This window comes from Onthophagus taurus, chromosome 7 (genome assembly GCF_036711975.1).
Source record: "Onthophagus taurus isolate NC chromosome 7, IU_Otau_3.0, whole genome shotgun sequence".
NCBI lineage: Eukaryota > Metazoa > Arthropoda > Insecta > Coleoptera > Scarabaeidae > Onthophagus > Onthophagus taurus.
Genome location: NC_091972.1, coordinates 32,534,945 through 32,679,123, shown reverse-complemented (window position 1 = coordinate 32,679,123; position 144,179 = coordinate 32,534,945). Strand labels below are relative to the sequence as shown.

General features: G+C 33.3%; 11 protein-coding genes across 13 annotated transcripts; 4 read left to right on the top strand and 7 right to left on the bottom strand.

Annotated features, from left to right (window-relative positions):
- Positions 1–33,863: 33,863 nt before the first annotated feature.
- On the bottom strand, positions 33,864–35,100 carry LOC111414936 (uncharacterized). Its single transcript, XM_071198365.1, has 4 exons — positions 34,538–35,100; positions 34,296–34,485; positions 34,085–34,240; positions 33,864–34,028 (listed from the first exon to the last, which is right to left on the bottom strand). The coding sequence occupies exons 1-4, from the start codon at positions 35,020–35,022 to the stop codon at positions 33,972–33,974; spliced, it is 888 nt and encodes a 295-aa protein (XP_071054466.1). The 5' UTR covers positions 35,023–35,100; the 3' UTR covers positions 33,864–33,971.
- Positions 35,101–45,257: 10,157 nt separating this feature from the next.
- LOC111414934 (protein disulfide-isomerase A3-like) lies at positions 45,258–46,837 on the bottom strand. The gene has a single exon (XM_071198208.1). It carries the CDS (start codon positions 46,801–46,803, stop codon positions 45,322–45,324), a length of 1,482 nt encoding a protein of 493 aa, XP_071054309.1. The 5' UTR covers positions 46,804–46,837; the 3' UTR covers positions 45,258–45,321.
- A 6,591-nt stretch (positions 46,838–53,428) lies between these two features.
- On the top strand, positions 53,429–55,329 carry LOC111414935 (uncharacterized). The gene is made up of 2 exons (XM_023046404.2): positions 53,429–54,371; positions 54,756–55,329. Exons 1-2 carry the CDS (start codon positions 53,499–53,501, stop codon positions 55,218–55,220), a joined length of 1,338 nt encoding a protein of 445 aa, XP_022902172.2. The 5' UTR covers positions 53,429–53,498; the 3' UTR covers positions 55,221–55,329.
- A 3,623-nt stretch (positions 55,330–58,952) lies between these two features.
- On the bottom strand, positions 58,953–59,471 carry LOC139430477 (arginine and glutamate-rich protein 1-like). The gene has a single exon (XM_071197534.1). The coding sequence runs from the start codon at positions 59,469–59,471 to the stop codon at positions 58,953–58,955; it is 519 nt and encodes a 172-aa protein (XP_071053635.1).
- A 994-nt stretch (positions 59,472–60,465) lies between these two features.
- On the top strand, positions 60,466–64,955 carry LOC111414944 (uncharacterized). Its single transcript, XM_023046413.2, has 2 exons — positions 60,466–61,835; positions 64,407–64,955. The coding sequence occupies exons 1-2, from the start codon at positions 60,954–60,956 to the stop codon at positions 64,869–64,871; spliced, it is 1,347 nt and encodes a 448-aa protein (XP_022902181.2). The 5' UTR covers positions 60,466–60,953; the 3' UTR covers positions 64,872–64,955.
- Positions 64,956–70,257: 5,302 nt separating this feature from the next.
- LOC111414920 (transcription factor IIEbeta) lies at positions 70,258–71,615 on the bottom strand. The gene is made up of 6 exons (XM_023046387.2): positions 71,458–71,615; positions 71,301–71,402; positions 71,077–71,239; positions 70,816–71,016; positions 70,577–70,757; positions 70,258–70,494 (listed from the first exon to the last, which is right to left on the bottom strand). The coding sequence occupies exons 1-6, from the start codon at positions 71,517–71,519 to the stop codon at positions 70,328–70,330; spliced, it is 876 nt and encodes a 291-aa protein (XP_022902155.2). The 5' UTR covers positions 71,520–71,615; the 3' UTR covers positions 70,258–70,327.
- Positions 71,616–71,859: 244 nt separating this feature from the next.
- On the top strand, positions 71,860–81,733 carry LOC111414922 (esterase E4). Its single transcript, XM_023046391.2, has 5 exons — positions 71,860–72,133; positions 72,183–72,401; positions 72,454–72,703; positions 80,317–80,489; positions 80,574–81,733. Exons 1-5 carry the CDS (start codon positions 71,891–71,893, stop codon positions 81,615–81,617), a joined length of 1,929 nt encoding a protein of 642 aa, XP_022902159.2. The 5' UTR covers positions 71,860–71,890; the 3' UTR covers positions 81,618–81,733.
- Positions 81,638–105,009, bottom strand: LOC111414923 (uncharacterized). Of its 2 annotated transcripts, none has more exons than XM_023046392.2 (5): positions 104,662–105,009; positions 103,341–103,485; positions 95,750–96,877; positions 81,942–82,127; positions 81,638–81,852 (listed from the first exon to the last, which is right to left on the bottom strand). In XM_023046392.2, exons 1-5 carry the CDS (start codon positions 104,794–104,796, stop codon positions 81,734–81,736), a joined length of 1,713 nt encoding a protein of 570 aa, XP_022902160.1. In that variant the 5' UTR covers positions 104,797–105,009; the 3' UTR covers positions 81,638–81,733. The 2 variants fall into 2 exon arrangements, with proteins under 2 accessions (XP_022902160.1, XP_071053445.1); XM_071197344.1 differs by lacking the exon at positions 104,662–105,009 and adding an exon at positions 104,508–104,582.
- LOC139430402 (uncharacterized) lies at positions 88,558–91,102 on the bottom strand. The gene is made up of 3 exons (XM_071197345.1): positions 90,777–91,102; positions 90,516–90,703; positions 88,558–89,535 (listed from the first exon to the last, which is right to left on the bottom strand). The coding sequence occupies exons 1-3, from the start codon at positions 90,894–90,896 to the stop codon at positions 88,602–88,604; spliced, it is 1,242 nt and encodes a 413-aa protein (XP_071053446.1). The 5' UTR covers positions 90,897–91,102; the 3' UTR covers positions 88,558–88,601.
- Positions 102,928–133,809, top strand: LOC111414921 (piwi-like protein Siwi). 2 transcript variants are annotated; one of them, XM_023046389.2, is made up of 7 exons: positions 102,928–103,020; positions 111,060–111,808; positions 111,911–112,071; positions 123,839–124,165; positions 124,229–124,730; positions 132,403–133,192; positions 133,310–133,809. In XM_023046389.2, the coding sequence occupies exons 2-7, from the start codon at positions 111,073–111,075 to the stop codon at positions 133,572–133,574; spliced, it is 2,781 nt and encodes a 926-aa protein (XP_022902157.1). In that variant the 5' UTR covers positions 102,928–103,020; positions 111,060–111,072; the 3' UTR covers positions 133,575–133,809. The 2 variants fall into 2 exon arrangements, with proteins under 2 accessions (XP_022902157.1, XP_022902156.1); XM_023046388.2 differs by lacking the exon at positions 102,928–103,020 and having other exon boundaries at positions 110,969–111,808.
- LOC111414924 (testis-expressed protein 9) lies at positions 133,704–142,613 on the bottom strand. Its single transcript, XM_023046393.2, has 4 exons — positions 142,467–142,613; positions 142,146–142,403; positions 141,639–142,082; positions 133,704–133,896 (listed from the first exon to the last, which is right to left on the bottom strand). Exons 1-4 carry the CDS (start codon positions 142,563–142,565, stop codon positions 133,819–133,821), a joined length of 879 nt encoding a protein of 292 aa, XP_022902161.1. The 5' UTR covers positions 142,566–142,613; the 3' UTR covers positions 133,704–133,818.
- Positions 142,614–144,179: the final 1,566 nt, after the last annotated feature.

Below are 144,179 nucleotides of genomic sequence, written 5' to 3'. Positions count from 1 at the left end.
TAGGGTAATACTTTACCAAATATTATCCTGTTGCGTTTTTTTTGCACTTGAGCGTACATGCTAAGTGCATTGCTGCATGTTAACGACAACAGAGAAATTTATCCTTCTAACGATAGTACTCATAGCTACCAGAAAGATCACGACACCAATTGCAAGTGCCGTACCACAGAAGTGCCTCAAAACAAAAGTACGTGGATTACTTGAGACCGAAACTCTTCAACGTATTACCGCAATAGCTGACCATTCGATCAAGGGGATGGTTTAGAAATCGAATAAAAACGTATTTAGTAGAAAATCTTCTTTCTTTTTACTCATGCGAGGAATATCTTGTATCAGTTCAGTAGTACAATTTTAATATTAACCTTTTTTACTCTTGTTTTACTGAATTAGTAACTGCAGCGCAAGAATTTAGTGTGTCCCTCTTTGAGAACGTTGGCCACGACATGGCAGTAAAACCGGTGAAAGAACTCAAGCAAAATTTTCAGCAGTTTGGAGATTTTCATAAGTATCTCAGCATTGATGAAGCAATAGTATCCTACCATTGGCATCAATCAGCCAAAATGTGTATAAAAAATAAACCCATTCGCCTTGGATTCAAAATATACTTTGTGGAAATGATGGTTATCCCTTAACTTTGACATTTATTGCGGAAAAACGGAAAAGCGGAAAAATTAAATGTTATCAGTTATTCAAGACCCACCTAACCATATTATATACTTCGACCATTTCTTTGCATTTTGGCTTTTGATTTAGCAAAACGAAACATTTGTGCTTGTGGCATCATCAGAGAAAATCGAACAAATAAGTATCCACTCATTTCTTCAAAAGTACTAAAAATAGGAGTGCGAATGATATAGAATGCGAATGAATAGGTGATGTAACTTTTTTAACGCACTTTTTTAATTTTAAAAATATTTGATGATTTTTGAGATACAACACAAAGTTGTATTTTTTTACATACAAACTATACTTGATTATAATGTTAATGAAAAGAGCATATTTTTAGCTTTCCAATGATGTATCGCATGTATGATGTATATGCGGAAAATAAGCGTTAATTTTTAATTCCAAAATAGTAAGCGCTAAAGTTCAAAATTTTGATTGAAATACATCATCAAATATTTTTAAAATTTTTCAACGGCAGTATATTCTACTTAAAAAAGTGTCTTAAAAACGTATCAACCCCATTTCTCTAATTTCAAAAATAAACGAAATAGGAGCACTTTTTGAAATCACGAAAATTTTACTTTTTGGCTATAACTTAAAAACAAACGAAGATAGAGGTTTGGTGTTTGCGGGAATGGGTTAGTCTCGAAAAAAGAGACCGGGACATGGCACCTACTTTTTTCGTATCTCTTATAGTTTCTGAGATAGCCTATAATAACACCCAAATTTGCCCACCCTGTACAAAATGTGAAACACGACTCCATAAAAGTTATTGTTTTAAACAATACCATTCAAAAAGCTAGATTCTATTTACTTTTACATCGATAGCAGTGATTAACTTTTGTATTTTCTATGTAAGATTCAAAAATAAAAATCATAAAAATAAGTTTTTGTTCTTCTGCTATTACTGCTCTTGAAACACACAAAACTAAAGTCCCTAGATTTACAAAGTACCGCGGTTCATGAGGCCTGTTTTCGAGCCAAAATGGCGGTTTGACAACTTGTCACTGCATCTCACCACTTATTTACAAATATATTGCCGTCTTATTGCCTTTGGAGTTGCAAAAATAGCAGTAAGAAGGGCTTTCGACTATTAACAGTACCACGAGAAAAAAGAATGGGGTTTTGGCGTAATATTATCAATAGAACGACATAGTTTTAAATTTCCCGTTTGACTTTCGAGCCAAAATGGCGTTAAAGCGCGATACTTTGTAAATCTAGGGACTTTACACAGAACTAAAGTCCCTAGATTTACAAAGTACCGCGGTTTGACGCCATTTTGGCTCGAAAGTCAAGCGGGAAATTTAAAACTACAAACCAAAACATTACGCCAAATTTCCTTTCTTTTTTTCTCGTGGTACTCTGAAGAGTTGAAAGTCCTTTTTGCAACTCCAAAGGCAACAAGACGGCAATATTTTTGTAAATAAGTGGTGAGATGCAGTGACAAGCTGTCAAACTGCCATTTTGGCTCGAAAACAAGCTTCATGAACCGCATACTTTGTAAATCTAGGGACTTTACACAAAACTAAAGTCCCTAGATTTACAAAGTACCGCGGTTTGACGCCGTTTTGGCTCGATATTTTTGTAAATAAGTGGTGAGATGCAGTGACAAGTTGTCAAACCGCCATTTTGGCTCGAAAACAGGCGTCATGAACCGCGGTACTTTGTAAATCTAGGGACTTTACACAAAACCTTACCTATTAATTCCATAGGGTAGCAAAATGAAAATTACAAATAGACACCGGGAATCAAGAAATCCGCGCGTGTATTCGAATCAAACAAAATTTATTTATTAAAAAAAATATCAAAAATATCGTAAAAAATAAAAAACGTTAATATAGTTGTTATATATTTATATTACACTATTCTAGGCAACAAAGGAGCCAACGTTCTCTTTTTGGGAATACACTATATTTTGGAAATTACCCATCACATAAAATTTTGCACTTTATTCTGTTTAATAAACTGCTCTTTTAATTAAGATTACTCTTTTAATAACCACAAATAAAACATTTTTGTAATATGATCAATTTGTATAAAGTATAACACCAATGCGGTCCTTAAACGGTTAATGTGTAATTTGTAAGTTGTTATAATGAACAATGTTATTATTTATATGAATGTGACGTTTTGTAGTAACATTTTGTTACAACAAATAAATTTGAATTAAAAAAAATTTAAAAATTTTGAAAGTGATATAAAAAACACATTTCAAAGGAATATTAGTATTACATAAATTGATTACACATTTTATTTATATTCAACTGAATGTGTTTCCTTTCATTTCTGAATCCATTACAAACTTCCTTAGCAACATCGTTACTATTAATGTTTTTTTTTATTTTCATAGAACTACGTAAATTCACTTTCCGCATTGATTCAATCATATACCATAAATAATACGATTGCAATATCATTAATTTTTGTGTTAAATGCTATTCACTTTTTAATTAAAAGTCGAAACCAATTCATTCAAACGATTAATTATTTTTTATAGTAAATTGAAACAAGTTATGTAATTTCTAATTGTTTGGTTTTTCTATTTATTAAATAATTGGTTTTAATTGAAGTTGGTGAAGAAAACGCGACAACTAACTCAGTTCTTTTGAAACACAATAACCTCAATCGCAAAAGAATAAAAAATTACAAATTAACAATAAAATGTCATCGTCAAAAAAGAATTGGGTATTTGTTAAGAATTACATTTTTACAACAAAAACGCCTTTCACGTGAGTTTACAACAATTATATAAAATATTATTTTTTATTTTATAGGTAACACATGAACCAGAAAATTAAATAGGTATCAATATCTCAACAAGTTAAAGAAATGGTAAACACTTATTTCTGCCACATAGTAACAATAACGAGAACATAGAGTTAACAACACCGTTGTATCTTAAGCCTCCACCACCGTTAACACATTTTTATATTGAATCACCCAGTTTATGGATCGCCTTTACTGAATATCCCGTACAACAATCAAAAAGTTATGTAATCCAGTAAAACTACCTCGAATAAGAAATTCCTCGTATGAACTCGTTACGGTCTGATTATCATCACTGCTGAGGACGTTTGGTATGTGAACCACCAATCATCCCGAGTCTGAAGTAAATGCGTTGTGCTTTTGCAATCCGCAATATAACCAAGGATGAACGTCGGTAATAATGATCCTCGGCGCGGTGGTAGTTATCAAGTGCTTTTTCAACTGTAAATCCATTGCGAAATTTGTGGGAGTTAATAAAGGTCACACTGAACCAAGTTAGACCTCCTAATGGTAAAGGCATTCATCGGAAGAAGAAGTCGTTGAAACGCCTCTCTCTAGGTTCCCGTTTGCGTGGTTATTACTGTGAATATCTTGTTAATTAATTCACTCGGGGACAAAGCACCGCACACCGTCATCACCTTTCAATTAAAGCAGAAAAAAAATCTTTTAGAGACGAACCTCACGTCTTTGCCATTAGAACTTAACAGTCGTATTCTAACAACGTGAATATTGTGCGAAGATCCTTTTGTAATCTTATAACAAAGCGTTGATTATGATGAATTGGTTTTCATAAGTTAAATCTTGTCCTATATTCGGTTGTCCACTTGTCGTTGCATGAATAGATCGGTCGTGTTCTTGAGCTTTATTGGTTAGAGGTACTAATAAATCACAGGCAACAGTAATAACGACAACGTTCTAGCGGCGTTGCGATGATAGGTACACAATAGGATCGATCATGATTAATTGACGCATTTGTAATAATCCGTGACTTCTTCGACGGCGAACGTCGTGAATAAGATCACAGGTTAATAGGAATTATAAGTCTGCAATGATTAATATTATTAGAACGCGAACTTAGTTCCAAATTTGGTTATGGAGATCTCTAAAATGGGACACGACCTTATTTATTTATTACTTTATTTAGTTAGAATCGTAACAAATGTAAACGTTCAAAATGTAGTAATGTGAGTATAATAAATTGTATAGAATGTTTAAAAGTTAATTATTCGTTTTGCAATTTTTTGATATATGACTTCAACTTTACAACTAAGAAACTTTCAAATCCATTAAATATCACTAATCATTTACTAAAGTACAAACTCTGCCCACGCTGCAATGTGCAATATTTACATAGCGATTGGAATTTTGATCGCAGTAAATAATTTTCAATTGGGAATGGTAGTAGAGTAGTGATTCGCCATCGAGTCGTTAGAAAACGCGAAAACCATTCATACGCCCGTGGCAAAGATAATTGCGGTCGTAAATCGTATGTAAATGCCGCTCCGCGAACGGATTTATTACCAAGTGCTTCTAATAGCACCTGCGTTAATTATTACGTTCACTGTATATGGAGTAGCTGATTCCGTATTGACGGTAAACTACAATTGATGGCGCCGAGAACGACCATCTGTTTGTTTATTGTTTACGCCGGACATCCACTAGAATTATTTTCCCATAAATATTACAAGGCTGAATGGGCGACGTTCGCTATAATAGCTGTGTGCATATGCAAGAGCTATTTTTGTATTGCCTACTCATAAGATTCACTTTAAACCATATATAATCTAGTACAATACAATACAGTATTATATTTAGATTAAAAGGAGACGATACGTTAATATGTACAAAGAGTAATGAGAAATGCTTGCTAGATGTGATTGTGACACCTCTCTTTATTATGGCCAACAGAATAAAAAATATCATAACAATTTTGTAAGAGTACCTAAAAGTAGCAGAATTAGCCTTCTTGAATCGGATCTTCTTAACCGTTCCAACGTGATATGCATGTCGTCTAATTGGTAATTCCAATTGGCCAGTTCCAGATATAATCGTCGTTGGTGAGTATGGATGGGTCAGTTAGTCATATTCCTATAGTTTTAAAACCATTAATAGCAATTTTCATTAATAGTATGAATAGCAAAGAATTATCGAGGGAATGAAGTCTGTGAAAGATCAGGATGTAGTGGTGACAAAGCATTGAAACAGCACTTTCTTGCACGTAATATACAGGCTGTTCCATCTCAGACGAGCCAGCCCGTATATTTCTTATCCCATAGTGATTAGAAAAGTTTCCCGAAACATGTCGAATGATTTTGTTTGGGGGACATCTTTTGACGTCATTTGAGGCTTGAACGAGCAACCCCCTAAGAGGGGGTGCTTCAACCCCTCAAAATTGAATAGCGGAGAGGGGTTCATGTTGTTTTATTTATCACAATCAAAAAATCAAATCTGCGTTTTTAAATCAAATGTTCAAGTTGTCCTCCATTGACTTCCATACAATAATACAATTTTAACTGAAAACCGTCTCTAACATGGTTCGGCATAATTGGAGTTATGTGACGACACTCATTTACAATTCGTTGGCGTAGTTCGTCCAAATTTTCAGGCTGAGTCACAAAAATCTTGGACTTAAGATGTCCCCACAAGAAGAAGTCCAGAGGGTTCAGGTCAGGAGAATGGGCAGGCCACTCTATAGGACCTCTTCTTCCAATCCAACGACCGGGGTATTGCAAATTGAGGTATTGGCGAACTGGTGCGGCGTAGTGAGGAGGAGCTCCGTCTTGTTGGAAATGCAATTGTTGTTCAAGTAGTAGAGGATCGTTTTCTAATTTTTCTGTTATTAACGGATCAATCACATTTTCCAGCATTTCAAGATAAATTTCGCCATTTAAATTACCAGGAATAAACAGAGGTCCAATTATGTGGTCTCCAAAAATTCCTACCCAAACGTTTAGCTTTTCCGGATGTTGAGTGTGAGCTTCTCGAAATACATGAGGATTTGTATCGCTCCAAATTCTACAGTTATGCCGGTTAACCTCTCCATTAAATGAAAAAGTGCATTCGTCAGAAAAGCAAACGTTGTACAAGAAATTTGGGTTATTGTTGATACGCTCGGCCATAATTTCGCAAAACTCTTGCCTTCGATCCAAATCATCATCATTTAATTCGTGAATAAATTTAATTTTGTACGGATGGAACTTGTGTTTATGTAAAATTCTGAAAACGTTAGATTGGCTAATACCGGAAACTGCAGAAAGTTGTCGTACAGATTGCGTGTTTGGCATAAGTTGGACATGTCCCAAGACCGCCACCGCTGCTCCTTCATCATTCACAATTCCAATGGGTGCCCTTTTTTTATCCATTACTGAACACGTCTCAACAAATTTTGAAATCAATTCCATTACGTACTTATGGCGAACACTACGTTCAGGATGGTTTTGGTTAAATATCCTTGTAGTCGCTCGGGCACAATTTTGATTTTGGTAATAGAGGCTAACCATCTCAACACGTTCTTGCAATGTGTACACCATAATTATTTTTAAAATTTTAAACAAATCAGCAAAGTAGTAACTCAACAGATTGATTTAAACGATAGATTGCTTTGCTACTGCTTATCCCGTAACTGCATATTAGGTATATCTGGTTCTCCAAGTATGACTCTTAAATGTTAACATTAGCAATTTGCAATTCTGCAGTCTTCCTCCCACTCTGATTATTCCTTTGTCGTACTACTACACAATCAGAGATTTAATTCTTTATCTCACTAGCAGATATACTCTTCTGGTATCGTATCGTGAAACTGAATCAATAATTGTGAGAACAAGTGACATTGAACATGTGACGAACAGAAGTGCCATTGGGTTGTCTTCACTACTTAGGAAAGGCAAAAAATATATCACCCTTTTTGTTATATATGATAGAAAGGGTTTCATTTACTTTATTTATCGCAAATGTACGGGCTATGTGGATAATTTTTATCTTTGTGTGATAAATATATGGTTGCGATATAAAGAAGATCTAACTCTTCAAGAAATATAAACCAAAATAAGGCAACAGTCAAAAATTAGAAGTGACGGTTCCAATTGCTTATACAACGTAATAATGAAGTTTAACTCCAATAGAGGCAGATTAAGCACGTTCTTCAAATCATGTACTACAACTAGATATTCGCATGGATTGAACAGCTTTAATGATAACAACATACATAAAACGATTAAATATGATCCAAGGCTTTCTTTGATTAACAAAATCAATCAACTTAACTTAAATAAACTCAACACACTTAAATTAATATTAATATAAACGGGATGAAATTCTCCATATTTCTCTAAATATAATAAACTAGGATTTATGTAAAAGTAAAAGTAAAAGATCTTACGATACCTTCCAAGATTTCTCCTTTTTTGTTGAAGTTTTTAATCTGTGATTTTGTTAATCTAATTTAAATTTAATTATAAATTTAGTTATAAGAAATTAGATCTACTCCTGAACCCCACCTATTAACTAATTCCATTATATTGTATAATTTTTCTATGTACTGAAGATGAAACATTAGTTTTCGAAACATGTCTACTTAAATAGAATTAAAACATTTTAATATTTCTCAAAAAAGTTTTTACTTTTACATAAATCCTAGTTTATAATATTAATATATTCACATTACATAATTCCATTAATAACCGATCAATTTATTACTAGATTACATTAATAACAGTAAAATGATCAAAACTTATTTGATAAACAGTAAAATTATGTTCCGGAACTGATTGAGTAAACACTTAAAAAATTGTTACCAAGTCACATTTCAAATTAATGATAGGATGTCGTAAATGTGACATAGCGACCCTCGACTATAAATCGCTAATGGAATATTGGAGCTGTTTAGCGACACTCGCCCTTGTATCCATTGTGCATTGTCGGTCATACATTTAACATTACTTAAAATTGCGTAACTAAACAGGCGAACGTGAACGTGAATTAAGGAGAAATTGAGAGAAGATTATCCGAAAATGTATTCATCGCAATAGAAAATTATATGATGTAGTCGTTACTCATGATGTATACACTACGTAGATTCTGACTTGTACCAATTTGCACTTGTATGTGGCAAGATTTGTGTAATATTCTCAATGTGTACTCTCTGGGTGGGTTCTGTTGGGCTTGGTTTATTTATGTATAATGATCGATATCGATTTATAAACTATTTTAATTTCGATGTAAATGGATAGTAAATTTAGATTGTAAAGAAGATATACTTGAAAGTTATGTAATAAGTCTCATTCTACATACTAAATATAGTAACTAACAGATTTAAATTGTTTGTAGCAATAAATCTTAGGTTAAGAAAACGTAGAAAAGAATTTAGAAAAGAAATATGCAGAATGTTAACACTGACATTAATCTAGTTGTGCAATTTAATGAAAGCACTTAATATTTAAAACTTTTATTATGTTCAGATAATGTATTCACTTTTTGTTATTTTTTAAATAAAATTAAGCTGACTCATATCTTTCGACATATTGAAATATTCCGAAAAAAATAAAAGCTGTAACAAGCTTAATAATTTTATTACAAGCACTTATAAAAAGTAAAATGAGTACTCATGATAATGTACTAATTATGATTTAAGGATTTTTATGACTTTATCTTTATTATTGATTGTCCATAACATATTTGTTTCATTTACTACCTCTGCTTTTTCAAAGTAAAGATTAACACTGAGAGCTTAAGAGATTAAGAGAATGTCGGCTCTCATATATATCTGTTCCTTATTAACTATCATTTTTAATATTTGCTTCTCCCATGGCTTATACGTACATATAAATATAATATTTATATAAATTTGGTATGTTGACAAAACAATATGATAAAGACTATTAGATTTATAAAAAATGTATTCGAAATAATTGTAGTCTAAATGAATTTTGTTATAAGTAAAGTATTACTAATTATATAAATTTGGTGTTAATGTTGATTCTTTCATAAAAAGCATCAATACTAATCTTCCTCTAAAAAAATAAGCATTATTATTATAAACTTTGAAATATAATTTCTATTTCATAAAATAACTCTGATCGTGATTGTTTTGGCTTGAGATGAGTGATTGACAACAAGTGACATGGCTCCTCAATCGAATGAACGCATAAATAATCCGATTTAATTTTTGCCGATGTCGCTTGTGGCCGAGACGCTTTAATATGTTAATGTAACGCTTCCGCTACAAGCGATGTCGGGTTAATAAAGCGAAATCATACATTCTTCGTAGTTACGCTGAAATCGCTTGCAGTCAATGTTCTACGGACTTCAGATTTTATTTTTAAAGGTGGCAGTTGGAGAGCTTCGACCGCAAGCCATCTCTGCTTAACTGATAATAAAGAACGTAAAAATTCGATCTGAGCAACCGCGGCTTGGTTGCTCAGATCTATTGCTTCTCTCGATTAAAGCGAAGACTGAAGCGCTTTAATGAATGTGTGTCCCATTATTTGGATTATATGATATTAATCGTAAAATTTGGGCCGTAAGCGACCTCGAAAACAGGCTTACTAATTCACAAATAATTAAACAAAGTCATAGATTATCTGTTTTAATTTTGGGGTCATGGTACGCCAAAAGTGGCTTCACAAACAATATGACTTACCGTCTCGTCTTCCATTTCACACCCTCTACAGAGGGATGTATTCACCAGTTTCATCTATAACATGTGCTCACGTAACCTTCAGTGTCCGGTCAGGAAGTGGGTGAGGAGCCCCAAGTCACTTTTTAATTTTCCCAGAAAATGAGTTGATCTCTTGCGGTCAGGGTAGAGCAAATATTTTTTTACAAAGACACCTACTGCAGACTTCATTTCGCCAACCTGTCCGCAGGATAGTGTCGCTTATTTCCGGTATGTCCTTTCCGCCACTTTATCGTGACGTTGTTATAAACCTTAGCCTCCTCAAGTAATTGCCGAAAGGACTTCACTAACTATGAGGTAGTTCGATGCCTACTAACCGCCAGCATTACCTATCTATCTGTGCAGATTACAACGTTTTTCCAACATTTTTGGAGTTTATGATAGCATTGGCTGCTATAGTTAGCAGTTATTTCGGTCTGAGCAGTCGATTAGTACTACCCTAACGAAGTGGAAAGGTGCAGTTGGAGATCGTACAAGAAAATTCCCGCTCCGGAGCCTCCAGCATTCATTGATCTATCAGTGTTTCGTCAGTTTCCATGCCAAAGGGTGACCTGTTTAAGAAAGTAGGTGTGATGTAGTCTGTGCTAGCTTCAAGGAGGTGTTGTTTACTGATCGCAATCGAAGCAACGCCATCACACCCACCTCCCTGATAAAAATATCTAGGGGCAACACGTTCAGCATAGTCTTCAGCACGATCGTGGGTATCCATCTCATGGCGCCCGTGACTAACAGGCAGGACACTCGTTGCAATTGATGCCAATTTAGCCTTATAGGCATGTTTCAGTGCTCTAGAGCAAAGGTTAATGGACTATTGCAGAAATGGGGTGGTGTTAAGTGTCCCAGTTTCCTCTGTTTACTGAAGAGAACAGATTTGGGTTAATATATATTAATTATAGTGCCTCGGCCACAAGCGATCTCGGCTTAATTGACAATGGAGAACGTACGCTTTTGTACGATCAAGCCGATGCCGCTTGTGACCGAAGCGCTACAATTGTGAATATATTGACACGATATTGGCTAACACGTAATGTAGCGCCTCGACAGCAAGCGACCTCGGCTTGATTTGAACAATGGACGTTTCAAACTGTTAGTAAATTACGGATTTTTTATATCATGGGGTGGAATTGATCTTCAAGGGTGAAATTAATCATTAGAATTATTTATATTTTATCCTCAACATGTTATTTAATGAACAGTATCTTCAACGTTTTGTAAAGTACGATTTGGCAAAATTGCATATATGTCAGTCAAATCTGCTACAAATTCGCCATCTTCTTAAAGTTTAAATACTTTTTTGGTTGAATATGATAATTTTAAACCCAACAGCTCAATTTATTTTTTCCTTCATCATTTTCTACCACATTTTGGACAGTACATACCGGTGATAGTTCGTTTTTCTTGATTCACAGTAGATTTTTAACGACAGGAATTTTCGAGGTGCCATTTCTATGTTCTTTTTGGCACGAAATATTTTGTTTTTGCTTTCGTGTCTTAATTCTCAGTTTCTAGAACATCTTCATTGTAGCTATCATTGGTCATTTACCTAACTTGAGTAGTTTTAGTCCTTTAATATTCCTCCGTATGGGTTCTGCAGTGTAAATTCACTGCTTCCACTAATCAATTTAAACGTTGGCTACAAAACCCTCTATGTCCCTTGAAACGCCTAACAATTGCCCTGAAAACTCTTTCAGGATTTAGAGAAATAATACCGATTGCTCAAAATGAACGTATTAAAACTTTGCTGGTGGGCTTACTTCCAGTTAGTTAGAGCCGATCGCCATGCTATTTTGAACGAACAAAAAAACTCAACAAGTAAAGGTTGAGTATAGTTAATACCTGAAATATGATACGAGATTATTTCCTTCTGTATAGCGTGTAATAAACAGAAACACTGCAACTAATCAGTGAATGGTTAAATATCCACCCATTAATTATTAGTTCTGTTGTAACGGGTATCAAGGCACAGCATCTATCATTATAACATAGTTTACCCTTGTATTTAGTACCTAACTTGCAGTAGAACCACACATCATTATAGTGCTAGCGGCTTTCATAAATTTGGAGACCCGTTCGAGATACTTACTATAAATTTAGAAAATTATCAAAAGATAAAAATTTATCTTTCACAAACAAGAGCTATGGTACAATAGGCCACAAGTCATTCTTCTTCAATGGCTCCACAGACCATTATCTGACGCTTCCGTGTCCATGACCTCCTTGCCCAGCATATTCCTGAGGTTAGTGTCCGTCTCATCCTCCCATCTTGCTCTTAGCCTTCCACTATGTCTCGCTCTTTACATTTTCCTGTTAAGTAGTTGGTTCAATATCATTCCCTCCTTCCTCTTGTCGACCTCATGTCCTGCCCATTGCAACTTTTGGATCATGATACACTCTGAAAACATTGGCTCCTTGTAGTAGCTATATAGTTCCCAATTATATGATGCTCCCCATACATTATTCTTATATATGGGGACTACAATCCTTGTTTCTAGAAGAATTTCGAGACCACCTCTATGTCATCCTCCATGTCACCGCCTACGACTCTGCCTGACATAGTCTGAACCATTATTTTCATTTCTACTACATTTGTTTTCAGCCCAACCAGCTTCACCAAAGTTTTTGCTGTACCGCTTCTTGTTCGACTTACAAGGGAAGTGTCACAACTGTGTCTCACCGATTTCGATGCAATTTGGTACAGTCATAGAATGGGCCAAAATAAGGTTCGTACATTTTTTTATACGTGCGGTAAAAGCCCCTGGGGCGAGTTATAGGGGTTGAAAGTTTGGAGAAAAAGTACGTTTTCACTTATATTTTAAAAATGAAAAGTGCTATCAAAATTTGGTAAATTGTAACTGATATTCATTTTAAAAGAGCTTTCTTTTGATGTATCACACATATACCAGAGGGTTAAGAAGGGCGAACTACCCCTATTTTTTTGGAATTATTTAAAAACCACCCTATCGATTTTGGCGGCATTAAGTATACTTCCAGCACGTTCAAAAATATTAGTTAAGGGTTTTTTCCCATTCGCTCTAGATCATCCCCAGCGAAGTTACGGGGGTTAACATGTAACCACTTTTCGTAAGAATGATGTGATAAAATTGTCAGGTATTTTGAAAATACTTTAACAAAACCGTAAATTAGTCGCACAATAAAATGTTTAATGTAAAATAAGGCATAATACACCATTTAGGGGTGGTTGGGGTTAACCACCCCCTTAAAAATTAATTCTATCCCGGGCATTACTTGTTGATTACGGCGAAATTTGGTACTGTGTTTGTTTTATATAGTTTATTAGTTTATTTTTATTCTACATAATGTTGCCAAAAATACACCTACCAAAAAAATTTTGGCACAATATTTGTTTTTTTAGTGCCGCTTGCTAAAGGTCATTTCTCAAAATAGTTTTTTCTAGTATAAAAGAACGTGTGCCCAGTGGGTAGATTTTAGTTTCAGAGCAACTGACAGAAGCAATGGTTACAATAAACCCAATAAACGTTTTAAATTTGCTAATGACAGTTTTTACTGTTATGAATATTCCCCAGACTCCTGTAAATGAAGCAGAAGTTAGTTTAAAAGAAAATATACAGCGTATTTTAATGGAAAGTATGGAAGACTACAATATGCAAATTGAAGACGAAACTGTATTAATTTTCGATTCATCCAATGGCATCAATGACGGTCAGCAAATTATTGAAGACCAGGATACAACTGACAGGTTTGTAGAAGATACTGATGCTCATTGTCCATTGAAGGATGACATCGACTACGAGTACAAATTAGAGGCGGTAAATTACTGGACAAGTGGGAAGAAAGGTTATTTGAAACTAGAAACCGTAAAAAACAAATACCGAAAAGTAACGTCAAAGACCCAATTGCACAGATGGTCTAAATATATTGAAGAAAGAGGGACATACAAAGAAAAATTAGCAGAAATTACCGAATTTGTAATTAATCAAGCGAGAGCCGCCGTAGATAATAAATTGCCACTACATGATATTGATATACGCAGATGGGCTATACAAGCTAGAAATGAAAAGAATTTATCTCCTCAACTGTTCAAAGCATCTCATAGCTGGGTGCAACGTTTTAAGAAAGCAAATCGGTTAGTAAGCCGTAAAATAACAAAATTTCTATCCCAAAAACAAATTGGAAATGTTGATCGAGTAAAAACTTTAGCAAAAGATTTCGTTAAAGAGGCAAAGCTACAAATCCAAATATATGGACCTGAAAACACCTACAATTCGGATCAGAGCGGTTTTAACTTGGAATTCCATTCGGGAAGAACATTAAGCGATTTAGGAGTTAAAACCGTAGAAAGTGTGGTCCAGTCGGTGTCATCTACAACGCACAGTTACACAATTCAACCCGTAATATCTGCTGATGGGAAACTTCTTTCTCCACTTTTTATTGTTTTAAAAGAACCCTCTGGCAGCTTTGGACCGAGGGTAGCAAATACAATGTTTAAAGCAGACAATATATACGTTTTGGCATCAAAATCTGGAAAGTTAACTTCAGAACACATGAAAAATTGGCTCCAAAATGTATATTTTCCAAATACTGGTTCTAAATCATTATTATTATTAGATTCTTGGAGTGGCCATTGTCCTGAAGTTATTAGTGAAATAACTCCATCAGGTACTAATTTTAAACATTTATCTATACCTGCAGGGACAACAGGTCAAATACAGCCCCTAGATGTATTTGGTTTCAGAATATGGAAAAATTTTATTAGAAGATTCTCTGATCAGATTATTCTTTACCAGTATGATGTCAATTTACATCAGAGGGATAACATATTAAAATTGCAATCGTTGACGCATAACCAGTTGGCTTCCCCTCGGTTTATAAATGTTTTTAAATACGCATGGTTTGCAAGTGGCTATATAGAGGAGAGACCAGACCATTTTGAAAATCCCGTGGAAGTTTGCTTTTCGAGTGAGAAGCCAACGTGTGATATCTGTGGGGATATAGCGGTCATAACATGTGCATGGTGTAAAAAATCCTTATGTTTAAAACATTTTTTCCACGACTTTCATTTTTGCCAACACTACGTAGAATAAAAATAAATTTAATATTGAAAATTAATATAATACATAAAAAACGTCAATTAGTAATGTAGAATAAACTTCTTTGGTATATTGAACTATTTTTTTTGTCAGTTGCTTTTTAACTCATAAATAAATAAAATATCTTATTTATCTAGTAGTTTTATATTTATTATTTAAAGAAAATGAGGGTAGTTTACCTCGTGGAACATCGATAGATAGATTTTTAAAAAACAATACCACAGTTACGATGGCAGTTTTCATCTTCGAGGTATAAACAAAAAACTACCCCTAATTTGTAACCCTTATAACCATTTTCAAAAATTTTTACTTCAAATATAAAACAAACACAGTACCAAATTTCGCCGTAATCGACAAATAACGCCCGGGATAGAATTAATTTTTAAGGGGGTGGATAACCCCAACAACCCCTATATGGTGTATTATGCCTTATTTTACACTAAACATTTTATTGTGCGACTAATTTACGGTTTTGTTTAAAGTATTTTCAAAATACCTGACAATTTTATCACATCATTCTTACGAAAAGTGCTTACATGTTAACCCCCGTAACTTCGCTGGGGTTGATCTAGGGCGAATGGGAAAAAACCCTTAACTAATATTTTTGAACGCACTAGAAGTATACTTAATGCCGCCAAAATCGATAGGGTGGTTTTTAAATAATTCCAAAAAAATAGGGGTAGTTCGCCCTTTTTAACCCTCTGCTATATGTGTGACACATCAAAAGAAAGCTCTTTTAAAATGAATATCAGTTACAATTTACCAAATTTTGATAGCACTTTTCGTTTTCAAAATATAAGTGAAAACGTACTTTTTCTCCAAACTTTCAACCCCTATAACTCGCCCCAGGGGCTTTTACCGCACGTATAAAAAAATGTGCGAACCTTATTTTGGCCCATTCTATGACTGTACCAAATTGCATCGAAATCGGTGAGACACAGTTGTGACACTTCCCTTGTTAGCATATTCCAGTGCTACTTTAAACAACGTTTGTGTCAGCCCACCTCCTGGTTTTAATTCTGGTAATATTGAATGCTTTTGATATTTAATATACGTTCTTGTGTATTACTTAATGTTACTCACATCAGTTTTATAATCTTCACTGGTATACTAAACTCATATAAAAATCGGTACAAATACTCTCTGTTAATAGAATTATATGGCTGACAAAAATCTATAAAAATACTATACACATCAACGTCATATTCCCAGATAGTCTGTAGTATTTGCTTAACTGTGGATAGTTGGTCTATGGTGGATAATTTTTCCGAAATATCTTTTGCTTGGTACTCTCCTATTACTTTTTCTGCATACCTACTCATGTAGTCGTCAGTTCAGTATGCATATTATAGACTTATTTCACTCTAATGGCAGTTCCTCCTAACATATCCCTTGTAGTAGGAGACGTTATAGGTGCCTTTCCGACCTTTAACGCCTTAATGGCATTCCTTATTTAATCCATAGTTGGTGGTCTAATTGAGGGGTTCATTGTAAGTTTCTTCTTTTTGGTACTTTCATTGCTGATTATTTTCAGTATTTATCATGTTTAGAAGTTTTTAAAGAATTCTTTCCTGCCTAGTACTCTTTACTTGCTCGATATCACTTACTAGCCTTTTTGTAAGATCTCTACAGAGTTTCGTAATGGGATTTATATTATCTAGAGGAAAGGTAAGGGACAAAATACTTTAGATTCAACGGATTTACAACATATTATCAATCATTATGAAACTGATGAATGGTAAAAATCTAAACACAATTGAGTGAAGTTAATAGGTGCACATATATTTATCAGGGTTCAAAGAAAAGGCAGTTATGAAGGAAGCGTTTCAAAAACGATAAAAATGCATTGTTGCATTCATCGTGGAGAACACAGGATACAGTGGCAACCACACCTTCACTCCTCAGCAACCAAAATCGCTAAGATGTATTGAAATTGAAATCTTTACAAACCTAAAAATGGAAAAGAAGTTGCGAATAAGACAAACGTCCACATCAAGAAGAACACAAATGTGACCACTTATTTTATAATATCTTAAAATATTTTATTCTGTTATCGAAATTTAAATACATTCAAGTCTGAAAATTTGTATTTATTTTCCAACAACCTACAATCTTTTTTTTCATTTATTAAAACGAGCTAAACATACATTAAAATATGTTACATCATGGTTTATATTTACATTAACATAACGACTAAATTCACTAAGGAACAGAGTAACTTTCCGAGGGAATCTAATTTATTCACATTTGTCTTCATTCAGGTGTTAAGGACCGTTTAGTAAGCCATTTCTTCTTTCAAATCACTACCTTGGGTCATAATTAACATATCGTCAGCAAACAGAGCTTTTTTAGTGCATAGTTGGCACTTTATATCATGCATAAATATATTAAATAAGGTTGGTGACAATATACCTCCTTGAGGAACTTCTGCTCTAATACATCTTGTATCTGAATAGGTCCTATTTATTCTCACACAAAAAGTTCGTTCTTGAAGATATGACATAAGAATTGCGGTAATATAGTCATCTAGACCTACATGCAATAGTTTGAATTTTTATCCCTCCGTCCAAACTGTATCAAAGGCTTTACCTACATCTAAAAAGACGATAGTTTCAAAACCTTTCTCAATGAATTATGTAACACGCACCAACTGGTGGGTCGCTGAATGACCCGTTCGAAAACCAAACGTATGTTTGAGATAACATTTCTTTCCCAAATCTTCGTATTATAACTTTGTCAAACAATTTTAATAATAATAATAATAATTCACTTTATTGCCCAACAAAGATCAATTACAGGACAATATTACAAGAAAAAGAAAATAAGAAATAACACATGCCATAAAACAAATATAATTCACATAAACATTCTTACACTATTATTGATTGTTAGTTAGTTTACACATCCTCTGCACCGGGGAGTTGGCTAAAACATTGGATCTGCAATTCCTCAAATAAAACTGATTTGTACTACGTGTTGTAAGCGTAAGCACCGCGAAAATGATCCGCGACAACAACCAACCACAATCCAATTCACCTTGTACTAACTTCTGCAAAAACTTGATGCACTGGTCATCTCTTCTTACGTCTAGTGCAGAAAAGTTGTGACGCCGCAGCAGGGATGCGTAATCCATTCCACGATCCGGGTATGATCCGTCCAGGCGTAGAGACAAATATTTGAGAAATCTGCTCTGAATTCTCTCCAATATAAGTCTATGACATACATAATGTGGCGACCAAATTACAAAAGACAATTTGCGGTCAAAAGTTACTCCCAGATCCTTGATTGTAGATAGTTTCTCAAGAAGAACACCTTCTATATAATAAGAAGATGGAAGAGGAGACAGCTTGCGTGTAAAACTAACCGCATCGCACTTATTGGCATTAATCTTTAGCTGATAACGGTTACACCATTCCACCAAGACGTCGAAATCCGACTGAAGACTGACAACATCACGGTCCGCAAAAATAGGTCGGAAAGTTTCAGATCATCCGCATAAGCTAGTACGCTTGATGAAAATTTGTCTAGAAGGTCATTCAAGAAGATAACAAATAGTAGGGGGCCTAGATTTGAGCCCTGAGGAACACCAGACCTAGCCATGAACTCCATAGACGTATAATCGTTGTAGTACACATAATTTATACGACCCGATAGGTAAGAGGCAAATAGTTTCATAAACTTAGGAGATAAGCCAAAAGCACTAAGTTTATACAAGAGGACGTCATGATGAATCATGTCGAATGCTTTAGAAAAATCAGTGTATACCACATCTACCTGACCGCCCCTATCCAAAGATTCACAAATTACCTCAGTAACCACCGCGAGGTTGGTAATGGTCGAACGACGCTTGATAAACCCATGTTGATATGGTGACACAAATGACTGAACCTGTGGATAAATCATCTTGTAAATAATCTGTTCAAATACCTTAGCGAAATTGGACAATAACGATATTGGTCGATAATCAGTAATGTTGGTACGTTCGCCATGCTTGAATACAGGAACAATGCGTGAGCGCTTCCAAAGTTTAGGAAACGAGCAAGTGCTTAAGGATAGGTTAATTATTAAATGAAGCGGAATTGCAAAAACTGCACAGCAATCACGAATGAAAAATGCAGGAAGATCATCATACTAAGGCACAAGAACATTGGGAATACTATAAGTCGCTAAGGAACTATGTTACATCCGCGGTACGTAGGGAACAGAGGGTTTACATGAATACTATTTTTCAAAATAAAAATACTCGCGATTTATGGAAAACATATAATAAGTTGGACAGTGGGCGTAAGCATAGACCTTCTGTTCCTGAACGTTTGTGTGATGCAGATGAATTCAATAATTATTTCCTGAACAATTCAAATAATAACATCGATCATGACTTATTACAATATTATAACAACACTACGTTACGAAATTTTAAAGAATTGTTTGCTTTTCATACTGTAACACCGAGTGAAGTTTCTAAAGTTATATCATGTATTCACTCCAATGCCGTTGGAAGCGATCTTCTTGGCATAAATACAATAGAAATGTCGTGTCCATTCTTATTAGATATGATTACGCATATCATTAATACATGTCTCTTGGAAGCCGTTTTCCCTGACTGTTGGAAGACTTCTATAGTCACTCCATTGCCGAAAGTTAACTCTCCTAAGTGCTATACTGATTTTAGACCTATAAGTATTTTACCTGCTCTTTCTAAAACACTAGAAAAAATGGTTTGTTCTCAGTTGCGTGAACACCTATTGCTTTATGACATCATACCTGATAATCAGTCAGGGTTTAGACCGGGTCATAGTTGCAATACTGTACTAATGGATGTTGTGGACGGTGTGTTGCGGAGTGTCGACAAGGGAAATATGCATGCAATGATATTATTAGATTATTCCAAAGCATTCGATATGATAAATCATCATTTGTTGTTAAGAATTATGCACTACATTGGTCTTTCGTCAGACGGCAATTGATTTTTTTAAACATTATCTTCTGAACAGAAGGCAACATACGAAAGTTAAAGGCTCATTATCTAAACCAGAATTTGTCTCTAAAGGAGTTCCTCAGGGCAGTATATGTGGTCCTTTGTTATTCATCGTTTATACTAGTATGTTCTACAGGGGCTTGAAACATTGTGAATATCATGCTTATGCTGATGATACTCAGTTATTAATATCATTTCCTCACACCGAGACTAATGTTGCTGCTGTCAAAATAAATTCTGATGTGCAATCACTTGTTGACACTTCTGAGGCGCATGGCTTAAAAGTAAACTCCAGCAAATCTAATGTGATAGTATTTGGTAACAGAAATCATAGGAAATTTGTTGATGACAATCTTAAAATTTGTGTAAATAATCAAGAACTACAACACGTACGTACTGTGAAAAATTTGGGTTTGTTAATAGATGATGATTTAAAATTTAATTCACATATAAACAAGTTACTACAGAAATCATATTGCGTATTAAAATCCCTTTATCCATATCGGCATGTATTAAATGAGAACAGTAAAAGATTACTGACTGATTCTTTGATTTTATCCAATTTTAATCATTGTGACTCGGTCTATGGTGCTTGCATAACTGGGGACAATCGAAGGCGGGTGCAGTATGTCCAAAATGGGTGCTTAAGACTAATTTATGGAATTCGAAAGTGCTGCAGAATTTCACATAAGTTAAAAGAATGTGGGTGGCTAAATAGGTATAACAGAATCATTTATCACAGGGGAGTAGTTTATTTTAAAATTTTAAATAAAAAAACACCTGTTTATCTGAGCAAGAAGATATCGTATCGTACTGACATCCACAATATCAATATTCGTCGAAAAGATGCACTTGCAGTTCCTCGTCACGCGTCGGCGTCATTTCGGAATTCTTTCACTTATTGTGTGACAAACTTTTGGAATACCCTTCCTCGTTCATTAAAAATATTGAGCCTGTCGAGTTTTAAATATAAATACAAGCGATATCTCTGTGAGCGGCAGATGGAATCAATTTAGGTTTTATAGAGTAAAATTTTAATTTTTATTTGTTATTTGCTTTATTCATGCATTCAATTTTTGTTTTTTGTATTTTTTGTCTTGTGCGCTGTATTCATTTTCACTACTTGCTTACTTAGAAGCAATATGTTGTGTTTATGGGGACTGGGGGAAGAGCAGACCTTTGTAATTTTGTTTTTGTAACATTATACTTATTTCTTATTATTATTATGTTTTTGTATTTTGTTTTTTTTATACTTGTACACTAATTGTAAGGGTTAATAAAGGCATTATTATTATTATATCATTACCAGCAGTAAATTTATTAGGTAACCTTTTTAGGAAATGAAGAACCTCTTCTTCGGTGACATCGGCAACAAATACTGGAGGATACGTAGAGTGTACATCAACCATGTTATAAGCAGAGACACCAGAATATACTCCAGAGAATTGATCTGCAAAAGCATTAACTATTTTTTCAGGATCAGTGTAGGTGGACTTATCACGCATCATTTTTCCAGGAAGTCGAGAAGTCGTTGTTTTCTGTCTTATATAATTCCAAAAGTTACGGGGATCAGAATTAAGCGATTGTTCAGCACTAATAGTAAAGGAAGTATACGCAACAGAGATTTTCTGTTTAGTCAAACATCTCAGTCTTTTATATTCCGCTGAATAGAAAGCACTATTGCTTCTCCTCCACTTCCTCCTATAATACTCTTTCAACTTTAATAGCCGCTTAATTTCTGGGGTGTACCAAATAGGGTATGAGGATCCACGACTCAACCTCTTAGGAACAAATAAATCCAAGATCTCATACAACTTTTTATAAAAAGCTCGCAAAGCATCATCCGCATTAACCTCCACATTTAGAAAAGACCAATCCGTGTAAAGTAGTTTATCATACATGCCAGGAAAGTTGGCCCTTCGAAAATTATATCGACCACCCAAAGACGGAAAGTTCGGCAAACCATCATTTGCCGTCAGTAAATTCATTGTAATATCTAAGGCAGGATGGTACTGATCCTCGTAGACGAAGGGACAATCATCATGAACAAGATCAAACTGATGGTCAGTATTTGTCAGAACCAAATCCAATAGACGATTGTCACAGTTCAGTACATGATTGAGTTGGCGAAGGTCCAGAAAATCACAAAAGTTACGAAATAACTCCGTTTTTGCACATTTGGTTGACATATCAGGTGCCTTAATATATTCAGGCAAATTAAAATCACCAAGGATAAGGACAGGATAATTCAAAACTTTATGTTCTCTTCTTTTGAGAGAGTCGGTAAGAGGTAATTAGATATAAGACTGCTCTGTTTGCCTGGCTTGGGATACAATCTTTTAGGAGCCTTTTAGTCATCAGAAGAATCAGTAAAACTGCTTGAAACTAACTCGTTTCAAAATCTTTAAGGTCCATTACTACCATCTTTTAGATAAATTTATCTTATAGATATACCCATCTACTAGCCAATCAGAGCGCGTAAAATAGCCGTAACCGTGGTAATAATCCCTTAGATAGCTTAACCAGGAGATGGTAGTAACGAGCTTAAATAGTTTATTTTTGTCTTTATCTAACAAGGGAAGTGTCACAACTGTGTCTCACCGATTTCGATGCAATTTGGTACAGTCATAGAATGGGCCAAAATAAGGTTCGTACATTTTTTTATACGTGCGGTAAAAGCCCCTGGGGCGAGTTATAGGGGTTGAAAGTTTGGAGAAAAAGTACGTTTTCACTTATATTTTAAAAATGAAAAGTGCTATCAAAATTTGGTAAATTGTAACTGATATTCATTTTAAAAGAGCTTTCTTTTGATGTATCACACATATACCAGAGGGTTAAGAAGGGCGAACTACCCCTATTTTTTTGGAATTATTTAAAAACCACCCTATCGATTTTGGCGGCATTAAGTATACTTCCAGCACGTTCAAAAATATTAGTTAAGGGTTTTTTCCCATTCGCTCTAGATCATCCCCAGCGAAGTTACGGGGGTTAACATGTAACCACTTTTCGTAAGAATGATGTGATAAAATTGTCAGGTATTTTGAAAATACTTTAACAAAACCGTAAATTAGTCGCACAATAAAATGTTTAATGTAAAATAAGGCATAATACACCATTTAGGGGTGGTTGGGGTTAACCACCCCCTTAAAAATTAATTCTATCCCGGGCATTACTTGTTGATTACGGCGAAATTTGGTACTGTGTTTGTTTTATATAGTTTATTAGTTTATTTTTATTCTACATAATGTTGCCAAAAATACACCTACCAAAAAAATTTTGGCACAATATTTGTTTTTTTAGTGCCGCTTGCTAAAGGTCATTTCTCAAAATAGTTTTTTCTAGTATAAAAGAACGTGTGCCCAGTGGGTAGATTTTAGTTTCAGAGCAACTGACAGAAGCAATGGTTACAATAAACCCAATAAACGTTTTAAATTTGCTAATGACAGTTTTTACTGTTATGAATATTCCCCAGACTCCTGTAAATGAAGCAGAAGTTAGTTTAAAAGAAAATATACAGCGTATTTTAATGGAAAGTATGGAAGACTACAATATGCAAATTGAAGACGAAACTGTATTAATTTTCGATTCATCCAATGGCATCAATGACGGTCAGCAAATTATTGAAGACCAGGATACAACTGACAGGTTTGTAGAAGATACTGATGCTCATTGTCCATTGAAGGATGACATCGACTACGAGTACAAATTAGAGGCGGTAAATTACTGGACAAGTGGGAAGAAAGGTTATTTGAAACTAGAAACCGTAAAAAACAAATACCGAAAAGTAACGTCAAAGACCCAATTGCACAGATGGTCTAAATATATTGAAGAAAGAGGGACATACAAAGAAAAATTAGCAGAAATTACCGAATTTGTAATTAATCAAGCGAGAGCCGCCGTAGATAATAAATTGCCACTACATGATATTGATATACGCAGATGGGCTATACAAGCTAGAAATGAAAAGAATTTATCTCCTCAACTGTTCAAAGCATCTCATAGCTGGGTGCAACGTTTTAAGAAAGCAAATCGGTTAGTAAGCCGAAAAATAACAAAATTTCTATCCCAAAAACAAATTGGAAATGTTGATCGAGTAAAAACTTTAGCAAAAGATTTCGTTAAAGAGGCAAAGCTACAAATCCAAATATATGGACCTGAAAACACCTACAATTCGGATCAGAGCGGTTTTAACTTGGAATTCCATTCGGGAAGAACATTAAGCGATTTAGGAGTTAAAACCGTAGAAAGTGTGGTCCAGTCGGTGTCATCTACAACGCACAGTTACACAATTCAACCCGTAATATCTGCTGATGGGAAACTTCTTTCTCCACTTTTTATTGTTTTAAAAGAACCCTCTGGCAGCTTTGGACCGAGGGTAGCAAATACAATGTTTAAAGCAGACAATATATACGTTTTGGCATCAAAATCTGGAAAGTTAACTTCAGAACACATGAAAAATTGGCTCCAAAATGTATATTTTCCAAATACTGGTTCTAAATCATTATTATTATTAGATTCTTGGAGTGGCCATTGTCCTGAAGTTATTAGTGAAATAACTCCATCAGGTACTAATTTTAAACATTTATCTATACCTGCAGGGACAACAGGTCAAATACAGCCCCTAGATGTATTTGGTTTCAGAATATGGAAAAATTTTATTAGAAGATTCTCTGATCAGATTATTCTTTACCAGTATGATGTCAATTTACATCAGAGGGATAACATATTAAAATTGCAATCGTTGACGCATAACCAGTTGGCTTCCCCTCGGTTTATAAATGTTTTTAAATACGCATGGTTTGCAAGTGGCTATATAGAGGAGAGACCAGACCATTTTGAAAATCCCGTGGAAGTTTGCTTTTCGAGTGAGAAGCCAACGTGTGATATCTGTGGGGATATAGCGGTCATAACATGTGCATGGTGTAAAAAATCCTTATGTTTAAAACATTTTTTCCACGACTTTCATTTTTGCCAACACTACGTAGAATAAAAATAAATTTAATATTGAAAATTAATATAATACATAAAAAACGTCAATTAGTAATGTAGAATAAACTTCTTTGGTATATTGAACTATTTTTTTTGTCAGTTGCTTTTTAACTCATAAATAAATAAAATATCTTATTTATCTAGTAGTTTTATATTTATTATTTAAAGAAAATGAGGGTAGTTTACCTCGTGGAACATCGATAGATAGATTTTTAAAAAACAATACCACAGTTACGATGGCAGTTTTCATCTTCGAGGTATAAACAAAAAACTACCCCTAATTTGTAACCCTTATAACCATTTTCAAAAATTTTTACTTCAAATATAAAACAAACACAGTACCAAATTTCGCCGTAATCGACAAATAACGCCCGGGATAGAATTAATTTTTAAGGGGGTGGATAACCCCAACAACCCCTATATGGTGTATTATGCCTTATTTTACACTAAACATTTTATTGTGCGACTAATTTACGGTTTTGTTTAAAGTATTTTCAAAATACCTGACAATTTTATCACATCATTCTTACGAAAAGTGCTTACATGTTAACCCCCGTAACTTCGCTGGGGTTGATCTAGGGCGAATGGGAAAAAACCCTTAACTAATATTTTTGAACGCACTAGAAGTATACTTAATGCCGCCAAAATCGATAGGGTGGTTTTTAAATAATTCCAAAAAAATAGGGGTAGTTCGCCCTTTTTAACCCTCTGCTATATGTGTGACACATCAAAAGAAAGCTCTTTTAAAATGAATATCAGTTACAATTTACCAAATTTTGATAGCACTTTTCGTTTTCAAAATATAAGTGAAAACGTACTTTTTCTCCAAACTTTCAACCCCTATAACTCGCCCCAGGGGCTTTTACCGCACGTATAAAAAAATGTGCGAACCTTATTTTGGCCCATTCTATGACTGTACCAAATTGCATCGAAATCGGTGAGACACAGTTGTGACACTTCCCTTGTAAGTTTAGCTTATTCAGTTTCATAACTCATAATTTTATAAGATAGACAATAAGTAGTTGGACTTATCCAAGTAAGAAATTGTTAGGATCAAAAGTTCACATAGGTCTGAAATTAATAAATTACATTCCTACATTTTCATTTACCGAATAAACAAGTGTGAGTGATTTTACTCACTAGCATGGGATGTGTTTGTGGCAGTATATCCCGCAATTTACTTTTAATGCGTTTTTACTTTCAATTTGATATTTTGTAAACTACCTAAATACGAATTATATCTATCATTTTCAACAATTTACTAAAATTATATTTAAATTTTGTTCTTCTTCAGTAGCGATGTGCGAGCATCCGGTTAAGAAAATTATTACACAACGACGACAATATAAAACCCCAGTATTAATAAATCGCCGCTGTCACAATGTTCTACGCACACACTTGTTCGACTCCTTATTTGCATTCTTCTTGACCCGGTCACGCATCATAAACGCTGAGAACTGCGTTTCATCGGTCTCTTGTTCATTTGACGTGCTTGCAAAACTCTACTTTTACAAGATTTCAAGAACATCGACATTTTTTAACCAAAAACGGTATAACAATACGAAAAATTAAAACAAATTGCCGATATAATAAAAATGAACTTTAAAAAAAAAGTTTTAACACGATAAAAATTTAAACATTTCTCAACAGTTTAATATAATCTCGATAGTTTTTCAATTACCGTGATTTTCTTGTGCAACGCGTCTCGTCCAAAGGATCATTACCCGGTTCCACAAGGTCTCTTTATTGAATCATTATACGTATATCTGGTACAATTGTGTTCCATCTAAACCGCCAGGAGGATTAACCTACTAGATGCAATGTAAGTTAGGTTCAACGAAACTTGAGGCAAGATACGTCTATCCGTCTATTATTGCATTATTAATAACAATCTCGATGGAAAACCGAGTTATTACGTTATCGTGAAACAAGCAATTGATTTTAACGTAACTCGCTATTATTTTAAAACTTGCACAATTTCCAGGAGGTGAATTCAATTGTAATGATGATATATCTACAAAAAATATTTATAAGAGAAATGTTTATTTCTTAATTATACAAAGAAATGGTATATCCGTTTTTTATTTTTTAAGTTTTCTATTTATTTTATAATTTTCGTAATAGATGTTACACAACCAATTAATTTGATTCACTTCCTGTTTCCTTAACACGCGCCTACGCTTTCTAATAATTTTACGAAATTTTAATGGGGTCATCAATTTTACGGACGAAATGAATTTATTGAAAAATTATTCTAAAATGAATTGAAAGTATACATTTTTAAAATTATTATTACTCTTTTTTTGACATGACGTTATCTAAGAAAGATCAAATTAAAGATGACTTATTAGGTATTGTTAAGTATTTTGAATGGTAATTCATCTTTTAAAAGAACAAGTCGTGACTTAAGGATGTTTTAGCGAAGACAAGAAGTGTCATGTTTATAAAATTTTTTGATTACTTAAAATTAACTGGGTAAAGAGAACTAACACAGATGTTAACACGAGTGGTATTAGATGGAATAAATTATACGAAAAAGCCCACATCTTTTTAAAATACGGGTAGAAACGCATCTAATTTGAAACTAAATTCAAACGATTACATCATAACGCATACATATTACAAGATTGTAGCCCGTATCACGTCCACCATCTGACAATGCATAATATACATATAAATAATAAAATTAACCTTAACATTTCTAGCGGATTTTGCAACTATCGTGGATCACTAGACGCAATAATACGACAAAAAATCCCAGTTAATCGCAGATAAGAAGAATGTTCAATTGACTGGTTGACACAGATTCTTGTTTACACAAAACTTTTTTTAATAATAATTTACGCCCTCACAAAATTTTTCTTACAACAATTTTTTAAATTGTTATTATAAATCTATTTCGTACATTTTAACCAGGCATAATTTACGTTATTGAATAACCGCAAGCCAATTCATTAAAATTCTGCACGGTCATTATCAATTTGCATTTGATTGTTTTGGTTGATTGAAGATCAGAGAAAGTTTTTGAATTGTAAATTAAAACGATTATGACAACAAAAACTTTTTTCTTTTGAACATCATTGTTATTTATGATAATTTAAAACTTAAAAATAAAAGAATAATAAAGCTTAAAAACAGTTAACATTAACGTTGCTTTCCAAGAAATATCCTATAAAGAATATTAAAAAGAAATGTTCCGTTGGTTCACTAAATTTGGTTAACAACCTCGATGAATATTTCATCTTGAAAATAACGGATGTTAAAAGTTTATGGGTAAAAATTGTTTACTGAATAATTTGGTGCAATTTAAAGTACATCGATGTTATTCACAATTTCTTTGAAATTTAATATATTTTTGTTTTAATTGCAAGCGAAGTTTTAGAATATTTTAGATCCAAGAATAGCCAAATTAGTAAATATATTTGTCGTGGAAATGACAGAGGCCATTATTATATATTCACGTAAAAAAACATGACGAGTCTTCATTATATATGTACCAACTTATGGTTGTCTGCTTCAGCACAGTGCTGATGATGGTCCTGGGGGAGGTTAGTTGAAAAGCAGGGCATTGTTGAGAGATAATTGGAAGAGCTTGGAGAGGTTATCACAGACAATTTTGGAATCATCCGCAAGAAAACGTACGAGATTAAAAGAAGTTTAAAAGAGTAAATTCTAACAGTGAAGAGAAGGGAAGGAGTCGAAATTTATAACAGATTTGATGATTTGAGAAAGTTAAAATCAACTTGACGGAGGAGACAGAGGTCTTGGACCGAAAAGGATTTCAGACGTGCTGACCACTGGAGTGGGACATACCGCGTGCACACACACTCAGAATGCACCATTCCACGCGGCACGCCACGGTTTATGTCAAAATTTGCTGGTTTTCTTGGTTAAGTAGTAAGTACCTATTTTAAAATTTTTCACATGTCATAAGCTATTGGACTCAGCAAAACAGAAACGTGTAATTTTATGATAAATGCCGAGAAGCCATAAACAAAAAGTCTTCTAAACAATTTATAGAGAGACCAACGAAAGCCAGGTTGGAAAATCTACTATCCGCTATTTGCGGACAAAACTTATAGAAGGAAAAAAGGAAATACCTCAATGAGGAACGAAATATTCCTAATTACTCTTAAGCGTTCAATAACACTAGTCTACAGAAAAAAATCATAAAATGTACATTTGACGCCACTGTATTTTCTTATGTAGTTTGGTTCCCTAATCCCAAAAATCACATTTAAAATTTGTTCTATGGATATGTTTTGGAGCTATGATTTTTTTTTAGGGCAAAGTTGACTATTTGCAGCATATCTCGAGTTAGATATGACCGATCTGGTCGTTCTATTCATGAAATTAAAGAGTATTGTATAGCCAATAAATGTTGTTAATACTTTTTCCAATCGGTTCGGTAGTTTTAAAACAATGGTCCATAATATGTAAAGAAGGGATTTTTTTTAGACAAAATGTGAACCAAAAATTCATTCAATATCCGTGGAGTGTCGCAGAAAAATTGTTTTTTACCTTCTACGTAAAGTTTGCTCTTTTTAGAAGGCAACATTATGATCTTCACAGCTTTTTCTTGTATATACATGAAATTCCGCGCAACTAGACCATTAGAAATTTGTAGGTTTCATGTTTCATATGTATCTATTCATACCAATCTTTCGATTTAAAATAATTTCAAGATTATTGGCAATTGTTATTGGATACATGATTTGAAAAACAGTTTTGTTTGATCAAAAATCACAATACAAAATTCACTCAAACGCCTTGGAGAGCCGCAAAAATTCCGTTTTTTTTACATAGGGTTTGTACTTTTACAATGGGAAGATGCCCAGGTTTTTCCTGTTTCTATATTTTTCGGTATTCCTAACGTATATTGCCGTTTTACTCAGTGAATTAAGTTTACCTGAAAAAGGATATTTTAATTTATTTAAGGATACTTGAACAATATTAAAATAAATATATTTCTCGTGGTCAAATGAAAACGTTTTTTCCTGGAATGTTAAGAAAAAAGTGAGCATCATAAAAACCCCCACTACCGTAAGGGAAGGTTTCGTAGAGAGTAAGATTGCTAAAGTTATTCATTCGAGTTCCATATTCAGCGTTAATCAGTTGTTCACAAATTGTATCGTGTAACATAGTTTAATTGTATACTTGATTATAAAATGAGTAAAAGACAACGAGTTTTTGAGTGTGAAAACGACCCCCTTAATTTCTGTTATCTGTGTGGTAAATATGTCGTCAAGACATACGTCGTAAATTTACTAATTTGGTACAAGAAAATTATCTCCAATATTTTGGAATAGCAGCTGAGAATCTTCAAGAACAAAAAAACAGAATAAAAAACTATGAAGGATTGACACGTTTTTTATTCTAAATTTAATTTCGATGTACAATTCAAAAGCTACGGGGATGTAGGCAGTTTACAAATAAACTATATTCAGTTATATGTTTAATTTTATTTTAATTTTTTCCAACCGGTGTAAATATGTTTCTAAAAATTCATTTTTTACACTCACACTTAAATTTCTTCCCCTAAATTCCTTAGTGACGTAAGTGACGAACATGGCGAAAGATTCCACCAACAAATGAAGAACATTGAGCGGCATTATCAGGGAATTTGACATGAAAGAATGATGGGAGACTATATCTGGTTCCTCATAAGAGAGACGGATTCTCAAAGGCAAAGCGGGGGGCAAAGTTGTTTCTAAGACTTGTGCATACTATTTTATTAATACCTAAATGTTACAATCAAAATAAACTGAATGAACCACTGTATTTCGTGCTTTTTGAGAAATATTACAGAAATAGAAAAAGCTGGATTTTGGCACTTTGACTCACAAATGATCATAATTTCGATATTTCTCTATAGGCTTTGGACTGTCTTTCTATTGTAAAAGTACAAACTATGTATGTAAACAATAAGACGGAATTTTTGCGGTTCTCTTTTTGCGAGTGAATTTTGGATTGTGATTTTTGATTAAACAAACCTGTTTTTCAATTCAAATATCCAATAAAAATTGTAGCATTTCGTTTAAAATAACAAAGTTGTAGGCTACTTCCGGTATACTGGATGTGGCAGCCATCTTGAAATTATTTTAAATCGAAAGATTGGGAGGAATAGCTCCTACACGTAAAATCTCAGAAACGTACGAAGCATAAAACCTAAAAATTTGTAACGGTCTAGTTGCGCAGAATTTCATGTCCAAGTTCGATGGGTTTGCAGGGTATCTCAGTTATTATGAAAGATAGAAAGTTGCGGCTTTCGCGAACCTAAGCTACTTTTTTGTGAACCTTACAATGGCGTAAACCAAATTTTCATAGCCTTCTTCGTTTTTGATATACAGGGAGGAGTGTTTGAAATTTACGATTTTCAGACACCTCCTGTATCTCGGCTATCCGGAAACTTGGTAAAAAAGTAAAAACGGGTTCTAATAGATTTTTTCACGTGGAATCCAATGGTGCACGTAGAATTTTTCTAGTCATCACGGTTTTTGAGTTATAAACACAATTCAAATACTGAATACTCAACTTCTAAAATACTTAACTCTTTATAACTCAAAAACCGTGATGACTAGAAAAATTCTACATGCACCATTGGATTCTACATGAAAAAATCTATTAGAGCCCGTTTTTACGTTTCCGAATAGCCGAGATACAGGGAAATACAACACAACGCCATTTGTTGTTTATCTGATAAAATCCATCACAAATTTACCCGTCTAGTTTCGCTACACACCGCAAGATGGCGCGAATTTTTAAAATTTTTCTAGTTACTTTTTTTAAAAATCACCAGATCTAGTTACTTTTCCATTACCAACCTAAGATCCCTCCCAGATTTAAGCTGGTACCGCTCCCTATACTTATTACCAGAGAATAACGTGATATTGCCACGTTATTCTGTGGTCACTTCTGGTTATTCTGTGCCTTTGGTAACTCGTGATAAGATGGCGGGTTTTAAATCGAGGTCACAATACGATGTGCACCAACATCAAACGAATCGATGTCAGTGTTATTACTGATTATTCTGTGTTATAACATTGGAGCGTCACGTCACAGGAGGAGCACCAGGAGCAACTTCCGGTCCAGAACTCTCATTATTATACTACTTGTGTAACATGGACGAAGAGTTTAAATCCAGCAACCCGACGGCATCTTATGCCCTAGTTAAAAACTGGAAAGGAGAATACCAACCGAGAACGAGCCTCTATAAGAACATTATGGGAGATATAATCGGCAATGGGGAAGAAATAAAAACGAGATGGGGCAATATTCATTATTCATCGCAGACTGCTACTATAAATCACTACCTGACCGAGGCGCTGGCGACGATCGAAGCACAATGAATCTGCCAACAGTAGAGGAAATGAAAGATGTCATCAGAAGCTAGAAAAGGAACAAGATGCCGGGCATAGATGACATATCGATGGAACTCCTCAAAAGCGGTGGGGACTACATTGTTGAGAAAAATCACGTTATGGTGTCCTAAATGTGGACGTACGAAAGATCCGATATACAAAGAAGCGATAAACTTCGCTGCTAAAATTACAGAGGGAACTTAATGTTGTGCATGTCTTACAAAATCTTAACTAAGATCATTGAATACCGGATTAAACCTATGCGGAAGGTTCAGGGGATCCAGAAGGACTTGATACCAACCTTCCAAAACCTCTCCAGACTAAAGTAAACCTCAAACCTGGCTTTGAAGTACGTTATAAGAAAATTTTCTAAGGGACGCTACTCTTTAAGACGTCGCAGATTGTGGCATATGCTGACGACATAAACATAATAGCGTAATCACACCAAGGAATTTTTAGTTAGACTCGATACGATAGCATAGATGTCGCATTAACGGCGACAAAACGAAAGTCATGGTGCAGTCACGGGAAAACGTACCAATCAGACAGGATTGGACACTAATATAAAGAGGGTGGATTATATCATATATCTAGGAACCTACCCCTCTGTGGACAGCAATGAAATCAACGAAATCAAGGACATATGATGGCGAATAAAGCATACTACACGATACTTCCAATTATGAAATGTAAAGACGTCCACAGAGAGACGAAGCTGCAAATCTTCAAGACCACAGTCAGAATTGTGCTCTGCTATGGCAGTGAAACGCCATTACGTAAAGCAGCCTTTGAGAGAACCGTGCTACAACGAATCCTCAGACCAGTGAAAGAACAGGATATGTAGCGAATCCTATACAATCAGGCATTATATAGATGGATGAAGAAAGAATACCCATACGTGCGTAATGAACAAGGGTGGAGGGAAGGAAGTCAGTCGGAAAGCCAAGAAAACGCTGAGAGGATTCAGTCAATAAGGATAGCAAGTCAATTCTGAAAATTCCGATGTGGAGAACACGATCACTGGACCGGAAAGGTTGGAAACAATGCATTCGGGTGGCCAAGGTAGGACTCTGGCTGTAACACCATTAAATGATAAATGAAGCAAACATATTGGCGTGATATGATTTTATAAAAGGTGATGCTAAGTTGTTTCATGTTAAATATTTATAAACAGCCAATATGCCAGCAAATGTGTTAACCAAAAGTCTAAGTTCCAAACTGTGGTAAAAGCTAATTATTTTGAAAATAACAACATTAACCTAAAACTAATTATTGAATAATTTTATAATCATAATCATAAATGCATCAAGAAGATATTACATAAATCGTAAAAGTGTTAATAATAAATAATAACATCAATAAAACTTTAAGATGTGCTTTTATTTAACATTATTATTCCTCTACATAGAAACACAAAACTATTATATTTTTCATATATTTGATAACATCGTTGATTTTTCTCGCAAAATTTAACGATTCAGTATTTTTATCATCGAATTTAAACAAGCATACATTTTCTTACAATCCTAAAATAATTTACAAAAAAATCAAATTGAACCGCAAAATGTACAAACTCACTAACATTGGTTAATGCAGCATAACCCAGAGATCCAAACATGTTGTAACTTATATAAAATGGTTGTTGAAGCATACAAAGAAATGTTAAAATATCTTTTTGAGTTGCAACATCCGCATCGTACCAATTCGTGTTGTAAATTGCATCCTTTACAGTTGAACTCTATAATAAGGCAAAATTTTTGATAATAAGTAATTTACAGGTATGAGATTTTTACGTAATTGATGATACGTTGTCCAACAGTGTGGTGCATTAACAAAACTCCACTGCCAATAATAAATAATTCAATACTTCTGATATCAGGATTTAACATAATTTTTCCAACCAATAAAGTATTTGAAATAACAATGCAAAATCTGTACCCCACAATTAATTTATTAATTAACGGGGTGGCCATATGGAAAATCCTATGGATAAGCTAGTTTAGAATATGCTAAACTTTAATGTTGTAAAATTTACCGAAAAGTATGTTGATGATACATTATAATAAGTTGCAATTTTTTAAAACTTTTTTCTTTGTCTCCATCAAACTTAATATCGTTAATTTTCATAGAAATGTCTTCCAAACGAATAGTTAATAATTCAAAAGTATAATACATAAATATAATGTAAATCAGTATAACTTCTCCCGCAATTGTCAAGGAGAATAATTGAAATATTGTCATTAATGCTTGTTGATAGCGATTCACTTTAAACGGTACATAATACTCCATTATTAAGTTACACGTAGAAGTGTAATCTGTATCTAATCGATATTTAACACAATTTTTGTCAAAAATCGCGACATATAATGCTGATGTAACTGACACAAATACGATAATACGAAGAAATTTAAGGACTTTGCTTAAAAATTTATCCAAAACTTTGATTCTTATCGGTTTCTCAAATTGACTAAAATCGCTAACAGCATGAATTAAATTCATTACATTTTTATAATTAACCATAAATATTACATTTACACATGTAGCTACAATTTGAACATTAATAATATCAAAGTGAAACAAAAAGTTGTCAGATTCCGCCTTAAAGTCTACAAAATTAACACAATTAATTAAATTTGAAGTGAATCCTAAACTTATTAGTATAATTTAAATTATTGTATTATAATGTCTTACTCTTTAATTCCATAAAAAGAGGGTGGATTTCCCATAAAATATTCAAAGGAATCAAAATCATGTAGCAATAATCTTCAAATTTATTCGAACATGACCAACACCTTAGGTTACGCAATCGATTTTCAAGTTGATAATAACCCCAAGTCTTCAACATGATGTCCTCGACTGATGTGTTTACGTGGTTCTAGCGTCACTGTACTTGTACCGTCTTGGTATAAACATATAAAATATGCAAATATGAACTTATAGTTGTTTACTTGTAGAAACTTTAATTCGTATAGTTATCTAAAATGTTAAAATTAAAAAAGTTTACATTACAATATTTTATTTTGTACTTAAAAGTTTTTAATTTTTTCGTTTGATACTGTGCTTTTTCATAACATTTTACCAAGAAATCGATTTTTATATTAAATCAAAAAGAAACTGGGATATTTTAGTGAATTCCATAAAAATTAGTCTTGAGTCTTTGAAGAAATCGTTTAGCTATTATATGCCAAATCTATGGAATAGAATAGAACACTGGAGAGAGTGGCTAAGTTGACTCCTCGTCTCTTTGCTGAAATGTGTAACTACCATGTATGAATCCTTGTTTATAGATATACATAGTTATCCAACCGGTCGAGTTGGGTTGCTCTAGCTCGTGCTGCCTCTAACGGGCAAACGAGAAAAACATCATTTATGAATGAATTAAATAAAATTGAAAATCCAACTTGTAGTAGAAGTTGCATACTCAGAATAAAAGAACAATTGTGTGAATTGAATTTAAGTGATTGAACACGAAATTGTTTAACATGTAAAATATTTATTTACATTACATCTAAATATTTAAAAAAATATCTGCCCTTTTTAAATAACAGAGAACCAAAAATTGCCTTGCTAATTGAATAAATCAATTAGGACTTTTCTCTGTTAAAATTAAAAAAAAATCAAATAATTATTTTCGATTTAAATTGTAGTGGAACTACAAACGGTGAGTTTTGAGAGAATTCTTCAATTAAATAAATAAAAACGAAGTATGTATTTCTGATTTTATTAAACGAGTGTTTCTAAATTGATGTGAAAGATTTCAAGGGATGATTTTTCAGCGAAAATTACGGGGTGTCTTTCATATAACTTTTTGTTCAAAACCCCTTCTCCTCCAAGTTACAGCCCTCTAAAATTAAGGGAAAAATTTGCAAATTTCTTATCTCTTGACATTTTACAACTAACAAATTGTTAATTTGACATAACTTAATTTCTTTGACTAATAATAACCAATCTCTGAATTAATTCACTTGAGCCTGTATATTATTTTATTTTTTTGTGATCAAACTAACAATTTTAGGAGAAAATGTCACGAGACAAAAAAGTTGCGTATTGAATCCCACTATTTAAATCAAGTTTTTAAATAGAAAAATGTAGACGTATTAAAAAGTTCTAATGCAAAGTAATATGGGGTTGATTTTTTCAGCCTCTTGTAATAACATTTTCGGATTATAAAAATCGTCAAAAAGTGTCATTTTATTAACAGTTAAATGCCAAATTTCAATCTTCTAAATTCCACCATAGTGGATTTATTAAATAAAAACAATTTTTTCCCCTTACTTTAGAGTACTGTAACTCGGTGGGGAAGGGGTTTTGAACAAAAACTTATATGAAAGACTCTCCTTAATTTTTGCTGAAAAATCACTCCTTGAAATCTTTCGCATTAATTTAGAATCAGCCTGTATATTAATGAACTTTTTCCAGGTGACTTTATTGTGTTGTCTGAACAAAAAACATAACAAATCCTGCAAACTACTTATAATTGCAAATTACAAATTACTTATGTTATAAAATAGTAAACTTTATTGCTTATTTTAATTATGCATGGAAAGTGACACGATTGCTGAAAAAACAAAAATGACTTTTGTTTATGGAGCAGTCAGAGATATTAATGTTGCCCAAAATTTATTCGAACAAAGATTTCTAGACAGGCACATCCTATTTTGTGTAAGATCTTCAATAGAGAAGAAGGCGCTACAAGAAATTCAATGTTTAAGCTGTTGTTCGTAATAATCCACATATTTCTTCTCGCGTATTTTTTATGACTCAGCTGTATCCCAACGCAGTGTATTTAGATTTTTACATTGCCATAAATTTCACTAGTACGCTGTTTACATTAAGAGCTTCAGGAATGATATCCAAAAGCCAATTTCATTTTGTAATTGGATGCAAGTATGCTTTATTGGTTACGTGAAATGAATTACTAACGACGTTGGGCAGTTAATATATTATGTGCGATTATAGGTAACTTTTCAATTGGCTTTTTCTTCGAAAAATATGCTTATCAAAAAACATGTACCCGTTAGCGGCCCTTACACGATCAATAATATTGACAATGTCAGTATTATTGATTACTATTAGTATTATTGATACAACCATCAATCCTCGTGGTAACCAGTCTCAATACTTCACTACCTTACCCGATCAATATTATTGTCAATAAGTTTGCTCAATAAGTTACCTTTTTACCACGAACAGGGTGAATCTACGTAGTTTTACTCGGTTATTTGCCGGTTTTTCCTTTCCAAATAAGGATAATCGTACAAAAGCTTGCGTAGCTATTATTTTGGCGCTTGGAACTACTCTTGGAGTGAAACGCAAACACTGGATAAAAGAATGGTTGAAGAAGAGAGATGAATATTCTTATTTAGTACTGTTGATAGAAATCAACCTCTGCGATGTTGATGATTTCAAGAGTTACTTTTGAATGGATGAAAGTTCCTTTAACTAACTGTTACAGATGGTTGAACCATTTTTGTAAAGACAGGATAGCAATATGAGAGAAAGTACAAGCATTAGGGAAAGATTAGCCTTAACTCTAAGGTACTTGGCCACAGAAAGAAATTTTGAAAACTTGAAGTTTTCTGTTATAATGCAACTATCAGCAAAGCTGTAATAGAAACCTGTGAAACCTTTATATATGTCCTACAAGACCAACTGAATGTAATGGATGAACCAACAGTATCTTCATCGTCTTGAACGTATAATGGGACGGTCATTTTCATCACTTGTTCACAGGCGCGCGGCTTGAACTGAACTGAGTGTAATGTAGAAAATAAGAATTAAACCTGTTTTCAAATCATCTGGGTTAACCCTTTAACGCTTAGTGGCTTCTATAGAGATCACTTATCAATAAGGTCAAATATCTGCATTACCACAACTAAATCGTTTCTAAAAACGAAAAAATAATTTGCCCTTTACTTTAAAGGGTTAAAATAACATATGTTTTTCAGTGCGTTGATTGACATGTTTTGTTATTGTTATAATTAAATAAAAGTAGGTATTTAATTTTGAATGTTGAATTTATTACACTGAGTATTGATGGAAATATTTGCGCCAACCCTACACGGTCAATAGTGTTATCAATTTTCAGTATTGATGCCCGAAAATCAAAAAATCCGGATTTTTATCAATACTCTATCAATATTTACCATCACTAAAATTTTTTATCTTACACTGTCAATATTATTGTCAATATGCTAAGGTATTGTCAATATTATTGATCGTGTAAGGGCCGCTTTAGAAAAGCATACTTATCAAATGAAAAACATTGATGGCGCTTCTAAAATGCAATAAAAATCGTTCAAAATACTTTCCCTCTTTATACGATGAAAGTTTTATGAATTTTTTTGATAAAATTGATGTTTTATGAGTTATTATTAGGTAGTCTCAATTGCAATGCCTTACTCAGTATATTGAATATAGTCTTTTAAACAAACTTCTTACAAAGATTCAACGCAGTTGGTGTCCTCTTATAAAACAAGTTCATACTCCTACTTAAAAAATTTGGCGTTTACAAATCGGTACCTACCGACGAATAGTATCAACAATTCGATATTATTCTTGAAGGACACATTCGGGACACATTATCGATTTTTCTCTATGCAAGAAATACGAAAATATATGCAACTTATTTTACGTTTTTCGTAGTAATACGTTAGGGCGCGTATAGTAAAATTTAAATTTTCATGAATGGCGACATATAAGTCACCCTGCCATCTAGGCATCACGACCACGAACTAAATTCTTTGGATAACTATGTATATCTATAAACAAGGTATGAATGGTTCAAACCGATAAAGAAGGGATGCTAAAGAATATGTTCAATATCCATCAGATGGAAGAATACATACAAATACAAAATGACTTTATTAAATTATTAAACGGTTTAAAATTAATAATACACTATATACAATACTTAATACAAATACTTAATATAAACGTATACATTGGAAGAACAATTGAATATCTCAGGAACTATGAACACTGTGAAATAAAAACATATACAGGATGGTTCAGATTTTAATCGGGAAACTTTACTAAGATGTACTACCTACTACCTAGTTGCCAAAATACCACAAGTTTTTTACAGGGTGTCCTATCGGTTGTGGTATAGGCTTTTTTGAAGTCTAAATTTTAAGATAGAAACTCCAAATTCGGTATGTATTAAGCCACCCTACTTGACCAGGTGGTGATAATGTCAAATACATTTTTTATAGTACGGTTTGCGAATAATTTGCAAAAATAATAAAAATTACAAAATTTATGGTTTTATTTTTTAACGATTCTTATACCCAAAAAAATGCGATTTATCCATAATTTACGACAAAAATTAAGAAAAATGAAATGACAAGTACTGGTTAACACCTTATATTATTTTCAAGCATACCTTAAGATTCACTAGCGCCCTCTGTTATAAAAAGTTGGGGTTGTTGGGGAATTTTAAGGTGATGATGTCGAGGTGATGATTGATCGGGTTAAATATTACTTTTAGGAATGTCTAAATAATAGAATAACAAAATTTTAAAGAATCTAATTATCCTCCGCCCTGTTTTGTAATTAGACAATGCATGCCTTCTCAAAACATTTCTTAGAAGATAAGAGATAATGAGTACTTATATATCACCCTATTATTTTTCTACAATTTGCAAGTAAAGTGTGTTCTTTAATGTGACCCTGAGTGAGGAATCCCAGCATTCTACAATGGGAAACTACCTGTTGCAACCCCGTCTTTGTTCATTTTACAACTACAGTAGGAAAGTGACAGAGTCATAAAAACCGATCGCCGCGCCGCCACAGTGGTCTAAATTCGAAAAAACTCGAACAAAAATATTTTATCGCCAACCGGCAACAAAACCATACTTTATGCTATCCATTCGCGGCAGTAAAGTGACACTTTGTGCTACTATCTAGTAAACTGTGCATTTAGCGGCAGACAAAGTACTTTATCTACGACTGCTTGGATAAGTCATCATTACCGCACTCATTTGAGGTGAATCAGAACAGACTTAATTTATTGAAACGAGCAACAATACAAAAGAAAAAGTGCTATCTACTTACAGAGAAGCAATACTATTTATTATAAACATTAATTGTTATGTTTTTACATTTCAAAACACTTATTCCAGATGAGTAAACATGTTGTTGAAACTGACAATTCAAAATTGTCAACAATCATTTTTGTCATCATCAAATATTTTTATAAATGTCAAATAGACTTTTCTAAAGAAATTGATTTTTTAGTAATTTTTAGCAGTCGTACATAAAATGCTGTATATCACACGTGGGCTAGAGCATAATTACAGTACTCGTGTGATTACACGACTGGGTCTACGACCTCGTCGTGCAATTCTCCACATTCGTACTGTAATTATGTTTATCGCCCACCGGCAGCAAAACAATACTTTATGCTATCCATTTGCGGCAGTAAAATGACACTTTGTGCTACTGTCCAGTTAAGTGTGCATTTAATTCATTTGTTTTACTTTACCTGCCGCATATGCGGCAGGTAAAGTACTTTACCTGCCGCTAAATGCTGTCGATTTGAAAAAAATCTGGTAAAACAACACCGGGATTTGAACCCGGTACCTCCTACTTGAAAGCGCACTGCCTTTCCACCATACTACCGACCTCTCATACGTAGTGTAACTTTACCGAGGTATATTAACAAAACAAATCGTTTGTCATATGTCATATAATATTGGTAAGTACCAATATCTTCATATCGTTAAATTTTGCAATTGGCGATAAAATGTTGTATGCAACACGTCAGCAAAGTGTCTTTATCGAACTCGCCTGTTTACTCGCCTCGCTCGCTTCGCTCGCTCGACTCGCAAACTCAGACTCGTTCGATAAAGCATCACTTTGCCGACTTGGTACATAAATAACTATTAACGCAGTTTGGGTTGAGATAATTTTTTGAAACTTAGTATGTGGCTATAGGACTATATACTAAAGACTTTGTGAACTTTTGGATCAAATATGGCAACCGGAAGTACTAATTTACTTGAGGTCACATTCTATTTTTTTCATATAATTTAGGTCCTTAGAATTGTCTTGTGTTGATGACAATACTATTAATTGTAGTATTGTCATCACTCTCAAGTTGGTCCCAAAGATATTCGATAGGGTTAAGGTCCGGGCTGCACGCGAGCCACTCTATCCGTTCAATACCCTACTTCATCAAGATATTCGTTAACCACACGTACTACGTGCGGTCGCGCATTGTCATGCATTAGCATGAATCCGTCACCAATAAAATGGGAATAGAACCTCCATGGAAAGGTACTCTTTCCGAAATGGTGCGAAATGGTCCGACGTGCTCGCCGATGTCTCTGGAGCAGCCGAGGTCTTTTGGCAGGTCTTCTTGTAGTCAGATCACTTTTATCAAGCCTTCGATGAATAGTTCTTTCACTTACGTCAACCCCACGCACCATCTGAAGACGATGCCGAGTTTCTACAGCTGTCGTTCTAAAATTCCTCAGAGTGTTTAGAACAATAAATCGGTCATCAACTGCTGTTGTCACTCGTCTTCTACCGAAACCTTGCCGCCTAGTGAAATTTCCTATTTCCACATATTGGTTCCAGACATCCTGAACTGTTGTTCAGGGTACACCCAACGTATGGGCAACGCATTGCTGACTTTTGCCATCCTCAATTAAAGTAACAATAGCCGCAACATCAGTTAGTGACAACGGGATTGCTATTATGTTAAAAGACTGTAAAAATCTTTAACAACTGTCAATTTACTATTCGAAACAAATGACATACGCTACCTAGCGCGCCACCTTAGCTTTTTTTATGCTTGTTTGTCTTGTTTTTACAGGCGTTCGCTTTAAAACACTGCATCTTCGTTAGTAATAGAGATAATAGAGTGAATAAAAAAACAAGATGTTCAGAAAAGATTGGGCTACCGTGTGATTCCAGTTAACACTATCTGCTGTAGCAGTTGCACCCCACAGGGTATTACAAATTTCGAGAAACAAAAGTTTTTCTCATTCTTGCAACCCGTATATGCTCAAATTAAAATCTAAATGAAAATTTCTATCGCAGGATTATTACCGAAGAATTAACCTTTCGATCAAAAAAACAATCATCAAAATCGAATGCGCGGTTCGCGAGAAAGCTTTGAAGTTTTGGATAATTTATAGTGGCCGGTTTTTTTTGCCGGTCAGTTTAGTTTAGTTCGATGTAAGGTTTCTATAAATAAATCTTTAACTACAGAGTGTCTCACGTAACTGGTTCGTTAGAACTTTTTCAGGTTTCACTATTCGTACAACTTTAAAATTTTGGTAGCATGGGTTGTTCATTCGGAACTTTCAATTTAAAATATTTTCAAGATGGCTGCCACTTCCGGTCTATCGGAAGTAGATCATAACTTCGTTATTTTAAATAGAATGCTATAGTTTTTATTACACCATATAATTGTACGTAAAAAAATAGGTTAACTTTGATAAAAGTACCTAGCGTTTTTCGTTTTCGACTTATTTTGGTTCTAAACTTTTTTGTAAATTTCACATTGCTGTTTAAAACCCCATATCTCAGCCAACGTTCATTCAAAAAAGGTCTGAATTGGTACGATTATTCTTCAGATGCTGTCAAATAGATTGTCATTTGTTGTATCGGAGTATCTTATACAGGCTGGTCAAAAATTGAATTATTGTTTCTCCATTTTCAATGGCGAGAAAGTAGAAAATTTTAAATGGAACGCACCATGCTTTTTTAGCCTATCAGAAAGTGAATTTAATTCTCTATAAATTGTCTACGTTGCTTAACAATGTGTGTTTCTTCTTGTTCTGTTTCAGACCATTCTTCGTCATCTTCATCTTCGTTGCATCCTGCCTCATATAGCTCTTGTTCTGATTCTTGTTCTTCGTCATATTCATCTTCTTCTTCGCGATCTTTTTCTTCTTCCTGGTCTTCTACATTGTCTATTATAAGTAATCTTTTAGGGTCCATACTCATCTTTTTATGTTTTCTAGAAATGTGCTTTTGAAAATTACTTATAAATGGATCTGAGCTGAGTAGCAGTCTTTTAAATAGATCTTCATTCGTATCCAGTCTATTACATTTCCTTGTGTGGCTCTCTAAATTTTCAGATTTTTTTGTTATTAGCTTCTTGCGCTTCTTCTGACAACTCTCCAATAGGTAGTAGAGGTTCTTTAATGACTGCAGATCCATGTATCAAAATTTTATGACCGCTGGTTGGCATATAGTACCAACCATAAAATGGACGTACTTTTGGGCAGTTTTGAAACAGTATTTATCAAATTCATTGCATTTTTAATCTATATGAAATGTGAAGCTGACACACAAAAAACCCAATGTATGCATGGAGAACAGACAAATCAAACTTAAAACCTTCTAGCTCTACCGTTCATCAACTAACACTAGAAACTTTCAGGTTTTGCCGTGCGTCTTTTAAGAAAAGGTTTGACGTTTCGGATGCCATGTTGCAACCTTCTTTAGAAACACTTCGAACCAGTTTAGTTAGATAAGAGTTAGTTCTAGTTTTAGTTCTAATTTTAGTTCAATTAACTCCGGCCGTGAAAACTTTCGTTTATAAAAAAAGTAGATATTTCAAGTGTTCCGTTTTTTGCCGCACTGTATCTACTTTAAAACAGTCAAATAACACTCAGGCACTGATCATCTTTGATCGCTAATATCTTGGTAAGGAGCAAGGTAAAGCAAGATGTGGTTATCATGTTATATAGAGCACATCTCAAAGAATAAGAATATTCTAGCGACAAAAGTTCTTCTTGCTTCTTCTGCGAGATATATATGTTAAAACATTTGGTTGTAACTTCAAGTAGGTGTTAATTAGCTTTAAGAGAAGTGCTTATTGCGTATTTCTGCAAAAATATTTTAAAAATTAGAAAAGTACCAAATGAAGACCTTTCTATACTGTTCAAGATAGCAACAACGCATTGTCTTGAAAAAGTGGAACACAATATATTTTCTTCATCTAAAGTTGTAGCATTTTATGATATTTAATACACAAGAATTGTAGTACTGTTTTATTGCGTACAGTTGGCACTAGAAAGTACATAAGACTTTATTCCTTTCACTTCTCAGTCTATTAGGACCTAAAGTACATGTAACATAATATAAAAAAATCACAATATTTGCATAAAACGATGACTAATTTATTATAAAGAAATTTCGGTACGGTTTCATTGTTAAGGAGTATGTCAATTTTAAGCTGGTTTAATTAAACTAGAGGAAATCCTATATATTTTCGTAACAGATTTTCCTAATAAACAAATAATTTTAGATATATCACAAAAATTTTGAAGCAAAAAACTTTACCCACTTTAACCTAGTTTTGTACACCCGCATAATTTTGTTTTGGTTTGAGATGGGACCTTAAAGTCCCTTCTATTTACTATCGAAAAACAGGATTTTGACCGGTAAAAAGCATTTCGTTAAGTACTGAAGTGGTAAGAGAAAATAATTATTTCCATTACTAATAAAAGGGATTGAAACATTAACTTTCATTTTTAACCATATTTCTAAATGAACTATATTCAAAAGGCTAAATAACAACGTTCATTGTCGGTGCGTTACAACACCGCTCAACTTAATGGTTTTTGTGCAATAAAACACCGGATTATTAATTATTGCGGGGCAAAACACGGTAACAGTTCACATTCGCTACGTTATATTAGAAAGGAATCTCATAAAATTGTTTATTTTTTAATCTTGCAATATTATTAACACCTTTTATTTTTATCGTAGTAAATAAATGAAATTGGATAACGAAATTTTCGAATTTTTTTAATCATTTTAAAATAATGTCAACTTTTTAACAAAATAATAATGAAGTTACAACTCAACTTTTGCAGTTGGATCAGTTTTTAATTTTTCGCTTGCATTCTCCGCAACAAAGTCCAATAGTTCCTTAACTCTCCGTCCTCCTTCGTACAAAATTGGATTATTTTCATCACCCTTAGGAACCCAATAAACCGTCAAACAACCGACTACTTCGAAAACATCTCCAGTAATATCATTTTTATCGTAATCCATTTTGATAATCTCAACTTGTTCATTTTCAAGTTTTAAACCAACTTTATGGAAAGCGTTAACACCTTCAGAACATTTTGATTTATACAAAACGACAAAAACATCGTTGTCTTTTGTGGTTTCTGAAATTAATTTTTGAAAATTTGTCCCAACAGCTGGTAAAACATAGTTATCGTATCGGGTACTTGGAACGGGTTCTGATTTAACGTAAGGTGTTAAATCATCATTTATTAAGTTATTAGCGAAAATTTCCAAGTTCGTAATCGAAAATTCATTTTCCATGATATATTTTCGATTAAGTTTATCTCTACCAATTACAATTGGTTTGGTTGTTGATAATTTTTTTAATCCGTAATATTGTTTAAGTTCTGATTTAAAATCAATTATTGAACTCATTGCGAATGTTAACTTATCAGTAAAGTTTTTCGCAACTTTAAGAATTCGATTTCTCCAATATTTAGTGAATTGGGCGTTATCTTTATAATCTAAATCAAAGTAACTAATAACATATGGTGGTTTAAAATCGTCACGGTTAATTTTAACTCGATGTCCAACCAAACCGTGATTATTCTTTATTATAAAGTCTTTTAGATCGACGTAATTAGGATTTCCTTCGTAGAAAATTCGGTCTTGTTCAAATTTATTACGAGCACGTTTTGATCGAATAAATAAAATCGCTTCGTTATTTATCTTGTATTTATTAAATGCTTCCTGTGAGGTTGTATATCCGAAAAGAATCTTACTCCAAAGTTCTTCAGAAGCATTTAAAAAAATCGGCTCCAATAAACTTTCCTTTTCAAAAAACCCAATGACGTATCCACTTTCGTTGTACTTATTAAGAAAATCATCGAGATTCTTTACATCTTCAAATAGATGGATTTTACGTTCAACTGATTTCGATTTCATGTACAAAACTAAATCTTCCACGTTTCTCCTTCCATCATAATCTTCAATAAACGTTCCAAATTTATATAACTTTAACGTTGGAAAACCACCAATCGATAATTCTTTGCAGATAATCTCCCCATCCGATGTACAATCAACTTTTGCTAGTACTATGGCTGGATCGTGAGTTGATAATTCTTGGGCTGCTTTCTCGTATTGTGGTTTTAATTGTTTACAATGACCACACCAAGGTGCGTAAAACATTACCAGAGTTGTTGGAGACTCCGAAATTTTTTCATGGAATGTTTCGTCGGTGTAAATAACAGCGCTTTGAATGTCCTCTCCTAAGATAATTCGAAAATGATACGTTGGTAGAAGTAAAAATAAGAATATAATCATTATTTCAAGGATATTTTAAATTGTAAATGTCGTTTTGTGACAATAACAATAATAAATAAATAGCAAGTTTGATTTTTTTGATATAGTTTTTTTTATCAATAAAATGCAGGATGTTTAATATTTCCAACTAACATTAAAATCTGTGTTCCAAGTAAAAACAAGAATGGGGCGAAAATGGAAAGTACCACCATCTCAAATATCAATCTCACCTCCTCGCCTACTGACGGAATAAGTAGTCCCTACTTTCTGGAAAAACAGCTTAGGGTGGAGGAGCCAGTCAGTGTATGGACACTGTTTTGTCCTTTGGCGGATGAACTGCATTAAGCAGTAAACGGCATAAGGATGCAGGAGCCACTTTGGAAAACCACTACATTAAAGAACACACATATTGCTTTTTCTATGCACTATCATCATGGCTAGGGTCAGGACTAAATATAATTCCGAAATAAGTCCTCCGATCGGATCTCTGGGGAGGACAGTTATGACTGATATGAGTATATGACCCTGTTACAGAAATCAATAAGAATTACAACATGGTATGTGCAAAGTATATACAACCCAGAGAAAGTTCACAACGTACTCTTGGAAATGAATAGACTGAACATCAGAATAATGGGAATCAGTGAAGCCCGCTGGAGAAACTGTAGACAGAATAGACTTCAGGACGAAATCATTTACTATTCTGGAAGGAACGCCAGTCAGCATCTTCATGGATGTGCGATTATACTTGATGAGATTCTCCAGAGAACTGTGACGAATTTCTTACCCGTCTCTCCCCGTGTGATACTTTTGCAGCTCGAGACATACTGTGGAACACTCAACCTAATCCAAGTGTATGCTCCAACAAGAGATAAAAACGACGAAGAAGTGGAAGCTTTTTATAAAGACATTGATGACGACATGAAACTAATTAACAATAAAGATATTACTGTGCTCACATGAACGCAACGATTGGACAAAGTTCATGTGACAGCTGGATAAGGTACCGACTGGGCGAACGAGACGAGCGAGGAGATCGTCTTCTCCAGTTCTGCCAAGAAAACTCCATGATAATAACTAATACCTTTTTTAAGTTACCAAAACATCGCTTGTATACATGGAAATCTCCACAAGATAATGAAGAACATACAGTCCGAAATCGAGCAGAGATACAGGAAAGCAGTGAAAAGTGCCAAAACATTCCCTGGAGTGGACATGGGCTCAGATGATAATCTTCTTGTTGCGGAACTGGCGGTGAAGCTCAAGAGACTGAAAACTTTATCAAACCAAAGAACCGTTGATACCAGCTTACTAAGAAATAACAACGTGAAAATGAGGGTGCATCAAGATATAAATGAAAGTTTAAATGAATTAAGGAATACCAACTCATAGCCAAACTAAAGACATGTAACAAAATTTAAAGACAGCTATTATGAAACCTTGTAAGAAACATTTAAATATTGAGAAAAGAACAAATCGTAAGGATTGGATGACTGGTAAGATACTGACGCTTATCGAAGAAACCTGAAGAATAAAGACAGGCAGAAGTATAAAGAAGTACAGAAAGACATCAAATATAAATGTCGCCAAGCAAAGAAAGAATGAATAAAGGAGAAATATACCGAGATAGAAAATCTACAGAGACTCTATGATTCCCATAGTGTGCCTAAAAAGAACTTATTGGAACTGTTCGGAGACAAAAACACATTCTTACAGATGAAGAGAGAAACATTATGTTGAATACTTTTCAATGACCAGAGAGGAGATAGAGATCAATACTAACACTGAAGCTGGACCGGTCTTTTGGCCGCGCGGTTACTCAATGTCCCACGCTAACTAATGTCCTAAAATTATTAAGTAATTTCTAAGTATGGAATCCCTGAACCCATCGTAATTGAATCTAGAATTTAATCACCGTTTCTTCGTTTTAGATCAAGAAATACACAATTTAGAGTAATCCTAAGATAATTGCAAGTTTGCAAAGCTGGGAGAAGAGAAGATTAAATTATTATTGTAGGAATAGGACATCAGTAGCGAGGAATCAAAGAAAGAATAGGATTTGGGAGCGATTTATTAATCACTTTAGGGGGAATCAGTACCTGAAGGTTTTGGATTGATGATGTTACCGTCAATCTGTATAATTCAGGTACTCTATACAATGCCTAGGTAATGTATAAAATACCAGGGGTGTCTAGGCAATGTATGAAATATTATGAAGATTATTGTCCCTTAGATACTTTACCTAGGTAATGTATACAATTCTTAGGGATTACATAGAATAACTGTTGGTCAACCGGCAATGTGTAAAATAAATAGATTTTGGTCTGTGTTTATAAATTTTTACTCATAATAAACTTTTTTATAATCTATAAGTTATTGTACAAAAAAGGCACCTACTTAGTACCTTTCTGTAACTATAGTAAAATCGCAATTAAATATTGCTGAGTTAACTAACATAATGTCATTTGCTAATCAATCAATAAGTATTAAAAACTGAGGAAACAAAATAATTCTGTAAAAACAAGACGTAGATCTACTGGCCTCTCAGAATTCTTATGTGCTTATGTCAGGAATTATGTCCTTCCCTGTTCTCGCCTTTTACACACATTGCCGGCTTCGCATTCGGTATTTTATAGAATACCTAGGTAAAGTATAAAATTAATAATATTTCATATATTACCTAAACGTTTTAGGTATTCTATAAATTGCCTAGGTATTGTATAGAATACCGGATTATACAGATTGCCGGTAACATATATAATGGCAGTAAAGATTATAAATTAAAGAAGAATTAAATGAATGCTCTGCAAAACATTCTTCAAAGTAGAAAACAATGGGTTGCATAAGTTCCGAATTGGTAAGTTCCGAATACTTAAATTACATTATGCTTGAATGACAATGCCAGTTGATGATTTAAGTGGGGATAACGTATGCTCCTTATGGCAGTTACGATTAAAACATACTTCTTGATTTGATGTTGCTAAATTAAGAAGCTAATCAGGTTTTCTAATCAGCTGTGCCACATAATCTAAAATGGGGTTTCAAAGAACTTCTTTTGTACTTCCAATTTTTGAATAACTGCTACTGTAGTTATCGCTGTGACAGAATAAAGCGAAGCATACGTCGAAGAACTATCAATAACAGCCAAAATATGATAGTAGTTCATACTTGTAGAAATTAGCGGTCCTAAATGCCTAATCTTGCCAATTTTCTACCCGAATTTTGGAATAAAACGTGTTTGGATTAACCTCTTTCCCATAATTTTCATTTCAGAGACTATAGTTATCTCGGAGTCCTTAGCATGTCATAAGGAACAGATTGCAAACGTTTGCCTTGGACTAATTTGTCAAACATTGATTTCTTCAGTCATTGTACTGTTAATGTTTCAGTAACTCATAAATTGTCTAACATTCTTGACTGACTTTTTGTGCCCTCTCGTTAACAGGAGAAATATGATTATTTATTTCAATTAATTTATATCACTTTTCTATTTTGTATTTAACACATAAATTGTGAATTTAATGCTTTAGTAACCGTAGGTACTTCTAGTTCGTGGCTGATAAACCTACTTAATCTCGACCAGGGTGGTGCTCTTATTCATTAAACAAACTGAACTAAATCGTTAATTCGCAGGATTTCTTGGTAATAATAATGTTCATAATTTCACCTTCTTTAAAGTTAAATGGTTTAGTTTGGTCGCTCAATAGTTTCGCTATATAAGAGAATAAATTTCCTAAACATCGATGAGACCTAGGACATTTTATATGTGCTTGTAATCTTGGGTTATGGAAAACGAGGTATCCTTCTTCTTTAAGTCAAATTAGAATCTTTTCTTATTTAATAAGTGACCGAAAAGTGCAGTAAACATATTTTTGAAACACTGAAATAAATTCAACTGGTATTCTCCCAAATTAGTATTGATGAGGCATATCTTTGACTGGCTTATTCTACAGGGACATGAAACTACTGAAGATTTTTGCCACCTATAGACAATAGGATATTAATCTTTCTCCACTAATTTGTTCATTCATCTATAGCATATGCAGAGATGATACATCCTTCATTTTGACTGGCATACTTAAAATATATATCGATAGTGCCAACCTCTAACTATTGGGGAATTCTGTTTTTAACGCATTCACGTTCTACAAATGGCAGTCGTCTAGTTGTGCAAGAGATCGCTTTACCCTTTCAAAATTATTTTCATCCCTATATCTATTTCTTTCCCTTAGTCTGCCAAATCATCCTCTAGGCCATCCTCTATACTTATTGCAAAATATTTAGGCAATGTACTAATTACTGTTATTTTTGAATGAAACAAAAATCTAGAAACACCTTATTTATTTCTAAATGGGTAGCCAGAGTCGTACAAAATTTGGGATATGCCTATTTTGCGATGCGAAGATTCCAGGCTTGGTATTCACAATAATTCACAATTACTGATATTTTATATTTATTATACCCTATCATTATTGGAATGCAATACGAATTTAATCATGTGTAATATTTAAGATTTAATGTATTTAAAAAGGTCTTAAATAAATAAAATTCTTTTTGACAAAATTGCAAGGGGAATTTCATTTTCGGAGTAATATTCGTCATCAGCTACAACAACTGGTGTATTCTGAGTTTCGGCTCCAATTAAATGTTTTTTTAAAGTGGTATGCTCACAGTACCACTTGACGGCAAAGGGTTAAGTACGTACTTTAATCAATAATTATTTAAGTCAAATCGTTAATGTTTTATTAGTGTTCAATTTCATTCCTTGTAATTTTGTTATGTCATAATTTTTAAGAATTAAATAGAACGCTTAAAAACTGAAATAATATACTCAATCATTTAATTATTGATACCTTCCAGAATTACTCGTAATACATTGTCTATAATCCTCTGAAATGTAGCTGGTACATTTTTATACCAAAAAGTTCCTTTTGAATTCAATGAATGGACGTGTTCTTGCTGATGAATAAGCTTTGTTTGAAATTGTTAAGGAAGGGAAGTTGGAACTCAAAATGCTGATGTCCAGAATTCCCTTGCGATGTTTGCTTGGAATATTCTTTACAAACTAAATATAATTAATCTTGATTTTCTCTCTTATGAGCAAGTCATGGAATTTTGCTACTTGAGAGTCTACGAGATACTAGTTGAACAAATTCTATACGCATGAATAGTATAGTGCGGATATACAAGACTTACATTCACCCAACAATGACTAAAAGCATATGAATAGTAGTAGAAATGAAGACTCTGAGGACAATCTCAAGAAAGATCAGATGGGATAGAATTAAGAACTCAGACATCAGAGACCAATGTAGGGTTCAGGACATTGTTAGACGAGGGAGACAGCGCAAGAGATTTTGGCACAACCACGTCCGTAAAATACCAGATAACAGAATCCAGAAAATTGTGGTTGGAAATAACTCGCCCGAAATCAGACATCAGGCAAACTACCAAAGAGATGGCGAGACAGTTAGCAGTCAAGTTCTCAGAAAATATTTCAGAGGTCTTTCAGGTCTAGAGAAAGAAAAGAAAAATGAAGACAAATTTTCTTTGTCGAATATAATGGTAACAATACTCGTATTTCTCTATAGTTTCAGCTGTTTCTGCTTAAAATTCTATGTTGTTCAAGATCCATTGCCGTTTTGCCGGCGATTGGTACTGACGAGGTGGGAAGTTTCATTACACTACCGTAGGCTTCCATCGGTGTTGATCGGTATCGTCTATGACAAAACCAGGTTTCCAGGAAATGTTCGATTAGGTCTTGATTATTGGGGTTAATTCCCCATTAGATGCTTGCCGAGCGGTAAGACTAAATCTAGTTTGTTGCACTGATGATAATATTGGTTTTGATAGGCTATCACAGGAAGCTAAATCGTTGCGACGTTTATTGTTTTGATGGTTTCGAAACATTTCAAAATTAAAGAGAAATCGTTGAATTTCCTCTGAGTGTTGTTAACCGTCTCCAAGGCAAATTCTTTCGATATTTGGAGATCTATGTAATTTAACTATTTTACGTAATTCTCGCTAATTTGTCGCTATATTACTTTGTTTTTCACGGGAATGGAAAATTTTAGGAGAAAAATTAACACTTACAGTATTAATTTAAAGAATAAAGTAATTGTTTTCATTGGTTGATTTCCTTTCGTTTTATTTTCTCGGCAGGGTGTTTCTTCGCCCACTTCGGCTACTTGTTTGTTATTTGTTCTGTAAATTTTTCATTAAACGAAACTAAATGAAAAGCTAAAATCTTTTACAGGAATTTCAATTAATTATTAAAATCATGTATAAGCTTCGATGAACCAAACTGTTTAATATTTCTTTGGTGTTTATTTGCCTCCGAAACAGCATTTATTATTATTTGTACAATTATATGTTAATTAGTTAATACGTATTATTTTAAATCATCGCAAATTGTATAAAATGAGGATGATAAACGAAAAACAAATAAATCCTTAAAATGACTGTTCAAAATTCATAAATAGATTAGAAAGATATTTCCATTTATAGTCCGAACACAATAACTAATCAAACTCTGTACCGGTTATCTACAACCAAAGCGATATCGCTTGCATAAAATTTTTTATCACCACATTTTTGATTAAAATCTCTATATAATCAACCCAGCTACTTAAAACGTCCAGTTTCGATTACTCCTCGTTACAATCAAGATTTACAAAGAAAACTCAATCTCCAAAACCAACTAAGAACAAATTAAAATGGAAAACGGCACTCACACTTTAAATACTAAAGATACTTGTGAAAACAATAAAGTCGAAAATGAAGAAAAATCACCACCACAAAAACTCCTTCACGATGAAGTTGTCGATGCTTTAATTAAAGAAGCCGAAAAAAGAGGATTAACTAATTGTCAACTCGATATAACATCCGGTAGTGCAAAAGGAGATAATTTTATGGGTATTTTAGCGAAAGTAAAAGTAACAGGAAAAAATGTTGACGGAGAAGATGTCGAATGGAATTGGATTGCAAAAGCAGCCCCACAAACCGATATGTACCGTTCAATGCTAAAAATTGACATTGCATATGCAACAGAAGTTTACATGTACAAACTTTTCGATCAACTCGACGAATTCCAAGCAGAAAAGAAACTTTTACAACCCTTTAACGCCCATCCGAAATTCGTACTTTCATATCTCGAACCGTATAAGGAGAGTTTTGTTATGGAAGATTTGAAAGCGGAAGGTTATGTTTTGAGAGATCGGAAACAACCGCTCGATCTCCATCACGTAAAGCACGTCATGAGGGAATATGGTAAATTTCATGCGATTTCATTTGCTTTGAGAGATCAAAAACCGGAACTTTTTGCTAAATTGGCTAAAGAAACTAAAGATAAAATATTTGGTATGGATGATATCGCTGAATTGGAAAAAATGAAAAAGTTTCAAAATAATTTTTGTGAAAAACTTTTGGATACATTAAATGAGGAAGCTGATGCAGAAGCGATTAAATCTTTTAAATATTACGCCAAAGATCCTATTCAAGTTCATATAGATTCAGTTGAAAATACTAATGAGTACAGTGTTATTTTACATGGTGATTGTTGGACTAATAATTTTATATGGAAGTATGAGGTAAGACTTCATGCAATCTATAATTTTATTATAAAGTTTAAACACATTAAAGATAAAGTAAAACCTCTTTCTTTTTTTGTATAGTATTTTATACACATTTCCTTATTGAGTTATTTTATTTTCTATTATATTCTAATCTTTAAAATAACCGATCATTTATTAGAATGACATTTGTAAAATTTTTCCATAATTTTTATTGAATCAAATTTATTGTATTACGCGAACAATATCTACGATTATGATAAAAACCACTAAATCTAAATTATAACATAATGAATGTTATCTAATCGAATGAACCCCAAATATAAAAATACAACAAATAATCTCAAAATAATTTACTATTTATTTACAAACTTAATCTACAGGTTTTTTATAATTTTTCAGGATGCTGAAAATCCAGAACTGCCGACCAAAGTATGTATATTAGATTGGCAATTATCTCGTTACGGATCAGTAGCATTAGATCTTTCCTACTTCTTTTACGCTTGCACAAGTCAAGAATTCAGAGAAAAACACTACGACAAAATGATTCAACTGTATTATTACACGTTGTGTTCGCATTTAGTGGAAATGGGAAGCGACCCGGAAAAACTATTTCCGTACTCGGAGTTGATTAACGAACTGAAACATCATTGCACGTTCGGTGTTTATATGGGCACAATGGTTTTACATATCATGATGAGCGATAATACCGAAGTGCCCGAATTCGGTAAAAGCGAAAATGTCGATCAGTTCATGGAGGCTTTCGATTATAAAAGTGTTAACGATAATCTTTTTAGAGACCGTGCTAGGGGAGTTATAGTGCATATGCATCAAAAAGGATATTTTGATTACTTAAAAGAAACGTAGTTTAAAAAAATAACAGTTTTAATTATTTTTTCCTTATATTTATATAAATTATGTTCATTTTTTATTTGTTGACAATTTGTTTATAATAAAGTTAATGTTAAAAGAGTTATGTATTGAATTTCGAAATCTAAATAAGTTAGTAAATTCCACATTTTAATATTGTAACCAGATACGAGATCGCCTCTTAAAGGGTATCCCCCCCTGGTTCTCTCGAGACACAATTAATACGTTACGTGAAAAAAAGCATGTGAATAGGAAATGGAAACGCTACAGATTTCGTGTGGACTACCTTACTTTTTCTTTGCTGAAACGTCGTTCAAAATATCTTATTGCACGTAACCATAAAAATTATATCAATCGCGTTTACAATTCGGTTGCTACTGACTCCAAACAACTTTGGTCGTATTTAAAGCAAAGAAAAGGTGGTACTGGCGTGTCGACGGTTATTCAGCTTAATGGCGTATCCACTGTAGATCGAGAAGAAATTTGTGCTTTTTTTCTCTGAATATTTTGGCTGTTTTCGTTGAGCCTGTGATGAGCGTGTATTCTGAGGGGGACCAATTTTTAATTTGGAATTTGGAATTGTTAGAAGTTGAACAGGCGCTTCATGGTGTTAACATCTTTAAGGGCTCGGATAACATTTCATCAATTTTCATTCGAGGCTGCACTAGAGCGCTATCTAAGCCTTTAAAATTAATTTTTAATATGTCCCTGCGTTTTGGTGTCTTGGTTACCTAGGAAATTTTCAACTACCAACACAAAACTTCATAACTTTAATAAAATCTGTGTCTTTCATCAATTGCCGTATTTGAGGACCATCAAATATTCCACCTTTCAACTTTTCCATACTAAACTTCGAAAATGTTCTACAAATGTAATTAAAACAATCTTCTTCTTTGTCCAACGCTTTTACAAATTGCTTTATCATTCCTAACTTAATATGTAATGGTGAAAGTATGATTTTGTCTCTGCTCACCAACGGCTCCCTTATTACATTGGCTTTATCGACAATTAAAGAATTTCTTACAGGCCAACATCTTGTTCCCAATGAAGTTGCTATGCTTACTGTCAAACATAATAATGATGAAGCAAGGGTATTTCGTGTGTCCACTTTATTGATCAAGTAAAAAATTAACCATTTTCAAATCCACACAGATCAGCCATTGATGCTCCGAGTAATTAATTTTTTCTGAAACTAATTTTTACATTTTTATATTCTTCTTTGAGTTTTATTGAATGGGCAATTGGAATTGATGCAAATTTATTTCCATTGTGCAGTAAGACGCATTTTAAACTTGTTTTACAACTGTCAATAAAAAGGCGCTACTCAGCAGGTTTGTATTCTTTTAAACCCATGTCAAAGCAGCTTGAGATAAATTGAGATCACGTATTAAATCACTGAGTTCATTTTGAGAAAATAACTTTGGCGTAGATGTTTCACCCTCCCATTCACTTCCAGAATTTTCCAGAACAGGTAATTTTGTAGACTGTAAGTCTGGATATCTCGACGTTTAATTTCGATTAAAACATTTAGCATCTACTACGCAAAAGTAACAATCATCGAAATGATTCTTACGCTCCATCCAGATCATAGGAATACCAAAGTCTAATCCAGAACGTTCTCCTTTTTTCTCAACACAGGACTTACAAACTTTATGAGGAACCCATGATTTATCCAGTTTGTCCATTTTAAAAGCAAAATATTCAACATACGTCTCCTCGACAAAGTCTGTGATATTTCTTTTTTGTTTTTTTGTTATATAAACACCGCAAATATAACAAAATAAATCACTACTATATTTACACTTTCTTCGTGACGAACGAATGTTTTAAAAGACAAGACAAATATATTAGAATGGACATTCAGTAATTGAAACAAAATATTAACACTTGACAACTTATCCAGATTCACGTGTAAGTGCTTCAATATTGTCAAATAACTGAGATCTCAGCTGTTTTGCGGAGAAAGGGGTGTGAGAATGGTGATCACGTGATGTTTCGACTTAACGCTTTTTTTGTTTATTTACTACTATCATTTTTTTTTTTTTTGTTTCCATGATTTTTATTTTTTTATATTAACGCCACCTCTTAATACTATCATAAGTGATATTATTACAATTTCCCCATTTTCAAAATTGGCAAATTTACAAATGTAGATGACGGAAATTTTATAATTCAACGTACCTTAAATTATTAATTTAAAATTAACGTTTTACAACAATTATGGTTTAAATTATCTTATAATTAATATCGTATTAAATTAGTTTCTTCATTAAAGTTGAAGAAATTATGAGGGTTATCGTAAAATTTGGTATGAATTTTGAAGTGATTTATTTGACCTAAGTTTTTTACCATTCTTCTTCTGTTGGTACAGTCAGCGTTTTTTTTTTTACATCATCCACATTTTGGTTCGTTCTATCTTCGGAATAATCCTTATAAATCACGTGATTCATATATACATTTTCTCGTTCTGCGAGATTTCTTCGATTCTGTGGTACAAAATTAAATCTACGTGGTCTTCTGTCATTATTTTGGAATCTTGATTGAGAATTTCTATATCCATAATTATCGTGTCCATTTCCATTTCTATTTCGAGAGTAATTATTATCATATCTATTATTACTACCGTAGGTTTTATCATTATTATCACAGTATACGAACTGTGATATTGTTATTGTTATTGTAATTGTAGTTTCTTTGACTTTGCTCTGGTTTTTTATGGTAGTTGTAGTTATAGTTTACTTTTGTATGCCCGTAGTTTATATTTTGATAATTTAAATTCCTTTCTTTTCTTTGGTTTTCCGTAAAATGTACTAATCTTCTTAAAAATCTCCATTAATTCATTCATGCTGGAAATATTTTGATAAACAAGTGCTACGTTATCTGCATTGACAAAATGTTTGATTAAAATTTCTGCTATTTCCTTTTCTTCCAGACCCTGTATGTATTTGCTACGGTTGTATACATCACACGCATAAATTTCCCTGGTTACTTTCCAATTTTCGTTATATTTTCCATTTAATAGTTTTAATTTTTGTCGGTGTTGTTGGTTACTATTCCAAAACTGTTTCACAAATTCATTTTTAAAATCATCCAAGTTATGGCATTTGTTCGCTACCATTTCGTACCATTCTAAAGCTTGCTCTTCTAAAGTTAGTTGAATCAAATTCAAAATTAATTTAGGATCGTCAATATCGGTGGTTAGTCTTATCAAGTTATTTAAGTATGTCATCGGGTGTATCTTGTCCTTGGTACCCCTAAATTTGGGCCACATTTCCGGTTTTTAATATGATAATGTCGATGTAGAATCTAAATTTATCATATTACTTCTAGTTTTCTTTATATCTTCGATTATTTTAATTACATTGTCGTAATTTTCACATTCTTTTGTTTTGAAATTATCGAAATTTTGTTTATTTAGATCTTGGCTAATTATGATATCTTTCTTTAATTTATCTTGTTCTTCTTGTAAACTATTTAAATTTTTATGTGTTTCTTCTTTTAAATTTATAATATTATCTCTATTTTCTTTAATTTTATCGGAATACTCATTTATTTGTTGATCTATTGTCGTAATAATTTGAATTGTTTTCTTGTCTAATTGTTTCAATCTTTTCGTTAATTTGATACGTTATCTTCCCATCTAGTGCTTTAGTTATACCTTCTATTTGATTATTTAATTGTTGTTCCAATTTTTCAAGATTATTTTTCATAATTATTTCATTTTCTTTTTTAATTATTTAAGTTTTCTACTATTAATGTTCTATTTTCTTCATTTAGTTTCTTATTTTCGTCTCTCATTCTTTTGTTTTCATCTATTATTTTAGTTGTTATTTCTTCATTTATTCTTCTCAAATTTTCTTCATTTATGATTTTGTTCTCTTCATTTAATTTTCTTAGATTTTCTTCATTTATTACTCTATTATTTTCATCTCTTATTTTGTTATCTTCATTTATTTTTCGATTTTCTTCATTTAATTTTTGTAATTTTCCATCGATTCTTTTTTGATTCTCTTCATTTATTCTCCTATTTTCTTCCATAAATTTAATCATCATCTCCTCTATAGACGTACCTTTACTTGTTTGTTCTTCCTCTTTTTTATCTTTAGATGTCGAAAGTTTCGGTGTTGTTTCTTCACCTGTGTCTCCGATGTCATGAGTTACCGTTGTGGTTCTACTCAAAGATCTTTCTTCCCTCTCTATTTCGTCAGTTTTTGATAAAGTTCTTCCCCTAGTCTTTCTCTCGGACATCTTCATTGATTTATTTTTTAGTTTTAATTAATATAGTTTTTTTACTCTAAGGATAACGATTGTATTATTAATTGTCTTTTGAATTGCCCCACGTTGGGCGCCAGAATTGTGATGAACGTGTATTTTATCATCAAAACACAATTTTTACATATATCATAGAATATTTCGGGAGCAGGTTCAAACAGAAATTCGTTAATTCAAAAATTCGACTTAACGCTTTTTTTGTTTATTTACTACTATCATTTCTTTTTTTTTTTTTTTGTTTCCATGACTTTTATTTTTTTGTATTAACGCCACTTCTTAATACTATCATAAGTGATATTATTACAATATATAAAAATCATAACAACTTCACATTCAATAAAAACAAGAGCACATTCAGTGCTTTCATGAATATATTCGTAATCTGGGCACTAGAAAATATAAAATTTTGCAGATATCCAGGGTAAAAAAAATTTTTTTTTGTTGTAGAGTTGTAATAGATAAATTGCTGATAAATTATAATTTGTGGATTAGCGATGAAGCTCATTTCCACTTCAGCGGATATGTTAATAAACATAACTTTCGTTATTGTGCCGGTGAAAACCCTCATCCACTTCACGAGCAAGAACTCTATTTGGCCAAAGTTAAAGTTTGATGTGAAAACCTTTTTCATCCCATAAGTGCCTATGAATCAGAATACTTATTTACAACAAGATGGAGCAACTTGTCAAACAGCTATAGTTACATTGAACTTTCTAAGAGAATTTTTGCCGAACCACCTCATTAGTAAAAATTCATTATAATTATTGGCCTCCATGATCGCCAGACCTGAGCTCATATGACTATTTTTATGGGGATATCTCAAGTCTAAGATATATAAGGTACGCTCGGCAACAATACAAGACTTAATGTGTACTTGTTGCTCGTATTAAGGTAAAAACGTAGAGTAACGTGATAATTCATTTAATTTAGAGATAATTAATTTTGTGAATTTTATTTTAGGGAGTCTCTCACTTCATGGTACACGGATTTAAAACCCTTTTCGATCCAAACATCGAAATATATTTATTTGTTATAAATACCAAAAAAGTAGTTTCATAAATTATACTGAAAACAAAAATTACTTTAATCTTGCAGAAAATTATTCAAAAAAAAATTATTTAATTTATAATATTTTATGACATCACAAAAATATTTTAAGTGGCGATGATGATGAGACAAAAAGACCTCTTAAAAATGACTAATCAACAGATTCAGCAACAGATTAACAAGTCACATCCATTTATAGTCCGAACACAATAATCAACTAAATTTGGTACTGAATCCTTTATTATCTACAACACCAGAGATATCGCAATCACTAATTTTTTATCACAACATTCTTAATTAAATTTCGATATAATCATAACTTATCTACTTAAAACGTCCAGTTTCGATCAGTTGTCGTTACGATAGGTTTTACAAACATAACTCAATCTCCGAAACCAACTACAAATTAAAATGGAAAACGGCACTCATACATTAGATACTACAGACACTTCCGAAATATCGAAAAGCAAAAATATCGAGAATGAAGAAAAATCACCACCACAAAAACTCCTTCACGATGAAGTAATCGATGCTTTAATTAAAGAAGCCGAAAAAAGGGGATTAAGTGATTGTCAACTTGATATTACATCCGGAAGTACGAAAGGTGATAATTTTATGGGTATATTAGCAATAGTAAAGGTAACAGGAAAAAATATTAATGGGGAAAAAGTTCAATTAAATTGGATTGCAAAAGCAGCCCCACAAACCGATTTGTACCGTTCAATGTTAAAAATAGACATTGCATATGCAACAGAAGTTTACATGTACAAACTTTTCGATCAACTCGACGAATTTCAAGCAGAAAAGAAACTTTTACAGCCATTTAACGCCCATCCGAAATTCGTACTTTCCTATCTCGAACCGTACAAAGAGAGTTTTGTTATGGAAGATTTGAAAGCGGAAGGATATGTTTTAAGAGATCGTAAGCAACCGCTCGATATCAATCACGTTAAACATGTTATGAGAGAATATGGAAAATTTCATGCGATCTCGTTTGCTTTAAGGGATCAAAAACCAGAACTTTTTGCTAAATTGGCTAAAGAACGCGAAGAAAAAATTTTTGTAACCGATGATGAAGAACATATCCAAAATATGATTAAATACCAAGATAATTTTAATAACAAACTTTTGGCTCTTTTAAACGAAGAAAGTGATGCAGAAGTCATTAAGTCTCTTAAATATTATTGTAAAGATCCTGTTCATTTTAATATGAATACTATTACGGAAACGAACGAGTATAGCGTTATTGGACATGGTGATTGTTGGACTAATAATTTTATATGGAAATATGAGGTACGTAATAATGTACAATCTTATATTTAATAGGTAATTGCCGTAATCTATTTCAAATCAATCCAATAAGTTACATTAAATTACTATTTGTACATTCAAACTAAAATTTTTGCTCTCAAACGAATACAAATACTTCAATATCGGAGTTCTGCATTAAGTTTTTGAAGTCTGCATCAACTCTTTATCTATCCAGTAGATATCTCCATAAAATCTACTTAAATCTCTATCATTCCGTATAAAGTCCGCGTCAGTTCTGGATCATTACTATGTATTTATCAGTCCAAGTCTGTGCAGTATCAAGGCTTTATAGAACCTGTATCTCACCTACTTCTATGAATATCTAATCTTTGACTTTAATGTTAAGTTTTTGAAATCGGCATCAGATCTTGATTATACCTTTTAGTAGATAGATATTTAGCCTCAAAAAGATTTACTTAAGTCAAAATCATTCCTGCGTCAAGTCTTCATCAAATCTGTATTGGCATAACATTGCCTAAAGTCTACGTCAATTCGAGATAGAGCTTTTCCTGTAAATTAAACCAAATCTGTGCAATATTAAGGTTTTATAGATCCTGTATCTATAAAACCTGCATTTATGAGTACCTTATCTTTCACTTCTGCATTAAGTTTCTGAATCAAATATCCATTATACCTATAACTGGATAAATGAATTGAGCCTCCAAAAAGTTTACTTAAACCTTAATCATTCCTACGTCAAGTCTTCATCAAGTCTACTTAATCTCTAGCAATCTCTGTAACAAGTCTGTATTAAGTCAACATCAGTTCTGGCTCTAACCTTAGTAGGTGCTTACTAATAATTTACATATACCAATTTATTATTAATTTATTATTATTTTCCATCATAACTCTGACTTTATACATGCATTACGCCTAGATCAAATCTACGATGACTCTTTATGATGCCTACACGAAGTTTGAATCAAGTTTCATCAGGAGAATTTCGTATAACGTCATGAAGACTTTATACTACTCATCTCTGCATAAAGTCTCTAACATGTTTCTACCAAATCAAGTCTCCACCAAGTATGCAACAAGCCTGCATCAAACAACTATAGAGTTCGCTACAAAACTGTATCTAGGAGTGTAAATGCATTATTCCACCATCAAATCTATTTATACATTCCTATTATGTTAACATTTTAAGTGTTCCTCAAGTCAGCAATTATAGTCAAGTCTATCGAGAATAGATTCTCTTTCAATTCCCAATCCATCAAGGCTGTTTTAGATTGCACAAAATCTTTATACATTTTTATTAAATCTACGTCATGTCTTTGAAGTATGCTGAAATCTATGTTGTATCGAGTGACCTGAGTCAATATCTTCTCTACATGATGTTTTAAGCAACATTGCGTAAGACCCATATACTATTATTAGATCTGATGAAATTTGCCTGAAATCTTCGTTATGGCACCTGGATTGACAGATGCACTAAACCGCTGTCAAATCAACTTAAATTGCTGTTATTCCTACATCAACTCTGCATCAAGTCTGCATCGAAACAACTCGGAATACAGCCAACATCTTCTACACATCAACTTTTAACCACCTTCCTATCAAGTCAAGTCTACTCTGTACAGAAAATCCCTATCAGACTGCATATCAGAGTCCATCAAATATAATACTCACTTCATATATATAATGTTATTAAACATCGATCAAGTCTAATCTTTACAGAATCAAGTCTCTACCAAATCTGCATAGGACTGCATGATATCTCTATCTCATCTGTACCAACGCTGCATTTAAGAGTGCACTCCCCTCAGCGCGCCAGCAATAATAATAATAGTTCTAATCAAGTCCGCATCGAATCTTTGAAGTCTACGTAAAATTTTCATTATACCATTAAACTTAATAGATAAGGTTTAGCCTACCTTTATCGTGCCTGTATCAAGTCCGCAACGAGACAAATCCTCATAAAGTCTAAATCGTCTCCATTAAGTTCTCAACATGTTTCTATCAATTCAAATTTGTACAGATTCATCATCAGTTCTTCGAGGTTATATAAAATCTCCATACATTCATTATTAAATCAGGATCAATTCTTTAACGATAACATTTAACATAGTTTTTAATTTACCCAATTATAACGACAAAATATTTAATTACAATAACTAAGGTATCTACAAATTATTGTTAAATGATTCATCAAAAATTATTTGATGAAATAACGAAGTATTGTATTCTGCGTTGATTAACAAAGGTTTTATTGTGCATATTTTTAAACATTTTTTTTAATACAATTTTTATGTTACCTAGTATTATTTACTCTCTACTATATCTAAACATTAAAAACTTAATAATTTACTAATTTAACCTTCATAAAATTTTCCATAATTTCCGTTGACTCACGCTTGTTAAATCATTGCTTGAAAATCGTCTACTCTGTATATGTATACGATAAAAATCAGTAATCTCCATAATTACCAGGTGCGCGTTATCTAAAAGCGTAATCAAAATTTAAAAATAGCGCAAAAAATCTAAAAACAATTTATTATTGTTGCAGCCGGGGTTTATATACGTAATCTATATGTTTTTTATTCGTTTTTTTAGGATGCCAAAAATCCAGAAATTCCTACTAAAGTATGCATATTAGATTGGCAATTATCTCGTTACGGATCAGTAGCATTAGATCTTTCGTACTTCTTTTATGCATGCACAACTCAAGAGTTCAGAGAGAAACACTACGACAAAATGATTCAGCTTTATTATTACTCGTTATGTTCGCATTTGGTGGAAATGGGGAGCGATCCAGAAAGAATGTTTCCGTTTTCCGCTTTGATTAACGAACTGAAGCATCATTGCACATTTGGCTTTTACATGGGCACGATGGTACTACATATCATGATTAGCGATAACACCGAAATGCCAGAATTTTCTAAAACCGATAATGTTGATCAATTTATGGAATCTTTCGATTATAAAAGCGTCAATGAACATCTCTTTAATGAACGAGCCAGAGGAGTTATTTTGCATATGCATCAAAAAGGATATTTTGATTATTTGAAAGATAAATAGTTAATTTTTATTGATTTTTCTTTTGTATAAAAATGTAAATATTTCTTATATAAATAAACTTAGTTATAATAAAGTTAATGTTAAAAAGATAATGTACATACTTCTTTATGCCCGGTTCACATTATTCCAGTCCAGTATTCCAGTGAGTCAATTAAGTCCAGTGCTGGACAGGATTATACCGTTTACATTATTCCAGTTTAGTAATCCAGCTAGTCAATACAGTCCAGTGGATTCTTAATCGATTCGTCAAGAATTCGCAATCCAGCACTGGATTGGCGGTCTACACTATTCTAGTGGCGCTGGAATGGGCGAGCTGAAATGAAAAATTAGACCGTCGATCCAGTCTCTGGAGTGGATTGCTTACTGGAATGGGTACATTCCAGTGCCGGATCACATTACTCCAGACTAGAATGCTACTGGAACAATGTGAACCGGGCATTACAATAAAATCTTAAATAACTTAATAGGCTTATATAGGAAATTTTACACCCTTCACACAGAGTAGATGTGTCCGGGATTATGTTGAACGTGATCAATAATGACATCGAGTGGTGCCATCAAGAGGTATGTTATAAATGATGTAAAAGGACGATATTGAGGGATGTCTGGAACAATATCGAGAGTAGTCAATAAACGACATTTGGTGCTGTTTGCAACCATGTTGAGTGTTAACAATAAAGACGTCGAGTAATGTGCAGGATGACGTTGATGTGAATCAGGGACAATATTAATGGATGATTGGGGCCATGTATAGGAGACCCTACATGATCATTCAAACTATCAGTATTTGCAAATAGTGTTTTGTCAGTCTTTTGCTATTTTGTTGTAGTTCACATCTCGTCTACTGCAACTGTTAAGCACTCCCTAATATACCGTTTTAAATCAATAAACGGTTTTACCACTACATAACAACAACTTATTAAAAGTGTTGTCGCTCATGCAAAAATAAGTTTTGTAATCATCTACGTCGCTCTGCGAAAGAATAATGTGAGAGTATTCTACTCCTTTTCTTAACCATTCTTTTCCCCATCGTTTACATTTTACAGTGCGTTCTGTATATTATTCATTCCTGATGAATGCTCGCCAAGACTGATGAAAATACTGATAATTTCGAATGACTGTGTAAGATAAAAAAATACTGATGGATTAAACATCTGTTACAAACCTTTACAGGATAACTGGAATCTTTGTTGTCAGACTCTTCAAGCAGCTCTGATAAGGTCTTCAAAGTTTAAACCTGTCCAAATCCTGATATTTCGCATCCATGACAGTTTCCTTCTACCAAGTCCCCCTGTATTATACGTTTCCCCTATATCTTTAATTAATTTATAAGTTTCGACAATTGGTATTTTTCGTTTCTTAAGACATGTCCAAAGCAAGCTGTCTTATAATCACCACAAGCGATGAACTTAGGATATTGTATATCGCTGAAGCTAGTTGCCTTGAATGACGTCAACAATGCAGGCATGAACATGAGCAAGAAGATTCACCTGAGCATATGGAATGTACGAGGCATACTGCAGACTTTCTCTGGCTGCATATAATCAAAAGAGAGGCGGAACCCCATAAATAAAGGCTCGTGCACCTTTCCGAAACTCACAGGAAAGGTAGCGGTTACTTCAACACATCTCTGGGCTCAACAATATATTTCCTGGAAATTCGAACGAGAGTCGCAACGGAGTTGCACTGTTAGTACTGAAAACCCAAGCTAAGCCTTTCAACCAATATTATACAAGTATGTCCCTACATGCAATGCAACGGACGAGGACATCAGCAACTATAAAAGAGTTACGTAAGAAGGAAATTCTGGTAATCCAGGGTGATATTAATGCTTACAGAGATGTAATAGGAAAGTTTGCACTGGGCGTGAGAAATGAGCGCGTATTTCCTTGGAAATAAACTAGCTGTGGCGAACACATTATTTCAATTATAGAATCAAACCTTCCATTACCCAACTGCAAAACAACTTTGCCACCTTCCCAAACCACCAATGCAGGATCCTGGGAGAGTGCTGGAAGGAAATTAAGGAGAGGAGGCTGATCTATGGGCAAAGAGACAGGGAAGAATATTATAGAAGAGTGGGATATTCACTAACTGGGATCGAAAACAGAAGAGCGGAAAGAGATGAAACGTGGAGAGAACTGAGAGACAGGGACAGGAAGCAGATTTTGAGAGAGGGGGTGAGGACAAAAAATAGATGAGGGAAGTGATGGGAGCGAGGTGACGAAGGTGTGGAAAGGGGGAAGGAGGGTAGAAGATTTGGAGGTATATATATATATATATATACCGGGTGTCCCTCAAAAGTGGCTCACCCCCATATTTTTGTTTATTATTAGTGATATAAGAAAACCATTTGGAATGCATAGTTAGGTCGCTAAAATTGATTATTACGACATGAGATCATTCTTTTTGTACTTCCGGTTACACCGGATGTGAGTACTAATTTCGCTATTTTTTTAAATCTATAATTTTTTTTTCTTCAGTTGGGTAGACAGTATAATTTCACATAACTTTTACTTGAAAAAATTTTCACGATCGCTTATAATTTTTGAAAAAAAAATTATTTTCGTTATTTTTTAACGTTTTAGTACCTTCGGAAAATGTATTACAACTTTTGACGCATAGTAGCTAGGTTAATAGTACAAATTACGTTATGTCTCTCTTGATTTGCTATTCCTCGAGCAGTGATCACTGCTATGCTTTAGTTAGTGGTTCTTTTTTAATAATGGTGTAAATTAACAGTTGTATTAAATTAGTTTTAAAAGAAAAACGCTATCCAACAATTAAATTTAATTCAATTGTAAGTTCAAAAAAACTAATTTTCTAAATTTTCAAAATGCTCGCGCTTCGATTTTGACATAATTGTATCTTGCATATTGTTGATCTAACGACTCGACGTTATTCCTCCGGAGATATTTAGGTAATACAATTTATAACTCGATTTATTTTCTAATACCTCACGAGACCTTACTGGTGTATTATACAGCTCATTTTTGATTTTGCAAAAAATCTAAAGGTGTGAGGTCAGGTGATCTGAGAGGTTTTAACCAAAATAAAGTAAACAATCCAAATTATAATGTACAATGGACATTGTAAGTTACTATCAGCTACAGAACATTTAGTGTAAAAGAACAAAAAATAAAGAAAAAAATAAAAAATCAAAAATAATTGAATTAAACTTGTTTAATCGTTTAAAATTGTTTGATCGCGGTTTTCTTTTAAAACTAATTTAATACAACTATTAATTTACACCATTATTAAAAAAGAACCACTGACTAAAGCATAGCAGTGATCACTGCTCGAGAAACAGCAAATCAAGAGGGACATAACGTAGTTTATACTACTAACCTAGCTACTATGCGTCAAAAGTTGTAATACATTTTCCGAAGGTACTAAAACGTTATAAAATAACGAAAATAATTTTTTTTTCAAAAATTATAAGAGATCGTGAAAATTTTTTCAAGTAAAAGTTATGTGAAATTATACTATCAACCCAACTGAAGAAAAAAGATTATAGATTTAAAAAAATAACGAAATTAGTACTCACATCCGGTATAACCGGAAGTACAAAAAGAATGATTTCATGTCGTAATAATCCGTTTTAGCGACCTAACTATGCATTCCAAATGGTTTTCTTATATCACCAATAATAAAGAAAAATATGGGGGTGAGCCACTTTTGAGGGACACCCGGTATATATATATATATATGTACATGTATTATTATGTATTGTATTATATTAGGAAAGGGAAAATTGTAAATATAAAAAAACAATAAAACGCTTATTAATTACTAGGAGTGGACGGAATGGACATTATGTTGGACCTACGCAATAAAATATACCTAGTAGACTGGACACTGGTCTAAAGATTGGACGCAATCTATATTTATACCTACAATTAAAAGGCTTTCCACATAAATGTCTCCTGTTGAGAATAATTGACCTCCTGTTAATAAAAGCTAAATTATTATTTAAAACGACAAATTCTTCCAGAACAATCAGGTTTTATTAAAGATAGAGGAACCAGAGATCAGATGTTCAATATCCAACAACTGATACAAAAACCATGAGAATTTAACTCCCAATGGCGAATATGATTCATCTACATATTGGTTTAGAATAGCGCAAGTTTTGTATAAGTTTTTATATATATATCACCACTAGATTTAGTTAATGAAAATACGGCTAGTGACCACTATTTAAAGAAAGAGACCTATGTAAAGAATTTTACGTTTTCCGTAGGTCAAATCATAAGCTATAAGGTTGATCGCGATTCTAAATTTGGCTGTTTTTCTCCTGCAATCATATAAAATTATATAGTTATATAGTTTTATGTGAGATAAGATGGAAAGAAAAAAATTAAAGCTGAATATCTAGGAGACATTTTCGTAGATTGGTAATATATCAGAAATAATTCAAAACCGTTAATGAAACATTTTAGTAATGTACCATAATTGTCACCTGTATGTTGCAGAAACGTTTCAGTAGAAACGTTTCAATGCAACATACAAAGGGCCGGACATTAGCAGTCTCAAACACGTTTCAACTATGTTTCAGAAATATGTTGAAAAAATATTTCATGTTTCAATAATATGTATCAGAAATGTTTCTGAAACGCAAATTTGTTTACTGGGACTTCGGCGATATGATCTCAGTTCACTCGAATCAAGACGACAGCAACTGTGTGCTTCCTTTGTAAACAACTTACTGCTTGGCCATGTGACAGCACCTGAAGTCCTATGTCGATTAAATTTCCGAGTACCAAGAATGGAGTCCAGGAGCACTAAGATTTTCTTACCGCATCGGGGTAACACCAATTGTGGCCTACATTCGCCTATCAATGGAATCATGCGTGCTGCCGATTTTGTAGATAATAGATTGTGTTAATTTTGTTTATATGTATAACACTTATTAAATTAGTTCATGTATTGTCTCCTTCTTCAAATAATTTTTGGAATTATTATAATATTACCTTTGTTACAGGATTTCTTATGTCTATTGGGGTAATAAAGATTATTATTATTATATGAAGCGCTTCCTGTAAATCTTCAAAGTCTAGTGACTCAACTTATTTTGCTATAATAAAAGGATTGCGACTAACTTGCGTCAATGGCGCAATCATGTGCACGGGCTCTTTAATTCTGTGCACTTACATACATGCTACTTTTTCCTTTTATCTATGGTCTTTTAAATTTTTGTTCTTTTGCCTATGTTTTATTTTATCTAGTGATGAACTAAAACATTTAATTTTATACTGTAAAGAATAGATGTTATGAAGTATCACTACTAATACCAGAATTCATCATTAAATCTCAACAAAAACACTTAAAATCCTGGGTAGTGAATTATACAACAAAATATTTACTTCCTAAAAAAGTTCCTTAGTTGTCATTAATTAATTTATTTTAACAAAATATAATGAATCTAATAATATTCTTATTACAATAAAAAAAAATTAAACGCTATTCTTTTGAGTTAAAGTATTATCCTCATAAGTCTCCAACACATCAGCCAAATGCTCATTATCCCTAGGTTTCTTAAATTGCCTCTTCCTTTGACTTGATTTCTTCCGTTTAGGAGCACTTGGTTTTTTAATACCATGATCTTGCATTGACCTAATACCTTAAAAAAATAAACATAAATAATTTAAAGTATTTAAGTAGAATAATAATCTATAACAATATACAATTAAACATTTATTTACCCTGTTTTTCCAAATATTCATCAATTTTTGCATCATCCATAGCATCGACAGCTACAGATCTCCACAATTTTTGAAATTCTTCATCGATAGGCATTGAAGCTGTTCTGTCATTATAAAATAAAACTTTCTTTTTATCCATGGGTCGAGTCACAAAAATAATCTCGTTCTGATTTTGCAAAGTCTGCAGAAACAAATTTAATTATTATCCCAAATTCAATACATTTTATTGAAACAAAAACCTTAATAGCTTTATCACAATGTGGTAAAGATTCTTGAATATGTTCCATCATAACTCCACCTAATCCTTTTAAATCTTGTTGTTTTAGTAATTTTAACAAACTTTTCCTATCTTTCAATTTATACATTGCTTTAAAAACATATCGACCATCCTGGGTCACTTCTACTTTAGGATTACTTGGTAATGCTTCACTTTGTAACCACTATAAAATATATAATAAGCTATTAATTAGTCATTAATTAAATCGAATTTTTTTATATACCATTTTTACTTTACTACCAACATCTAATTGATTTGTTTCATCTAAAATATCTTCCAACGATAATGAGTGGACATCACCATCTTGATGTCTTGTTTTCATATGATTAACAATCTTTGCCAATACTCCAAATCTATATTGTGAACTTCCTGTGGATGTTTTATATCTAAAATGATACAACGAAATGGATATGAGTAAAGGTTAATAATTTTAAGAGTTTTTCTAACGTATTAATGTCCATTTTAGGTGCTGCTGGTGCAGGTGGTTTAAATTTCTTCTTAGCATCTTTATTTGAATCAACTTTTGGCTCTGTTTTCTTCTTTTCAACACTAATAAATAAATTAATTTTTAGGTTATGTTAAATATTTTTCTTGTATTACTTACGCTGGAGTCGTTAAGGCTCTCTTTTTGAATAATTCACGTTCTTTTAACAACGCCGGATCCATTTTTATATAGATAGTTAATATTAATATCGAAAATAACTTCCTGCAAATGATTAAAACTAATATTTAACAATCTGTTTACAATTATTTACATCTGTCACTTTGAAGTTTCTATCAAAGTCGGTAATATAGAATTCTTGAAAAGCCCCGCGAAATATTTAAATTTAATTTTATTATATTTTCAACAATTTTATAAAGTGATTATTATTATTTTTTAATAAATTAGTTTAAATTTAATTTATAACTTTATTATTTTAAATGATTTAATATTATTGCGTAGGCGATACAATTTAAAAAGATAAAACGATTTCCTCTGCTAATAATAAAAAAAAGATAAATCCATTTCCTTTTAATGCAAAACTGTTCATCCAACAATGAACATCCAAATTAGATTTTTAGTGATCCTCCTCACATTGCCTTTTATTTCCTGCAATAATAAACGGGTAAAAAGGATTGTAGGAGGAAATCCGGCTAATGTACCACCTGAAGATGACCCAGTTGCGTTTGTAACCCATGCAAGAAGATCAGCAACCATTCGGGGTGTTTTAGAATACCCCCATTATGCTTTTAGAGGTATACGATATGCTCACCCACCCACAGGACGTGATAGATTTCAGGTAAAATTAAATAACATTTTTTATTTGAATTTAATCCTTTTATGATTAGAGACCAAGAACTTATTATCTCGAAGGGGTTTACAATGCCACAATATATCCTCCAGCTTGTCTTCAGCCTGTCCCTACCACTGAACGAATAGTTGGAAGTGAAGATTGTTTGTTCCTTAATGTTTATACTCCTATGTTACCGGAAGGACAAGAAGGATTACCTGTTTTGGTTTGGATCCATCCTGGAGGGTTTAGATTTGGCTCCGCCTCTCAATTTGGTGTAAATGTTAATAATTAATGCTTTAGATTGATTAAAATTTTAAATATTTTAGGTGAGGTATCTACTTAGAAATGATATTATCGTAGTTTCGATTCAGTATCGATTAGGTTCTTTGGGATTTTTAAGTACAGGAACGGCTGAATTACCTGGAAATGCAGGTCTTTTCGATATGGTGTCAGCAATTGAATGGACTCGACGTTATATTGGGTTCTTTGGTGGAAATCCTCATCGAGTTACCATTATGGGACATGGATCTGGAGCTAGTAGTGCTTTATTAGTAGCCTTATCAAATGTAGCAAGAGGTCAGAATATATTTTTTTAATTTTGCAGATTAAAAACAAGAAAAATATTATTTCAAATGAGTTTAAATCGCTCTGCTTGTCTATTAAGTAGATGTTAAATTCTTATCGTTTATTTGTACAACAATAATATAGGTTAACGCAAAAATGCTATCAATCTACTTCATTTTGCTTTTAATCTCGATTATCAACTTAAAAAATTTTATAACGAAATGTGAAACTAACAGTGGGATACCTGAGATAAAATCTCTACCACTGCAACTCTAAAATTAATCTGCCCAACAAGAGCTCACAAAATAAGAAAGCGAGGAATTAAAGTCTTATATTAGTATAAGCTTGTAACCTAGAAATAGCCAAAGAGACCATGTGAAGCAGAATTTCCACGTTTATAAATACATATAGAAGATATAAAAATTAAACGCGCAAAGTTATAGTTAAAAAATCATAGTAAGTAACGTGTAAATTATTTATTACGCAACAAAACTTCATTAACATTCAGAAAAAAGAATAATAAAACCATGGTTTGGCCTTAAAAGATCTTCGTTAACATTCTTCTTCGAATCATTCTTCGTGTCTTTTATTAACATTGCTTAAAAATCCTTCATAATTTATCGTGATATATGATTTTTTTTATTTGATCTTCTTTACCACAGTTTTCAAAATATTGAGGTCAGAGTTGAATCAAAAAGATTGTTATAACCAAATTAACGAAGATTAAAAATTTACCTTTCGCGTACTAAGATTAGATTAAATTTTAAAACATTTTTTGATGACGATTGGTGTAAAAATTTTTGGTCTAAACCCATAAATGGCCAACCACTATTCACAGGAATTAGTATCTCTTTTAGGTGTTGGACGCCACAGATAATAATCAACTTCAACCCCTACAGGACATTTTTTATTAAATACTTTATTTAAATCAGGTTTCATTGGCAACCTCATTATAACAATCCCAATACGATATATAAGATCTCTTGTTGCAGTTTCGTCTAGTTTTCTTCTCTTCGCTTCATCATCATTTCATTCATCATCACATTCATTACTAACAGAACTGTCGCTGTTATCACTTTCGAATATTAATTAATGTATGCTCTTTTTAACGTAAAAAGCCGTTTTGAAAAATCACTTTCAGTTCTTGAGAAATACATTTTTGAAATGATCGACAATTTTTTCGAATATTGCAATTTTCGCCGATTAAGTTTTAAAAATTCGTATAAAATCGATTTCTTGGAATATGAGTATGAAAATTTCCCAAAGTGTTAATAAGAGGGTCCAGTTTTCAATGAACCGACACGTTTTCAAAAATAACTTTTAGTTTTTGAGAAAACAATATTTGAAGTTTTAATAAAATTTCCGATGTTGCAATTTTCATCAATAAGTTTCAAAATTCGCTATAAAATTCATATCTTGAAGGATCCTTGTGGAAATATCACCAGTTATTAATTAAAGTATTGTCTTTTTAATGCAACAAGCCGTTATGAAAAATCACTTTTAGTTTTTGAGAAAAAAGTTTTTGAAATGATCGACAATTTTCTCGAATATTGTAATTTTCGCCGATTAAGTTTTAAAAATTCGTATAAAATCGATTTCTTGGAATATGAGTATGAAAATTTCCCAAAGTGTTAATAAGAGGATCCAGTTTTCAATGAACCGACACGTTTTCAAAAATAACTTTTAGTTTTTGAGAAAACAATATTTGAAGTTTTAATAAAATTTCCGATGTTGCAATTTTTATCGATAAGTTTCAAAATTCGCTATAAACTTTATTTCTTGAAGGATCCTGGTGGAAATATCACCAATTATTAATTAAAGTATCCTCTTTTTAATGCAACAAGCTGTTTTGAAAAATCGCTTTCAGTTCTTGAGAAATAAATTTTTGAAATGATCAACAATTTTCTCGAATTTTGCAATTTTCGCCGATTAAGTTTTAAAAATTCGTATAAAATCGATTTCTTGGAATATGAGTATGAAAATTTCCCAAAGCGTTAATAAGAATGTCCACTTTCCAATCAACCGACACGTTTTCAAAAATAACTTTTAGTTTTTGAGAAAACAATATTTGAAGTTTTGATAAAATTTTCGATGTTGCAAGTTTAATCGATAATTTTCAAAATTCGCTATAAAATTCATTTCTTGAAGGATTCTTGTGGAAATATCGCCAATTATTAATTAAAGTATCCTCTTTTTAGAGTTGCTTCGTTAGTTAAATTAGCATCAAAAAAATTCATTTTGTATCTTGGATCCAAATAAGTTGATATATCTTACCAGGTTTCTTATTAATTTCATTTTTATTCAAATATCGCAATAATGTGGCAATGTAGGGTATCACTTCAGAAATGCATCAGAAATTATAACCATAATGGCCGGATAGATATGCCGGATAAACGGATATCCGGCCGAAGGGGATGCCGAATATCCGGTATCCGTCTTTTTTCAAAATCCGTTCCTTCACTACTATACAGGTGTTCATAAATGTTATTTCCTTAAAACTTTTTGATTATGTCGTACACCTTTAATTTTCCAACTGATTCTCAAAGCCTATTTCATTTTAAAATAATTTTCACTCTTAGAAATGTTTGATTAGACGCACCGTTTTTGAGTTATTCTAGGCATTTATTGGTTTGGACGAAAAATTTTTGCACCAATCGTCATCATTTTGACTCTAGTATTTGTGATTAAAATTATGCCACGACTTACAGAAACACTCTGTATAGTTTAGTTTTTGAGATACGATATTTTAAAGTTTCTGTAATTAGTAATTATAAATACAACACACAGTTGAATTTGAAAGACCATAACAACTACGTTAAATGAAGAACTTATTAATTGCACGATAAATATTCATAAAATTACTGTTAAAGATAAATTTCGATATTATCCTTAATTTTTGAGATACAATTTTTATTATTTTGATTTCTATCAAAATTTCACAAATGTTAATGCAAATGTTGAATTAAGAATACCATTTTACCCAGATAAAAGAAATCAAAAATTTGTTTTCAGTACATTAAAATAATATAAATTATGTCTCAAAGCGTTTTGTATTTTGTTATGATATCACAATTGGTCTTTGAGATACGACTTTTTCAAGTTTGTTATTATAAATACAACAGCAATGAAAATCAAACGAATACAGTTTGATTTAAGAGATCATAACAACGATATTTATGGAAAAGAAATTTTGTTGTCTAATTTTGATACATTCTTTGTTTTTGAGATACGTTTTTTTGAAGTTTCTACTTATATAAATACAACAGCGGTGAAAATCAAACGTGCACAGTTGGATTTAAAACTCATAATTATTTCTTCTTCTTAGTTTAGGATTTCGCATGTTATTCAACGGATGATAATTACCATGATTGTTCCCTCTGGCCTTTTCCATTCAAGTTGATTGTGTTTGCATATTTTGGCTATTCGCTTTTTTCTCCCTCTTATCGCCTTGTTTGTTTATGTGTCTGGTAAAGAAAGTGCTAGGATTGACTTGAGAGACTCTCTCATTTTGACTACTATCTACTTACATGTATTTGTTTCTCCAAAATGCTTATCTGAACAACTCTGCAAACTTTAATGCTGTTAAAGTTATGTATGCTGGTTTTGCGCCTTCTTATGTGGATTGCGATCGCTTTAAGTTTCTTCTCCGAGATAGTTAAAGGTCATCACCTATTCTATGGCTTCTATGAACTTCGAGTCTCCCGTCATTAATGTTTAACATTTTTCTGTGAAAGTCCATATATGCATAGTATTTTTTTGATGTTTTCCAAAATTTCTATTCTTTGGAGATCAACTTCGTTCTCTACTGTAAGAGGTATATTGTCTGCATAACAGATTATGTTTATCTAATCGTTTCTCATTTTGCATCCGTTTAGAAGTTTGACCTCTCTATTATCTTTTCCATAATTAGATTTGAGAAGAACGGACTTAATAAATCTGTCTGATTCTTTGCAAAACCAGGATTTCCTGAGTGGCATCGTTGTGTACTTTCGTTGTTTTGTTGTCTGTTTTTATGTTCTCAACTTACCATATTATATCAGAAGGTACTTTTTTGGTATTTAGTATATCTAGTACACTCTTCAATGTAACTATCAAAACCTTTTGTTAGGTCGACGAAATCCATTAAACTTTATAGATTTTTCTATGATCTGTCGGATTATGAAGTTCGTGTCTATTATACTTTTATTCCGTCGCAATTCCTACTGTTCTTCGGAAATTTTTGTCATTGCCTAAAGGAATTTATGTATGATATCAGCTAATAGTTTTTTTAGCGTGGATTTCAATATGGTTACACCTCTATGGTTTGCTGGCTTCTTCTTATCTCCCTTTTTGTATACCGTGTTTGTTATGTGTGTTTTCCGCTCCTGTAGCATCGTACATGTTAACATAACTTTCTTAACGAATTTGCCTCGTATGCCATGGGGTCCCGCGCTTCTTCTATTTTTTAATTTGGTTTCAATGTTATATATGTCCTCTTTGGTCATGGTTCTTCTGTGGTACCTTTATATATTTTTGGCTTTGTGTCTATGTGAACATCTACATCTCTTCATATAATCTTGCAAAGTGCCCTTTCTATTTTTCTCTCGAAAGGCTATTAATCTGAACACATCTCTTTTCTGATTTTGAATCATGTTCCAAACAATCTTCTTCGCAACATGTAAATCCGATTCCATGTTCTTCGTGAACCTTTTGTTTTCTTTTGCTTTCTTTACTTCGTCATTTACTTGGTTCCGAACTCTTATATATCATGTATTTCTAAGTTTTTATACATCAGGTATCTATTACTCCATTGCCAGTTCTTTAATCTTTGGTGTATATCAGTGTGTTCTTGCTATTCCATTGATGTTTACTTTTCGCTTTCCTAGTACTTCATATGCAACCGTTCTTCATATGCATTTAATTTGTCGCAGCTTGTTTCCACGCATCGTCTTCTTCTACGTTATGAGTGATGTCGCAGTCTTTTGTGTTACTCAAATTCTATCAATATTTCCTATGCTTTCGTGGTTCAGAACATAACATTTCATGTGGCCGATCTTAACAAGTTTTTCGTTCTCCAAACAAAACATATTCCGTTTCAGATTCTAGTTCATTATCCTTTTACTTTATTAACCCAGATATGCCTAATGTACTACATTTAGGACGGTCAATTCCTGTTGAAACTTGCAAGGTCATGAGCGCCTGGAAATGCGCACATCACATGAAGTCGTGTATTTTAGATGTAGCAGTGAGAGTGATAACTTGCAGTTTAGGTGTTTTTTTTTGCTTTAGATTTTGTTTTAAGTGCATCCGAAAGTCAAGATAGGTTGGAAATGGATTATTGCCCGGTTCGCTTTGAAAGGTAAGGTAATTTTCAATTATAGAAATTAGAATAATATTATGATTCTTTGATTACAGTAACAATAAATAGTTGCATAATTAGTATTATTTAAAAGTTTTGCATTATTCAGTAAATTAGAGTATAAATTAGGTTGGTAAAAGACGGGTGTACTATATATAGGACATTAGGATAATAAACGACTATCACGTTCATCTAATTACAGGGGGTTTTCGCTTCATGAAGCCCTTGCTATGCTTGAGGACAATGACGACATTGTCAGCCAGGTTGATGAAATAACTATATTTCCTCCTGTAAACGCTGCAGCCGACCTGACAGATGAAGATTCTGGAGCAGAAAATGATCTTACAGTGAATAACCTACCGTCATCACAGTTACAAGCGCCGGTGGAAATCGTAATTGAAAGTAACTACGACAGTGATTTTTCATCAGATGACAATATACCTCTATCAGAGTTACAATCACAAAACACGGCAGCAAGAAACAAACAAAAAGTAAAAACTAAAAAGAGACAGATGCACTAGAGTTGGATAAAAGAAGATAAAAGGATAAATAAGGATAAAAGGCGATCACAGAAAACCCCTTAGAGCTTTTCTCAAAATTTTTTGACGAAGAACTAATAGAATTGATTTTGAATCAGAGTAATAAGTACGCACAACAAAAAAATAGAAAAGCGAATATAGAAAAGCAGGAAGTAAACGCTTTTATAGGCGTTTTGATACTTAGTGGATATATGCAAGTACCGAGACGGAGGATGTTCTGGGAACGTGAAAAAGATTGCCATAACGTCATGATTACAGAAGCAATTTCAAGGGACCGGTTTGAGTATTTGTTTTCTAATCTTCACGTCTGTGATAATCAGCAGTTGGACCAGAGTGAAAAATTTGCTAAACTAAGGCCGCTTTTCACACTGTTGAATAAAAAATTCATGGAGAATTCCTCGCTTGAAGAAATGCACTCAGTTGATGAAGCTATGGTTCCGTATTATGGACGTCATAGCTGTAAGCAGTATATTCGAGGAAAACCCATGCGCTATAGATATAAGTTATGGGTAGGAAGTACCAGGTTAGGTTACTTGAATTGGTTCGAACCTTATCAAGGAGCCTCTACAAATATAAGTGAAAACTTTTCTGAATTGGGAGTTGGTGCTGGAGTAGTCTTAGAATATGCGCAAGCTTTACGTAAGGAATGGCCAGATAAAAAATTTTATCTCTTTTTTGATAACTTTTTTACGTCAATTCCGTTGATCGAAAAACTAACTGACTGGCATTTTTATGCTACTGGTACGGTTAGAGAAAACAGGCTAAAAGACATTTCTCTTATAGATTCAAAACTCATAAAGAAGCAGCGCAGAGGAAGTTATGATTAAGCAAAAATTGTAGAACAGAATATAATTGCAGTAAAGTGGCACGATAATAGTGTAGTTTCTGTTTGTTCCAATTTTTCTGGAGTTGCCCCAATTCACTCGGTCACACGTTATTCGCAAAAAGAAAAGAAGAATATTCAGGTACAGCAGCCGCATCTTATACAGATGTACAATACAAATATGGGAGGTGTCGACCGCTCTGACCAATATATCAGCTTACATCGAATTTCGATCAGAGGAAAAAAATGGTATTTTCCTTTGATATCTCACTGTATTGACATGGCAATTCAAAACGCATGGCATTTGCATCGCAAGAATGGATGAGAATTAGATTAACTTAGTTTTAGAAGGAGAATTGCTGTAATGCTGTTGGTTCAGAATAAAAAAACATCGTCATATCAAAAAGGACATACCAGTAGGTCTCACGAAATAGATATACGGTTCGACCGAATAGATCTTTTAGTTATGCCCCAAGAAAAACAAACTAGGTGTGCTCATTGCCATCAAAAAACTACAACGAGATGCGCAAAATGTGACATTGGTGTACACACGAAGTGTTTTGTGCAGTATCACACTAATAAATAATTTTACGTTTATAGATATTCATGTGCCGAATGTCCTACATGTAGGACGGCTCAAATTTAACATTTAAAAAAAAACAAATTGTCATGGTTTGTTTGTAAGACTTTGTTTTGCTTCTTTAAATAAGTTTTCAATAAAGTTATTATGATTTGTAAAGTGGTTTTAATTTAGGCACATCTGGGTTAAGATTATTTTATTGATAGTAGATTACTAGTCTTTTTTCCATTCCTTTCTCCTTTGCCTGGCCTTAAAATAAGAAAATTGTTTACGGCACAGCAAATCTTCATAAAATTTTTTATATATAAGTGTTTGTTATTAATAATACAACAACGGTTATTTTAGGGCATATAAGTGGAATTATAGCGATGTCGGGATCAGCAATATCATCTTGGGCTATTGATAACACACCCGCTAAAACGGCTAAGGAAGTTGCTGAATACCAAGGATGTCCATCGCAAAATACTTTAACAATGATAAGATGTCTCCAAAATGTTGGCCCGGAAACTTTAATAAAGGTAATTTTATTATAAATAAAACTTGGAAATGTTTACTCAACTTCTAAAGAATATCTAACAAATAATAACTTACTATTATTACAGGGTGATTCTGAAATAGAAAAAACAAGATTTGCATCTCGTGGTTTCATATCAGGCATGTCTGGTCTTCTCAGTGCATCTCCAGTTACCGAAGGCGCCAATGATTACAGATCTTTACCATCAGCAGTTCAATATCAACCGATAAATGATTTAACCAATGGAAATTCTCCTCAAATTCCTCTACTAACCGGAATAACTAAAGATGAAACAAAACGTGCTGTTGAAAATCGATACAAAAACGAAGCTATAAACGATATAAAATCGATTCCGAAGTTTATGGAACAACATTTAGTTCCCACTTTACAAGGTTTAATCGGTTTGGGAAATACAACCAATAAAAATGATAAAGGATTTTGGAAAATTGTGGACCCGTTAAATTTTCGCGGTTATTTGAAAATAAATCAAGATAATATTTTGGGAAGTTTATCTGCTATTTCAGAAGCGACAAGTGATGCGCTTTTTAGTTTACCGGCATTTTTAACCGCTGATTTGTGGTCAAAAACGAACACTTCAACCTTTCTATATCGATTCAATCACGTTGGAAAAGCTAGAAAGGGATATAAAATTTTAGAAGGAAGTAAACTTGTTGATAGTGATTCAAAATCGATTTCGAATAACACATATTGTAGCCACGGTGATGATTTATCATACCTTTTTGAACCAAAAAATTTAGATGGTACTGATTTTGAAGACCCGGAAGTTATGGACGATGACGATAAAAAAGTTAGGGATATTTACACGAAAATGATTGCTGATTTTGTTCGAAATGGAAAACTTCAAGTTCAAAATAAATTAATACCAAGCTTTACAAGTTTACAAAATAATTTCGTTGAAATAAGTTCCAATCCGACAATTGAAAAAGATTTTCGTTTTTGCGAAATGGCACTTTGGGCAGGTTTAGCAGAAAGATTACAAAGCACAACTTGTCAATATTTAAATCAGATCGGCAACATTAAAAAATATTTTGAAAGCGGAATAAATTCAACGATAAATAAATTGGATATTGGAAAAAACGTCAACAAATTAATGAGTGGATTTATTGGTTAAAATATAAGGAAAAAAAAATTATTTCTTTTAATTTGTTAATTTAAAAATAATATATGTATTGAAAGTGAATGCTTACATATAACACAAATTTAATAAATAAAATTAATTGCTTGCTATTATGATCTGTTAAGAAACATCGGTTTTATCTGCTTAAATAAGAAATTTGCAAACCATATTCCACCCATTATAAATTGAATCAGGGCCATTAATCGGAAACAATTAACATAACTAAAATCTGAAAAAGACAAAATTAATCAACCATAATTTTTTTATGAATATCTTAAAATAAACAATAGGTATTGTATAAAATTGTATTAATCTTACCTATTACAAAGAAGATCATAAAAGCAATCGCTGTAAATGTTGATAACCACAAATGTATTTTAGTACTCTCTCCTTTTCTGGTTATGTTTAAAAGTGGTTGTCCAAAATGTTGCAACGATTGCATACTTAAAATAATTAGCATGGCACCAATAACGAACCAAGTTTCACTATGAACATCAGTTAACACTGAAATCAAAAAACAAATATAAGTAAAACAAAACATTAATAGAATTAAAATTAATTTTTGTCGTGATATACATAAAATACAGGGTGCCCATTATGTATGGAATATTGTATATATCTGTGTAAGTACCAACTTTATAAAAAAACATTTTATACAAAAGTTGTTTAATATTTTATTTGCCATAATAAGACACCATTCAATTCTTTTTATTTCAGAAAACAAATGAGCAACGAATAACATTTAATTTTTTTTAAATGGCAATGTACCCTTTTATTAGGCTTATTTGATAGTGATTTCTTTTCTCTTTATGATGACGTAAAATTTTTGTACCCTTATATCAGAAAATTTTTGAAAAAAATGTAAAAACAGTTTTTTAAGTTAATTTTGCCAATAACATTAATCTAGATATCCGAGATCGTCAACTACCTCGAATTATTACCGTAAATTAAATCTACATACAACATAAAACAAATAAACTAAAAATTAGTGTAAATGAAAATTATTAAACTTTGAAGACAAAACGAAATTAGCACTAAAATGGTTTTCACGACAATAAATGTTCAAAATGTTCACCATTAACTGCAAGGCAGTGGCCCAATCTATCATAAAAGGCTTGAAAAGAATTTCTTAGCGATCTGGGAGAAATAGCTGCAGCTTCATCTTTTATTCGTTGCTCTAATTCTGTCAGATTTTGAGGTCGGTTTACATAAACTTTAGATTTTAAATATCCCCAGAAGAAGAAATCGCAAGGTGTAAGATCCGGAGATCGGGGTGGTCACTCTACAGACCCTCTTCTGCCTATCCAACGGGCCGGAAATACCGTATCTAAATATCGGCGTACATCTAAATGATAGTGGGGCGGTGCCCCATCTTGTTGAAACCAAAGATCATCAAGATTTTCTTGGCAAGCTGGGATAATTTGCTGTTGCAATAATTGTAAATAACGGTGACCAGTTAGAGTACCTCGAATAAAGAAAGGTCCAATTATGTGATCTGCACAAATTCCCATACGTTTAATTATTATTCAAATACCCATACGTTTAATTTCTGTGGTGTTTGAGTATGATTTTGAATCATCCAATGGGGATTTTTAGCGGCCCAATATCGAGAATTTTGCTTATTTACATTACCATTTAAACAAAACGTAGCCTCGTCAGAGAAAACCATATTATTGAGAAAATTTGGATTGCTGTTGATTCGCTCCATCATAAATTCACAAAATTCAACACGTCGACTGTAGTCATCTTCGGATAATTCTTGCAATAAAGTCGGTTTGTACGGATGTAACTTTTCTGCATGTAATATTTTGTGTATTGAACCTTTACTTAGAGCATGGTTTAAACATAACTGACGAGTTGAAATGTTTGGATTTTCTTCGATTTCTATGAGAATATCGATCTTTTTATCTTCATCTGTTGCAGATCTCTGCGGACCAGTCTTTGGCAGATCTTTAACATTACCAGTTTCCCTAAAACGTTTCGAAGTTTTGCTAACTACTGATTGACTGATTGGTTCTCGATGTGGATAACGCTCATTGAAAATTTCACATACATCTAATTGTGTTCGTTTGCGATCCCCATAACCGACCATAATTAAAATTTCTATGCGTTCAGTTTCTGTTAAATGAACCATTTTTCTTTTTTGATCTACCAACTTATTTAAATAAACATGATTCTGTCACATTCAATAGCTTACATTCAATTGTTAGGACAAATAAGATTTCGGATATCTAGATTCATGTTATTGGCAAAATTAACTTAAAAAACTGTTTTTACATTTTTTTCAAAAATTTTTTAGTATAAGGGTACTAAAATTTTACGTCATCGTAAAGAGAAAAAAAATCTCTATCAAATGAGCCTAACGAAAGGGTACATTGCCATTTAAAAAAAATTAAATGTTATTCGTTGCTCATTTGTTTTCTGAAATAAAAACAATTGAATGGTGTCTTATTATGGCAAATCAAATATTAAACAACTTTTGTATAAAATGTTTTTTTGTAAAGTTGATACTTACCAAGATATATACTATATTCCATACATAATGGGCACCCTGTATAAGTTCAACTAAATTTTGGAAATACCAGAGGTTTGGTTAAAGAGCGTAAAGTGATCAAATGGTTAGTGTACGGGTCTCGAAAGCATCCGAGGTTACTTGAACTCTGGAAAATGCTAGCAGTCTTCAAAGATATACTAACAAATCCTACTTTTACATCCATGTCGTGACCTAGATATTACAATGCCTTAAAACTAGGTCTGATCGGCTAAGGGAGACAACCACACCAGAAAAATCTCGGCCCTCACCAAATGCTTTGGAATGGACTGGATATACGAAGACGAATCAAACAATGGAAACCGATAATGTAGTTCTAAACATGGAAAATACAAGAAAACTCCAAAAAAAAAATGGACGATGTTATCGATATGAAATAAAGAAAGTAGATAGACTTAACAGTATTAACTGAAACAAAAAATAAGTCAGGGATCAGAAATTTTGGGAATATGTAACTACTTTTACAGCAGCGTTCTAAAGAATGTTCAAGGATACAGATTAATAATAATTGGGATATACGTAGTAAAAACAGCTAAATCACGAGATAAGTTTTTACATGGAATATTAGAAGAGGAAATTTACCTCGAACCCTGATAGTTTAAAACTTAGTAACCCAGGACTAAAATGTATCCTATTAAAATCCCTGTACGGACTGAAACAATCTCCAAGGTGCTTCTTCAAAAGACTGAATAAATTTCTTAATCAACTTTTGGAAGTTTTTGGTTTAAAGGAATGTGAAAGTGATAAATGTGTTTACATAGCAAAGATAAACAACGTAAAAGTGATTCTCGCTCATTACGTAGACGATGGACTAATCTTGACTCAGTGTCAAAATGTTTTAGACAAGCGGTAACCGCGTTGCAGAACAAATTTAGTGTAACGACGTGTGAACCCAGTTACTTCGTTGGACTAGAAACTCTGTGTAAAGAAAATCGAATTTTCATACATGTAGCAAACTATATTGAAAGACTTTTGAATCGTTTTAATTTTAATGACATAAAACCATGTAAGACTCCATCAGATCCTAATGTTGTATTGTCTAAAACTAATGAGAATCGTGCAAATGTTCCGTATAATAACATAAAGATGACAATTGAGATTCCCAATTAGAATGACAACAAATGAAGTAATTAACGCTTTTACTTCACTAAAAAATCGTAAAGCACCCAGACCAAGAAATACACCAGCAGAATTAATTAAATTATGGCCGAAAAAATTACACGAACATCTAAGTAAAATATTTCAGGAGTGTATAAACGGAACAGATATACCAGAAGAATGGCATGAAACATATCATATGCAAAAAGGGAAATGGTACGAAGTTAGAAAACAACAGGGTTAAGAGCAAAATATATGGGAAATATGTAAGGAATAAGATTAGAACAGGAACAAGCAAGGTTCTGAGCCGGAAGATGCATGTTGGACCAGTTATTTGCAATCACCCAAGTAATTAAGTAAAAACTACGCTCTAATTCAAAATCTAAATCTTCTACACATTGACCTGCATAAGACCTACGATAGCATCCCCTTGTGAAATTTTGGAAAGCTCTGAAAAAAACGAATATAAACAATAGTTAAAATAGGCAAAAAAGTTAATAACAGGTTCACTGGAACCAAATGTTTGAAACAAAGGTGTTGTATCTTACTAAAGCTGTTAAAGAAATATTTGGAACAAGTTCCTAGAGGTTGGAAAAAAGTGTAGGAATATAAGAAAACTCATAGCGGATAATATGCTTTACATATTGTCCTTCGATGACGATTAGGTGCTCATACGTTAACATACATTACATTAAATACAAATATTTGTGAGTGGAAATCACAAATTATAGAACGTTGAAGAAGGGAACAAAAGAACGCTGTATTAAGTGTAATACTTAGAGATGGAAGCATAAGCAGCAGCAACAAAACAATAATATGTTTGGGTTTATACCTAATTCAACATACCAACCTTACCAAAAACGTTCCTCGATCAAAGCCTACGAAATCTAGTTCCACCTTAATATTTCCAGCCTAACCCCCTTACCCCAACAACAACTTCCAACCTTATCTAATTGAACTCCTTCCTACTCAACTAATTTCAACTTTATATAATCTAATTAAATCTCTACATAAAATTAAATCTTCCAAAATCCAACAATTCAACTCTAGCAATAATTTTCAAAATTTCCAATCTTATCAAAAGCGCAAACATCAACCTGATGACAAGCCAACCTAACATTAACTTAATTAATAATTATCAAGATCCCAACCCATTTCAACCTCACCCTCACCCAACCCATCTTAACTCCATTTCTACCGAGTAATGTTATTATTTTAATTATTGTGTTAGCGGATTATAAAAACATATACCTACTCGTTTCCTTAACTATGCAATGTAGCATAGTACATGTAAGAAAACTAAGTACATTTATGCACCGGTTTAGCAGATACACAAGCCATAACCTCTACTGTATCTTTGTGTGTTTCAGTGTAACCTCTACATGTTATTGTTATTATTATGAAAAATGGATTACAATATAAATTTACTGGTGTAGTCTACACAAAACTCGAGAGGGTATGTTTCCACAATTACAATACTTTTTCTGTATATATGTCGTATACGTATGTGAGCACATAAATGAGCGAATTTGGTTAGTATAGTATCGGATAACAGATATGTATAGAGATGTATACCATAGATATATCACCACCTTTGCTTGCACCTATATAGGGGACAATTACAATTAACTAAATAGGTAATTAGTTAACTATTACGTTACGAGAAAATTAAAATTTTATCTGAACGCTTAATTTTCTAAGCGTTGGTGAGCGTGGGGATCACGCAAAATTAAATCTTTTCAAATCTTTCAAATTGCACTTTATTATTACAATGACATACGAAATTATATTAAAAGACCAAGACTAGAAAGGAAAGTGATAATAAATCACATCTTAGTAATCTGCCTGATAGACAATTTGAAATGATGTATATCGAGTTAACAAACATCCTTGAAGAAATTCCTCTATGGAAACAAAGTGATGGGGAATAGCGGTATATGAAATTTTAGAATGAGTTCGAAAAGAGTTAGAGAAGGAGCTACCAGTCGCAGGTGCACCTAGAAAATGTTAACACATTAAAGATAACGTTAGAGAAATATGACGTAAACAAATAAAAAGTGGATAAAAACTACCAGTAAATAATACTTAAACTTCGAAAACAATAACTGTACGCGGATAAATCAACTACTATATTATAAAATACGTATATAAGTACATACATATACATATTGTAATGGGGAAATTAAAAATGAATAATAGTTATTTACGTAACCAGTTATGAAAAGACTAAGAGCGAAGCGAGCGAATTTTGTAAATAACAAAATTAGCCGTTTATAACGTGTTAAGTACAAAATTTTATCTAATTCCATTGAAAAAGCAATTTTTGTTCAAAACTTGACTTATTCTATTAGTGACTAAAGGAGCGGCTACACTACCCGGATCCGCGCCGATCAGATCCGCGCAGAAAGTATTCCGATGGAATGCTCCCTGTGTTTTCAAATGTACCCGGCTACACTGTTCCGCTCCGCGTCGAATCGACCGTCCGACCGGCCGGATAGATCATCGACAGGGCATCCATCCGTACATTCGGACGTCGATCGGCTGTTATCGCATACCCTCGTGGATTTTCGTAGCACATGGCGATCTTCGTCCCTTAAAGGACTGTTTTGTCACAGGTGTTTTTTAGAACGCGTATTTTACAAATAATGAAGTCTCTGTTAATTGCGCACTTCGTTTAAACTATTGCTTATGGTTTTTGGTTATTTTATAAAAAAAATATGGATGACGAAATACTTATTGTGTTAGTGCAACAATATGAAGAATTGTACGATCCGACAAATTCAAGATATTCTAATAATGTACGGAGATCAAACATATGGGAAGAGATTGGAAAACAAATGAATACCTCTGGTAAGTTGAAATAAATTTATTTTAAAATGTTAGGTTACCTTTATGACTATACTTAATTTCTTAAATACTTAACTGTTCTCACCAAAAACAAACATTTCAATAGTGGTACGAAGTGTGATCATAATATTCTTGGAATATATACAGGTCCCTATCAGAGCACATATGAAACGTAGAAAACCTTATTCTGAAGCGATTTTTCTAATAAATTTTTTTCGAAACATTGGACGACCTTAAACGATTTTCACTACGTTATTATAAACATTTCGAAAAAATTTTATTTAGAATTTTATCGTTTCAGAATAAGGTTTTCTACGTTTCATATGTTCTCTGATCCGAAAGATACGGGACACCTGTATAGAAAAATAACTAAGTTATGAAAAATAATCTCTAAAAAGTTGGCCCATCGTAGTGCTAAATAATAAAAAGAAACAACAATTCCTTAGAAAATTATTTTATTAGTATTATAAAAAACAATATAATTAGTTATGTAATCTACCAGCACGAATAATGCTTTGCTGCCATTGAACGCTTCCCGTCACAGTATTAAAATAATTTTTATATTTTTCTCTACTTTGTAAGCCTTCTGTAGAGCAAGCTCCCCCTGTTCCTCTTGCATTTGTTAGAGCTTCTGATAAATTACTTTGTTGTTTACCTAAATTGAGGTTTCGATTTTCAAATTCCGAGTCAACCTTAATTCGAAGAAAATTGTGTAGGACACATGTAGCCATTACAACTATGTCCATATTCCGTGGAGAAAGTTGAAGCTTTCTTTGATAAATCCGAAACCGTTTGGTTAAAATACCAAAGGCGTTTTCAGAAACGCGTCTCGCCCGACAGAGTCGATAATTGAAAACCCTTCTTTCATCATTATCACGAATAGCTTGTTCCGGATATGGTCTCAATAAAGATTTATGCAATGGAAATGCTGCATCACCAACAATAACAAAAGGTGCTGGTACATTGGTGCCTGGTAGATTTTTTTCTTGTGGTATATCAAGATTATTTGAAAAAAACTTTTTTCCTAACGAAGAAGAACGAAAAATTCCACTGTCGCTGCTTCTTCCATAGGCTCCGACATCTATTACTATAAATTTGTAGTTCGCATCGACAAGCGCAAGTAGAACTAAACTAAATGTTTTTTTATAATTAAAGAACATGGATCCACTACCAGCAGGCTTATCACAAATAACATGTTTCCCATCCAAAGCTCCTATGCAATTGGGAAATTGCCATTTTCGTTCGAATTCTTCCGCAATCTCCATCCATTTCGACATTGTAGGTTCTTGCATAACAATAGGTTGCAAAATCTTCCACATCGCTCTACACACGTCATAAACTATATTGGCTACAGTTCTCCTTCCTAAGCGATAACTAAAGGCGATAGTCCGAAATGAGTCTCCTGTCGCAAAAAACCTGAAAAATAACGTTATGTATTTCTTTTAGGTGAAGATTGTAAGAAACGCTGGCAACAATTAAGGGAAAATTATAGAAAGGCCAAGTTGAAGGCCACGAAATGCACAACGGGAGATGCTGGAGGTAAAGTAAAGAAAGTAAAATTTGAGAAGGAGTTGAGCTTCCTGGACGTCCACATTGTTCAACAGCGACCACAGCTTTCAAATCTACCCGATAATGATGAAGAGACTATTGATACGATTTCTGTCGATGACACGACATCTGTTTCTGTAAGTCCGGTACCAGATTCTCCATGTACTGAAACACCTTCGGAGCCGTCAACTTCTGGATCTTCGACCAAACAACAATCAAGAAAGAAGCAACAAAAGCAATCATACAGCAATGTGATGGAACAGTATTTCCAATGTAAAAGCCAACATTTACAAAACAAAAGTACTTCAAAAAAAGAAGATGACCATATTGCAAAATTTTTCCGTTCCATTGAAGAAACAGTTAGAACATTACCTGTTCATTTACAAATTCAGGCAAAGACTAAAATAAGCACGTTTGTACACCAATTAGAGGCGGAAGCAGTACAGATGTCACAACCAAATACATTCACGTTCCAGTCACATGAATATTCCCAACGGTATCGGCCCTATAACACTAACCAATTTATTAACCAACAGACATTACAAAATCCAGTAGAAAATCCTATGCAGAATCCATGGACTGCATGGTCGTCCCAACAGCACCCAGACGTTCAATCAAACTCGTCGAATACCTCTTCCAAAGAAAATTAATATTTAATACTTTTATTTTGTATATTATTAAATAAAGATTTATTGCGTGCATGTGTTAAAAAAGAAATTATTACCAAAATAATATAATACGGTGAAAACCTTTGTACTTAAATAATATAATGGCTATACGTGTACCACTTGTGGTTAATATATTATTTAAGAACGTGATTGGGACTCCTGTATACATATAATTTATACCTCAAAGTTACTGCCAATCTTTCTTCAGTTCCTACAGCTCTTCTGAATCGGGTGTCCTTTTTTTTAATACTGTCGTGAAGAAGACTATGTAGCTCACAAAAAGTGGGATAGGTCATCCTAAAATATTCATAAAATCTACCATCATCTTTTATGAGGTCATTGAATAAGTGGTGAAACTCCCCAAGGTCCTACAAATTAATCATAGACGTCATTTATAATATTTACTTGTTTTAAAACTTTAACAAAACATAATGCTCTTACATTTCGTTTTTTATTTACTGAATGCACCCATTTTTTTTTTTTTTTTCTTTCGTTTTCCAAGCAAATAAAGAGAAACTCTTCATCTGTGCTGGAGCTTGAACACGAAGTAGTTTCCGCCATTGCCAATAACTAAGTAATCATTTAGGCGAACCCGAGGTATATAGTTATTACAAATGTGCGCTACGCGCAACCTTCCGAAAAAATTCCGGCGCCGACGGGTAGTAGTGTAGCCACCTGACAAAAATTCGGGGCGAATCTAATCGGCGCGGATCGGCGCGGATCTGACGTAGTGTAGCCGCTCTTTAATGTCGAAGTATCAATTTGTAGTTAGGTAATGAAATCATTACAACACTACTAGTTATAAAAAAAGTGACGTTACATAACGTCAGAAAGACATGTAATAGTATATTACAGGACAAGTGGGGAAACTATGATTTTTCACTAACGCGTATGTCGGATCTACACGAGCCGAAGGCGAGTGTGGAAATACATACAAGTTAGTGGAAAATATTAGTTTCCTACGTGTGCTGTATAGCGTTTTGTTCAATCCTACTATTTAGAGAAAACCCGTCTTAAAATTCGATAATTCCTGAGCAATTTCATGTCGACATGTCGGCGATGACAGCAGTTTTTGACATTGTCATGGTTTTAATTGATATATATTATGTAAACAACCATTTGTGTCAAATTGTTAATTGTCATCATTATGCATAAAATTAATAAATTGATTAAAATAATTTATACAAATGAAATACTTAATTATCTTTCCACGTGTGCTGTCCACCGTTTTTTAGTTAACATCCGTTACGTTTAAATAAAGAGTTGTTCCTTTAAAGGTTTTATATTTAGCTAACAGAGATTGATAAAAATTAGCGTGAGTGAAAAAAAATTTCAGTCACTCGTTTCTATGAAAGGCAGCAGAGTGAATGCAAATAACAACTTTCAACACTCGTATCCAAGTTAGAAACTGACGATTTCGAAGGTAGGATCGAACAAAATTTAATTTTTATAATGGAATTAGAAGAATGGCGAAGCCACGAGTATTTTAATGAATGAGTGCTTTAAGTTTTATGAAACGTGTTTTTGTGCTATTTTTTTTGTAATTCGCGTTTTTATCCTTTTTTTTTAACAAAAATAAAATAAATTTTGACAATGTAGGGAAATAAGTATGTAGCAGTTGGTAACACCAGAGTTCTATTAAAACCCTACTATACTACTTCCTGAATTTATTAAGAATTTTCAATTGTACTATGTATTAAAAATTCGTATATCTTAATCGAATCAAGTTACCTAGCAAACAAATAAGAGAGCACAAAAATGTTATTACCTAGAGCCTTCCTTCACACTTTATCCAAGCTTAAAACTGGTTCAAAACTACTTTCGATACGTGTTTAAATGACAACGGATCAATGAAACATCAACAATGATAATAAAGCAAAATAAACCAAAACACTTAGAATTATTTAAGTTTTTGGCAAAAACAGCTCACAAATGTTCGAAATGCCTTCTATAAAGCTCGATGCATTTATTTAATCTAGTTTCGACGAAAAGAAAGCTGTTTAAGTCTCAGCACTGGACACGTTTCTAATGGCATTTAACGTTTTGTCATATTTTCCCTGGTTATTGTTTTTTCTTGAAGTCAGGTTGTTTAGTCTGCCCCATAGATAAATGGGTGAAAGCAATGCAAGTGCAATGCAAGTTTACACCAGCTTGTTGAAAGATGCTTCATGCATCCATAGCATTTGTGATAAAAGGTTTGGATTTGCCCGAATCATATTTAAAAGTCAATGATAATAGGATTATGTGGCATCGCATTGCGCACCAGTGTGATTTACGAATTCATAGAGATGTCTGAATGGGCTACACGTTGTCAGTTTCTGTTTCTGTTTTTCAAGAAAAATGTCTTTCTTTGTCGTAATTGCATTGCACATTTTTGCCATGCAGTTGCATCATATTCAAACCATTGAAAATAAATCATCATACACTCTATCATACACTTCTGCGTTAGTAAATGACAAAATGTTTACAGTTACCATGGTTATGTGATTTGTTTTTCTCGATGAGGTAACTGGATCCGATTGGTGGTTACTCGAGTTTTTGACATTTTCTTCTATTATTCGAGAACGGATGGCGATATCGAGATGCGGTTTTCACTAATATTTAGCAAATTTTAAGGTGACTATGGGTTTGTGAAGTAAATAGTACCGTTCCATTTAACTTTTTTTCAAAAATCACGAAAATATGTAATCGCTGCAGATAACGCCCTCTAGCTTAGATAGATACTTATCGACGGTGCATATCCGTTATGTGTTGAGAGATAATTCTAGTTGTTAGATTTTATATTATATTAGTTCATTTATATTGGATTTATTTGTATCGCCTCATTTGTTTAGTTATGACCTTAAATAAAGAAGGAGCCTGCGAGCTCAACTCGTATCAGTCATTCAGTCAGTCTTCGATTCAACACCCACCGAAACAGTACCTCTTCAATTCACGCGGAGCAAGGCTCCCTAAATATCTCTCGCTATATAACTAATCGCAATTTATATGTATTAAGTTTAAGTGTAATTAATAATAAAGTTTATGGAAACGTAAAACCAAGATTTTGTTGTTAACCAGCGCCCACCAAATAAAACTAAATAATCACTAGTAATACACATAATCAAATGTTATTGGAGTTTTATTAAAAAATACTTAAACCTGTGGCTTCACTATTAAATAAAACAATTTATTACAATATATATATTCCAGTAAATCTGACTTCACTGTATAATTATCTCTTTTTCTACACATCTCTGCTGGCGACAAATTTATACAATCGTGCGACGCTACGTCGCGACCTTCGAAGTTAGCTGGAGAAAGCTGGTAAAAAGCAATAGATGCAACGCCGAGACATCGCGATAAGGAGGCATAACATCTGGCAATCATTTTCACGTAATGCACCTGGAAGGCCAAGCTAATACCAACAGCGACAAAAAATAAAGAACGTAGCCGTGTATCGAATACACCTCAAAACTATCAAACTTCAAGCCCGTGTGATCTTTCTACCGGTGCATAACAAAAAACGATTACGGGATTTTAAAACCAGTCTTTATAAAGAATAGGAAATTAAAAAAATACAATAACAAAAATTAAAGAGACTCAGAGATCAAATTATATTGTCGGAGCAAACGATAAATACAAATTAATTTTGGCTAAAAGTACCTTTTTTTCTTGCCTAAACTGTAACGTTGTATACTATATTATGGCGCTACTTCCAAAGGCGCCAATGTGGTCAGGCGTCCTATTAACGTGATTAGGTCATCGCGAGTGATATCACTACTATCCGTGCTAAATTCAAGACCCCTCTGTTTAGAGATGGATATCTTCGCAATCGCTCGATAAAAAAATGGCGGTAAAATTTGGACGTCGCGCCTTTATTTTACCTACAAAATGAAATAAAGGCGCGACGTTCAGTCTGCAATACACAAAAGCACCATCTTTTCCGATTTTATATTGGTCGTTTAGGTATCGAGGCATTTACGTCTCTAGAAAGTGAAGGTTTGTTCGAATTAAAAATTGAAGATAAGTAACGATCATCCCCAACTTCCTACTCCTGTTAAAACTGTATTCAATGATAGGTAATGCACAAAAGTACCTTTAAATATAAATAAATCAAAACAAAATAGTTATTATTGATACAAGATAGCAAAATGACACTTTTGCATTCGAGAACGAAATTCTACTAAAAGTTGATTTTTGCGTAGTACTTAGTAACCTTCAAAATAAAAATTTTTGTCAAGAGAACGTAAAAGCCTTTTATAACCAGGACGTAATAATTATTTACGTAACCAGTTACGAAAAGACTAAGAGCGAAGCGAGCGAGTTTTGTAAATTACGTGAGTTAAACAAAATTAGCCATTTATAACGGTTAAGTACAAAATTTTATCTAATTCCATTGAATTAATTTATTCAATACTTGACTTATTCTATTAGTGACAGATTGTCAATTTATCAATTTGTAGTTAGGTAATGGAATTCATTAAATCACTAGTGATGTAATTAAATCATTACATCACTAGTTATAAAAAAGTAACGTCAAAAAGATATGTAAAATTTAATTTTCATAATGGAATTAGGTAATAGTATATTAAAAAACTAGTTTCGTAAGACACGCTTGAAATGCACGAATTCAAGTTTAAAAAAGAGTTTTTAAATGAATGAGTGCTTTAAGTCTTATGAAACGTGTTTTTATGATATTTTTTGTAATTCACGTTTTTATCCTCTTTTTTTAACAAACATAAAATAAATGTTGACAATGTAGGGAAATAGGTATGTAGCAGTTGGTAACACAGTAACACTTCAAAATAGCAATGAATTGGCAATCAGAATTTGTCAAAACACAAAATGTATTCACCTGAAAAAAATGTTTCATGTACACCTCCCGAAATAAGAAAAATTGCTCAGAGTTCATTAAAACACTACTTCCAGAGAAGTCCCACGAAAGGTATGAATAACAGTACGCTAAATTTAAGGCGTGGTGCGAAGAAAAGAAGATTAAAGAAATTTCAGAAAATGACCCAATGTAACCAACTTGTACTGGTTCCATAAAATGTTACTAAAATGTCATTACAGCATCGGATGCTGTAAGGAGTCTCATTACAACACCCGTTTGAATACTGTAATAGTCCATTATGTCCAGCTACGACAATCAATGTATTTGATATTATTAATTGTTAAGTTGTTGTTATGAACAAATTACAACCATAAAATAATTAACATTTAATTGTTTTATGCAAATTCATAATACATTTATTAAATATGTGACGTTCAAAAATAAATATGTAGTTGATTTAATGTTATAAATGAAGAATTATGTAATGAATTTATAAAACTTTAGAACACACAGTTTTCGCAAAAATGTTGTACACGATAGCGAAATTCTTTTGCATTTTCGAACGAATTTTTTGCTCGCTTAAAAATATTTTACTTACAAACATATCCTAAAGCACCAATCCATGACGATAACCATAAAAAGAATGCCTTCATTTTGTGCGTTGGACTGACAAACAAGTTGATAACAACAAAAACTAACGCTGCCGTATTCACTGATCCAACCAAATGAGTTGCCAGATGAAACGGTAGCCTCTCTATCCTATTATACATGAAAGTAGGAAATAAAGCGTAAAACATGAATATCGAAAATTTTAACGAAATAGTTTGTAAAAGTGACTTATAAAAAGTCGGTTGAAGCAGAAAACTATACTTCGTGTCAAATAAACTTGGTTTGGGTTGTGCATTTGGTACAAAAACAGTCGGTTCGTTAGTTAATGTTGATTCCCCAACATCGAATGAATAACTCGTGTTGTTATTTAAATGAGTTTCTGTAAATAACGGTGTAGGAAATCCTTCATCTACAGTTTCAATGCGTTCGATATCGATATTTTTAAACGAATTTTGTAGAGTGCTTTTCGTTTTTGGTTTTGCATTTTCTTGTTCATCATCGAATGTAACCCAAGATTTTCGTGATGATTTTGATTGGTTTTCGATATGATTTGATTCAGATTCTATCGTAGCTATAACGGTCGAAGTCGACGGCGTATCTTCAGATGGCAATGAGTGCCTCGCGTTTTGTAATTCCGTTGAATTTTTTGCAAAAATATCTACTTCATCATCCTGACTTGCTTGGTGAATTAATTTATAAGGATTTCCTTGTGCTTTTAAATAAGGCGGTTTTTTAATTAACATTGACACTATCACTCCTTGTAAAATAATCGCTTGATACCACAAAATTACTTTTAAAAATCCAATTTTTATGATATGATCACCCATTATAGTTGGCGTTAAAACAAATCCAACAACCGTGGCTGCTTGTAGAAACACATTAACTTGCATTAATCGTACTTTAAAATATTGAGCGATGATAATTTCGTTTTGGGATAATAAAATTGAAGCTCCCATTCCTGTTAGAAGACCTGCCACAACAAACCATGGTGCTGTTCTTGAACCGATAGCAACCGCAAACCATATAAATAAAAGTCCTGAACATACTAAACATACTCCTGATGTTGATACTAAACGAGGCCATTTACTATATTCGATTAATTTTCGAAACCATGGATCTAAAACAAAAAGAATAATTAGATTTAAAAATTATAATAGGATAGAAATTTCAATTTGTGTTCTTTTAAGTTGTTGTAAAAGAATATTTATCAAAACAGGAAAGTACAAAATTTATCATTTCTTAGGATATAATTTCTAGGCGAATTTTATGGAGAGTTTCTCGAAAAATAGTGAAAACTTTTAGTTTTATTTTTGTTTCTCAGTAGCAATAAACACCTGGAAAAAGAAATTCCTTTTTCTAGAAAAGTCAACTTTTATGTTGAAAAACATGGTCAATTTTTTGAAATAAAAATTTTATTTTACTAAAACGTTAGAACAAGTAACAAAAGCAAACGTTAACTTCATAATTGCATAATTAAAAAAATAACAATTACAAATCATACATAGTTATATTAAATGTTGGAAATGTCCGCCGTTAGCTTCAATGCACGCCGCAATTCTTCGACACATTGACTGTCTAGCAAGCAGGAAAACCCCCGGAGAGGTTTGAATTATGTCGCAAGATACAACAATACGATATAATCTCTTAATTGGTCAACATTTTCAACTGGAGTAGCTAAACAATTAAGTTCGTGAGAACGACCGATCCAACGGTCTGGATATTCGTCGTCCAAGTATGTATTGGCGAGCAACCAAACTAAAGTGGGCAGGAGCTCTATCATGCATAAAGTACATGTTTTGCCTTACTTGAAGCGGTACATCTTCCAGCAGTTCCGGCAGTACTTCTTCTAGAAATTATCGATAATCTGCACCGTTTAATCTGTTTGGTAAAAAATGTGAGCCTATCAAATGATTGACAATTGATCAAATGATCAATTGTTGCTGTTGATGGCCTTCTGCAATATCCTTCGAGAAAGATGCTTCATCGGTAAACAGAACTTCGGCTCCAAACTCAGGATTTTGAACTATTTTGTCTTGCATCCATGTACAAAAAGCCAATCTTGGCGGAAAATCTCTTGGCAATAAGGCTTTTACTCTTTGGATATGGTAGGGGTACAAAAGTCGCCTTTTCAAAATTCTCCAAACCGTCGAGCGAGATAGGTTTAAGTTGTGAGCAATTTTTCTGGTACTTGTGGTCGGATTTTCATCAATTTCGTTGAGAACAGCTTCTTCTACATGGGGATTTACAACTTCCATACCTTTACGGTTTGGAGAACTTTGAAAAGACAACTTTTGCATAATTTTTTCATTTTTTTTATTTTGCAATTATGAAGTTAATGCTTGGTTTTTGTACTTGTTCTAACGTTTACATAAATTTATTTAATCGTAAAATAAAATTTTTATTTCAAAAAATTGACCATGGTTTTCAACATAAAAGTTGATTTTTCTAGAAAACGGTCAACTTTAGAGGTCATGACCAGTACCTTTTTTGTGTAGAAAACATTGACGGTACTCAAAACCGTACTTTTACTAGTGTCGTAGAAGTTGGGGAGAAAAACAACCACTATCAAAATCTTCACCAATTATGACTTTAAAAAATTTTTTTCTCACACAAAACTTAGCTTATTATGAGTAGAAAATGCTTACAAACACTGTTTTCTGCACGATAAACGGTTCCGGAGATATTCGAAAAAACGATTTTTTTTATTAAATTTCAACACCCTGTGTATCTCGAAAATGGTGCATTTTAGAAGATAAGTTGATAGAAACTTTTTTCAAATTTTTGGACAAGCTATTACATCCTGAAGTCTTGCGCATATATTATGAAACATCCTGTATATATAAATGTTAGCTGTAAACTGTACTTCCAGTAATACACTAAAAGAAGATGCTTCGGGTTACGGGTTAAGCAGAACATGTTTTTGATTGTTTTTAAAGAGTCTGATTATTTATTTTTAACTAGTACGCGCTGGTAAACAACAAATTCTTGCTTTAAGTTTCAATAAACTTTATTACCAAACTTACCTTAATATATACATATAAATTGCGATTAGTTATGGGAGCTCTGGGGGATTAGTTATCGAAGACTGGTCAAATGAAAGCTACGGTTTTGAACTCGCAGGCTCCTTTTTTATTTAAAATCATAACCAAAACCCTTACACAAAGACTTAAATATAAACACCCCAACGCATTTCGACACTTAACTAAACAAACAAATAATACGATAAAGAACCCTAAGCTTCCGGTTCGATACACTCCAATTCCAGACTAAATAACGGAATAATACAAATAAAATATAAACGCATTAATACAATATAAAATCTAACAATCTCGTTTACTGGTCCCAAGGAATTCGTTCCAAATTCCCCAGTTTGTGATTGGGCCTGGTTTGGTGAACCTGGTGGGCCTGGTTTCTGCAGATTTTAACGACTGGAAACATGCTGAATATATATCCGATCATGAAAATTTCGCCTCTCATAAACAGAACATCCGTATATTTGTCAATCAATCTAGAGAAAATAGTGAATAGTTCAGAAATTATTCAATTATGTCACTGGAAAAAAATACTAATTATTTTTTTCCAATAATTAGTATTTTAAAGCGAATTGTTAAGGTTATAAAATTTTTAAGTTCAAGAGGTTTAGCTTTTAGAGGTGACAATCAATTTAATGGTAATAAATATAATGGAAATTATTTAAGATTCCCAGAGCTTTTAGCAAAATTTGACCCCATCTTACAACAACATAATGTTAAATCTTGCAAACAGTACTGGTCATGTATCTTGTATAACGTATAGGGACGATTTAGAACATCATTTTATTGAAGAATGCCTTCAGTGTAAACATCTAAATTTACTTGAAAATAAAGAAAATATATCAACGACACATTATTAAAACTTGTTAGAAAGAATCTTTGTTCTTGCTTGTTTTCCGTATAGCTTTAGTCGTGGTCAAGTCGTTGGTGTATGTAGAAGTGTAGCTAATAACGTATCTCGTAAATATGATCCTTTTGTGTATCTTTCAAATTTGAAACGCAGAGATGCGTTATCTGATGTAATTGTATCGTTGTTTCTTGGTTTTATGTTTGGTTTATAAAACTGAAAAATATAATGTGCACCAAAGTAGCACTATCAAGAAAATGAATGACGACGAAATTGTTCTTGTCGAAAGTCAGTTAATAGATAGACTTGAAACATATTGCCTAAGTCGGTGCGAAGTAATATTGAAAATGTATTGCTTATTGATGATGATTATACAATACAAATAAAAAATCTTTGTCCATCTTACATATACTGTAACTAGGTTCTCATGAGAATGTGTTTACTTTTAAGTTAATACATTACTTTACAAGATAAATATATATTTAAACCATTATAGCTACATTAACTTGATTTTTTCTAACACTTTAGTTGTGTAAAGTAATCCAAATGACTACAGCCATGTATGTTGATTTTCTGAAGTAAATATTATTAATAAATGAACCATTTTTGTTTTCCTTCGAGTTAAATAAACTAATCAATTAAATACAATCGATTTTCAAAGTTCTTAGTGCATAGGATAGGTCATCTGTATGACTTCTTTGCCATCGTCTATTCTATTCGACGAAGCATAGCCTCTTCATATAAAAAATAAGCATAACCTTCCATGGCCAAGAAGAATAGTTGACTCGAAAATTGAGTCTACGTTTCCTACCGTGACCATAACATTGCGAAATTTTTTTAACCCTCCGCATACGAGGTCAATTAAACTCACATGCCCTACTAGGTGGGGTATGACATACCCCGGAAATAAAATACTATTTCTATACAATTTTACATAGAACACGGTCTCGCGCGTCTTTTTTGTTTTTCAATTTTTTCAGTTTTCCTGAAGCTGGGGTATATGATACCCTACCTCGTATGCGGAGGGTTAAGCATTGCTACTACAAATTGTAGTGGCAAAAGATTTTTTCACCCCTCAAAAGGATAAAAAATGATTTGCGTTCTTCTTTGGGACAGAGTAAATTAAGTGATTTAAGAATTTTATCCATAGAATCTTCACTTTGACGGTGTACGTGACCTTATTGTAAAGAATAATTTTACTAGTTTTGCTGTGTTTGAGAGCTGGTTATCAACAAACATATTTTATGATTTGATTAACATTCCCGGTTGTCGGTTACTTAGGAATGATCATGTCGGTAAATGAGCAATTTATATTGCGGATGGATTGAAAACAGAACAATTGAACAATGCTAGATATCTTTTTCTTTCAATAAATCAAAAATTTGTTTAGTTGTATGTTATAGGTCTGAAATCTACAATAAAAGATACTTTATAGACGAGTTGGTTCCTGTACACAATGTAAGTGATTATGAACTTATATTCTGTAACTTTAATTTAACAGTCAGTGACTTTGCCTAGATAAGTATATTAGGTCTTTGAAATATTTTGATCAAGCTCTCTTTTTAAACTTCACCTAGTCACTCCCTTTTGATGATGTATATCACCTACATGTTATTGACGACAAGGTAAAATTATTTATTAATCTCAGCTATTGACTAAATGCCTCCCGTGTGAGAGTAACTTCTGCCAAGGATCCCTGTCCGTGGGTTACTGATAATGTTAGATTGATGCGATAAAAAAACAAAAAGTCAGCATGACTGGACCTATTATAAAGAATTAAGAAATCTTGTAAATACCGCTATTAAGTGTGAAAAACGTGCTTACATTAGTCATGCTGTACAGAATTCTTCTGGGAAGCTCAATGCTATGACCACTGTAGGGTTGATAATTTGATTAATGACTTTGGTAAAGCAAAATTTGACCTTGGTGTTTTCTCATTTAGGTTGGTGTCCGAGAGTGATATTTTAGCTGAATTACATAATATACGATCAAATGCTGTGGGTACTGATGGTATTGCTATTAAATTTATAAAAATGGCTCGTCCTGTAATCTTACCTCATATAACAAATATTATTAATACTTGTCTATTAGAAGGTGTTTTCCCTTCAATATGGAAAAGGTCCATCGTGATATCGGTACCGAAGGTACGAAGTCCAAAGGAATACTAATGTCTAAGACCCATAACTTCCCATAAGCATTTTGTGTTAATTATCAAAAGTATTGGAAAAAATAGTTAACAGACAACTAACGGAGTTTTTGAAGGCTGATCGCATTGTTCCAGTGAATCAGTCGGTTTTCAGGGAAGGACATAGCTCTAAAAGTGCTCTGAACAATATAGTGGATGATATTGTTACTGCAACTGACTCCTCTCAAATTCTTCTGAGTTTTCATTATTTCCTTGCAATTGGTCTTTACGACCTTTCATTCTGTTAGATTGAGTGGAAGATCAGGGTTGACCTGAACTGCGTCTATATGTACGGGCTTTTTTCTTAATAACTAAATTAAATTTCTTTTATAATATTTTGTTTTATTTTTTGTATTTTTTTTTTGAAATCATTCTTGTATCGAATGTGGTATACTATTTATATATTATATTACTTCACAAAATTGTAATTATAAAATTAGTGCAATGAAAATAGCACTAAACAAAGTCTTGAACTTCTGGTACTTTTATATGTCTTTGTATCATGTCTTTTATTACATGAATTTTCTTATGAAAGGGGCGCACTCTTTTTAATAGCCCTGGGGTGCCGAATATTTTATGACGGCCCTGCTAAATCCTTCCTCAATTGCTGTATCAGAATTAATGTATCAAAAAGAGAATAAAGCTACAAGTATTACTAGTTGTTTTCCAATATCAACCTGTGGAAAATGTAGGGTTGGCTGCCCCACTACGAACCTTAATTAACTCCATTTTTCTGCAGGATAATTATGAAATAATCATAACCATTTCTTTGTCGTTGTAAAAAGATAACTAGGACTTATGTTTAACTTAAATTGTATGATAGAATGAATCAAGTTGTAACAGTTTGGGAATCACTGGATTATACATATAAACGAAATTTACATAGAAGGAAAATTGAAAAAATTTAGATAAACTACTTGCATACAAAAACTTTCTCTGAGAAGACACCGTGTGATAATTTAAGGGTTAAAAAGAATAAATTGTAAAAAAAGAAAGTTGCCAAATTATTAAATTTATGCGATAACAAGTTTAATATGTAGTGGGTAAAGAAGATACCCGAACAACTGTAAGCAAAAGAAAGAAGGGAAGAAACGAATGACCGCATTCTGCGTCGTTGCGCATTCGTTAGTATTCGTTCGCCATTTGAGTTACGAACGTCGTTGTGTTCTTGTCGTCTTTGGCGATTTGCTTAAGAGGTAAGTTAATTTATTTCTTCTTTAAGTAAATAGAAACAATCGGACATTTTATCAAAATCGTTTTAAACGAATATATCAATTATTTTTTACCACAAAAATAAATTTCTTTTAGTTGAAAATCGTGTTACAACACGTATAGCGTTAAGAGCTTGTGGAGCCGTAATGCTGGTCCACAGGTGTTTGGTTTCTTTTTTATAAACAAGTTTCGAGTGATCGAGACACAAATATGTTTCAAAATATATTTTATTGAGGGCAAGTATTATCTCAAGGTCAAAGCGGAAGAACAAACACTTTTTAAAAAAATTATTTCTATAACTTACCAGTTAATGTCCAAATTGCCATGAAAAATAACGGGGTATAAATAAACGGAGTGTCCCATAGCGTTGGATATGCCGATCTTAATGTTTCTAATCTTAACCATGCTGTTAAAATTCCAAATCCTAATATTAAACTTGGAATTAATATCTGAAAATAGAATTTTTTTAAATAAGTAATCTATTTTGATGCAACTATGTAGCAAATACTTAATTATTTAACAACAAAGTATAATTTAATTCAGAAAGCAATAAGTTTTTGTAAATTACTGCATTCAACCTACACCGGAAACTGTTTTTGATAACAATAAATACAAAATTGATAGCAAAGTATTAATGTATGTCCACACCAAAGAAACACCGGGACATTTTGTTCCTGATTGTCGCAATCTGTTTAGAAAGCAGAAACAAGAACATATTTATCGTAAACATTCTGTTCACACCAAGAAAATTCATTTTAGTCGCTCAAGAAACTTTCCGTCTACATCAGCATACAGATAATTTTGAAGCGACTACTTTCACATGTGTTAAACAAGGAATAAAATTTCAATGTATTAAATAAAGAGGTACATATCGACTACAATGGATCTGTTCTATTGTAACTTATACAAAGCTTATAGCCATTCTTCTTCCACTTACGCTAAATAGATACACAAGTCGCTCATAAGCACCCCCTGTATATTGTATGTTTCAGTATTTGAATACAATGTGGTGCAATGATGATTTAGAGCCAGCAGTGGCTGCAATTATTATTATTTTGCAAAAACAAAATTTTTCCTTATGAGTTCATTAAAGAATTTTTATCACGTGGGTTCCTCAAACACTCGGCATTTTTGTATATCTCACTTAAATGTACCACTGGAACGACATATTTTTTGCACACGTTTCGGAAACAAGTTACAATATGTCCACACTGCCCAAAACAAAAATGTTTACAGATGTTTTTAAATTTCCTAATTTTATTTATCGCTAAATGCAGAAACAAGCAACTTATAGGAACATTTCTTTCTGCAACCATAAACAATAAGGAAAACTTTGAGATACAAGTTCCAGGAACAAGCAATATAAACACAATGTTCCTTTGTGTTCCTTTCGGTGTGGACGTAACTTTAGAGTAGTCCCAACATTCTTTTATAGAACTAATCTTTCGTGGTAATAAGTTTTAATATTTACCTAACTCGACGTTTTCATTTAATGTTTATTTAGCAAAAGTGCACAAACAAATATTTAACACTGCAGAAAACGAACAAATACGACTTAGTCCGAAAAGTGACGCATAAATTGTTTTAGACACGACTCTTATCAGGTAAATAGTGTAAGATATTACCTGGAAAAATATGCAAGTGATTACAATAATCCATCCATAACCACCATCGGGAATACTGGGTCCCAATTCAGATTGTGTTGTTGGTACGCTGTCTAATCTTAACCGATTTCCGCGACTATTTTCTGTTCTTTCCATTACGTTGTTTTATCGGTTATTGAGTTAAAAATGAATCTAACGCGGCTTCATCACCGTTTGTTTCACGCCCGCTGTTCTATCTACGGTATAAATTCCTTATCTTATCATCGAGAGGCTAAATGCGACTAATAATGATATCACGATAATATACGTGGGAAACTAAACGGAGAAAATGTTTAAATAAAAAAAAACGCTACTCGTTAATTTGAAGTGTCGATAAGAACTGTGCACTTTTTCGTTAACTTTCGTTTCGTTGTGCAGTTTGGTTTTATTATTGTCGTAATTAAACGTTTGTTTAAAATGTTAAGTTCGAGTTTGTTTTAAAAATAGTTTGTTGCTTGGAATAGTTATGCTAAAAAATTGTTTGTGAAAATACCTAACTATGTAAACAATGTTAAATACAATATAAGTTTTATTTGGACTTTAATGTAGATAAGATTGGAGTTAAAGATGACATCAATTTCGAAGATATTGACTTCATTGATTGTCTGGTGTTTTTGTTTGGACTAAAGTCATTTTATTATTTTTTTGTTTGTAAATAAATTGGAGGTACAAAATCTAAAAGAAACGTCAAATCTTTTTTCTTTAGTTCTGAAATTGTGTTTTGAAGGATATAACAAACCTAGATAACTAATTGAAAACGCTATCTCTTTTTAATATCTACATGTGAAAGTTCAACTACAAAATCGTTGGAATATTTGTAAACAGTTTTAAACAGTTCATCTTTTATAAAGTTCATTGTTGCCATCGTGACTTTTTTCCTGTATGTTGCATTCTAGCTTTTTTGTTGAAATAAAATATTTTCATTTTAATTTTAAGTAAAGGATTTTTTTTTTCTGACAGTTTTGATAACATCAAAACATGGTAAGTAAGGATCTCATTTACCACATAATCAGGATGCGACATAATGTAATAAAAGCGACATAATATTTCTATTTTCGCCAACGCAACGTATCAATATTTCTATTTTATGATCTGGCTAACTCGGCTTTAATCAAATTTTTTGTCACATTTTTGACATGTACCAGATAGTGGAGTTTTGCGTTTTGGTGCTATTAGGTGTTTACCGTTCTTCTTTATTCCTCCCGATCTTGCGCCATCTGTACAGCCTGATACATCCCGTCAGTTCTTTCAGCCTGTTTACTCATCTTATCAGTGATCTCAACTCTGCGGTTCTCGCCCCTAGCACTTGTCTGCAGTGCAGCCGAATACTGCTGACCCGTTTGGCTGAATAGCCAACACGCCGACAGCAGATAAAGGTTCAAGACCTCAGGACAATACTAAGGTTCATGAAGCACCTACATTTGCCCTAAACTTTTGGAGGGCTAAAGTTACAATAGATCTTATAGGTCGCGGTAACGAGAGGGGCCGCTCCCCTCAGCCCGACGGCAATAATAATAATAATGATAAACTCCACCATGCGATCAATTACTGGCTGTATAAAAACTACTCCCATATACTGCCAGTAGGCTTTCTTCTTTCAGTTATATTTCACCGCCCAAGCTGAAAAGACGGGACGATTTGGCCAGAACTACTTCCAAGCGACTTCATCCACCAGGCTCAAACCTAGACACTCTGCATTAAGGACAGTTAAGACTGTAGAACGAAGCTAGAGACTGACATGAACCCAGGTCATCACCTTCGAAATGAGTTCTCAACTGAATAACCCTGAAATAACCTGAAAACTCGTTAATAGGATTCAAACAAGACACGGTTTATGCACAGAATCACTTCATAAATGCCACAAAGCCCCCGATCCCATATGTATGTGTGGTAGGGACAACTGCAAAATGTTAGCATACCCTGGCAGATTGGATGACCTTTTCAACATACCGCGAGCTGCGTTCGAATGGATTGACAACTTCATAATCATCATATAGGTGTTCCATATAGCTGATCAACTTGTCTTTTATCTTTACTTCATTCAATATTGAAACGTTTGTTCTCGGCTTCCACATCTCAAAAACATCCATCGTCATTCGGTCCTTATTCTTTAATGTCCACGTTTTTTGAAGTAAAAATGTTTTTAGTGTTTCATTGGTTATGTACAATAATATCTTGCTTGCATGTGGTGTCTAAATAACTCTTGTGCTTTATACTTTTGAGTATATTCTGTTCCATAGAATTTGTTTGACTGTCAAAATCTGATAGATTGCGGACTTTCTTCTCCTAAATCGGAATAGGATTGATATTCTCCTATAAACTTTTCTGTATATGGATGTAGTCGTTGATTTAGTATTTAGAAGAACATAGCAGTGTTATTCCTCGGTAATTTTGATAGGACAGTTTTTCTTGTATATGAGATAGGTATCTTTAGCCTTGTTTCATTCCATTGAACATACCTTCATACTATTAATGCCTCGTGTTTTAATGTAGTTATTTAGTTACAATCTTGTTCACATGTAATTGTCATAATCATAATCATGATAGACAATATTCTTAATCTTCCACGCTGTATTCATATCACGAACGTATTCATATCACCATGGTGTAAGTTTTATAATTTCAGTAAGCAAATATCCAAATCACCGTCTACTTCTAATCCAAAAAAAAAACGAATAACTGTTTCAATGGAAAATGACAAACGCAAATCTATTCATCAGATTTGTTCTCGTCTTTTCATTTTTGATAAACAAAAATGATTAAATTTTTTAATTGACACGGTTTCAGATATTTCTGTTTTACCCCACCGAGTTTTTCTTAATCGGCAAAAGGATACAGAACCATAACTTTGTGCTGCAAATTGATCTTCTTACTTCTGGTAAAAAGATGTTGATAGTAACATTGAATCTAAGAAGAAATTTTCCCTTTATATTAACCATTGCCGATATTAATAAGCCATTTTCCTCCCTCCGCATTTCATCCCCAAAGCAATGGAATTTTAGAAAGATTCCACAGTACACTTAAGACTTTTATTATTGCTAAGGGTTCACACAGTCATTCTTCTTGGGTTCAGATTTGCTTACAAGGAAGACCTTGATTGTTCTCGTGCAAAATTAGTGGTTGGTCAATCTCTACGTCTCCCAGGAGAATTGTTTGTAGTAAATAAAACTTTTAATTAATTAATATTAATAATAAATTAATAAAGGAAAGGGAGGTCTTTCCGGGAGGTCATGCACACTTGATTTTCTGAGTACCCACCCTTCCTCATTTACCACTGTTTCGATATTCAGCAATTCTTTGCAATATTCCTTCCAAATATTTTTAATTTCTTTGATATCACTATGTGACGCTTCGTTTTCGCATAGTTCTTGTATTGTTGTTCTTAAATTCTATGTCCACAGTTAGTAGATATTATCTTTACGTCCTTGCCTGCTTCTTTATAGATTTATTGTCTTTCGCGTGCTCGGCTGCTTTACGCCATGTTGTCCTTGCATTTTTTGTTGAACCATTTTGTTTTCTTTTTTTCCCACTTCCATTACTCGGCACTAATGATCGTAGCTGTTTTAATTAAAATCCGTTCTTAATCAATGGTGCTATTTCTGTTTGAGGTTGTTTCCGGTATCTTCTTTTGTCCACCTTTCTCATTTCGAGTTTATGTGTTATTTAGGTTACCTATTCTCAGCTTGTATTGGTCGCTTACTAATTCTGCATGTTCTGGTCTTTACATCCAAAATAGTCGTAGCAAATTTTATATCTATTATTTAATAGGTGGTCTATTCGGTTATTTGTAGTACCATATGGTGATATCCTGGCTATTCCGTAGGTTGTTCGAATGTACATTAATTCTTGTTAAATTAAAAAACTGTGTTTTTACTCTTAGTGTCTAAAATACTGGTTTTGATTTTGTTATTCGTAATAAATGCTACACTGTATTCTGTCACTTCTGCTTCCTTGCCGATGGCATGTGCGGGTAAGATAGTAGTATATTTGCTATCTTCCTCCCAAACATTTTTGTTCTTCCTTTAAATCAATGTTCTATGCTTTATGTAGGGTGTCCCAACACTCAACGTCAAGCGGGCACCGGGTGAGAGGCCAACTCATACCTGTTCTGGTGAAATAAGAAAAAAATTCTATGTCTCTTAGTTAAGGGGTAATAAACATATTTTTGAAAATGTTAAAAATCGTTTCCTTATGAACCATGCTACTATAGCAGTCACAAATCAAACAACAAAAGTCGTTAGTTTTGCAAAAAAAGTATTAGTTTGATTGAGTTAAGGTTGAAAGAATTTATGTCTATTTAGTTTGACACGCGATTTCTCAACAAAGGAGTAGTACAACACCCTTGGCAAGTTATTTTAAAAGATGGCCTGTTTAGTCAAGATTCCAAAATGCTATAACACTTGCCATTTTTCTTTTCCTAAAAAATATTATTGGTTGTATTTCTGCAAAAAACGCGTTATTTAACAAATTCATACTTTCGTATGTTATTTGTATTTCCTCCAAAATAATTTAACAAGTTTGTTAGAAGATGTGCCACTCAATATCTACAGAGAAATGTGGTTTCAACAAGATGGTTGCCCAGCGAATTATGTTTGTCCTGTACGGTATTGCATACAGAATAGCCAGAAAGATGGATTGAACTTCTTGGTTCGATTACGTGGCCTCCTCATTCTCTGGGCATAAATACCCTTGATTTTTTTAGTAGGATTGCATAAAAGAAACAGTGTATTAAAAACCGATTGAAAATCTTGCCAAACTGTGCCACAATATTTATACAGCAGCAAAAGAAATAAATGCAAAGAGATTTGCACAACTAGTAAAAAGATATTTTCTGCGACTATGCTGAGCTTGTATTAGTGCCGACGGCAAACAATTTGAACATTTGCTTTGGTTTTAAGAAAATAATACTATAATAATGCTTTTGTTTGTTTAATTTTGTCTTTAGGTTAACCTTATTTGAAACAGTCCTTTTGCAAGACATAAGGGTAACTATCTTGTTGAAACTACATTTTATACTTCGTAGATACTGACTGGCACATCTTCTAACAAAGTTAAGAGGAATTAAAGAGTAAATACAAATAGCATACGAAAGTGTGAATTTTTTAAATAATATTTTTTATGAAAACAAAAATGGCAAGTGTTGTACCATTTTGGAAACTTGGCTAAACAGGCCATCTTTTAAAATAACTTGCCAAGGGTGTTGTACTACTCCTTTTTTTGAAATCGTGTGTCAAACTTAATAGACAAAAATTCTTTTAACCTAAACTCGATCAAACTAATATTTTTTTTTGCAAAACTAATGACTTTTGTTGTTTGATTTGTGATTTCTATAGTAGCATGGTTCACAAGGAATACATTATTAAAAAAATCACTATTAAATGCGAGCATTTCTGACCGTAGTACCTAAAGATATGATGTACGGGGACAATTTTTAACATTTTCAAAAATATGTCTATTACCACTTATCTAAGAGACATGGAATTTTTTTTATATTTACCAGAACAGGTATGGACTTGACGTTGAGTTTCGGGACAGTCTGTATAAGTATTTCATCGCATTAACTAGTAAGAGTAAATAGAATAGATTGAAAGCCAAATACTTAAATTTAATATTCTTTAACTTATAAAGTTTGGAAGTGGCCCGAACTGTTGTTAATTAACATTGAAACATTCCTATTTTTAGTTGCAAACTTTTCATTAAGTTTACTTCAAGGGCTTGTATACTTTTTTGATTGTACCCATTGTAAATCTGCAGAAAAGCTTTTATAGATATATAGCCTCTTCTTAAACTTATTGAATCATCCTGTAAATCAAATAAAGTTAACGAAAAGTGCATTTTTGATATTTAAACAAAGCTTCATCATCATTGCTAATATCTATCAATAGGTGATAAACTTTTCCTAAAATTTTCAAAAATTGTATCACTAAGTATATTTTCTTTTCTCCCTATTCTATTTTTTTTTAATCTTATTTTTCAAAATGCTGTTGTTTATCTAATTAAAAGCTTATCTCAGCGGTTTGTGGTTGTAACTTAACCTCTTGTAGAAAACGCTTAGTTATACATTATTTTTGTATACTAAAAAAAAATTAAAATTTCTTTTAATACTTTTGTTAAAACATATTCCATCAATTATTGTTTCGTTTAATTGTTATTATTTAATCGAAATAATTTAATAATTTCAAAAACGAATAATTTTTTTAAATAAATTTACATATTACATAGTTGGCATTATTGGAATAATCTAGTAACGTTTCGCGTTTCACAGTTGGCGAAAACAAAAATCGCGCTAAACCGTTACTTTTTAGGTTACAATACCTAAACAAACCCACTTGCAATTATTTTGATTCTCAATTAAAGTATCTGTCATTGTTACTTTACAGTTGCTTTTGAAAAATGTCTGGGCAGCAGCCACAACGTGCACGCGGCCGTGGTGGTCGTGGTCAGCAGCGTCCCCAAGGTGACGGTGATGCACCGAGACAATGGGGACCTAGTCGAGGAAGGGGAGGTCCACGTCCGGGCCCCCCTCAGGGAGGTGGTGCTTGGGGTCCGACACCGGGAGGGTCTCAACAACAACAGCAGCAGCAACCAGCGAATGCCCCAACCTGGGGCCCACGTCCGGCTGGAGCTTGGGCACCAAGGCCACAACAACAACCACAACAAGGATTTGGACAGCAAGGTCATGCAGATGCGGCATCGGTTCAATCTGCCGGAAGAGCCGCCCGAAGAGTTGACGAAATACGTCCGGGTGAACAACAGGTTGCTATGCAGGTTGGTGGAGGTGGAGATGTTGGCACTGGGATGGCAACAAAACGAGGCGGTATTCGTGGAAGGAGAGAAATCAAAGCTGTGGATATCATGACGACAAAACCCACAACCATTCAAGTGAAACAAGCCACTGATGGTAGTAAGATTCAGTTAGCTTCCAATTTTTTTAAATTGGAGAAAGTACCGGAGTGGACCTTGTACCAATACAGAGTTGATTTTGCGCCTGAAGTTGATAATATTAGAGCACGCAAAGGTATGGCTCGTACCGGGTTAAAGGATCACCTTCCTGCTCATATATTTGATGGCACCATTTTGTATTCATCTAGAAGGTTAAGTATGGACCCATTTGAGGTGTTCGTGCAAAGTAAGTAACTTCTTTTTATTATCATTAATGATCTGATTAAATTTTTTTAAATATGTTAATCATATTAATCTCTTATTGATGTTTTGTTTTCATTTTTTATAGGTAATAAAGGGGAAGCTATAAGAATCACCTTACGCCTTTGTCAAGATGTACGTCACTATGAACCTTTGAATATTCAGATTTTTAATCTGATCATGAGAAATTGTTTACGATACCTAAACTTACAATTGGTGAAACGTAGTTATTTTGATGCTGGAGCTGCTGTATGTATACTTTTATTATTAACAGTAAAAATTTAACCATCTGTCTTTATAGTTTCTAAAAAGTTTATCTGAAAAAAGATATTGATTTTCGTAATATTATTTAAAATGAATATTGTTGTTTCATTGTTTATTAATAAATGTTGTGAGTAGATATGCACCGGGTACCCTGTTAGTACCCAGTTTGCCAAGTTCTCAGCGAATTTTTACTGACCTGGTATCAGTTACCAGGTATAGGAGCTTAGTAGCAGAGCACAGAGAATTAAAATGTATAGTTGAGTAGCTTTGTTACAAAACGCAACAAGTCACACAAACTGTTTTTTGAGAAAACCAGAATAGTTTGTGATGATGTTATCCTAAATGTAATGATGCTATTTTATTTTTTATATGTTATTGCATTAGTCTTTTTAGACACAAATAATTACTCATGAAATATGCTTTATCATTGAGAATTCCCAAAAAGACCCTTGGATATATTGCATTTTGAAAAAAAAATTGTAACTTTTAGCGTTTTGAAAGCAAAATTTTTTTTGTATTTCTTCTAGAAGCCAAAAATTATATAAAAAAAAAAATTATATACAGTGTCCGCCAAAAACTCAGCAACACCCGTGTTTTTTCTGTTCCATTGCATCTACGTTTCTGAAATTTAGTTTGTATGGGAGGTTCATACCGATTTTTCGATCTAAAGTAGTTTCAAGATGGTGGCTACTTCCGGTCCACCGGAACTAGACCTTAACTTCGTTATTTTAAAAGGAATGCTATAGTTTTTATTGCACCTTTTAATTATATGCAAAAAAATATGTTGACTTTGATAAAAGTTACTAGTACCTAGCATTTTTCGTTTTCGAGTTATTTTGATTTTAAGCTTTTTTTTCTGGAAAATTTCACGATGTTGTATCTCACGCAATATTCATTCAACAAAGTTCTAACTTGGCATGATTACTCTTCAAATAATACCAAATAGATTGTGATTTGTTATATCTTATAGAGTATAGTAATTCACCATGCTAGAAGATTCAACCGCACTCTTATTTCTTTTTTCAGAAGGTTCATTATCATCAATATTTTGTTTAATATAGATTTTGTGTTTTGTTGTTAAATAGCTTGCTAAAGCTGATGTGCTTCCGTCCGCACATTTTAAAATTGCGTAACATTTCGAACATTTTGCTTCATTTCTTTTACTCTCTGAAATATTTTCCACACACCTGATTCCCCAAAATGTTTCCTTAGTAGAGCATCCATGGCCTTTCCTTTATCCTGCAAAATTCCTCTTACAGAATCCAGTAATGGTAACTCGACAGCCTTTAACTTTTTAAGAGGTTTTACTAGTGTTATAAAAGTTTTTGAAGTATCTTCTAATCTATAGTGCAGTGGTTCCCAACCTTTTATAGCCCATCTCCCCTTTGAGGTTGACTAACACTTATCGCCGCTTTGTCATTTTCATTGTATGCCTAATTTTAATTTCAATAATCCAGCTTTATGTTCGTCAAGTTCAGGCGCAAGGCTCCTTTGAGGCATATGTCCAACTTATTTCTTTGTTTTGTGAAGAGCTGGAGAACGTGATGAGAAGTGGTTCAATTTTTCCTCACAGTCATACTTCAAATCTAGAAACTCCGTCTGCAAAGAGTTATCAAGGTTATTCACAGCATTAAACGAGAATGGATCTAGAATCCAATCCGGAATTTGTAACTTGATGAAATCTTGATCCGTGTCAGTTTTTAATCGATCAAGGTGATTAGTAAAAATTAGGATATTGTCTTCTGGCAGTTCAGGAGTCTCCTTATCTGATATGATCACTTTTTCAGGGTTTAATTCTCTTCTCTCTTTTTCTTTGAAGTTATATTGTTTTTTGTTGGTTTTGTGCGTCTTTTCTATTTTCTGTCTGCTTGAATTCTCGATCTGGCCAAGATAAATTAAGTGATTGTCAAACGCCTGACTAAGGGCTAGTGACTTTTGTTCATTTTGCAAGGGTTCAGATGGTTGCAAGATTTCAGACGATATCTGCTTATTTTTTTCAAATCCAGTTCTATTATCAGGTTTGTTCGAACATGACAAATTGAATCGTTCGGTTATAGTTCCAGAACCATATAAAATTTTCTAGTGCACATGCGCGGTAAAAGTATAGTGCTAGAACTGCTGTGTGTTGGGACGGGTACGAATACATTTAGTGATCGGGTCGGTCGGTATTGTAGATAACGCCTACTTTATTTACCTAACTGAGCTAACCTAAATATTTGTTTTATTGTTGACGTTTTCTGCTCATTAAATTTAGCGAATAAAATTTTGTAAAGAAATTATTATGGACGGAACAACGTAAAAAAGGTCAGTAAATGAAACAAAAATTCTACTTGATCATTATTACACAATGAAAAGAAAGGTAGGGACGGAGGAAATCAAAAATATAAAAGAATTGTGGAAAAAAGTATCTGAAAAAGTAAGAGAAGGAACAAATTCGAGGATGAATGAACAACACCGCCAATTTCTGAATAAAATCTTTACCTAGAAAATTCATATTTTTTATTTTTGGTTCCGGAATTGTTTCCAATTCGCTATCACTTGATTCTTCTCCGCTACTAAAATCACTAAAATCCCCGATATCGCTCATTTTCGAACACAACAAATCGAAACTTCGCCAAATTAATCTGTATCAGCGTTTATTGTCACGTCAAATAAATGCTGACAAGTTGACAGCGCATGACAGTACTGGGACTGAACTATTAGTACTTACTACCGAGTAGGTACTGAAAATACCGTTCACGAACGGTTTCGACATCGTTCCGTTGTAAGTTGGGACATATTTCCGAACTACCGTATTTTCTCGAATCTAATCCGCACACTTTTTACAAATTTTGTATGCTGTAAAATCAAATGCGGATTACAATCGGATGTGGATTACATTGGAAAACCAACTTTTTTTACCATCATTGCATTTTTAAAATCGAGGTGCGGATTAGATTCGAGTGCGGATAAGATTCGAGAAAATACGGTATTTCGAACTGTTCCGTACCAGTTGGGACAGTTTTTATTTAATGCGCATGCGCAGTACAGTTCTAGAACTGTTTTGTCGCCTGTTGGGACAAACCTATCATTAATAATTACGTCCTCTAGAAGTGATGAAGTGGATACCAGAGGTACAACCATATTTTCTTGATTTGTGTAGTTCATAGTAGAAGTTACAACATCAAAGTTAAAGAATCGATCTGATACATGACAGGAATGCACTCATTTTCCATGGCCATTGTAACGGAATTTGTGTAACGACTTGACAGGGTTAATTTAGTAACATCATCAAATTTATTCTTTTCCATTGACTGATCGTGAGTTTTATTGTTATCGATATTGATATTTATTCCTTCCATTATTGGCCGGACGGAACTTTTAGGGATAGTATTTTCTTAATTTTTTGTTGAAGTATCAAGCGATTTTCTTGGAGATACCAGCGGTTCTCGCGAATCTAATTCATTGATGATTACTTTTGCATTTATACCGTAAGATTCCAACTGACTTTTTATATTATTTATAACTTTTTTTGCAGATCTTATGTCTCTGTGAAATATGTTCATTGGATCTCCGCGAACCGGTTGTTTGTGTTTCTTTAATTTTTCTTATAGTGTTTGCTGTTTTACACTTTGTATAGTCCACAGCGGGATTACTAAAACCCATTTGTAGCGTTTGTTTCAAAATTTGTTCAATCGACAACTATTTCATAAAAAATTAAGCAAAAGTTTATTTTTGTCACACATGAATTTATACTCTCAGGCCTACTTTTCCACAGGCGCACATTTTTTTTCAGTCAGATTTCATGGGCCTGAAAACACTGACGTCGGCAGGTTGGAGAATGTGGGTATTGTTAGATGGTAAAGCATACAAAATAACTTGGTTTTCATCACACTATTGGCTTGTCGACATGGTGAGGTGCGATTTATGTCCGTCGACAAAAAAGATAACGGGTCTAGAGACCTTTTCCTTTAATAACCATTGATTAGTCATTACTTACATATTCATAGAAAACATCTGATCTCATCCGTCCCTTCTCGGACCTCCCTAATACTCAGCCACTAGGCATGCTATCGACTAATGCCTTTTGCGGTCTTACATAAGGAAACACTACTAAAGATAGGTACACATTTACGATCGACATTGAAAAGTATTAAAACGGTGACGTTTTCTTTTTCATTACCTTGCTGAATTGAGTATAAATTTTTTAAAACCTTTTAGGCCTAGAACTTTTCTTGTTTTTGGACACAATAAAATTGCTATGTGACGCTCGAGATTTTAACCTTTTTCTACGATTTTTTTTTTCGAACTAAATAATTTCAATGTTTTTATATGTCATTATTGGCATCTTATACTATACAAAAATATATGTGTATCTTATTTCATTATATTCTGTTCATGTTTTTTTTTTGATGGCCAAAGTTGACTCTCTCGAAAAAAGGTGGGTGGCTGATGATGGAAGTAGAACTCAACTACTAGTAATCTGAAATCAAATATTCATTTTTTATCAATCTACAGGCCTGCCTTTATCGTCGGAAGCAGATTTATAATCGTACTTAAACAAAAATCAAAATGACGTGTATGCAAAGAAACTATTTCTTAAAACCCATTTTGTTTCGTTGAAAATCGAGTTAACAAATATGAAATTGTTAATGGATTGTCAAACTTCTGCTTCCAACGAGAATGGCTGATGTGTAGAACAATGTTTAACATTGTACCACGATAGGTTGAATCCTTTGATTATATATAATATGGATTGAGCCAACGAGAGAGATAGCTTGCGCAAGGTGATCGAACCGAGATAGACACAGAAGCGTACTGACGTATAATGGGCGTGCGTTAATTTTGGCGGTAAATTTAAAACAAAATTAATGACTATAGTCCGTTAGACTTTGCTACGCACAAAGGCTACGCAGTTCCCATATAGGCGGTAAATTGTTGTTTTGGTTTAAATTAGGAAATAAATGAAGAAAAATATAAGTACCATAATTTCGGCTTGGATTTTAAATTAATATACACACACGAAACAATACATTTTTAAACATAACGGTGTGACTGGCTGTAACACAACAAAACGATAAACGTCAAATGGAAGAGGTTTGACACTTTTGTGCGCATGCGCCCGTCTGTTTAGTACCGTTTTATGTCTATCTTTGTTACACTTTCACATTATCGCTTTCCATCAGCGTTTATTCACCTTGAGCCACATTTTTGTTAGTAGATATATTCAGTTAGCTCAATCCATATTATATATAATCAAAGGTTGAATCAAATTTAAGTTATGCTTCCCACCAGTTGAAAGAAAAATGGTTTCAAGATAAACACATTTAAAGTTTAAGTAACAGATTTTTCATAGAAAAAGTATGCTTACGCTAATTCGCTATGCCTGCTCCATACAATATGCATCATGGTTCTTCATATGCATCGTTTTTGGATAATCTGGTTGCCCTTCTTTTAGCTCTTTCTTGTTTTGAAGCGTTGGTAGTGGCTTTCTCCGCTCTCGAAATACATTGGTCGTTTCGCACCTGAACGAAATGTATAGCCTCTCTGCCGTTTGTTACACCCATAATTGCCATTATTTTTAGCAGAGACATAAATCCTTCATTAAACAGACATGCTACTATGTGTGTAGCAATTTCTACGGTTTTGAGCTTTGTTTTTGGCTCTCAATTTAAGGTAGTCACTAGGGCTGGGCGATACCTCAAATAAGGTATCGAGTATCGATACTATTCAAAGTATCGAAAGTATCGGAAGTATCAAATTATTGGAAATAATATTTTAATAAACAAAAACTAAAACATCAAAAAATATTAAAAACAAAACAAATATCTTAATTTAAACTCACTTTGTTTTACCTTTATTTATACGTAAATAAGCATCTAAGTACATTTTTAACCCTTTCGTTACGGAGTATTTTCAAGATCATTTTGCTCTGAATACGAACGATTTTAGGTATTTCGTATACATACGTTCTTCGTACTGAAGGTCTATTTATGAACGTAGTTATACGGTTTTCGTAGTTATTTCGTTTTTTATATTGAACAAATAAAATTTTTATGAATTTCTAACATTTTTATTCAAAGTAAATCTTAATTCTTAACAATTTATCAAACTTTAAATTATGCTTGTTTTAAATTTCTTTTGGTGTGATATATTTGGAAACAGTCTATAACACACAAGGGCGCATTACACTCGACGCACTGGAAGGTGGTGTCCTTTCTTTTACCATTTTTGGAACATACTACACATCTTCTAACCGTTGTTCTTTTTCCTAATTCCGTTGGTATTTTGTTTACGAAATGTCGACCAGTGAGTCTAATTGGGGTTTCGATGTGTGATTTACCAACCGCACTAGATCTTGGTATTGTTGGCGAACAATATTTTTCAAAAATATCCTTTATTAAGTCTAATTGGAAATCTGCCATGGGTGTTCTTTTATTGTGCACCAGGTCATGTAGTGCGTGTGCATTTAATACAGTCAGATCAAGTAAATGAAAAAATACCTTTTTGTACCACTTTACACTTTTTCGAATAGATTTCACACTACTTAATACCATATCTGACTTGTCCACCACTCATATATGTTTGTTATATTCGTTTATTGCAATTGGTTTCAAAATTTTCTCCTTCGTGGCCCTATCTTCTTTTCCAGTTTCGATCATGCCTGTTTTATGCATAGTGGTGATTATCAAGACATCTCTTTTATCACACCATTTTATACAACACAATGGACCGGACGTATAAAATATTACGTCTCCTTTCTTTAATTTTTGGATTGGAAATTTTGGCATTTCTTTACGGTTTTTTTTAACTGTTCCACAGGCATTGGTTTTCTGGGTTACTAAGTATTTAAATAATAAAGGACTGGCGTACCAATTATCTACGAACAAGGAATGTCCTTTGTTCAAATAATTTTTCATTAATGTTAATACGATTTGGCCAGATATACCTAATTCTGGATTACTTTTCACTATGTTTGTAGTAGAACCAGTGTAAATAAGAAAATCTAATATGTAACCTGTTTGGCAGTCACAAATTAAAAATAATTTTATTCCAAATCGGCTTCTCTTTGAAGGTATATATTGTTTAAATTTTAGTCTACCTTTAAAAAGCAACAGGCTTTCGTCGATACATAGATTTTCAAATGGACTAAAATTAGAATGAAATGAACTTTTTAAATTATCCACAATAATCTTAATTTTAAATAATCTGTCGTCATTCATATCATTATTCTCACAAAAATGTAAAATTTTCATTATAAAAAACCATCTATCTCTTTTCATAATTTTACCAAATATTGGAGTCTCTAATAATGGGTTGGTTGTCCAATATTCTACTTCTTTGAGCTTTTTAACTCTGGACATTAACAAACTTAAACCCAAAAAACACATAAACTCATTTCTTTCTAATTCTCTTATATTTTTTGAAAATATTTTATTAGCCTTTAAAAACTTAAAATGATTATTAGATTCTGTTATTATTTTTCCAATTAAATCGTTTCGATTAAAAAGTTCTTCAAAAATTAATAAAGTGGTAGAATTTTCATCAATATTACGATTTTTTATTCCACTATAACCGTTTTCATTGAATTCATAATAATCAGGCACCCAAGTAGGATTATATTTCCAAACGTTACCTATATTAACGGTTGGCGTCTCTTCTTCAGAATTTTCCTCTTCACTATTTTCTTCCGAATTTTCCTCTTCACTATCTACTTCTTCATTTTCAACTTTCTCATCATCCATACTCTCCTCTTCACTTTCATCACTGCCATACATAAACTGTTCAGCGATTGTTTCCAATTCTTTTTGTGTTAATATTTTTCGCCTGTCCATTCTGTAAACATAAACACATGTAAACTTCTAGGAAGGGAATAAATTAACAAAACAAAATTTATTTAAAATTATTTTAAAATTTTTCATAAACAAATGACAATATTTATTGACAATATCGTTAATAATGTGTTGCTTAACTTACCTGATAAAATTTTACCCAAAAAGTAACAACGAAACTCACTTAAGTTCTGTCACCATGCTTACTACGTAAAATATAATCGGTAAACGTATACGTACGTTCTTCGTAATTGGAGACTAAATTTTGCAAGTTTGTACAAGATAAAAAATTTCAGGCGCATGCGCTCGTTTCTCGCGAATAAACATGTTAGCAAGACAAATACTTACCTTTCTCGTTCTCAGAAACTCGGAAAACATTAATGAAAAATATACGCTCTTCGTTTAGCAAGCCCACATATAGAAAAACGTATGCGTACGCTCTTAGTAACGAAAGGGTTAATGTATTTTTCTTCGTAGATTTTAATTTTGGGGTTTAAATGGTGGAAAGAATAAAGCTAAAAAGAAAGAGAAATAAATTACGCACCCTAACCCTTATTCCCCCCACCATATGCTCTTGATAATTTTTTCTAGATTATCGTACTTGTCGCATAAAAACAAGTAGATACGTAAAATTTCGTGTTTTTAACCCTAACGGATTTTGAAATAATGATTAATTGTCATCTTCAAAGTATCTTACTTCTTTTCAAGCATTTTAGGACGCACCTTTACATGAATTTTTCTTAATATTTTTTTATGTAGGTTACCCCTTTAAATATAGCTGTAAACGCAATTTCCTGTATATAAACATATTTATAAACATATTTTCGATACTTTCGATACCGATACTTTGCGGGTATCGGGTATCGAAACTTTGCCCAGTACTAGTAGTCACACCAGACCAGAGCAGTAACTGTGTTGGGGGTTTTCAACGGTAGAACTGATATGATAAAACGTTGCCCACACAGCTTTCTTCATAGCCATAATACCTTGACATTTTATCTATAACTTTATTCGCTAATGTCAAAGTTTTTGGGTTCTTTGATTGAGGACTAGTGGACGAATCTCTCTTTGATGTTCTTCTACTTGACCTTCTACTTTTTTGGCGTTTCTCTTTCTTTCTGACTTTTTTTTCTCATCATTTTGAAGTTGTTTTTTAACTTTCAACAACTGAGAGAGCATTTTTTCCCTGCTGTTAAACGCCTATACATGCGTTTTTTTACATGGGGTTCCTCAACCCATCATAAGGATCTTCATCTACTAAGTTTTTAAAAGTCTTTGAATCGCCGTTGCCGACAGATTTCGTATATTTTACGCCATACCACTCCATAGATCGTTTAAACATAATAAGTATTCCATCTACTTCCATTTTACCAGCACTCCTATCGTGATTGGCACTACATTCGTCCTTGTGATCTGCGTACCAAGTATTACATGCTTTGCAACTACTTGATTCCACAACTATATCTAGCACTTTCTTTGAGTATTTTGCTATTAAAGAGACCATACCCAAAAGTAAGGAAAATCCTCGTTTTGATCATGACCCATCGCCTGAAACTGATAGTTTGTTCTCAGGGTTCGCACTGACAACATTTTTTTTTATTTTCTTCTTACACTGCTTTTTTAAAAACAATCTGATGCGGTTTTTACGGCGGTGCTTATATGCTTGAGCACTAAGTAATAAAGTGAATTACTAAAACCATGACAGAAAAGATTAATGCCGCTTATGCCAACGCCAATCAATCGCATCACCCAAAACAAAACGTCTGTTAATTTCATACGCATTGTTGATCATCGGACAAGAGCACTTCACACACAATTTAAATCTCAATCCACGTTCCGACTTTTTGGAAAAGTTTATATCGCTATTACATAATTTGCACTTTATCGGTGTTTGTAAAGCTGTAAACATCAAACTAAAACTCAATAAAGTATAACTAAATTCTAAATGTACAGTTACTTCAAAATGGCTTTGATTTTTAAGTTTTTCTGTACTAACGCATTTCGTATAATTTTTTGCACATTCGATTTACGGTTTCCTTTTCGATCCATTTTTAACAATGTTAACTCGCTGAAGTTCAAATTACTGTCAATTTGCTTCAGAACACAAAAAAATTTCATCCCATTTCAACAGGATATTTACACCTCTATTAGCACGTGGAAAATATACAATGAAGTGCAAGTGCGCATGCTCAAATTTTTAATAGTCCAAGTGCAGTAAGGTATTGTGGTGCAGGAATACCAAGTTTCTGACCATTTAAAGATAGTAGTCTATTCCTTTTTCTTTCAAATATGTTTTCTGCCTCCGAAAACAACTTTTCTGAACATATAGAACTTCCAGATGCAGTTAAAAACTTCTTTGACATTAACGTGCTGTTGATGCTGTCCGGCCACTTCATTCTGGGTTCCCCATTTCCTTTTTCCTCTTGCCTCCATCATTCTCTTTGGGAACCTCTTATAATCCATATAGATCACGTGCTTGTACCACTGCAACTGTTTGTTCTCCATTGTTTTCACTAAAGGATCTATTCCTAGTTCCTCTCTTGTGGTTGTATTTCTAACTATATCTTCTGGTCCTGACTGTTATGCTTCATTTCTGCAGTTACTTTGATTTTGTGCTTATCCTGCATTGGCCAGGTTTCCGCCTCATACATCTCTTTATTTCTTTACTTAGCTCTTTTTTATTAATGTTATATTAATCTAGTAATACACTTTTGTTGCTTTGTACGTTCTGTCTCTTATTTCCTAATCTATTGTCGTCTATATTCATATTGATTTACTACCTCTAATCTATTCTGGCCACATTTGATGTTTGTCTTCTTCCTAGTTGCCAGTTTGTTTGATAATCTTCATTATTTTAGTTTGCGTTTATTTCCATTCCTGCGTTTTTGTACATTGCTTGTAACTTCCTGATTATATCCGCCAGTAATACTATGCCATTCGCATACACAAGACTTTGAGGCTTACTTCTTCCATTCTCTAGTGGCCGAGTTTTAGGTTCAGTGCCCTCTCTTCACTTTTATTTATGATTTGGGTCATAACTACAATAAACAGAAGTGGGCCTTCATATTGCAATTTTTAGATGTAATCCCTCTTATTTTGACTATTCCTGTTGCTCTTCTCTACAACACTCTTGAGACTTTGATGATCTTGTCAGGTATTCGTACCGCTTCCATGGCTTTCCAAACGGTCTTCTTTGATATACTATCGATCGCTGCACTTAGGTCTATGAATGCCAAGTATATAAGTTTTTCTTTTAATCTCCTCTCTGTGGGGCTAGGCATTTTAATTGAGACAACTTTATAATTCATAAACTATCAATTTTATCAAAAAAAGTTTCAGATAAAACATTCGGTACATGAAAGGGGAAAATATTCTGTATGGTTTTCATGTTGAAGAATACCATACAGAACTTGAACCGCCATTTTAAGGTGACTTAGGTATAGTAATTTGTTTATGTTCACTAATGGGTGTTAACGGTTAGAGAATGATGATAAGTTTGTTTGCTTCTGGAATAACTGAAGTATTACATATATACTTTGTGAGTTAACGGTTTTCACTGTCGGAAAAATGTGCACAATAACAATAAAAGCACGTTTTGTTTTAATACAATTTATTGAGTTTACATTTTGTTGCAAATGTGTAGATTAATTAGTCGAAATCTCCCATTATCATCTGCTTACAAACAAATCCAGTACACCTTTCTTTGCAATCTACAATTATTTTGCTTAAGTTTAGTATTCAAATCTCATAACATCAAAACATCTCTATAAATTGTGATTAATTTTACTTTTTTTACTATATTTTTAACATAGATTTCAATAAATAAAACAAATACATTTTTTTTTTGTTAATTCTAGATTATTTCATATGTAGTAACAAAAGTTTTATGAAACGTGAATTAAAGAAATATCATCTCCATTAAAATTTTATTTTTGTTATAGCAAAAAGTAGAAAACCACCGATTTGAGGTATGGCCCGGCTATGACACGTCCATTAGACAATATGAGCATTCAGTGATGATGAATGTAGAAATAATCAGCAAGTGTATGCGTATTGACACAGCCCTTGATTTCCTCAATGAGTGTCATCAAAACGATCGGGGCAATTATCAAGACAGTTTTGCACGAGAAATAATTGGCAGTGTTGTTATCACCAAGTATAATAACAAGACTTATATGGTTGATGACGTTGATTGGACTTCTAAGCCAACGAGTCGTTTTCAACGCAAGGATGGGAGTGAAATTAGTTACATCGAATATTTTCAAACGGTATATTTTAATTTTTATAAAAATTGTAGATATGCTTAGTGATTCTTTTATTTTAATTTTTAGCGTTATAAGGATCTTTGCATTCGCGATAAAGGCCAACCTATGCTGGTATCAAGATCAAAAGCAAGGGAAATACGATCTGGAATGCCAGAAACTGTTTATCTTGTGCCAGAACTTTGTACAATGACTGGCTTGACCAACAGCCAGAGGTCTAATTTCCAATTCATGTCTGCATTAGCTAAGCACACGCGAATTAGCCCTCAGGATCGCGTTAATAAATTAAGAGACTTCCATAAGAGATTGGCTAGTAATCCAGATATTCAGAGAGAACTACGGCAATGGGATATTAAATTTTCCAATGAATTGGTCCATTTTGAAGGTCGATGTCTTGCGAGGGAACAGATTAAATATCATTCTGATAGTATTCCTGCTGCCGAGGATGCCAGTTGGACTAGAGATTTGCAAAAACAACGCATGTTATATGAGGCTCCACTAACTAATGAGCATGGTGGTTGGGTTGTAATGTGTACCAGACATGATGTTAGTGATGTGAACAAATTTATTGGTGAGTATTTAATTTTGTTGAATTTGGTATTGATTTACATAAGCGAAAATAAGTATGGAAAAATACAACCTGAAAATATTGCGTAACATTGTTGTTGAGCAATTTATTTATGTTAAACCTAATGAAATAAGAATAAAAAATAATGCTGAAATTAGGTATATTAGGCACAGGTAGAGTAACATTGGTATTTCATTCTTTCACTTAACTAATCCACTTGTGACAGGGCTCTTGATGCCAATCAATTCAACATGACGCGTTTTCATGGGATTTCCTTATTTGGATAGGATAGGAAAGTAGGTCACCCTAGATCTTGCTTTGTATTATGTTCTTCAGGTATCTCGACATCACAGTTCCTTTCGTTGTTTGAGTGATAACATCTTCTAGAGGTTCCTCCTGCTCATAATATGACACCAAGATATTTAAAACTCATCTCATCACTTTTTTGTATAACCTTGTTGTACATGGCTAATTGGCGACAGTGTGACTCCTTTGCTATTGTTAGAGATTTTATTTTTGACATATATTTATCGTTATTGTTATCATTATGTCTTTCCATCTTTATATATTTGAATTCGAGTGAAATTAAAATAAAACTATGTGGGTTTATGAGACGAAAAGTTTTTATTTTCTGCTCTACAGGTTTCAATTAATCTTTTTAATCATCTTCAGGAGCATCCCACCTATTACAATATGGAAAGTACTACATTAATTTAATCAGATAAAACAAAATTCAAAACTTTGAAAGATATTAATTTTGTTTACATATTTTGTTTATACAGGGTGTATCTAAATTGATACGAAAGATTTAAGGGGTAGTTTTTCAACGAAAATTAATTAAATTTCATATAATTTTTTGCTCAAAATCACTTCTCCAAGTTACAGCCCTAAAAAATTAGGGGCTGTTAGGGGCCCTAATTTTCTTTAATAAATCCACTATGGAGGAATTTAGAAGAATGAAATTTAACACATAACTGTTACTAATGAAATGACGATTTTTATAACCGGAAAATGTTATTACAAGGGGCTAAAAAAATCAACCCCTATAATACTTTGCATCAGAACTTTTTAATGTATACGTTTTTCTTTTTAAAAACTTGATTTAAATAGAGGGATTCAATACGCCACTTTTTTGTCTCTTGTCATTTTCTCTTTAAATTCTGTTAATTTTGTTTCTTAAAGTTTTGTTGTGTGGGCGTGCTAACTTTTCGCATACGAAAGGCAGATCTTGTCACGCCTGCTTGGATTTAGGGAGCAAAGTTAAATGAAATTAAGAAAAATAAAAGAAATCAAGTTAAATTTAAATAACAAATTTAATGAATTAAAATCAAACGAAAACAATAGCAAAAAAATTAAAATACAATCTAAAATTAATAAACAGAATTAAAGTTGAAATAAATTGGAACAAACAAAGTTTAGCTACAAAAATATCTCGAAAACTTTATTGATTAACAACAAAAGAAATTTTTAATCTAGTAATTTTCCTGACCTTACTTGAAAATCTTTATAACCAAATTTAATTAAAAACATCAAAAAAAAATCTAAGTTCAACAAAAAGTTACAGTTACAAAATGATCAATTTAATAAAAAGAACAATTCATAAAGAATATCGAATATTACATAACTTCATACCAAATCAGAAAAAGCTAAAGCAATTAGTAGGCTTACCAAGGGTTAAAGCGATCATATTGAGCGCAGTAACTCGTTAAAAAGTGTAACACAAAGATAATTATTTACCTGGTTGTTTTGTTTTATTACCACTTATCATAACTCTATTATATACTGTAAATCACGCCGGCTATTTATGGTCTTCATTGTCTCTGCTGTGTTTTGTAAGCGACCCCGCCTGCGGTAAATTTTTATTTCTTTGAAGCTAATTTTTCTTTATTGTTAACTTACACTTCTTCTAATTTTCTCTTTTTCTTCCATGGATACTAGTTATTCTTCTTCATCTGATTCTTCTTCTCCTTTTTCATCCTCTTCTTCTTCTTCTTCATCCTCTTCTTCTTCTCCAAGCTCGCTCTTGAATTTACCTCGGTTAACCCTCTCAAACTCCAGTGGAAATGCTGAGGCCGATGAACCGCATAAATTAATAGGGATTCCCCCGTCTAACCTCTTCTCTAATCTTACGAACTGCATCACTTTGTGTCATGTCAATGTCCAGAGTCTAACTGCTCACTTTAATGACTTTTTGATCACATTTGAATCTGGTATTTTTGACATAATCTTAGTGAGTGAAACCTGGCTCAAGCCTTCCCTACATTCTCCTATGTTTGTTCTTCCGGGCTATCGTCTTCTGAGAAATGATCGCGTGTATTCTAGGGGTGGGGGTGTGGCTGCGTATGTCAAAGATCAACTACAGGTTGACTCGATTGAATTGTCCGATGGATCTTCGCGAGCAATGGAATTCCTTTTGATTGAGGTTAAGTGTGTTAATGCTAAACTACTATTGGGTGTTTTTTATTGTCCCCCAATGATGAATTACTTTGAGCAATTTGAGGATCTCCTTGAAAGACATAGTATGTGCTATGACACCATAGTATTAATGGGCGATTTCAATACGTGTACATTGAGAGATGACCTGCGTAGTGATAAACTTCGATTTGTCACTTCTTCCTCAAATCTATCTATCATCCCTTCTCAACCAACCCATCACCTTCCTTCGTCCGACTCTCTGCTTGACTTGATCATCTCGTCTTGCACCGATAAGATTCTTGTTCACGGTCAACTACCTGCTCTGCAATTCTCCAACCATGATCTTATTTATTGCGCTGTCCAAGTCCGAAATGTAGTTTGTCCTCAGCGTAATCTATCTTACCGTGATTTCAAACATGTTGACTATCAACAACTCAACTCTGATGCGCTGAGGATAGACTGGAAACCGTTATATCTTATGACGGACATTGACGCGAAGGTTAACTATTTTAATAATAAAGTAACATGTTTGTATGACAAACATGCTCCGGTAAAGCAAAGGAGAGTGAAACATTTTCCTGCCCCTTGGTTAACTAATGATATTAGGGGTCTCATGAGCGAACGTAATAGAGCAAAAACGTTGTACAGACGTAACCCGTCAGTTGATAACTACGACTGCTATCGTTCTTTGCGTAATAGGTGCAATCACAAATGCAAAAATGCTAAAAAAAAATATTTTTATTGGAAATTATCTGTGTCGACACCAACTACATTTTGGAAGACCTTACGATCTCTTGGCGTTACTGACAGCAAACTCACGCAATCCACTCCGGATCCTAACTTGTTGGCCAGCTATTTTGCCGAACCGCCGGTAACGCTTGACGCTACTCAGAAGGCTACCTTAATTCAAACCATTTGTGCATCAGAGAATGGGAGCGTGGATGATGCACGTAGCTTTTCATTGACTATGGTTGACTCGGAGGTTGTTCGTGAGGCTCTCACTCAAACCCGCTCTACGTGCTCTGGTGCTGACTTTATCTGTCTAAAACAGATCTTGCCAATACTAGATGCTGTTCTGCCTCCGCTGAATCATATTTTTAACTTTTCTTTTGAATCATCCTCTTTTCCATCTGTATGGAAACATGCTCAGGTTGTTCCCATTCCCAAATTGAAAACTCCAGTTTTGGCTAGCGACTATCGTCCTATTTCACTACTTTCTCTTTTGTCAAAGGTTCTTGAGCGTATTGTGTATACCCAGGTTTATGATTTTCTTGAGAAGCATCGATTGATTAGTGACAAACAGTCTGGTTTCCGACGGGGTCGTAGTACTACTACTTCCTTGATCAAGATCACGGATGATATAAGACTTGCCTGTGATAACCGTCGTCTCACTATTTTGGTTCTACTTGATTTCAGCAAAGCCTTCGACTCTGTCGATTACGATCTTCTTCTTTCTATACTTTCATCTATTGGTTTTTCTTCCTCGAGTCTTTCATGGTTTCATTCATATCTTTCGCATCGCACGCTGTGTGTCCGTGCCAATTCAACCTTTTCCAACCGCTTTGAGCTTTCTTGTGGTGTGCCCCAGGGCAGTGTTCTCGGTCCGTTGCTGTTTTCTATCTTCATTGATAGTGTCACCAAGGTTATTTCTTCAAATTTTCATCTTTACGCGGATGACCTGCAGATCTATACCGATACAACAGTTGATGACTTTCCTCAAGCTATTGAGCGAATTAATAATGATCTTGCGAGAGTGCTTGAGTGGTCTAAACTGTACGGTTTGAAGCTCAATGCTAATAAGACCCAAGCCATAATATTTGGTACAAATCCTCTACGGAGCAGGGTGGCTACTTTTGCTAACTCGCAACTTCTACTTGGTGACACCGTCATTAAATTTTCGGATGTAATTAAGAATCTTGGAGTTATGATGGACTCTGCACTGTCTTGGCGCCCCCAGGTTCAGGCGATTTGTAAGAGGGTTTACTCTTGTTTCCACTCCCTCCGTAAATTTAAGTGTTTTCTTCCACCTTACGTTCGACGCAACCTCTGTTATTCGCTGATTTTTCCACATCTTGATTATGCGGATACGGTTTGTACTGACCTGTCGATATCTTTGTGTAATAAACTCCAGAGATTACAAAATAATTGCATACGTTTTATATTCGATCTTGGGAAATATTGTCATATTACTCCTTACCGCAATAACTTACGTTTGCTTACATACGTAAACCGTCGGTCCTTCCGTGTGTTAACAAGTCTCTATAAGATTATTAAGACTCAGAATCCACAGTACTTATTTAATAATTTTAAATTCTTATCATCACACGAGCGTCCCACTCGTTCGCAATCGGACTTAATTCTTCTATTCCCAATACATCATACGAATTTATTTCGCTTTTGGTTAATTATGCGTGCCTTAATTACTTACTATTCTGCATATCTGGTGGTATCATTGTAATATAGTTTAGACTGGGTCGATTGGAAGATATCGTCTTTGGCGATAAATCGTTCCGTTTGTCAGAATTGAATTTATGATTTGTTTTCCACTGTCATTGTTATAATCATCTTTGCTTTTTTTTTTTTTTTTGTTACACTACCGCCGCTAATATAGGATAATTATAATAATGTACAATTTTCCTTTGTTCTTTTATGGCAATAAAGTTTGTTTATTATTATTATTATTATTAAAAACCAGAGTCTCACTCGAACCTTCCACTAAGACTCTTAACCGACACCGAAATAAGTTACTTTTTTCGAAAGGAGAAATTTAATTTAATTTAAACCGAACTGAACTGTCTCGCCGAAGAAGAGAGAAATTAATTTTAATTTAAACTGAAAAACTGACTCAAAATGCGCTCCTCCTCAATATTTAAACCTTTACCCCCTGGATACCCTTTCCTCTAGGAAAGTCCTTATTGGCCAACGCATGGTTCAACCAATTAGAAATTGCAACATCAGCAATTAAACAAAAGAGAGGGAAGGAAAACAAAAGGAAAACGTTTTCCCCCTGGACGCTCTTAACTCTAAGAATGATCTTATTGGCCAATGCATGGTTTAACCAATCAAACAATTACAACTATAACAATTGGACAAAGAAAAGGAAGGGAAGGATGAGTCGAGCAACGATCCCCTCCTTCAGAGAATGAATAATACGGATCGCTACAGTTAGTTTGATCATAAAAAAATAAAATAATACACAGGCTCAGGTGAATTAATTCAGAGATTGGTTAGTAGTCAAAAAAATGAAGTTATGTCAAATTGATCTTAGCATTATTTTATTTTTTGTGAGCAAACTAACAATTTGGTAGTTGTAAAATGTCAAGAGAGAAGAAAGTTGCAGAGTTTTTCCCTTAACTTTAGAAGGCTATAACTTGGAGAAGAGATTAATATTATTTTTTTTAATTTTCGCTGAAAAATCACCCCCTGATGAAATCTTTCGCATCAATTTCCTGTATATTTCGAAAACCATACTTTTTAAAAAACAAATTATTCGTTTCTCAAGTTTATACTTTTTCTTTTTAAAAAACTTTTTACTTTTCTAAAACGTTATTATATTTCTTTATTTGTAATGGTCACCAAGCTGTTACTGTTGTCTTATTTTGAGATTATGTTAAGTATGTATTGAAGTTACTCATCAAATTTAAATTCAAATAAATTTTGTTGGGATTGTTAAATTTGAATTTGTTTATCTCATAGTTTTTGAGACTTTCCATTAAACTGCCTTTGTTTTTGCATTGAATTGATGGTCCTGATTAAAAATTAAATGTCTTCTAAAATTTGATTTAGTTTGGTTCTTGTGCCCTCTAATTCTTGTCTTCAACCATCTTCTTATCCCGCCTATGTAAGTAACTTGGCATGTTTTACATACAAGTTTGTAGACTCCCTTGTTGACGAGTTTTTCAATTTTGTCCTTGTTGTTCATGTATAATTGATTGATTGTGTTATTGCTCTTTGAGGTGAGTTTTTTTTCTTTTTGAAAAATTCTCTTCAATTATTAATGTCTCCCTGAAAAGTTATAGTTCTGTATGTTTTATTATTGTTTTCCTTCTGTAGGTTTAATTTTGTTAGTTATGTTTTCTTGTTTCTTTGCTTATCTATAATTCTGTCAATAATTTACTTTTACCTATCTGTTTTATTAGTGCTGTTTCTTTCTTAATTTCGTCTTCTTTTAGTTTTGTATTGTCATTTCTGTCAATGTATGCCCTGGAAACTGCTGGTTTTTGTGTGTAGTTGTGATGTGAGTCTTGTGGAATAATTATGTCTGTTTGTGTCTTTTTCCTACAAATATCTAGATGTTATCTTTTTTCGTCTCCAATATGACTTTTGTGTCTTCATGCAATCTTAATTATATTTCCTTCTTTTGTATTTATGATAACAAAGATATATCTTTGCCAAAGAAGTATGTTGTTTTTATAGAAATTCCTGTTGTTAATCATCAATTCATTCTCTAGATTGTCCAGAAAGATGTCAGCTGACTAAGTGGTGATCCCATTGGAAGGCCTTTTATAAGTGTTAGGGCTGCAAAAATTAGTTTTTTTCCTCCAGTATATTCTTAAGAATTTTTAATGTATCTGGGGTTGGAATATTTGTATAAAGGTTTGTTATATCAAAGAATAACATAGTGTATTCTTTAGGAAGTATCAGTTTCTCGATTTTTGTCATAAATTCTTTCCAGTTTTTTATTGTGTATTTCATTGTAAAATCAGTGATGTCACCAAATATATTTATTAAAGATTTATTACATTTATTAGTCAATTGATGATATTGGTCTAATAGTCAAATTTGGTTTATGCAATTTTGGGAAACAGTATAAACGTGGTATTTTAAGATTCATAGGTACCAGTGATTTGGGGTTTTTATTCAGTTTTAAGATTGTATCTTCAGAATCTTTTATCACTTTTTTGATTTGTTTATTAAAAGTTGTTAAAGGGCTCTTTGATGTTATTTTGAAATTATTGTCATTCAAAAACGTTTCTGTTTTTCCTATGTATTTTTGTCTGCTTTTGTAATTGTTAAATTTTGTTTCTTGATCTTCCTTTTAATGTTGTTCATCGTTTTCCACTCTTCCTTCATTTTCTCTTTTCTTTCCCTAGTTCCTTTTGACTCTTCCTTTATTAGTATTTGCTGTAGTTCCCTTTGTAAAGTGTCATTATTAGGTATTATTTTTGTTAATGCTTCCAGTTCTATGAAAATTCTCCTTAGGTTAAGTTTCGTTGGTCTGCCTAATACTGCCTCATAAAATTACTTTATTTTTGTATAGAGTGTATTACACGTGCAGCACATGGTATGGGTTGGCGAATTCCTAAACCACGTGACGTTGTGGTTACAAACGACGACCGTACAGGAACACTCCTTGCTCATCTCGACGAAATCATCACTCATGCCAAACCACAGTTGATTTTCAATGCAATTAGTGGGAATAAGCCTGATCGTTACAATGCTATTAAAAAGAAATGTTACGTAGAAACTAGTACAGCTAATCAAGTGGTGCTTGGACGTACTATGAAAGGTAAAGCAGCGATGTCTGCGGCTACAAAAGTAGCTATCCAAATGAACTGTAAACTTGGAGGAGCACCATGGTCGGTATCTTTGCCACCCGATACTATGTTCGTTGGATTCGATGTATGCCATGATCCAAAAGATCGTACGAAAAATTATGCGGCGATGGTTGCTATGTTAGACCAGCGTGGTACACAATATTACAGTAACGTACAGTCACATTTTAAAGGAGAAGAAATCTCCAACTATTTTGGCACAGCCTTGGCACAGGCTATGAAGTCTTATCAGAAACTCAACAAAGTACCACCTGGTAAAGTAGTTATTTATCGTGATGGTGTTGGTGACGGTCAAATTCCTTTTATTTTGGAACACGAAGTTGATCATATTAAAAGTGTTCTGAAAAGAGTATTTGAAAATGCTGAGCCAAAAATGGCATTTAATATTGTGACAAAGAGAATATCAACTAGGATGTTCTCAACGGATAGAACTGGTAGATACTTTAATCCACCACCAGGAACTGTGGTAGATGATGTGGTGACTTTACCAGAAAGGTAAGATATTTACGTTTTTAAAGATATTAAGAAGTAAATAAGTCTTTTAAAAATTAATAATTATGTTTAGAACAAAAATTATTGTTCTTTATTAAACGTTTTTGTTTTATTTTGTAGGTACGATTTCTTTTTGGTGAGTCAATGTGTACGTCAAGGCACAGTAACGCCAACGTCATATAATGTAATACATGACACCACAGGTTTCACCGCGTCACAAATGCAGCGTATGACTCATAAATTGACACATATGTATTTTAATTGGTCAGGAACCATTAGGGTACCAGCTCCATGTCAATACGCTCACAAGTTGGCGTTTATGGCGTCGCAGAACCTCCAACGTGCCCCGAATGCGGGCATAAGTCACACATTGTTCTACCTCTAAACCTTTCATACTTTTATAATATTTTGTATTACGTTAGTTATTAATACCCAGCAACATAAAATGTCCAAATATTTTTTAGTTTCACTTTATTAGTTTCAGTTTATTATAAAACTGGGTGTTAAAATGATTAAGTTTAAGTTCATTAGAAATAAAGTTTCAGTTTATTTTTTGTAATAAATTTATCATTTTATTATTATTTCTTTTTCAGAAAAATAAAAGCGTAAGTAAATCTTAATCTAAATGTTTATTCTATTTTCCAGTCTAATAGTTTCATGAAGTCTTCATCAGCCTTTTCAGTTAATTTAATGCTTTCAATATGCATCTATAAACGATTTTTTATTTTTATTTGAAATTATTTAGGAAAATTGTTTGTCAACAATGGCAAGACCTGGAAGTTTGGAAAAAAATCTTATCAGCAGAGTGGGTAAGAGAAATTATTTTGAAGATTCGTAATTGGATAGGAAATATAAAATTTCTGCTATCTTGGAAAGATGATGAGCTATTATAACTTTGACATCATTTAATAGCTTGCGTCCTTGTGCTTTGCGACATTTGTCATAATAAGGGAGGGAAAGGCCAATGCGTTTGCAAATATATTTTTTTTTTATATTATGTATAACACCTCGTAAATCCATACTAATTAGTTACTTATTTTTGACACAAAATTAAACAAGATAATGTTTTGCAGCTTTTCCCAGTGGTCTAGTCTGCTTTACACATATTATGTGGAACGCAGACTGGACTCATATTTTTAGAGTTTTAAGATCGTAACACAAAACGCGCGCACTGCGATGCCTGGACACACATTTCGTTTATTACTGTTTTTGTTATAATTACGCAATATTGCTTGCGTTTGAATCGACTACTATCCGTGCAAAAAGTCGAGGCCCCCCACTTTAACACGTTAACTGCCAAAGTGAATTTAATAGTCTTGCCAATAACGCGGTGTCCACCCATATGGGTGGACGTGGCAGCGAACGTGTTAAAGATCGATATTTTCGTAACCGCTCGATGCAAAAAAATTGCGGTAAAGTTTATTGTAATCAGTGAACATTTCTGCGTATCACATGTTAATTTGAAAATTTTAGGGTCCGCGGTTTCTCTTTTATCGCGAGTTAAGTGAAAAAAGTACTCGATTTTTAAGAGTTGCTGGCACTCAAAAATCGGAAAAAACTTTGTCTATTTTGCCCTTTTTTTTCTCCAAAACTATTTGACGAAAAAAATTTCAAATTTGAACTGGTGGTAAACCGATGTGTTCTTAATGTGGGGCATATTTTACTTTTTCGATATTCCATATAGTTTCGCGGTTTAGTAGGATGCGGTTATTTCGAAAACGACCTGGCGGATTTCAACGACGTTTTTACCAAAATATGTCAAATAATATCGGTTGTCGAATTCCGTTATCAGTTTTTCAAAATTAGGGCTCCCTAATTTTTTAAGAGCGATTTAATGCAATAAAGAGTAACAGAAATAAGCTATGCGGGGAGAGGAGGGGTCCGTCCAATCGGAACAGATGGTGCGTCCTAGACAGTACGTCGCACCTTTATCTTACCTACATAAAGAAATAAGGCGCGTGGCGTCCTGTCTGGGACGCACCATCTGTTCCGATTGGACGAAACCCCCGTAACATTTTTTCGTACGATAGTTTTCGAGAAAAAAAATCGCAAAGTTGCCGGTGCCGTAGAAAGTCGGGTACTTTTTTCATTTAATTAGCGATAAAAAGAAAACGTGGATCCGAAATTTTTCAAATTAACATATGTTACGTAGAGATGTTCAGTGATTACAACAAACTTTGTCGCAATTTTTTTTATCGAACGGTTGCGAAGATATCGATCTCTAAAGTGAGGGGCCTTAACTTTTTGAACGGATGGTAAGGCATTATAGTCTCGATGTTGGGATGATCGTGCATTCTCGTCCCATGTGTAGATGCGAATGATGCAATTTCTGATGACACTGATGCTATTTCTAAGTCCAGATGGAAGTCGGTGTTTTTTATACAGGTGTTTATAAATCTAGGTGGTATCGCTTCAGAATAATGTATCCTACAACCGTATAACGCTCTGATGCGAAAAATACGGGACACCTGTATACCAAGCTACATTCACTATGCAGCTTAGTACTTTGTTGGGAATCTTTGAATCTGACTTGCACTTGTCATGCAGGTACAACCCCACAGTTGGATTCCGTATATCCATTTTGATTTTAATATTTGCATGTATAATTAGTAACTTGTTTCTTAGTGATAACTTAGATTTTCTCCCAATAAGCTAATATAGGTGTCTAAATTTGATATCAAGTTCCTCACGTTTTTTTTTTTCGCGTGAGCTTTTCATTTGAGTTTACCATCCAGCGTCATACCAAGGCGTAAGGGACGCATTGCTATTTATGTGTACTGGGAGTAAACTATAGTTTACTTTCTTATAAGTAAAGTTTATGTATGTTGATTTATTTGTCCATCGTTTGGTCCAGTTTTCTATTGAATTTAAGTCCAATTGTAACTTATTTGCTGCAACTACATTATTTTCTACAACGACCAAGATCGCTGTGTCATCTACGAATGTAGCTGTTAAAGTTTCTGGTAACCGAGGAAGGTCGAATGTGTAGAGTAAGTACAGTATTGGGCTAAGTACACTCCTTGACGAACGCCTGTATTTCATGTAGTGGTGAATAAGCTTTTCGTATTTTACTCTAAAATATCGATCAGAAAGATACTGTTTTAATAGTTGACTATGCGTTGATGGTAGTATTTGGTTTAGTTTATAATTTAAACCATCTAACCAGACTTTGTCGAAAGCTTGTGCAACATCCAAATTGATGTGTTGGTATTAGGGCTTTTTCTTCTATGACAGGTTTTAGTCATTTTAGTAGTAATTTTTCAAGTAGTTTTGATAGTAAGGATAATAATGAGATTGGCCTATATGATGTATCATCTGGGGTTTTCCAGGTTTTGGTATTATTACTATTTCAGCAACTTTCCATATACTTGAGAAGTATTTCCGTTTAAAAGCAGCATTAATTAAGTGTAATAGTTTTGCAATCGCCCGTTTTGGTAGATGTTTGAATGTTTCTCCATTAATTAGATCATAGCCTACTGATTTCTTTATATTTAGATTTTGTATTTCATAATACAGTTTTTTCATTCTAACACATGGTATATTACTCTGCTGATTACTTTGAATTATGCTAGGAGTACTATTTAACATAGTTGTTGGACTGTCTGATGTAAAAATTTCTTTCAGATGTTCAGCATACATATTAACTTTATTTTGATTGCTTTTAGCCCAATTTCCATTCCTATTTTGAATTGGAGGTGTATGTATTTTTGGAACTTTAAGCTTTCTTGTTGGTTTCCACAGAGAATAAACGGTACTGGCATCGTCAGTAAGATCTTTTAAGTAATTTTGAATATTATTGTTTGTGGCTATCTGTTAATGCTCTTAATTCGGCTATTATTTTATTTAATTTAATCACTAAGAATTCTACTGGTTTACCATTTCTTTCTTGCTTTCCGTATTTCCGCAATTTTGTCTTTAATGAATTTATGATATATGTTAGATTTAGGTTTTGGTGTTAAAATAGGTGTTGAGGCCCAGGCTGAGTTTTGTACGTCTTTTAAGACCTTTTTTACTTCCTTGTCAATATCTTCGTTTGTTATGTCTTCGTTCATAAGAGCATTAAGATGAATTTTATTATCTAATGTTTGTTGAAATAGATTGCAATTAGTGAATTTATTTGTTAGTGATAAAAAGGGTTCTTTGTTACATAGTTTGTTATTTAGAGTAATTATTATTGGCGAGTGATCTGAGTCCAGCCCTAACTCTTCTTTTATATTTACGAAGTTAAGCGATATATTTTTCGTAATAAAAAAACCAAGCAGGTCCGGAATTTTACTTCTATCTGTTGCCCAGTAAGTTGACTTACCAGTGACTTACACAGACTTTGGTGTGGCTCCAATCTTGACACTTTTTGCATTAAGGCATTTGTCAATGGCTCTCTGTACTCTTCGATTGCGCATTCCTAATATGTTTGTTATTTCATGGATTCTTTTTACATCCTATGACGGTGCAAAATCCAAGATGTATAAAGGAAGAGGCTCTTTTGTTTTGTATTTTAACATTTGGGTTGCTTTACAAATGTTATAATTGTGCTCCAATAGTTCATCTTTGATATCATTAACATCACAGCTTTTATGCATATTTTTAGGTTTTCAGATTTCTGGTTTGATTATTTTCATAAGTGGACCAGGACAAATTCTTTTCAATAAGCATCTTCGATAATTCAGGTTTACTGTGCCGTTATTTAGGGAATGTGTTAGAAATCCATCTTTAATTATGCTTTTAAGTAATTTATAAATGTCATCATATTGTTTGACATTATAAATTAATATTGCTAGGGGTAGTTATACCTTTATTATGAACTCACCGTTATAGACTCTTCTGCAGCTTCTTGTATACTAGATTTTATTTGCTGCCAGCACTTCACGTTCGTAGAGTTTTCTTGTATTTTCTGCCAATAGGAATTCAATGTTGTATTTTATACAAGTATATCTCTTTTTTGATCTATAACGTTTTACATGATCCTTATAATGTGGTGACTTTGTATTTCACAAATATTCATTTTTACTATACAACTCGTCGGCTTTAAATTTAGTTTTTTTAATAAACGTCATTTACTAACGCAGAAGTATATGATGTGTTTTGGCCTTATTTTCAATGTTTCCAAAATACTGCAATTGCGTCGCGAGAATATGCAATGCAATTTCCACAAAGAAGACATTTTTCTCGAGAAGAGTTTTCCAGATTGGCTAAGCGATTACGGGATATTGGCAACGTGCAGCCCATTCAGACACCTCAAAACTTTCGTAGAACACAAGATTCTTCAAGAGAATAATATGCGTCCGTTCCACATTGTTTTACATCAGGCCTTAACAGATATCGAGTATGATAACATTTAACTGAACTACTGTCATTGGTTGTTAAATATGATTCTGGAAAATCCAACTTTTTTATCACTAATACTGCGGACGGATCAAAATCGCTAGAGTTTAAACGAATGGTGTGGAATCATGGAAGGAAAAGTTATAGGTTCACACTTTTTTTAGACGAAGCCCTTCACAGAGAACGGTTTTTGAAAAACGTGCATGATGATGATGCACTGCCGCATACTGCAGCTGCGACAAAACAGCTCTTGCAGCCTTTCTGATGTAATGTTTTTTGTTACCCACCATACACCTTGGACTTGGCTTCCTTCTATTTCCATATCTTTGCCCACATTAATCGTTGGCTAGCAAGACAGAAGTTTGTCTTAGACAACGAGTTGCAGACCAGCGTCGAAAATTGGTGAATCCCCCAAAATCGAATGCGCTGATTTGGGAGTCCCATCATTCACATCTTATAAGGCGTTGACTGGTTATCTGTTGGTTTTTGCAATGACGAATTTAAGTAGTAACCGAATGAACAAAAACGAAGTACGAAATAATCCAACAATTGCAGAGTGGAAAGAATTTCATTGTAGTCGCAGATGGATTGAACGTTTCAAGAAACGTTGTGGAATCAAAACTGGAAAGATTGTGTGTGAAGCCGGCGCAGTATGCACGGGTGTGGTGAAAAATTTGTTGGAAGAAAAATGGCCACATAAACGGAAAAATTATGAAGACAGAAACATTCTGAACGCAGACGAAACGGGTGTGTTTTATAAATTAACACCGGAAATATATACAAGTGGAAACCAATCTAAAAAGAGAGTTTCTGTTGTAGTAGCAGCAAATTTTATGGACATAGAGAAAATGAAGTTATTGGTCATCGATAAATCCCGAAATCCACGCTACTTCCGGAACAGAAACACTCCTGTCAAGCATACATCGAACGCACGAACTTGGACGTTCAATTGAGATGAGAAAAACGGAAAATTATTTTATTAGTAGACAACTGTTCAGCACATCCGGAACGAATATGACTAACATCACTTCAAAACTGCAGCCGTTATTTGTTCAAGACGAAAACAATAATTAGTAACCATAAAGATGACGCTGACGGTACAGGAATCAAGGTAATATCGGCCTGCCAGAACTAACGATTACAGAGTTAGAACAAAACATCAACGCAATTTCATGCGAAAGTGTTGCTCTACAATATATTCTTAATAACTCTGCTAAATGGTTGTTAAAATGGGAATAGTCCGGAGCAAGCTCTGGAGTGAGGCTGTTAGTAAACAACCCCTCCTTAAAGCTCGCACAGACTACATTACACCTACTTTCTTAGGCAAGCCACACTTTGGCATTGAAACGATACCCCAGAGCAACTCAAGCTCGGGCAAAACACTGACCATCTACACTGATGGATCAAAGAAGGCTGGAGGTTCCGGAGCGGGAATCTTCTCGCACGATCTCCAGCTGCACCTTTCCACTTCGTTAGGATCGTATTGCACGACTGCTCAAGCCGAATTAATTGCTATAAACATAGCAGCCGATGCGATTATCGACTCCAAAAAAGTCGGCAGAAACGTTGTAATCTGTACTGATAGCAGGCAGGCTATGCTGGCGGTTGGCAGGCATCATACTGCATCATCGTTGGTGAAGTCCTGTCGGCAATCACTCGAAGAGGCAAACGTATACAACAACATCACGATAAAATGGCGAAAAGGACACATCGGAATTAAAGGACATGATCATGCGGACAGGTTGGCGAAACGGGCGGCTAACAAGTCACCGATCTCCCCTGAACCGTTTGTACCACTAGCTGTTAATACAGCATCAAAACTGATAAACTCCAGCTCCCACCGAGCTTTTTGCGATAGATGGGATGGGACATCAGTAGGTGCCTTTGCTAAGAAAACTCTGCTCTACCCTGACCGGAAGACATCCACTCAGTTTCTGGGAAAATCGAAAAGTGACTTGAGGCTTCTCACCCACTTCCTGACCGGACATTGCAGGTTACGTAAGCACATGTTTTACATGAAGCTGGCGAATACACCCCTCTGTAGAGGGTGTGAAATGGAAGACGAGACGGTAAGTCATATTGTTTGTGACTGTCCAAACCTCGTGTACTTAAGGGAATCTATTTTCGGAGTACCATGGCTCCAAATTTCGGATATAAGGAACATACCTTTCTGTTCTATATTAACGTTCATGAAAAGATTGGGCTGGTTTTCTGACCCTTGAATGAACAGTAAATTGTGGGGACGTACAAAGGGTCCCCTGGGGCCTAAGTGCTGTGAGTAACTCACCCCCACGTGAAACTATATACATACATACAACTCTGCTAATGTAAAAATGTTCTTCGACGAATTATTTCTCACAGTATAACAAGCAAAAATATCTGATTTTTTATTTGTTTATCTAAGTTATCAAATTATGTCAAAGTTATAGCTCATAATCTAATTTTTCGAGCTAGCAGGAATTTTATACAGTGTCCGCCAAAAAGTCAGCAACACCCGTTTTATTTCTGTTCCATTGCATCACCGTTTCTGACATTTAGCTTATATGGGAGGTTCATACCAATCTTTCGATCTAAAGTATTTTCAAGATGGTGGCCACTTCCGGTCCTACGGAAGTAGACCTCAACTTCGTTATTTTAAATGGAATGCACCATTTAAAATTTTGACTTTCTTGCCATTGAATGTGGAAAAAAGGTAATTCACTTTTTGACCAATCTGTACAAGATACTATGATACAGCAAATGACAATCTATTTTATAGCATTGAAGAGAAATCGTGCCAATTTAGAGCTTTTTTGAATGAACGTTTGAACGTTCGTATAATTAAAAGGTGCAATAAAAACTAGCATTCCATTTAAAATAACGAAATTGTGGTCTACTTCCGGGTTACCACAAGTGGCCACCATCTTGAAAATACTTTAGATCGAAAGGTCGGTATGAACCTCCCACATAAACTAAATTTCAGAAATGTAGATGCAATGGAACAGAAATAAAACGAAATTACGAAATTCAAAATAATTTCCTTCTCTTCCCCACTTTGCTGATAATATTTTTTCCTAAACCTCTACGCCTTACTATTGTAGAGATACAACCGCTCTGTACCCTTATCAGGACACCTGTGTTTACTTACCTTTTGCTTTTTTAAATTATTTATAAGAAGTAGTTGCTTTTTAAACCCATTTAAAATTTCCATTTTGTGTCTTTCTATTCTTTTAATAACTCCGCTCAATTCACTAATTTGTTTTTTATGCGTTTCTCTTAGTTCCTTTTCCTCTTGTTTAGCATTTTTATAAGCAGCTTTATGTTTTTCTACATCTTCAGATGCCTTTTTCCACTTTACCTCCATATTAGCTAAATTTGCGGATTCATTTTTCAATTCTTTCTGTAATTGATCGATTTCTTTTTTTAAAGAAACATTTTCGTTTTCTCTCGATTGTAATTTTGAGGTAAGCATTGAAATTTGCGCTTCCATTTTGTGCATTTGAGTTTTATTGCCGGTTGAAATTTGAAACCATTTCTCTTTGTCTTCCGCAAGTTTTTGATTATCTTTTTGAATACGCTTAAATTCCTCATTCTAAAATTAAGATATTTTTAAAACTTGAATGATTTTGGATTCTTCTAATAACACAACTCTTACTTTACTTCTATATTCAATTTGTAGCCTATCAAAATCACTTTGCATTTTACGAATTTTTGCACGAAAAAAATGATTCATTCCTTTCGTTCCCATATCATTAACAGAATCCGGGATATTATCAGTTACACTATTACTTATTTCTTCACTTTTATCTTGTTGGTATTCTGATAGTTCTTGATAAAATTTTTTGCTGTGTTTTGGTACAAATTCAACTTTTTCCATTACCAGTGGATTTTTCGTAAGATTATCTTGAATCTTCTAATTATTTGTCAAAATTTTAGTTTTTAAATACCATCTTTCAATTAAATACTTTAAACTTACCATGACTACATCTACTTCTTGCATTAACTCTTTCGTTTTATTTTCCAATTCATCGTTTAATTTACGATATTCTTGTTCTTTTTGTAATAAATCACCCATTTTTTTTGCACACTTGACAATACTATTCAAACTGAAATGTTTCCTTAGTAATTTCCATGGCAATATACATAGCTATTGATATTTCCATAGCAACAACTTTTTTTTTAGACCCTCTACTATTATTTTAGAATTAATATGAGTCATTGTAGGAATTGATACAAATACATACAGTGTGACCCATTTGAAAGCACCCTCGTTGTATTCATTATCCGATTTCGACAATTTTTTTTTTAATTGTAGACCGAATAAAACTACCTTCGTACAAAGAGTCATATTTTTCTTAGAAAAACCAAGGCCTACTATTTCACTTTTTAGGTGTCAAAATGAAGAAAATATATTAGAAAATTTTTTACAAAAAAATCTGTGTACACTACTGCATTAAGCGCCTTTTGAAATGGGCATATACCAAATTTCATCAAAAATGGTTAGAAATAGTCACTAACCAAGGACAGTAGAATCTAACAGGACTGCTACATCCATTGTTGTGACAACCTGCCCGCAAACTACGTCACACCATATTCCACGCCCAGGTGTTGTTATGGTCTATGCTTTTGCTGTGTATTTTTAGAGGTTGTATCCTAGACGTATTAATATTATTTTTGAAGTTTTATGTTTTTAGACGTATTAATGTCTATCATATAACCTCTAAAAACACAGACAGTTACCAGGCGTAGCAAATAGTATGACGTAGAGTGCGGGCAACCAACCCGTAGACTACCGTGGACTACAAAAATATAATGGATGTAGCAGGTTACTAACAGTGTATTTATTGTTATTAAAAAACCATGATTGTTTGAAATAACCATAGTAATTTTTTCTTTACTAAGTTAGCAGCTTCACTGTTTATGCTATTAAGTCCTGAGGTTGTGTCACTACATAAATTTACGTAGAAAGCGGAAGCTCAGATATTTCTAATGTTTTTATTGATGCGCTAAGGAAGCCATAATCTGATTTTATTGTATGGTCATTTAGTGGATCCTTTTTTTGAAATTTTCATTGACACAGCGACCTCTTCGTCTAATGCATCAAACACATTCCCAATTTTTTCGAAGTTAGTGCCATAATAGTTACCGGTTGTGGAGAAAGAGCGAGACAAGGCGCTATTGCGTTAAACATATTCTTGACAGCGCTTTTAAAAATACTTTTTTTACATAGGTCGACGTTAGTGTTCATGCTTCGAATTTGCTCACAACTCGATGAAGTCTGTGTGCAAGACAAATTAAGTGTGTCACTTTTGGATAAAACGTTTGTATGACTTAAGCTGCTTTTACCACGTAGGGAGTAGCATCTGATACAACTCTATTGAAAGACTCACCCAAAATCTTAATAGAATCATCAAAAAGCTTTGCAATAGTGCTATGATTCGCATTATCAAGCACGAAACAGAAATTGTTGTTTACCGATCAACTCATCATGATTTAAAATATGTACCAATAATGACATTTGCCACATCTACAAGAAGCAATCGTTGAATTCTGTATGTATTCGGTATTTTTGTAAAGTTTCTTAACATAGTTTGTGCGAGGAGTACTTTCCGATGGTACTTTGTACTCTGTGTATAATTCTAGGAACAATACTCATTTTTTGTTTGCGCATTTAATATAGGGATATATC

Coding starts and splice junctions, on each gene's coding strand:
- LOC139430402 (XM_071197345.1), bottom strand. CDS start 90,896: ATGGCGGAAACTACTTCGTGTTCAAGCTCCAGCACAGATGAAGAGTTT. Junction 90,704..90,776: donor CAGTAAATAAAAAACGAAAT/GTAAGAGCATTA, acceptor ATTAATTTGTAG/GACCTTGGGGAGTTTCACCA. Junction 89,536..90,515: donor AGATTGGCAGTAACTTTGAG/GTATAAATTATA, acceptor GTTATTTTTCAG/GTTTTTTGCGACAGGAGACT.
- LOC111414936 (XM_071198365.1), bottom strand. CDS start 35,022: ATGGTTAATTATAAAAATGTAATGAATTTAATTCATGCTGTTAGCGAT. Junction 34,486..34,537: donor TATCATCAACATACTTTTCG/GTAAATTTTACA, acceptor GCTTATCCATAG/GATTTTCCATATGGCCACCC. Junction 34,241..34,295: donor GACAACGTATCATCAATTAC/GTAAAAATCTCA, acceptor GCCTTATTATAG/AGTTCAACTGTAAAGGATGC.
- LOC111414920 (XM_023046387.2), bottom strand. CDS start 71,519: ATGGATCCGGCGTTGTTAAAAGAACGTGAATTATTCAAAAAGAGAGCC. Junction 71,240..71,300: donor CCTAAAATGGACATTAATAC/GTTAGAAAAACT, acceptor GTATCATTTTAG/ATATAAAACATCCACAGGAA. Junction 71,017..71,076: donor TTGGTAGTAAAGTAAAAATG/GTATATAAAAAA, acceptor TATATTTTATAG/TGGTTACAAAGTGAAGCATT.
- LOC111414922 (XM_023046391.2), top strand. CDS start 71,891: ATGAACATCCAAATTAGATTTTTAGTGATCCTCCTCACATTGCCTTTT. Junction 72,402..72,453: donor GCTCCGCCTCTCAATTTGGT/GTAAATGTTAAT, acceptor TAAATATTTTAG/GTGAGGTATCTACTTAGAAA. Junction 72,704..80,316: donor CTTATCAAATGTAGCAAGAG/GTCAGAATATAT, acceptor CGGTTATTTTAG/GGCATATAAGTGGAATTATA.
- LOC111414924 (XM_023046393.2), bottom strand. CDS start 142,565: ATGGGTGATTTATTACAAAAAGAACAAGAATATCGTAAATTAAACGAT. Junction 142,083..142,145: donor AAATTGAATATAGAAGTAAA/GTAAGAGTTGTG, acceptor TCTTAATTTTAG/AATGAGGAATTTAAGCGTAT. Junction 133,897..141,638: donor ATAATTTAAAAAAGCAAAAG/GTAAGTAAACAC, acceptor AATCGTTTATAG/ATGCATATTGAAAGCATTAA.
- LOC111414935 (XM_023046404.2), top strand. CDS start 53,499: ATGGAAAACGGCACTCACACTTTAAATACTAAAGATACTTGTGAAAAC. Junction 54,372..54,755: donor ATTTTATATGGAAGTATGAG/GTAAGACTTCAT, acceptor ATAATTTTTCAG/GATGCTGAAAATCCAGAACT.
- LOC111414934 (XM_071198208.1), bottom strand. CDS start 46,803: ATGATTATATTCTTATTTTTACTTCTACCAACGTATCATTTTCGAATT.
- LOC111414921 (XM_023046389.2), top strand. CDS start 111,073: ATGTCTGGGCAGCAGCCACAACGTGCACGCGGCCGTGGTGGTCGTGGT. Junction 112,072..123,838: donor ATTTTGATGCTGGAGCTGCT/GTATGTATACTT, acceptor TTTTTGTTATAG/CAAAAAGTAGAAAACCACCG. Junction 124,731..132,402: donor TGATGTGAACAAATTTATTG/GTGAGTATTTAA, acceptor ATTTTTGTATAG/AGTGTATTACACGTGCAGCA.
- LOC111414923 (XM_023046392.2), bottom strand. CDS start 104,796: ATGGAAAGAACAGAAAATAGTCGCGGAAATCGGTTAAGATTAGACAGC. Junction 96,878..103,340: donor GGCAATTTGGACATTAACTG/GTAAGTTATAGA, acceptor TTTTTGTTTTAG/ATCCATGGTTTCGAAAATTA. Junction 82,128..95,749: donor TGGTGCTTTAGGATATGTTT/GTAAGTAAAATA, acceptor TTTTGATTTCAG/TGTTAACTGATGTTCATAGT.
- LOC139430477 (XM_071197534.1), bottom strand. CDS start 59,471: ATGTCCGAGAGAAAGACTAGGGGAAGAACTTTATCAAAAACTGACGAA.
- LOC111414944 (XM_023046413.2), top strand. CDS start 60,954: ATGGAAAACGGCACTCATACATTAGATACTACAGACACTTCCGAAATA. Junction 61,836..64,406: donor ATTTTATATGGAAATATGAG/GTACGTAATAAT, acceptor TCGTTTTTTTAG/GATGCCAAAAATCCAGAAAT.